Here is a 129,514-nt window from a genome sequence, read left to right on the forward strand (position 1 = left end):
CCTTGTTATCTGAGAAGGTTGAGCTCAACCAACATACATACCTCCACACCTCACTTCTGAGGGAGGCTTACAAACCTCCCACCCCATGAACTACCCAGTGAACCAAGGGACCAGGAGCAGGAGGGGTGGTGGGGAGTCCTAACTCAGAACAGTAGACGGACCCAGAAGTTATACAGAAGAGCTAAGACCCAAGGCCCTGGGAAGAGAGTCAAGAAGGGCACTGAGTCTGGAGGGGTCTGAGGTGAGTGTGGAACAGGGCTCCTGGGAAGCGAGAGGGACACCAGTATGTGGGGATAAAAGATGGAGAAGACAGAGAACACTGTCTAGAACAATCAGCCAGCCAGCATTGGTGACTTGCTCCGATGGCTGCCATGGGTGCGTATGTGTGGGGGGAGGGGATATGTGGAAGCTGAAAGGGACCCAAATCATCCCATTGTGATTTCCCTCAACTTTCCTCTTCTCTACCTCAACATAACACAGCCCTTGAGACCCCTCTCTCTGGTCTCAGAGGAAGATGTGACCTCTCATTCACTTCCTTTTTCAAGAAACACTTTAAAAGTCTCCCTTCCATGCTTGATCCTGTTCTGGGCATGGGAAATATGAATGTGAAGCAAAGAGTCCCTATCTTCAAGTAGCCCACAGTGTAGCTGAGGGTAAAAAGAAAACCCCTACATTTTATGCACTTCGTGTCCCTCTTTCAACCTCCTTCAACCAGAGTCGTCTTCAGAGTGCAGGTGTAGGTGGGGAAGAGAAAAGGAGAAAGAAAACTCTGCTTTACTGAAGGTTGGCCCTAGGCCAGGTGTGGTCATACACATTGTTGATTTAGTCCTCCTAGAAATGCTGAGCTGAGCCAGCATTTTGATCAGGGTTGATTGGTTTTCAGTGATGAACTCAACTTGAACTAGCTGAGGTAAATGGGGGAAGGTCTGGTTCAATAGAGGGGGCAGGGCTGGGCAGGCCAATCTCAAGCCAACTCAAATCAGAACATAAGCTTGGCCAGGGCACCTTGACTGCATCTGTGCATTTCTTGTCAACTTCTTTCTTTTCTATTGGCTTTATACTGGATGGAGGCAGTTCCTGGGCCTCCTACCTCCTGGCTTGGCCACTAGAAAGGAAATGAGTTTCTTTTCATGACTCTAGTTGGAGTAGGGTCAAGTGAAGGTGGCCAGATGGGTGGCTGTTTTGCTTATCTAATACTGCATACCCAAACTACTCCATAAGTTTTATGGAGTCAGCTGTTTTATTATCTCTTACAAGTGTGTGAGTAAACTAGGCTCAGCTGAGAGGTTCTTCCACTCCATGTGGTGTCCACTGAGGACACCTAGGGGCTTGACTGGGCTGGAACATCCAAGGTGGCTCACCCAGATGGCTGACAGCTGGGGCTGGCTGGCCACTGGGGGCTCAGTGGGAGCTGTTAATTACAGCAACCCCATTCTCCTCCAGGTGGCCTGTGTGTGGCTTGGGCCTCTCCCAACATAGCAACCAGGTTCCAAGAAGGAGTATCCCCAAAGTGAGAATTCTAAGAGGAAGGAAATGGAAGCTGCCAATCCTCTTAAACTTGGGCTGGTAAGTCCCTGAATGTCACTTCTGGTCAAGACCAATCATGGAGCCAGTCTAGATTCAAAGGAGGAAAAACAGCTCTATCTTTTTATTTTTAATTTTTATTTACTTATTTAATTTTTAATTTTTATTTATTTACTCCCCACCGACCCATCCTGGCTGCTTCCCCACCTCATCTCCCACTGCTCCCCGGTGTGGAAACCAAGCGTGGGCTCACCGAGGAGTCAGCTTGGGCTTCCATGAAGCCACACAGGGTCATCCCTTCCTCATGCCCCTCCTCTTCCCCGGCCAAATCTGAAAGGACCCAGTGCAGAAACCACTTCTTCCATGAAGCACTCCGCCCCCCGCTCCTGCTCTATCCATCCCACTCCCTTCCTTCCTCCTGATCCATCTCTCTCTTGAACACCACAGTTATGTTTATGAGTTTACTCCTGCTTTCTCGAACTTCTCACAGTCAGCCTTGCATGGTGCTTATTTCAGTGCATGTCCTGACACTTTCGCCAACCTGCAGACTCTGTCATATTCCCTTGTGGCACCCATCCTTTGTACTCAGAAGCCCTCAGCAATATTTGTTAAAAGAATGAATGAATGAATGAGTAGTCATCATCCGTGGAGAAGTCAGAGATGAAGTCATCTGCACAAGGAAGCTGACTAGATTATAACTAAGTCTGCCCCCTGCTCTGAAATCCGGTTCTGTCTGTGAATGAGTTCTAAGGAGAAAGGAGAGAGAGTCGGTAAGGTCTACTATTAAGCTGTGAGAAGCACAGTCCGGAAGGAGGAAAAAGAGCCAGAAAATGGCAATACCCAGAGAGAGAAAGTTCAGAAAGAAGAACTATTAACACATCTGAAAAGAGGCCCAGGAAAAACTAGAAGAAGCATGGCCCCTGGGATTTCACAAGAGGAAGAATGTTTATGAGCTGCCTGAAGGAAGTTTCCAGAGAGTTCTGTGGAAATAAGCCAGACCCCAGGGGAGTAAGAGGGACTGGCCAGGGAGGAAGTGGAGGCATTTTGAGAGGACCGCTATTTTCATACTGGTGCTGCGTTGGCTCTTGGAGAATATTCATATCTGATAAACGGTGACAGTGTGGACGCTTCCCCATGGTGGCATACAGACTTGGTATGACTGGGTGTGAAATATGGCAGCTCACAGGCAAGTGAACAAATAATCAGTCAGGATTAGACTGAATTATCTCACAGGGCAGAACTCCCAGGAGGAAGCTCACTCTTCTCTCCCACACGGCTGCTCTATCACTCACATTCTTTTGCACAACCCCCAGATGAGACCAGGAGGCTTACATGTTGTTTGAGGCAATGCCCCTCATCACCACACATTTGTATGAATTTCTGGTTGCTCTCAGTACTTCAGGGAAATGCCAAGCTGGACACCTAACTATGTTTACAGGTCACATAATGGTACCTTGTCATCATGCTGTGGGAGAAGCAAGAATAACGAGCAGCTAATGGGGGAGAGTGTCATAGCCCCTGGGGTTGACCAGATGAACTCTGACGTCATGTACGTAGCTGGGTCCTAATCCAGGTCATGCCTCTTGCTCCCTCTGTGTTACCTCTGCCAGACTGTAAACCTCTTAACATTTCAATGTGTCATTTGTAAAACGGGGCAAACAACACCTACCTCTGGAACTGCTGTGCAGGTAACGTGAGGTGATCCCATAAAGCGTGTACTTGCACATTCTCAAACAATAGCAAACAGCCAATAACCCTTAACTGCGATCATGAGGAACACTCCCCTTTGCGGCACAAGAAAGTGTGCATTGGGTTGGATTCTGTGGGAAAGGGTTCTTCAGAGCATCACAGTCTTTTCAAATCCGGTCATCCTGGAACAGGACGAGCCGAAGTTCTGTTTGTCTAAACACACTGCTCACAGTGACTGTGGCTTTTCTTAAATTTCCCTTCAAACGGTAGGACATGAAGGAGATAAAGATTTCACTTGCTACCGGAGACTCTTGCCTCATTGTTTTGCTTATCCCGTAACTACCCTACATGTGCTGGAAGGTCAAGTCTGTTTGGAAGCTGCAGCAGCAACACAAAAAAAGTCAGTCACCTTATTCTGATAAAGATACTGTTCCTTTGAGACGTTCCTGGAACTGTCAGCATGGCCTCTCTTTTGGGTTTTATCAGCTTCTTTTCCTTTCAAGATTCCTTCAAGAGAAAGATAAATATCCATATGATCTCACTCATATGTGGAATTTAAGAACCAAAACAGATGAACATAGGGGAAGGGAGGGAAAAATAAGATGAAATCAGAGAGGGAGACGAACCATAAGGGACTCTTGCTGGAGGGGAGGTGGGTGGGGGGATGGGGTAACCAGGTGATGGGCATTAAGGAGGGCACCTGATGTAATGAGCATTGGGTGCTATATGCAACTGATGAATCACTGAATTCTACCTCTGACACTAATAATACACTATATGTTAATCAAACTGATTTTAAATTGAAAGACTCCTTCAAAGGCAGCTACCCTCTCACTAAATAGCTATCTGCAAACCAACCTCATGATCATTTTTTAAATGAAATTTTGAAGGGTTTTAAACAGAAATGAAGAGGCACCAACTCTTTAAAGACTGAGTCATAATTTATCCCACCAGAGGGCGACATTTGCTAAAATAAACAAAAGGGATTAGCGGCCACAGGAATTAACACCGGACATTGTGAGACAGCTGGGGCCCAAGATCTTGGCTGCCCTCAGTCACCTGTGAAAACTGGAAAACATACAGGCTCTGGGGTCCACCCCTGGAGATGCTGAATCAGTGGGGGACGAGGGCACGAAAAGGTGTTGGAAATCTGTTTTTTAAACATTCTCCAAGTTTGGGAACCACTGGTTTAGAGAGAAGTGAAAATAAGATTTTGTGAACTCACTTTCTCCCAACCCCCAGCTCCTCAGACATATTCTGGTCCTGCTGCAGTCCTTGTCAAATCCGATACACATATTTTTCTTGCCTTGGTGAAAAAAGAGGGCTTATCTTCACACCGAGACCATGACCTTTGCCTTGTTTAGTGCATGCTACTTAATGCAACTTCCAGAAAGGTCACTTACTGCCCATTTTCAGGTCTTTTATAGGGGCAGGTCCACTTCAAAGGCACCCTACAAAAGTATTTCTGTTTCTGTTTTTATTTATCAGTGATGCCAGCTTTAGCTTTATCATTAAGCAAAAAGCTTTTAAAATAGTACTTAACTTTGGATCAACCTTATGGACAATGTTACCATAAATAAAACCAGGGCTTACCATAGGAGTTGCCAATCAAGTGGAGAAGTGCATAAAACATGGGAACTGATTAAGTGTAAGAACAATCTAATTGGTGCATAAGAAATTCTGAGAACCTCTAATAGTGCAGTTAAAGCCTGGGGATTTGGTCCAACTGAGTACAAGATGCAAAATATACCTACTCCTTGGGACAGGTTTTTTTTTTTTTTTCTTCGTTAGATCTTTAAAGCTGATTTATGAGTCAGATGAGTCAGATTCCCCTTTGTGTTTCATCTACTGTGCTTACAAGGTCACAGTGACATTTTGAATTGTCAAAGGGCTGCCAGAGTTCCAGCACAGAAAGTTCCCCTCCTAGACTTACTCTGTTTGAGAAAAAGCACCAGTGAAGGGATGTGAGAGCAGCATTTTCTAGTCAAGCTCCTCTTTTAACTCAAACGTGGTCTTGCAGATCCTGTCGTCAGCTTGCAAGCTGGACAGGTAATCATTAAAAAGCTCCTCCCAGTTTCTGTGTTGTAGGCTCCTCCGTGGACACTTGGCTACGCAGCCTAGGAGTGATGGAGCCTCTGCTTCCACACATCTCTCTGTCAATCCCAAACCTCTCTACATTGAAACTATGCAGATAACACTTTTCAAAATGTGTCTACCACTTTCACAGTTGCCAAGATTCATCCCACTCTTAAAAATTGGTGTTAGATTCTCCAGCAGTGGTAGAGATTGGTCCCTTGACTTCGATCCAGGCATTGGTGGCTGGGAATAGGGAACTCTGTTTATGGGATTTGGGCTACCAATGAGCATCTATCTGTCTTATACTCAAATAGGGTTGATCCACAGTGCGCACAGATTAGACATTTGGTCAGTCCCCTGCTACTTCTTTGCTGTTTTCTCTAGCATCGCCTACTCCTTTTTCCCCAATCCCTGAAAAATCTTAGGCTGTCATGTGAGCAAGTCAGGAAAAATTGGAGAAGTTGCTATCCCCTTTTTCTTTTTCTCCAAGGATATGTAAATGTTATGCTTTGAATCTTAGTTTATCCTGTTACAAACAGTATGTCTTCTCTCTCCACTTCCATCCAAGTGGAGAGCAGCATGGGACCCAGTGACCATATAGGTGCCAGATTTTAAATTCAGGTTAATAGTCCATAATCCTCAAATAGGTCTTGTATGAGTCCTCAACACACCCACTCACTCCAATGAGTTGTGACACACGTCATCTCTAGCTCCACGAAGTCACATCTACTAAATGCCTCATAAACACACAACGCAAGCTGCTGAAATGGTTTCCTTCTTTGCTTATAATTTTTGGAGAATGACTTGGCTGTAGTTTATTCCAAAGGGAAGAGATGGCTGTTGGACGAGATTTGAGGGGAATTCCTGAGGGCAAAGGGAAGAAAGGGGCCTTGGGGCTAGCTGAGACACAGCCGGAGGACCCTAGAGCTGTGGACTTGCGCGCATGGCAGAAGTGTTGTGTTTGCTGGAATCCCTGCCAGCTGCTGACCCTGGCTCCGGAGGTTGCCCATGATTCCACCACGACGGAAAGACGAAGCGGGGCCTCTGGACAACCGGCACCGCCCGTCTCCTGGCCTTTCCCCTGATCGAGTCTTCGAGTCTTAACGCAGCGGGTCTCTCCGCGGGGTTGGCGGGACCGCCTGGGGAAGGGGTGCACCCGCGGGGTGGGATTGCCGGCCTCCCTCAGGCTTCGGCAAAGCTCCCTGCCTCAATCGCTCAGCGCCCCTACACGCCGGACACCCAGGCCTGGTCCTTTTCCCGCAGGAACCGCGGCCGCCTGACGCCCGGCCAGCGGGAGGCCAGCCCCGCCCCGGCCCCGCCCCGGCCCCGCCCCTCCAGTACAGCCCCGCCCCAGGCCCCGCCTCCGGGCCCTGCCCCCGCCCAGTTTCGGGGCCGCCCCTAGGTCGGCCCGCCCCCGGCCCCGCCCCGACCGGAAGAAGCGCCGACACCCGGCGCTTATAGGGCTGGGCATGGGGGTGCCGCCACCGCCTAGTCAGCTCTGCGTCCGCTGAAGTCCGGCCGCCGCGGCGCTGTCGTCGCGGCGCCCCCGCCCCGTCCTCAGCCCGCCCGCTCGCCCGCACCGCCCCCCCGGAGCCGGCCGGCCGGGCCGGGAGCCAGGCCCGAGTCCTCGCCATGCCGGCCCGGCTGCTGCTGGCGCTGCTGCTGCTGCCTGGCCCCGGGGTGAGTGACCGGGGGAGCGTGGGGTGAGGGACAGCGCGGGGCGGGCTGGGGTCCGAGCCGGGAGCGCGGCGGCGGCGGCGGCCCGAGGCCCCGCGCGCCCCCCGGAGGCTCGGGCAGGGCGTAGGAGACGGCGCCGGGCGGGGAGCGAGCACCTCCGGGCCGGCCTGAGCGGCGGCCGCCGCCTACCCGGCCGAGGCGCACGCCACCCGAGGGGCCTCGCCGGCCGGCGCGGCTGTCACCGCAGCGTCTCCCGGGGCCCCGTGCGCTCCCGCACAACTTGGCGGCGTCCCGGCGGCACCTTGGGGCCTCTCGAAGGCCCGGGGCGCTTGGGAGGCCGCCCCACCTGCCGGACCCTTCCCACAGGTGGGCGCCCGCTCTGCCTGGCGGTGGCCGCGGGCAAGGATGGAAGGGGCCCTATAATCGAGCGGCGGGAATGTCTTGCGTTTATAATCCTTGTCTGAACTTTTAAAAATGCGAGAACTTTGGGAAACGAATGCCACGGGCTGAGGGCAGGCATTTTTACCTGCGAGTGTGATTCGGCTTACCTGCCTTGCAGGTTTCTGAGTATTCAGAGGCAGGAGGCTTCCTTTTGTGCACCAAGACTTCGTGAAGCAAGTTAAGCTATGGGATTTACACTCTTTTTAAAGATCCCATGTGGGACAGCGGTGAAGCCGCTTCAGAACTTTAAATGAAAGACTTGTCTCCTCACGTGAGAGCCCTGTAGAGCGCTATGAAACGTCTTTTCATCTTTTCCTGGAGAGAAGCGCCTGGATTACCTTTATTTAACTATTTAAGGCCTTTACTCAGGCTGTGGATTTGGGCCCCGTGGCTGGGGAGGACATTTTGTGGACAGACTTGGCTTTTTTCCTTCTAGCTGAAAAAAACCTAAATTAGTGGTTTTTTAAAAAACTCCTTGTTCAGGATGTGGGTATGGTACATTGGTTCAGGTTCTTGTTTAATGACTTCCACTATGTACCTTTTAATATGGTATATCATGTACCAGGTGTCCAGGTGGAGAATTGACATGTGTGTACCTGAGTACCACAGGGTGAAGTCTTCGGAGGTTATGCACTTGGTAAATAATAGTCTGTGCTCTTGGAGTAACAAGAATTTGGAAATAGATGAAGTAAAATATAAGATCACCTTTTTCAAATTTGGGGGTTTTTTAAGGGGAAAATTTGTACACACTTCGCGATAGAACTCATGTAAGTTTTCTTTTTTTTTTTTTTTAAGATTTTATTTATTTTAGAGAGAACACAAGGGGGGGAAGGGGAAGGGGGGAAGGGGGAGGGGGGAGAGGGAGAAGCCCACTCCGGACTGACCAGGGAGCCCCATGGGGTTTGATCCCAGGACCCCGAGCCCAAGGCAGATGCTTAACAGACTGAGCCACCCAGGTGCTCCAGGTTTTTCTTCTAATTAAAAAAGATAATCCACTTTCACAACTAGGGTCACACTTTGAACTTGAACACTTCACCTTGGTTAACTCTTGCTCGGCATCTATTCATAAATAAGAGTATTAAATAGAATGACCAAACAAATGATATGGAAATCGATCGTTTCATATCAGGGCCTAGATATATATGGTTTTCTTTGCCACATCTTTCCATGGGCTGTTATTTCACAGGATTCTAGTATTTTAGTTATTGAGTAACTTAGAGCCAAAAATAACTATTTAGCTTTAGTTGGGACTATAGTTTCAGTTTGTGTAAATATTTCCAAATTGTATTTAGAAATCCAAACTTCTCAAAGTTCATGGTAAAATATTCCAGACCCTTATCAAAAAGTTACATTTTAGTGTAACTGCTTTGTAAGTACAATGTCAGAATTTCACTCCCAGACTTATCTACCAGTAAAAATTTTGATCCCCAAACAGAATTATTATTTTAAATTCTAAATGGAACCCATTGCATAGTTTGCAGTTAAACTAGGCAACAGTGATGTCCCGCAAAACATATTGGTGGGTGTAAAATTGGACAAACCTGAGTTCAGACTGGACACTAGTTAGCTGTGCCCTCAGACAAATTATTTTATTTTTTAGAGAGTCTGTTTCCTGATACGTGAAGTGGGGAAAACTAGCACGTGTGAAGGCACCTTGCATATCATAGGTAATAAATGTAACCCCCCCCCATGTTTTTAGTGTCATTATTATTTTTTTAATGTTATTATATGCCTCTGCAAAGAATATTTTTCAATGCTCTTTTTTTAAGTTTTAATTTTATTTTAAGTAATCTCTACATCCAGTGTGGAGCTCGAACTCATGACCCTGAGATCAAGAGTCATGTGCTGTACCGACTGAGCCAGCCAGGTGCCCCAGTGCTGTTTCTTTTTGATTGATGAAATAACTAGTGCGTTGGAAGCAATACTGTGAGTTTCTTTCAAGAGTGTGTGTCTGACTGAGCCAGACATTGACTCATCCTAGGCTGAGACTCGAGGCTATCATATCCAAAATGCAGTAACATCGGTGTTACCTACTGCAGGCTGTCTCTTGTTAATCCAAATTGTGCTTATTTAGTGAGTGTTTTCCCTCCTTCCTGGGCCTGGATCTTGTCCCCAGTGTTGGTTTGTGTTACATCATCGCTGTCCTGTAGTCCTCATTTAATGGTGTTTATGCACCATTTCTGTCAAGTATGAAACAGATTTGTAGCATGTGAGCAAAATGCTTTCTTCAACTATAATATATACGATTTCTTTTATTCAGCCAGTGTTTTGGTTTTAGAGGAGAATAAACAATGTCACTGAGAACTGAGGGCCATGTGTGTACGAAAATACACTGAGGATACCATCTGAGACATGAGTCTTAACTAAAAATGTCCTTGCTTATCATTTGCTCTGATAGTTATCACCCGCACGAATGATCCTACAAGGCGATATCGAGTATTTATACTGAGGCCCTGAGGAGAATGTTTCATTAAGCTCATATCAGGGCTGCTGATCATGAAATTGGACTGTAGTTGTTCACGTGTGTGTGTTTAGTTTCATTAACCTGCCTGCCCGTTGGGCTTTCCGCAGTAGTTGAGCTTCTTAGAGCACAAGAGAAAATGTGTATGAGAGTTCCTCTTGAGAGTGTTCAACAATAGATCATATTCCTGAACATAAAACCAGTGAGCTACATAAAGGTTTCTTCTTGTCTGGACAGAATAGTGCCACTTGCATGGTCCTGGGGGGAGAGAGTTCTTTGCCTGCATCAGATTTTGACTCCATTTTTCAGGTTGAGGAATCTTTGGGTAAAGATTTCATTTTCATTGGAAACCTCTCTGGTTTGGGGATCCAAAGTAATCTTTAGGTTCAATATTGTCTACGTTTTATAATGATCAAATGTTCTCCCTAAAGAGATGATATAGGCGAGAAAAATGTAATGTATTCAGTTTTTATTATGCACAAATAACTAGGGGCCTGTAACCTAGCAATATGATTAGAGTGTGATGCTGGCTTAAAAAATAGGGACAATGAATCATAGTTTGTGAATAATAAACATGCTGGTTGGCTGTATTTCCCAAGGGTTGGGGATTTTTTTTTTTCCTATCTTTATCTTCACCTATATCCCCTGTTTGGTTTCAGACTTTCTTGCCTCAGAGCAACACATTCTTAGTGATATTTAAGTGAGTGCTGCAGACAAGATATGGGCTAGGAAAAGTAGAACTTTTAAAAGTAATCATAATCTCCCTGCTTGCATTCTTTTTTAATTTATTTTTAGTTTCTACATAATTTCTTTTTTTTTTTTTTAATGTAAGCTCTACGCCCAATATGGGGCTTGAACTCACAACCCTGAGATCAAGAGTCACATGCTCGACTGAACCAGCCAGGCACCCCTCTACATCACTTCTGATTATCATATGATCTTTGTTCATGTACAAACACAGCAAATACAGCAGCATAAAAATATGCGTTCTATATTTATGTTTAGTTTCACAAAAGTTTTCTGTAACTGTTAGGAAATTTTCTGAATATGTTATTGAATTTGTCATTTTGACTAGCACCTTAGTAAACCATCATCCATGCCAAAAGCATTTGAGCCTTCTGTGCCCAGCCTGAGGTTGGAGACGGGTCTTACTGACCAGGATCAGTATGGTAATAAACCATGCTTTGCCTAGTGGCCACCCTACTGGGATCATATGGGTTGTTTCTAGTCGTCTTACTATTATAAGGAAAGGTGTATTTCCCTTTCTTCAAATCTTCTCTGTGTTTGGTGCTTTCTGTAAAACATGGGAAGATTTTCAAAAATCCCTCAAAATAATCATATTTTTATAGAAATGTTAAAAAGCTTAGATAAGTCTAAAAACAATAAACCTGTACTATCCAAACATTATCTCTATTAACATTTTTAAGAGCTTTATTGACATATAATTCACATATCCTACAGTTCACCCATTTAAAGTATATAATTCAGTGGTTTTTAGTATATTCACAGAACTGTGCAAACATCACCACAATTTTGTAATATTTTCATCATCCCCAAAAGAAACTCCATACCTATTAGCTGTCACTCCCCATTTCCCACTTACCTCCCAGCCCCTGGCAACCAGAAATCTACTTTCTGTATCTATAGATTTGCACTGGACATTTCATAGAAATAGAATCATGCTGCATATGATCTTTTGTAACTGGCTTCTTTCACTTAGCATAATGTTTTTGAGGTTCATTCATGTTGTATTGATGTTTTGTTCTTTTTTTATTGCTGAATAATATTCCATTATATGGATATACCAAATTTTGTTTATCCATTCATAAGTTGGTGGACATTTGGGTTGTTTCCCCTTTTTGGCTATTATGAATAATGCTGCTATGAACATTTGTGTACAGATTTTTGAATGGCCATGTATTTTCATTTTTCTTGTGTATATACCTAGGTGTGAGATTTCTGGGTCATGTGGTAAGTAATCTTTTAAGGAACTGGCAAATGATTTTCCAAAGCACCTGCACTACTTGACATTCCTACTTGCAATGTAGGAGGGTTCTAACTTCACATCCTCACCAACACTTGATATTCTCTGTCTTTTTGACTGTAGTCAGCCTAGTGGGTATGAAGTGGTAATTCATTATGGTTTTGATTTGCATTTCCCTGATGGCTGATCTGATGTCTTGATATATATCTTTCCAGACATTTTTTTCTGTGCACATATTTGCGTATTTTTCTTCCCCAAACTGGAATATATCCTAAATCTTTCTGTGTCAATAAATTTAATTCTGCAACATTATTCTCACAGTGGCATACTACTTCTCTGAATGGATATACCGTGATTTTTTGGTTTGGTTTTGGTTTTTTGGATATACCATAATTTGGCCATTCAGCCATTTAGATATTGAGGCTGTTTTTAATTTTCATTACTATAAACAATGTGATGGGGTGCCTGGGTGGCTCAGTCGATTAAGTGTCTGCCTTTGGCTCAGGTCATAATCTCAGGGTCCTAGGATCAAGCCCCGCATCAGCTCCCAGCTCAGCAGGGAGTCTGCTTCTCCCTCTACTGTGCTTCTTCCCCTGCTCATTCTCTCTCTCTCAAATAAATAAATACAATCTTTTTTAAAAACAACAACAATGTGATAAACCTCTTGTTACTAAGCATATCTTAACTGCCTAATTATTTCCTTGGAATAAATTCTCAGAACCAGAATTTTCTAATCTTATTTACTCTTGCCCTCTTCCCCAGCCTCCGGGGAATACTGGATGTTTTAAAAAAGCACAAAACTAACCTTTAAATTGGTTTTGTAGCAACCATTTTAAAGTAACCTGTTTTCTTTTAGCAGTGTGGATTTTAGGTCAAGTGAAAATGGAATGTTTAGATCTTGTTTTGTTTATATTTTGAAGATGTAAATAACCGCAGCAGTCTCTTGATGACCCCTTCTATACCTAAAAGCTGCTGAGAAATGTTTTATTCTGATTTGTTAAGTGACTTGTTTGCAGAGTCCTTTGGTCTGCAGTGGTTTCAGATCAGCTTTCTAGCAGATGTGGCTCCCATGAACACCCTGAAATACCTTGGGATAATTCTGCAAGTTTGGTTTTGAGGGTAGCCGACCTTCTGCAGACAAGATTGTTTCTGTAGTTTGTCATGAGGCCATTTAAGTTTTTGCCTCAAGGCTGTTAATAAGTCAAGAGTTGGTGCATTGACTGTCCCTTGTGAAGACCATAGTCTTAAAACCTATAGCTTGTCCGGACAGGTGTTTTTCCTGGGAAGATTCAGGTACCACTTGACAATGGAGTAATGCCTTTGGTGGTGTTTTGTCTTTTCCACAAACATACCTAAACTTACTCATCCAAAAGAATGTTGTGTCTTTCCAAATAATCACCCCTTCAAGGGTCAGAGTTCATGTCATACAAATCAGTTGAAAAAAAAAATTTTTTTTTTTTTACTTTTCATTATTTCATTTAGGAATTTTTTTTAACCCATTTAATAATTCAGGAACCCTAAAAAAGCAAATATTTACTCTTAAGCCAATGATACTTACACAATTTAAAACCTTTCCCAATTCCTTCTGGTATTTGCTTGAATATAACTTCTGCATGGTTCGCACTGAAATTTTGATCAAAACTGTTACTCAGCTTGATTGCGTAATTTATTGAGGACACTTGTATTTGATTTTTGGTTGTTTTTAAAAACCAACTGAACATTTTCTATCACTTAGGGGATTCAAAAGTATATTCTTTGAAGGGGATTTCCAAAAACCTCCAGAAATATTGTGAGCAGTGGGAGCATATACAAAAAAATGGATAGCCTCCCAAGATAACTAGAGTCAGGGTAGAAGGAGTCTTGATCTAGCCCAGTGGCTCTCGTATTTTCCCCACCTCAAGTAAGGAATAGGACAGTGCACATCCATCAGTAACAGTGGGAGCACATTCGAACCTTGGAGGGTGATATTTGGGGCATATACCATGTCCTACCCTCCCAAGTTGAATAATAGCTGCTCCACTGTGCTCCCCAGAGCAGACAGATGAGGAGGCTGAGACCAGAGACGGCTGGTGACCTGTCCAAGATCGTGCTTCAGTGGCGGAACTGAACTTTGAATCTAACCCTCCTGCTTCCCTTCGAAGAGCAGCTCCTACAGTGCTTATGTCTGGTGGGTTTGTTAGAACTGTCCGTTTACTCCGTCACACCCTGAGCAGGTGACCGACCATGTTGCAAGGAGAGATTGGCTCTAGAGGACTGGGCAGAGAAGAGAGTAGACTTCCTTGGAAGCTTCAGGAGCATGCTCAGAAAACGCTCTTGTTCCTCCCATGAAAGTCATGGCCTTTGTTCCAGTAGTAGAAAGATGCAGCTTTGAGGTGGAAACATTGCCTTCACCTGAGACTCTCCATCAGCGAGAAAGACCATTTTCAACTCTGGAGCCAAGTACAGTGATGGTGGATAGAGTGGATATTCAGAGGCCCTTAAAACCAGGTCATAGTTGAAGCTCATTTCTTTGCTTACGTCTAATAATAACCAAGCAGGTGCATGTTTTTCAGTAAGATCTTGCCCAGAAATGTTTCTGAAATAGCAAAACTGAAAGTTCAGGTCTTAAAAGCCTTTAACCAGAGTTGCTCTTCCATGGTGCAGTCAGTCTTTGGTACAGAATCCTGAAAAGCTAGAACCCTCTAATCATCAGGCTGGGCCTGGGGTGTTGACCTATGCAGAGGCCCCTACCTCCCAAGCGGTTCCGGCACCAGGAAGTGGGTCTGTGGTGACAGGAGAGAGAGTGGCCTTGGCCCTTGGACCATATTGGAGGACGAAGGTTAGCTTCGGTGGGTCTCGGGAGAGTGTAATGAGGGAGAGAGGAGACCACCAAGAAGGTGCCCTGGTGGGGGGCGGGGGAGGGCTGTTGCTTCTCTTGCTGGTTTGCCCTAGAAGGAAGGGACCCTGTCTTGCTTATCTGCATCCTCTGTGGCATTTAGCATGGTGAATTGGCCATACCCATTGCAGTGAGCACTCAGCAGGTAATGATTGAATGTTCCTTTTTGAAGCTCTTTAAGACCAATAAAACAAGGAGCTGTTTTATCGTCAGGCATGTGGGTTGTGGATTTCTTAGGGGGGAGTGGGGGAGAGGAAGAGGTTGCTGTACCCTTTAATGGGATCTCATCAATAGTGTTTCTACAGCGTGAGAGGGGCTTCCAGGGTACTTGGTTGGGTGGGCATCAACTGTAGTATGTGGGACCCTCTTGATGGGCTCCTCACATCAGTAATGAGATTAATCTTTCCATTGCCAAACCCTGCAAGATAAATGGTTTGTGATTATTCCGAGTCAGTTTCATTTTTCACTCAGCATGATGTTTCATTGTTAAAAAATAAACCTTGGTCTAGGGTTGTCCTCTTATGTATTAAACATGATTTCTCTAGTTAGTAGACTAATTTATAATTCAAAACCAGCGCTTTCTCCAGTGGATTATTTCCCCACCCCCCATTTCAGATGAGGGAATAATTGTTTGTCTAAGCTGCAGAAGTGTTTGTCAGGGAAACCAGATTTTTTCATACGTTTTTCTGAACAAACGGTGCTGTCAGAATCCCTAGGTATTGTCATTGATCTACAGTTGGGTCATAGGAGTTTGTTGACCAAACTGAACCACATCTCTCTTCTCTTCAAGTAAACAGCCTGTCACTCCTGAGGGGCCTCTAGGAGTGAGAGAAACACCTGCCTGGAGGGCCACAGCTGCAACTAGGAATGCGTTACACGAGGCAGTGCCTCTCAGACCTGGCTGAATTAGTCACCTAGAGTCACCTGGGGAGCTCTTAAACCCTCTGTTCAGGCACCACCCAAGGTGACTGAAATTGGAATCTCTAGGAATGGAGCCCAGCACCCTTTAAAAAAAATTTTTATTTTCCCCCAAGCCCCAGATGATTCTAATGTGCTGTCTGGTAATTCTTGTACCTTAATCGTGGACAGAGCAAATGCATCTCCCTGTGCCCTGTCACATCATAGAGCGCTAGACCAGACTGGAGACAGGTTTGGCTCATTCTGTAGAGAAATTGAGGTTGATACATTCTGCTAGTTAGTGGCAGAACTAGTAAGGGACTAGGTCGCATTGTGCTTTTTCTAATATATTGTAGTGCCCAACTTTTTTTTTTTTTATTCTTATGTTATTCCCCATACATTACATCATTAGTTTTAGATGAAGTGTTCCATGATTCATTGTTTGTGCATAACACCCAGTGCTCCATGCAGAATGTGCCCTCCTCAATACCCACCACCAGGCTAACCCATCCTCCCACCCCCCTCCCCTCTAGAACCCTGTTTGTTTTTCAGAGTCCATCATCTCTCATGGTTCGTCTACCCCTCCGATTTCCCCCGCTTCATTCTTCCCCTCCTGCTACCTTCTTCTTTTTTTTTTCTTAACATATATTGCATTATTTATTTCAGAGGTACAGATCTGAGATTCAACAGTCTTGCACAATTCACAGCGCTTACTAGAGCACATACCCTCCCCAGTGTCTATCACCCAGTCACCCCATCCCTCCCACCCCACCCCCCACTCCAACAACACTCAGTTTGTTTCCTGCGATTAAGAATTCCTCATATCAGTGAGATCATATGATACATGTCTTTCTCTGTTTGACTTATTTCACTCAACATAATACCCTCCAGTTCCATCCACGTCGTTGCAAATGGCAAGATCTCATTCCTTTTGATTGTAGTGCCCAACTTTTAATGAACAAGTAATTCCAGGCTGCAAGTACTGACTACTGAAATTGCTTTTTAGGGACGCCTGGGTGGCTCAGTCGGTCAAGCGTCTGCCTTCAGCTCAGGTCATGATCCCAGGGTCCTGGGATCCAGTCCCGCGTCAGCCTCCTTGCTTGGCGGGGAGCCTGCTTCTCCCTCTGCCTGCCGCTCCCCCTGCTTGTGCTCTCTTTCTCTCTCCCTCTCTCTCTAGCTCTCTGACAAATAAATAAAATCTTTTTAAAAATTGCTTTTTAAGAAATCAGCTTTAGCTTATACACTGGCTTTGGTTTTTTTTTTTAAGATTTGATTTATTCATGAGAAAGAGACAGCACGAGCAGGGGGAGAGGGAGAAGCCGACTCCCTGCTGAGTTGGGAGCCTGATGCCGGGGCTGGATCCCAGGACCTGGAGATCATGACCTGAGCCGAAGGCAGACGCTCAATCATCTGAGCCACCCAGGCACCCCAAAACTGGCTTTGTATTAAATACACTTAATCATTGAATTATAAAATGTTTAGAATTAAAGTTCTACTTCATGCTTACTTGGTATTTTTGCCTTCTCCATATGTTAAGAGGCCTAAGGAATCAATAATTCTGGCTTCCAGGTTCCTTTACAGTACCCTCTCTGAGTTGTTTTTCTTTTAAAGACTTTATTTTTTAGAGAGAATGAGTGAGCGAGCACGCATGTGCGTGCTCAAGTTGGGGAAGGGGCAGAGGGAGAAGCAGACTCCCCATTGAGCAGGGATCCCCGTGGGGGCTCGATCCCAAGGCCCTAGGATTGTGACCTGAGCTGAAGGCAGACGCTTCACGGACTGAGCCACCCAGGCACCCCCATCTCTGAGTTAAAAGAGCCTGCTGGAGCCAGAGTGAAGCAGCTAAGGGGAGTGGGTGTGGAAGAAATGTGTGAAAGGAGTAGGTTCGATAAAGTACAAGAATGAAGCATATAAACAAAAAGGAACTATCTTATCAGGGTGAGAATGTGGGTTGGAAGCCAATCGTGGGAGGGTATGGTTTGTGATACACGCCTTCCCCTTCTCCTGGGAGGGCTGGATATCCGGATTATTCATCAGCCCGTGGGGATTTTGCAGTAGGTGCACAGTTGAAGGGCCTGACAGTAGAACGCACGCGGGAGCTGGCCAGCCCGTTGTCTCGAGCAACTGGACTAGCCTTGGTTGTTACCCTAGGAATCCAAATGGGTGGTTTAGAAGCAAGGGGAACTCGCTTCCAAGTTTTACGTTGACTGGGCTTGATCAAATCTAACGCCCTGGATTGGGAGGTCACTCTTCGATGACAGCTTCTGCATGGGGCCGGGCATCTGACCTGACAGAGTTGGGTGAACTTCAGGACAGGGGCCATGTTTCCTGACCAAACTTCATGCTGAAAGCAAATCCCAGTTCTGTACTCCTCAAGTAGACCGATAGGTGTAGTTTGTCATTGTAGCCGTTCTGAAACATAGTTTTATAGGCATACTCTCCTGTTTTCATGTGTATTTTGACCCCTACCATACACATGTATTTTTTCAGTGAACGGGAGCTGGGAGGGGAGGGGTTGGGTGCTAGCCAGCTAGGAGACTTTGGACAAATGAGTTATTTCCTTTCTGTTTCCTCATCCATAAAATAAGGCATGAAACTAGAAAATCTAGGCCGGCCTATTCCTAAATGTCTTCCCAAATTAGGAACACCATTTAGGTTAAAGTGACTGAGCCCCCCCCCCCCCCCATACAGTTTTACATCCACTCTTACCTGCGTGATCGAAGATGGGAAGGCTGCTTTGGGCCTCCCAGCTTCCCTAGCTCCCGAATGTGGTGGATTCCATCCATTCATTCATTTATTCACCCATTTTATTGGGTATATATTATATGCTAAGCACTGTTTGAGGTGCTTGGGGCACATTAATGAACACAACAAGACGTGCCCTCACGAAAACCTCTACTTGATAGCGAGAGTCAAGCCACAATAGCATGATAAATACATAAACCTATTTGTGAAAAAGTGATGATAATTCTATGGAAAGAAAGAAAACCTAGAGCAGAGCAAGGGAGACGAGGGCCTGGGAGTTGCCACAACAGTGGGCCGTGGTTTCATCCAGTGTTGCTCACCTGTCCTGTAAGATGCAGCACAAGCGTGGGGCCTTCCCTGACCACTTGTCCTCCCCTAGACAAGAGCCCTTCCCCTTCTCTGAGTGACATCACATCACACAGTGTTGGCGTTAATATATGGGTTTGTACCCTAGTTTGTTTCTAATCTCCTGAAGGACTGGTATTGACAACTCATGTATGTTTGAAAATACTGAGCAAATATGAGATATTGAGTGTAACTGTTGCCAATTTTTAATGACAAGAGAAAGTTTAAAATTCTATCAAGGAACTTTTAGAAACCCCCACAATTCAGGGAACAGAGACAACAATTCTTTGGTTTTTGTGATGGCTCTGCCCCCAAATATACATGTGGTGTGTATATATTTTTTACAAACAAAATTAAATAGTTTTTTTCTATTGTAGAAGTATCTATAAGCTCTCCAGCTAAATTCAAATACTGCAACAAAGATGTAAAGCCAGGTTCGGGGAATCTCAGACTTCAAAAGCACCACCTGTCTCTGAACAATCCAGTGACCTTATCCTATAGTTGTGTTAGGGTTCATTTTCCACTTGCTGCGGTCTGGTTTTGCAAAGCAGAAAACGGTTTCCTTTATGCATAGAGATTAAGAACAAGTTTATCTGAAGTTCTGGCACTCAGCTGACTGGGAACCAAACCACAGTTGCTTCGAAAACCAATCCCAAGTCCTCTTGATCTGTTAGTTCAGTACTAGGAAATCTTTAGGGCTTTTGGTGCCTGGGTAAAGTTTAATCACTTATCTGATTTGTGGTTTGGAGAAGACCAAGATCACCCTTTCAGTTTAGGAGGTGGTTGGTTTTAGTATCTATAGCAAGAATGTGCGCATGGGAGTCACCCATTTCCTCTCACATAACATTAGTTGATTTCTATGGTATTTCTTTTCCCCCACCCTGAACCTTAAGTGAATCAGATTATTACTAATTTCCAACGTTGAAATATTTCAAGATAAGCGGAGACAGTGGGATGTTGAAAGACCAGGATTGGGAATGACTCTGCTTAAAGGCATCAAGACTTTAAAACTCTCTCAAATTCTTATGTGGGTTTTGGGCATGTTTTAATTGGTTGGGGCTAGAAGAATCTAGAAGAATCTGCAGTAAAGCCTGAGGAAGGATGCAGGCCTGGTAAATCATGGATCATCACATTTCTGAGCTAACAGGCAGATTCAACCCAGTCGTCTTACTTTGTAGAATCGGAAACTGATACCCAGAGAGATTTAATGACTTGCCCAGAGCCCAAACCCCAACTCATACCCCCATGCCCCATCTCCTTTCCTTTCAGCTTCGTTCATCCAGAAGCATATGTTGAGCATGTGCCAGGCTCATGGGGATACCTGAGGAACTTTGAGGTTTTTTAACTTAGAGTTTTGAGGGCATGATTAACGGGCTTTGGAGTTTACATGAATGCAGGCTAGGCCAGAGAGTCAAGAAGAAGGCCTGAGCTGGGAAGTATGGGTTCAGAATCTTAGGGAATTGCTCCAGGCACCGGTCTGCCGTCAGGAGGCATGGATGTGGACCTACCATCGTTTCCCTTGTATTATACTACTTCTCTGCCAGATGGTAAACTCCTTGAAGGCAGGAGGTTTATAGGCCTTGGGACTCCAGTGTCTTATGTATGCCAGGACCCCTCTTCCTGTATATCTGTAGGATAAAAGAGAGTCCAGCCTGGGGGTGGGGTTGAAATGCGTGAACTAGCAAGTAAATTGTGCATGGAAGAGTCAGCCAACAGGAAGAAGTGTGAAACAGGGAGTGCCTGGATGAGATTGATAAATACTTCATATCCTTGCCAACCTTCTTGAGTAATGTGGGACTGTGATCTGGTGACTTACCTCATTTTCTAAGGTTAGTACCCCCGAGATTTTTGCCTGCAGGACAGAAATGGCCCTGGCACTGACAGCAGGTACTGGGGAGATGGAGCACCCCAGAAGTTTGAGAACTTCAGAGGGAGCTTTCTGATCCCATGTGTGGGGGGCTGGACAGAGAAGTCCCTCAGGTGAGGGTCTTGGAAAGCAAGAGCCCTTGTACTGGGATTGGCTCTGTAGCCATATTTCACCACAACAGTGATTTACTAAACCTGCCCGTGAAGTTTTGGTGTGTTTTGCTCATACTCAGCGATAAACCAGTGAAGAAACATTAGTCTAAGATTAGGATAAGTTAAAACACCAGAGAAGACTCACCTGGGGTGTGAACACAGATTGTCTGTGTTTGGTATATCAAATATTTCACCTTCGGGGAGGGTTGTTTTCCCCTCTAGATGTGCTTCACACCAATCAGAATAGTACACCTTCCTATTCTTTCTGTGAGCCGCAAGGGTAACAAACACATGAAGAAGGTTCTGATTTTGTGGCTCACTGCATGAATGTGCACTTGGGCTTCTGTCTGCTTCCCTGGCCCCACCTTGGCCCATTCCCCCCAGAGGTCTTCACACACAGTAAATTGTCTTTAGTCTCAGGACCTTTGCATAGGCTGCTTCCTCTCCCCAGGCTGTTCTGCCCTTCCTTACCCCCCCCCCCCCCCGCATAGATCTTAATTCAAATGTCACTCCTTTAGGAAAACTTTGGCACTATGCTCCCGTGCACCCCCATCATGAGACCACAGCAGCTTCTCCCAGGCTCTCATGGTTCCCTGTGTCTTTCACAGCACTCACTGCAATTTGTCATTCTGTTTGTGTGATTATTTACTGTGGTCCCTTATTAGACTATAAACTCCACCAGGGCAGGAATAGATCTGTTATGATTAGATCCTATTGCCTTACGTAGTTCTTGATTAGTTGTAATAAGAACTGGCACCCACACAGTGCTCACTGTATAACCAGGCACGGTTCTGAGAACTTTACATGTACTAACTCATTTAAACCTCCCAACAGCTCTTTGAAGTAGGTATTATGACTGTCCCCATTTCCGGGTAAGGAAACCGAGGCACGGAGAGCTGCCCGGGGATGGTCTAGCTCTAGAGTCTGCCCTTCTAGCAGCCACACTGCCAGGCACTACGTTGAAGCATAACAAGTGCAAGTTGAATTATCAAGCATCATCAGAGAACGGGGGCTACGACATGAGTGAGTTTCCAGATAATTCAAATACAGTCCCTGAACTTGAAATGTACCGTTTGGTGAAAATCTCTTCAGCACTTATATTCTCCTTTCTGCTTAACCACCACCAACCAAACTTATTTCCTTAACTATTCAGATTGTCAGCACCGGCTCCTGTCTACTCGCTGTCTGCCCATGAGGGTAAATAGGGAGCAGTTGAGCTACTCTGAGACAGAGTAGATAATCAGGTTTTTGAGTGTATTTACTTTCTGATGGCATCTTTGGCTACCACCAATTTCTTTAATAAAAGGATCTTCCCTAGTATTTACATAACTCTTGTCTTTGACATTCTTAACATTTATTTTGCTTTCTTAGCATTTAAAGAGATGTTGTTGTTCCTCAGTTTTCAAAAGAAAAAACCGATTTGGGAGCTTTGCCACCTTGCCCCACAATGCGGATGCCCTCGTAAAGCCACTTTTCTGACCTGGAGAAATTGGCAGTAAGATTGGATGACCTCCAGACGAGGCAGAAGCCTGACCAGCATGGTGTCTTTAGGAAGAGAGGCCTCTGGGAAAATGGAGCCTGTTGGCAGCAGAGTGGCTCTCCTCCCATCCCTGGGCCGGATGGTCATTTTTCCTTTCTCAGCAGCGAGTTGTGTTCTTCTTGGTGTCTGGAAGGGCTTCTTCCTTGACCCCAAAGGCTTGGTAACTCCCTGTGGGTAATGCTTTGCTGCTTCTGTTCTCTGCCCACTGCTCAGTAAGCTGGAGAAAGCAGCCTTGTTCCATCCGGGCCAGTCCTCTTGCTTCGCTCTGGTTTCTGAGCCCTCAGTTTTCACACCACAGTTCTGAGACTTGGTTGTGCCAACAGTCTTCTAAGCAGTTTCTTTTGCGTTCCTCGCTCTGTCCACATGTGTGAGAATTGCATGGGGTTGTGTACATTTGCCTCTCAGAGAAGCCTAGAACATAGAAACCTGCGCTGAAATTATGGATATCTGGTGACATCAGATTTTTTTTTTTCACACGAAAAAGTCAGTATTTCAGATCTGCGTTTCCTTCCCTTTTTTGTGAGCCTCTTGTTCCTGCTAAGTGCAGTAGTCATGGCTTCCTACGTGAGGCTCATCAGCATATGTTTGGTCATTAAAATGGTCTCGCTGTTCGAAGGAGTTGTCCTGTGCTCATCAGTAATGTGTGTTTCCTTGGTACTGGCATTAAAACAATTACTCGCTTCATCAAAGGAGTTGGCAATGGCTACTGTATCATCATCATCATCATCAAAGAGCATTTTTTTTTTTTTAAACCATTGGAACTGGCCTGGATAAATGTGTATTGCAGGAATTTTTTTTATAGTGGCCAAGGCTGTGACCTTTAACTTTTTCTGGTGTTATTCCCACCCACTTTAGATCTACAGTGGGATCTCAGGAATTTTTATCCAGAACATTTTTTAAAGACCCCACCCTACATAATTTGCAGTGCCTTTTGGTATATTGGGTGTCTATGTAGAATCCACAAATTACATTTTGGTCTCATCCAAAAGCTCCTGCCCCCATATCAGAGCAGGATGCTTGCTGATCTTCATCTGCCCCAGCAAAAATTCAAAGGGGAGCTCCAGACCTGAAGTAATTTAAGCTTATGGTTGTCAGAGAACCATGATTTAAAGTAGTGAAATTATAGTGTGGTATAGTGAGCAAAGGACCAGACGGAGAGGCGGACGCCTTGGTTCCAGTCCTGTGTCTACGGTTAACTGTCTCTGGTGCCTTGGGCAAGCAAGTCACTTCACCTCTCTGGGCCTTGACTTCCTCTCTCTTTTTCATCTCTAAAATGGCCTATCCCAGAAGCCGGAAACAGTCCCCGCTGTTTGATCTGTGTTGTATGGAACCATATGGGCTTCAATGACTATCCGGCTAATCAGAAGAACGGGGTGTGGGGCACTGGGCCAGTAGGGAAGTAGATAATCCTCAAATGTACTTGAAACAGTGGGGATTCTGTCTAGGGGAGGACAGACTGGCCAGGTATCTATCTCAACTAGAGGCGCGTTTCATAGTGTTTAACTTCTATTATAAAGCTTGGTAACATCTGGCAAGCTTAGGTGGCAATTAGGTCATAAATACAGTTGTTTGTAGATCATTTTTATTTCACTAGAGCATTTACCCACTTTCTACTTGACCCCAGTTGTTCCCCTCCCCCAAAAAGAAATCTCTAGCCAGTGTAAAGAGTAAAATTGACAGTTTGAAACTAGTTGCAATTATCAGGACTGAAAAATTTGGTATCTAAATGGAGTCCCTCCCTCCCCCCCCACCTTGGAGTTTTCGTAGGGGGCTTCCTCATGATATGTTTAACTGCAGATGGGTATGCAAACTCAAGTAGATGCAATTGGGCTTCCTGTGAGGCTGGTAGTCCCCCAATGCATTGATGGTTGAAGTCAGACCTTTCTTAGTTTAGTTTGTTTACCATGCTGCTCCATTAAGGTAAGTGAGCCTCACAGGGCTCTCAGTTTTTACAGGATCCAAACTGCTGCTATTTCCCTTTAATGAAGGCAACAAAATAATAGTGGCAATGCCTGCATTCTGAACCTCAGCCACTGAATGATTGTGAAACCTTGGGTTTTAGTTTTCATGTCCCTAAAATGCTTCGGGGGCCTTGGGGATTTGATAGCACCCGAAACAATAAGAGCTTGTTCCCTCGGCCATGGTGTGCTACAGGGTTTCCCGTAGCACCTTTCATGCCCAAATGTATCTCCCCCTCCCATAGTGTCAATATAAGCTGGCGGCAGAGGGACCGTGAAGACCAACAGAACTGCCACCTGCTTGAGCCCAAGCAGTTAGCCTGGGGCCCCGGAACCAGTTTGGGGGAAATATATTCACCTGTTGTGAAAGTAACCTATCTTTGAGCTCAGGAATAAGAGGATTTATGAGGAACCTTTATGAGAACCATTAGAAGAGTAGCCTAAACTGAAGAATTGTAACTGTCTTGGGTGGTGGTTAATTACACCACACACAAGAATTGCCACAAATGCAGGTTTAACTCTCTTAGTTGCTGGGTTTGGAAACCACGCAGGGCTGTTCAGTTAGGCCTTGCCCTTTTCTGCATCCCAGCCAGACACTTGACTTCCATCCAAAGCAAATGTCATGGTTACCTCTATTGATTAATATCAGGAAACATAACAGCCTGTAGTCTGGTTAGAAGGAACTAGATAATTGATGGATTATTGCTGACCTACCTGCAGCTAAACAAAATATAATAGAGTTAGGGTTGATCTTGTAGTAGACTGAGATCACTAAAACAGACACAATTAAACCAGAAAGTCTCTTAATATCACTAATGTCTTAATTCTGTTCTTAATCTTTATCCCAGGTCAGCAGGGATAGTCTGCAGACAGGAGACTAAATACAATGAGTTTTGTGTCACTTTGTACACTTGGCTATATAGAAGCCTCCACGATGGGAACGAGTACTTTACTGTTGGATCAGACATATAAATAGATGGGGGTTGGGGAGCAGAGTATGATTAGAATAAAAATCTTTGTCTCTCTAATCAGGCTTTTACATATGATACCTTCACAGGTAGGCCTTTAGGATCTGCTAGTTTTGCCCCCCTCTTTCTGATTAATAAGAGGCTTAAATTCATGTGGCCTTTTTTTTTGGTCAACAAGAGATCTTTATGTAATGGGTGTGTGCTGACATTTACTGGGCACTGATGTCAGTCTTCTGCTTTGGTGAATTCTCGATAGTTTTTTGGCCATCATCTGCATGGTCTTCTACAATGGGATCAGTGGTGTTAAAATAACAGTACTCTATTGGGTACTTTTATAAAGCAATCAGACTTGCAAATAGCCAGGCTTTGTTGAAGTTTATAGTCTGAAGTAGATGGTATTACTGCAAACAGAATTATAGATACAGATGCCCTTTTCTTGAATATTGTTCAGTGCCTGCCAGGGAACTGTGTTACAGAATACTATTTTAAGGTAGTTTGTGCTGAATTGACCTATTACTGCACAGGCTGACAACGTGTGCACGCGCGTGTGTGCGCGTGAAGCCCTAGAGGGTTGATATCCCATTATGGCATGCCAGAAAGTGTCTTACTGATCTCTCAAAATCAGCTCATCCATCCTGTAGCTTTCAGCTAATTATGGCCAGCAGAATAATCCCGTCTGTTAGCCATTACCCCTCCCCTCTGCCTTCTTACCCATCAGACACCACCTCCCCTACCGCATCCACACACGCACTCTTTCTTCCCTCCTTTGGCATTGTACATCCCCCACAGAGAATGCCCTTCTCACCTCTGAGCATTATTGCTAAGATTAATAATTATAAGCTCTGATTCCTTAGCACATTCTAATCCATTCGAAATCCCTTATTTTGCATTTGGTGACATGCAGCTTTAACTGTTCTCAAGATTGCATGTATCCTTAAGTAGTAAGACAGAACATCATGGAAATCTTTCTTATCTAATCCTTTCCTCACTTGGGGACTTGTTTTACATCTTACCCATAAAACTGTAATGTGTATATATTAACCAACCAAAATGAGCTCATAAGTCACTTTACCTCTGTTGCCAGCACCCAGTGGGTTTGAGCCCTGGCACGGCGAGCCACTGCACTGCGTAAGGCCGACTGGGTGTTGATGGCAGGTTGTAGGTTCCAGGAATTTAGGTACACGCTATCTTGTGTAATAATATTTTATTGGAAGCATGCCAGTATCCTTGCTGGAGTAACACAAGTATTGTACTTTTAGTTTGGAGGAATGCTTTTCGTAGCCTTAAAGAAACTAAAGTTTGGACTACGCAGTAGAAGAGTAATCCAAGGAACACAGAGGAAAAATTAATTTAAAAATCCCCCAACAAAACAAAAAAACAGCCTCTGAACATATCCTGGAAATTGGTGTGGTACTCCTAAAAGAAAAAAAAAATCATGTTACTAGCCAGATTATTGTGTTCTAATATTATTATGAAGACTGTAGTCTGGTAGAGTGCAAGTAGGAAGTAGAGAAGATTCAGAGAACAGACTGTAACGATTTTTACTGTTTCTGCTGACCTAAACTGGTGCTACAGTGTTGCCATGTAGATTAGCTTTTGGAGATGTTGGGTTGTGTTTGACTTGATGGATTTGCACCCACCTGAGAAGTGTGTGGCTCTCTTGTTCACGGTGGTGGGTCTTCTGGATGTGTGTGTACACCCCTTTTGTGGGGGTGGGTCCTCACCAGTGTTGTAAACAGAACCAGCACTACAACACTTATCATGTATGGATGACTTTGGAAAGCAGTATGAGACGCACGTGTGCATGGCACCACTTCTTCCCACTGACTGCAAGATGGAAAGTCTGTGCTATTTTTATTAACTTATTCTGACCCTTGTTATTAGGGAGTCAGTGTGTGTGTGTGGACTGTTTCTTGAAATGTGTGTCTGAAACTTAAGCATTGTATTTCTTTGGAAAATGCAGCATTTCTGAAAACCCTGATGGGGACCAGTGGGTTCTCCTATGTTCCGAGCTTGCGGTATGCTTCCTTGCTGTTCTTCCTCGGGGGGCGGAGGGTGAGTAGAAATGAGCAACCACCTCAGTGGTAGTCGTGGCCCCTGAAACCAAGCCCTGGGCTTTGCTGGTTGCTTTCCAGGCACTGGTGAGCTGCCTCCTTGCCTGACCACTCCCAAGTCCTAGTTCAAGAATGGGTGGGTTTTTGGGAAAGGCGGTTTCATTTGTTTTTGTACTGCTTCAACACATCCCAATCTTTTGTGTCTGATTCTCTTTAAAGACTTTTTTTTTTTTAAGATTTTATTTATTTGAGGGGTGCCTGGATGGCTCTGTCGTTAAGCGCCTGCCTTCGGCTCAGGTCATGATCCCAGGGTCCTGGGATCGAGCCCCACATCAGGCTCCCTGCTCAGTGAGGAGCTTGCTTCTCTCTCTCTCCCTCTGCTGCTTCCCCCACTGCTTGTGCTTGCTCACTGTCTCTCTCTCAAGGAAATACATCTTTTTTTTTTTTTAAAGATTTTATTTATTTATTTGACAGAGAGAGACACAGCGAGAGATGGAACACAAGCAGGGGGAGTGGGAGAGGGAGAAGCAGGCTCCCCGCAGAGCAGGGAGCCCGATGCGGGACTCGATCCCAGGACCCCGGATCATGACCTGAGCTGAAGGCAGACGCTTAACCAACTGAGCCACCCAGGCGCCCGAAATACATCTTTTTTAAAAAAAGATTTTATTTATTTGAGAGAGTGCGCATGAGCGGACGGGGGCGGGGGAGTAGGGGCAGAGGAAGAGGGAGAAGTAGACTCCCTGCTGAGCAGGGAGCCCGATGTGGGACTCAATCCCCGGACTCTGGGATCATGACCTGAGTCGAAGGCGGATGCTTAACCGACTGAGCCACCCAGGTGCCCCTGAAGAGATTTTCTAAACAAAGTTATTTCAGAACTCATTTTAGGAAAGATTTTTTTCTTACCTGAAATATAAGGGGTTGAGTTAATTAATGCAAGAACAACTAGCAAGTAGCTGAGTTTAGAATATTAGAATGAAATTCTAATTTTAATCATCTCTATATAAGTTGTTGGTCGTTGCTTCCACATCTTGGTAGTAAAGGCAAAGTGAGTGGTGCGTTTTATGAAATGGCGTAGATGCTGGGCTTTGCTTTACCATCAGAACCTTGAACATGAGGATGCAGTGACAGTCCTGCCTTTGTTTTCATGGGAGGAAGGCTCTTGTTGGAGTCCTGGCCAAGCAGGGCTGCAGTGAAGGCTGTTCTACCACCACTGAATGAACCTACATGAAATAAGTTGGTGGTACTAGCAGCCCTTTGCCCAGCATCATCTGCCCTGAATTGCCAGGCTTCGTGCATAGTTCTCCGGCTGGGTGTTTGCAGCATTGTTACCTCCTGGGAGAGAGCATGCGTGGTCAGGCTTCCATGAGGACCAGCTGGCCGATGGATGCTTAGTGTTAGGTTAGACTAGGTTACCGGCCACTAGCATTCTCCCCCTCCACAGTGTCATTGTGATAACTTCTTAGAAGTTGCCATCAGGGCGCCTGGGTGGCTCAGTCAGTTAAGTGTCTGCCTTCTGGCCCGAGTCATGATCCCAGGGTCCTGGGATCGAGTCCCGCATCAGGCTCTCTGCTCTGCAGAGATTTTGCTTCTCTCTCTGTCCCTCACTGGGCTCATGCTCTCTCTCTCACTGTCTCTCTCAAATAAATAAAAATCTTTAAAAAATTTAAATTAAAAAAAAAAGTCTCCATCAAAGCCAGGAGTACATATCTCACTCGTTGGAAAAATGAGTCAGATGCCAGGTAGTCAACCTGAAGCAGATCTACAGAATCAGCATTTCGTTTCCATTTTCAGGCTCCCCAGAAATGAGCATGTGTGACAGTAGGGCCTCCGGCCGTTTCATCCATCGTAGAGAGAAGGGAGCCCCGGCCACTAAAATGGCTGGGTGAGGTAACGTGCAAGGTCGTTATTGTGAAGCAGTAGTTTTAGATGTTCAGGTGCAAATGGTTCTCAGCCATGCTCAGTATCCCAACAGGCTTATAGAAGCTTATTTAATTCACCTTAGTAATAGCAACTGTATCTGAAGGCAGGCATTTTCACGCTTTCAAAAATGCTGGCGGAGAAAAGCCAGAAGTGTTGTCCTGTTAATTTGCCATGTGAGAGCATAACACTGTTCAGAGTGGTTCCCCGGACATTCTAACTGGGAGCCGTCAGCAGCCTCCAAAGAAGCGAGAAGCCTGTTGTGACAGGGTTTGTGACGTCAGTGTGGACACTGTGATTGACCGTCGGTGCTCTCAGTTGCTAAATTCAACTTCTAGCCAAACCTGGTATTTTTGAGATTTTCAGAAGATTATGTTAGTTATGTGATTAGTGTTTTATTTCGATTCACCAACCAACCATAGACAATTGTTCTTCCTGTGGTTTCCAAGATGCTCAGACAAGGCAGGTGGCTTTTGTTTCCACACTAGTAATGAAGCAGCACTGATATGTTTCAGTAAATATTGACCCATTTTAATGTTAATACTGTGATAAGATGTATTTGGGAGCATTCAGTTCATTTAAATCGTACTCTAGGCTTTACTAACAATGACAAAACTCATCTATTTCTGGATACACACTGTCTTACCAAGGGACCTCTTTGTTTCTAAACTTCTGCTTCTGTGTGGTGGATATTAATGATCAAGGGTGGTTGAATTGTCTGAGAATCCTAATATGGAAAGCACTTCATCTGGAACTTAAGGGCTTGCTGAAGCTCCTTTAAATTTGAGCTTCCCTCCCACCTGCTAACTTGTTCATCTCCATTCTATTTTATGAAAAATTCATTGCTGATTACACAATATTTTAGAAAATTTAGAAAATACAGAGAAAAAAAAAACTGTTGCTATGATTTTGCAGTATTTCCTTCATCTTTTTTCTATAAATATATATTATTATTTTTTAATAGGGGTGTGTGTGTTTGTTTTGGGACAGTTTTGGGTTGCGAGGGACAGAAATCTAGTTCCAAGAAATGTAAGCAAAGGGGGAATTTCTTGGAAGGCTTTCTGAGCCCAAGGACAGGAAGTTGGCCTGAGGAAGAGTAGAAGCCAGGGCACACTCTCTCCCTCTGTCAGCTGTGTTTCTTCTCAGGCTTCTTTCTCCGTTTCAGTCTTTGTCTCTCCCCCATCCAGCAAACATTCACGGAAATCTCCCGAGTTTAATTGCTTACCAGTTCAGTGACCCAGAGAGTTCAAAGCAATTCTTGTGTCATCCCAAGACCTGTTGTACAAAATACCTGTTCCTCGGGGAGCCGTTTGACAGGTGGAGGGGGGCTCAGCAGGCCTTTCCACCTCTTGGTCCCCAGGTGTGCATACTCTTCCCTTTTTATTTATTCAGTCTTTAGACAGCCCCCAACTGACGTGATCCCACTGTCCCCCATCAGCTGCAGAGCCATTCGACCTTCTCAGTGGGAGATAGCCCTCAGGCTCACTGAGCTACAGCCCTCAGTGGTCTTGTCCTCGGGCCACTGTTCTGCAGGCCCATGTGCTCTACGCAGTGAGCGTTTCTCTGGTTCAGGTGTGAGCACGTTCAGATGAAGCTTGTCACCGTCTATACCCTGTAGGCTAAAAGAATTTCATCCCCCAAACCTGGGTATGCAGGACCTCTGGATTCCCTGCTAGGGCAGGCACCACCCTTGAGGCTTCTGTTTTCCCAGCCAGGTAAAAAGCAGACTCTTCTTCCTCAGACTTGAGACTTTACACTGAGAATAGACTCAGCAGGCAGTGAGGAAGCTTGCTCTTGGTTCTCCCATTCCGGGTGAGCGGGCCCTGGCTCTGGGCAAAGGAAAGGGTGGAACCTCCTCGCCTCTAGGCCAGGAGCAGGCAAGGGAGGAGAGAGTGAGGTTCTAGCAGCTGCTTCGTCCCCTTTGCCAGTGGGTCTCCACAGCGGAGAAGGAATGCAGGGACGAGGTGTTTGTTCTGCCATCTCGGTCTGCTTTGGAGGGAGCCATTGGGCTTTCCTTCTTAAGGGATTAACGAGGTGCCATCCTGGTTCTTACCAAGAGTGGGCAGCTATTTTTGGGTCAGGCTGCCATGCACAAGTATACCCCCAGTCTTGTTGTTTAGTGCTAAAAGCCAGCCATACTCCTGTACTTTAAAATTTTGTGCCCAAATCCAAACTCTCACAGTATAAGCAACTTGTGTTGGCCTGTTTTTAATTTAAGACCCACAGGAACCAGATAATTTGTGGGACTGTACGGTGACAAGGAGAGAACCTTACTACAAGGTGGCATTGCTGAATGGGCCCAGACTCAAAGGGGTGTCGTCTCGGGAAACCTTACCAGCTGTCACCTGCATCTGTGTGCCTTGCACGTGCGAACATGCATGTGTGCACACAGCTGCTTCCATGGAAACCGCATGGGTGAGGGTACAGTTCTTAGCAAAGCTGGAGGATAAGCAGACCAAAAAAATCTGCCCAGTAGAATCATCAGCACAGTGTACATTGAATTTTGGATTCGATATTTTTCACGTGAAGACCGGTAGAAGCATTTTTCTACCTTGCTGTAAATTTTCCAAAGTGCTGTTTTAATGATTACATAATATTCCACTGAATGTATGTGTCATAATTTATTTCAGTCTTTAAGGTATTATTGGAAATTCAGATCTTTCCAGTTTTTGTGTTTGTAAATGGGATACAGTGAGCATCATTGTGCACACGACTTTTTCCATATCTGGAACTGTTTCTATAGGATATAGAAGTGGAATTATAGGATCAAAAGTCTGAGCACTTTTATGCTTTCCAGAAAGAGTGCACCAACTTACAAATTTTCATTGCCACCAACAATGGATGAGAAAGTAAATTTCACCACCTTTGGCTATTTTCTGTAAAGAGAGTGCGTGTTTTAACTCATTAAGCATAAAAGATACATTTTTATTTAAATTATATTTTGATTATAATGAAGAACAATTTGGGTTATGTTTTTCATATATTTTATAACCTGTCTTTTTTGAAATCTTGGTGTTTTTATTGTTATATAAATTTTTTATATAATGAGAGCTGTTTTTTCCTATTTTGCTTTAAATGCTTTCCCCTAATTCTTTGCCTTTTTAAAATTCTGTAAGTGCATGGGGCGCCTGGGTGGCTCAGTCATTAAGCGTCTGCCTTCGGCTCAGGTCATGATCCCAGGGTCCTGGGATCGAGCCCCGCATCGGGCTCCTTGCGCTGTGGGAAGCCTGCTTCTCCCTCTCACACTCCCCCTGCTTGTGTTCCCTCTCTCTCTGTCAAGTAAATGAATAAAATCTTTAAAAAAAAATTCTGTAAGTGCACGTGGGTATATGTGGGTGTGTTGGCATTCTTCTTTACCATGGAGACTTGCAAGATGACCAGGTTTTAGAAAGTGAAGTATAACCAAGAGAAGGAAGTCCATTAGAAAGCTGAGCATACCTTCTTCCTGTTTCAGTGGAGGCTACCCATGGATTATTTCAGAATCCCCATCTTTGTCATATCAGGTTATAAGCCTATCTGTCTGCAGGAAGGATTGCTGCTTAGATAGTATAAAGCAACCTGGGGTCTAGTCCTGACTCGGCTGTTGTCTAGACATGGGCCCTTGGACGTAGGCTCTGTAACCTCAATGTCTTTGTCTGTGAGGTAGTGGATTTTAGAAGGATAACTTTTGGGATGTCCTGGGGTGGAGGGGTGTCTGTGTGTGGTTGTACATGCCCAAAATGAAGAATCCTATTGAACATGAAGATTCTTCTACATCTCATTGCAGATTTTTGGAAGTCCCAGCACAGTGACACTTCCTGAAACCTTGTTGTTTGTGTCAACTCTGGATGGAAGTTTGCATGCTGTTAGCAAGAGGACAGGCTCGATCAAATGGACTTTAAAAGAAGGTAATTTGGATTTGGTCCTTGGGTAACATGGACATTTGCTCAGCTGCTTCCAAGGAAGCATATTCCAGAAAAAGAGAAAAACAGTTACACATCTTTAATAAAATAAAGGATAGTGGAGTCAAGGAGAGGAGAGAGAGTTATACTCAGAAGGTACATTTACAGCTTGAAGGGATCATTCACCAAATGCATCAGCTGAAGAGGCAAGCTTTATCTTTTTTTTTTTTCTTTCCAGATTTCATGTTTAAGTGGCTCTAGGCTTTTCTATTAATAGTTCTGGCTGGTAGGTCTTTCACAAAGACATACTCCATTAAATTTTTTAAAGTTCTATCTAATGATTAGAATCTTGTAATCATAAGAACTATCCTCTGTAACCTCCAATTACTCATTTGTTTTTATAGAGGCTGAAATACTTGAGGGCTATAAGATTTGATATTCATCCAGGTTAGCCACTTTATTGGGTCTTTACGTTGAAGGAAGTGAAAGACTGAGCTTGTTTTCTCATTTAATCTGCTATGCCTCCTTTTTTATGATCATGTCTTCCTGGTGATAGTTAGCAGAGTGGAGTCCTACAGCTAGGAAATTGTATTTCATTTCCAAAGTAATCTTCGTGGATAAAGCCATGCAAATCCAAAGATTTGGGGCTTTCAGAGTCATCTCTATTATTCTGTCCAGTAATAATTCTCATTTGGCTTTAGATAGGGTGTGACCAGCATGCTCTCTTTCGTCACTGATCTGTGACTCATTATTTTCATGAGCACAGCAAGTGTTTTTCCTTCGATAATAAAATGTTCCAAAACACTGTTTTAGATGGAAAAATATTGGCATATGTCAGAAGGTCACACGTCATTTTATCAGTTCGACAGCAAACCTAGTTACCACCCAGAGATAATGGCAGCTGGGGTACCACACACCTGCCTCACCTGTCTGGGTCCTGCTTGGATCAGCAAGAACTGTAGGCAGCTGACAGGACCAGCTCTCTCAGGAGTAAGTGGCCACAAGAAGACTATAGAGCCGGCATTTGGCATTGCATTACAAGCTCCCAGAATGTTATCCGTACTGTCTCTCCTTCATATTTAAGCCTTTTAACATTTTTTATTTAAAAAATTTTTTTAAAATATATTCATTTGAGAGAGAGAGCATGCGCGAGAGCACAAGCAGGGGCGAGGGTCAGAGGAAGAAGGAGAAGCAGACTCCCTGCTGAGCAGGGAGCCCAACATGGGGCTTGATCCCAGGACCCCAGGATCATGACCTGAGCCTAAACCTTAACTGCTTAACCGACTAAGGCACCCAGGCAACCGGCCTTTTAACGTTTTTAAAACAAAAGCACAGTTCTTTAAATTTTCACAATTTCTGATTTTGTCCAAAGGTGAAATCAACAAATCCTCAACACAAGGATTGAGATAAACATTTTTACCGTTGGATGTTAGGGCTGGGCCCTCAGTCTCAGCATTCCCAGGCAGGGCATTTTTGTCCCAAGCTACTTCATTCTTCTGCTTTGTTTTTCCCTGCATGTATTGTTTTAAACTGATCTTGTCGAAGTCTTAATTTCTACAAATAGCCTTGGCTGTATCTGGCAAAACCGTGTCTCACCTCGTTTGTTACTTAGTCAAACGTAAAAATCTGTCTCTTCTTGCCTATACTTTATTTTTTTAAAGCTTTAATTTATTTATTTGACAGAGAGCACAAGCAGGGGGAGCATCAGGGAGCCCGATGTCGGGCTCGATCCCAGGACCCCAGGATCATGACCTGAGCCGAAGGCAGCCACTTAACCGACTGAGCCACCCAGGCACCCCTCTTCTCTCCCATACTTTAGAACTTAAAGAATTGTTCTTTTAGGGGCGCCTGGGTGGCTCAGTTGGTTAAGCGACTGCTTTTGGCTCAGGTCATGATCCTGGAGTCCCTGGATCGAGTCCCGCATCGGGCTCCCTGCTCAGCGGGGAGTCTGCTTCTCCCTCTCCCACTCCCCGTTTGTGTTCCCTCTCTCGCTGTGTCTTTCTCTGTCAAATAAATAAATAAATAATCTTAAAAAAAAAAAAAAAAGAATTGTTCTTTTACTTAATTAACGTGTGTTTAGAGAATCTAGTCTGTGAAGGATATCTTATAGGGCACAGAGAAGAAAAAGCCCATGCTTGCCCTCAAGGAGCCCGCAGCCTGATAGGGAGAAATGACAAGTACCACAACTTCAGCACGGAGCCAGGGTTTGTAAGGGAGGTGGTAGGGACTGCAAGGCCTGCAACGGAGCGAAGGAGGCAGCAGGTCTAGGGTGTGGGGACAGGTCCTGTTAAGGAGGAGCTTAAGGATAGAGGTGGTGGGAGAGAAGCTGGAGGGGATGTTGAGCCCTCTGGTAGCATCAAGGCTTTTGTATTTGAGTGAACAGGAAGCTGGGACCATTAATGTGACTGAGCAGATGAGTGACTCAACAGGTTTAAACCTTTAATCCTGCAGCGGAGTGTGGGAGTGTGGGCTGGCGACAGGGAGGCCAGGGCTGTAGGGCAGACCTGAAAAGGGGGCGGGGGGAAGGGAAGAGGTGGGACAGAAATATGATCAGTAGAATCCAGCAACAGATGAGGGAGGCAGAGCAGGGAGGTGTTAAAAGACACTTAGAGGGAGGATTTGAGAAATCTCAGTAAGGTCTAGTAATTTCAAGTAATACTTAATGTGTTCTAAGTCTCATTGTTTTTCTGAGAATAGACTGGCTTTTTTTAGTTAAATTCAGTCCTGGATATGAGTAGCTGTGTAAAATATATAATATATATTTCTATACATCTGTGTACTGTCTATTACAGTATATATGTATGTATTCTATGCAAAGATTAAAAGTGGTAATGTATAGAGACCCTGAATTTTTAATTTAGTTTTAATCTTGCAATTGTAACTAAAGATTTCAGAATTGGTATTTCTAAGCCATTAATCTGTAAATCCCTTATAAAGGTAACCCCATGCTGTTCTAGGCCCTGAGGATATGGCAAGTGAACAAAACAGACAAAATCCTGCCCTCCTAGAGCTTTCATTCTAGTGGAAAACAAGGAAATAAATTATGTAGTGGTGATAAGAGCAGATTTTATTGAAGAAAAGTAAAGCGGGGAAGTGGAATTGGGGAGCACCAGGTGTTGGGGTGGGGAGCTGCAGTTTTAAGCACGGATGGCCCCACTGAGAAGGCGTCATTTGAGCAAGAACTCAAGGTGGCAGGGGAGTCTTTAGGCAGAACACAGCAGGGGTGAGGTGGGAGAGTCCTTGGTCTGGTGGAGGAAGCACCCTGGTGTGACTGGAGGGGAGTCGGGAGTAAAGGAGAGGAAGAGTAGTAGGAGATGAGCTCAGAGCCCCAGTCACGCAAAGACACAGCGCTGTCTTCGTATACTGTTCATTATAAAAATGCCCCCGCTGCTGTCCTGGAATGAAATGTGTAAGACAGTAACCTACACACACAATTTCAAAAAGAAATGCATGTATTACCCAGCTAGTAATCTCACACTGGGATAATAGAAAAGTAATTTTTACTCATATATATGTGATTTTTTTTTTTTAATAATTTCCCCCATTATCCTTCTTTTTTTTTTTTTCAAAGATTTTATTTATTTATTTATTTGAGAGAGAGAGAGAGAGAAACAGCATGAGAGGGGAGAAGGTCAGAGGGAGAAGCAGGCTCCCCGCTGAGCCGGGAGCCCGATGTGGGACTCGATCCCAGGACTCCAGGACCATGACCTGAGCCGAAGGCAGTCGCTTAACCAACTGAACCACCCAGGCGCCCCACATATATGTGATTTAACACGTAAATACTCTCACATGGTGACACTCCACTTCTGAGTGAATGCGGTGCCTGCTAATGCAGACTGATCAAAACACCGGGATACTTACGATGACTGGATTTCCAAGGTGGTGGACTATTCTTGGTAATGCTCCAAACCAAAGCAGTGTGACCTTAACCCAGTTTATACAGTAGTTACATTCTGAGAAGATTAGTTGTATAAAATTACGCAAAAAGTGCTTTTGTGCTTTTATACAAGTGAGGTTCTAAGCTCAGGAAGTTATTAAAGGTTTTTGGCCTATGGGAGAGCCTGACAGACATCAGAGCAGGGTATAGCTTTGGGATGATCTTTGGCTGTGCAGTGCTATCTGGCCCACGCTTCATGCTTGTCTTCCTCCCCCACCCCACCCCCCACCAGTCCCTGCGACCACTAAGAAATGCCCTCACAGATGTCCTGAGTACCGGCAAGCTGTGCCCTCCCGATAGAGCTCTAGGACCTGGTGGCTGGTGTGAGGAAGCCACCACTGGAGATAGCTGAGCAGAGGAGTGACATGTCCCGGTACCACAGACTGACGTTTGTGCCCCTCCAAAATTCACAGGGTGAAGCCTTACCCCACCATGTGATAGTATTTGGAGGTGGAGCTTGGGGGATTTAGCTTAGATGAGGTCACGAGGGAGGGGCCCCCATGATGGGATTAGTGCCCTTGTGAGAAAAGGAAAAGCCCAGAGCGCTTGCTCTCTCCCACCATATGAGAACATGGTGAGAAGGCTCTCACCAGAACCCAACCATGCTGACTCCTTGAACTTGGACTTACAGCCTCCAGAACTCTAAGAAATAAATGTCTGTTGAAGCCATGACGGCTGTGGTATTTTGTTGTGGCAGCCCATGCTGACTAAGACACCTGGCCTCCACTTCATGGGGTCAGCAGGTGCTATGTTGAGACTGAGCTGATGAGGCCAGGAGGAAGCTGGAGACCAGGCGGAGGCTACTGCACCAGTCCAGGCAAGGGAGGCCAACGGTTTTGGGCCTGAGTGGCAATGGGGAATCAGAGTCAAATGGAAGAAACTTGCTAATGCAAACAGAGCCCTGTAACTCCTCAAGCTGGGGTTATGCAGAATATATACCTGTTATTCCATTTCATGGTTTCCTGACTGTTTACTTGTTTCAGGGGCCAACAGGCTGGGAGAGTTTTGGTTTTTTCTTTCCACAGATTGGTTTTGGCAGGTGCTTTTGTTCTTAGCCCAAACATGTGTTGCTGTTCCCAGAACAGAAGAAATGGAGATTTCTTACACCACAGCAGCAAACTGCACCTAGTGCAGAAAACGGAGTTTTGTTTTCAGAAGCTAATTTGAGTTGTGACATACCAAGTGAGGTGTGATCTTTCTAGGCTGTGATTTTGTGATTGTAGCAACACCAAAACTGTCTGTCTTTGTCTGAAATTTCACCAGTGAAGACAGTTGAGTGTGTTTCCTTTCTGCACTTTCAGCCCAAATGCAAACAGAAAACATTGCTGCCCTGTTTGGTGTTAGATTGGTTTTCTAAAGCTTGCTTTGGCTTGGTGAGGGTGAAAGGATTTTCTTTGGTATCTCCAGGGCTGGCTTAAGGCTTCTTGCATTCACCGGTTATTAAAATTAACTAGATAACTAGGATTATTTGAAAGACTAAACTAGACAGAATAGAATAAAAGAAAAACTAGGGTTATAGGGGAAGATTTTCTTCAGATTTCACGTGCATTTGCCTTTCTTACCATGTGCCTCTTCCCATGGTTCCTGCTGATGCTGACAGCCACGGCCCACCCAGTCTGGAAAGTAGAGTGATGCTTTGCTATTTGGTCACTGAGTTCTGTCATGTAGACTGAAGTAGTGTCTCTCAAATTTGACTGCTTCTCCCTGCCCTCCTTGCTAGTGCCTTAGCCAGGCTCTCCACATCCCTTTCCTAGATCAGTATAGCAGCATCCTGGCTGTCCTTCAGCCATCACGCTGCTGTCAGACATGCCCCTAATGAGACCACGGACCATGCTGCACCCCTGCTGAGATGGCCTTGGTGCCATCTAAAGCAGTGCTCCAGGTGTGGTCTGCCCACTGGTCCTCCAGAAGCACAGGAGGGATCCTAAGCGTCATCCATGATGGGTTGGAATTTTCAATAGCTGGTCCTTCGCCACAGTCAGAGAAGCACTGGTTTACAGGGTCAAGTCTACGCTTCTTGGCATACATGCAAGGTCCTTTGCCATCCGGCCCTTACCCACCCCTCTAGGCCTCAGAGACATGGGGCCTTAGCTTGTGTTCCCTCCCCACCAGCACCGTGCAGTGTTGGACAGGCTCCTAGTCATCTGTCAAGATCCCCTTCAGAGGCCACCGTCAGGGTGAGCTCCTTCCTCATCTGGATTCTGGGGTACTTCATGCTTGTGTTGTGAATTTTTGTTTGCATTTGTCTTCCCAATGAATTCTAACTTCTTTATTTTTGAGAGAGTGAGAGCACATGGGTGGGGGGAGGGGGAGAGGGAGAGAGAGAATCTTAAGCAGGCCCCAAGCTCAGCGCAGAGCCTCACACGGGGCTTGATGTCATAACCCTGAGATCATGACCTGAGCTGAAATCAGGAGTCGGACACTTAACTGACTGAGCCTCCCGGGTGCCCCCTGAATTCTAACTTCTTGAGGCTGGGCTCTGTAGACAACCAGGGATGCTCTGTAAATGTCTCAGCCACCTAATGCTGACTCGGGTCCTAGAACCCTTCCCACTAAGATGTCTTTTGGAATCCCTGAGAAACAGGCGAGACTGGACTCTGCCCCCTTGGGATGCGTTATCTGTCACTTGGACCAGCAGGTTCCAGTTCCGGTTCCTGATCTTGAGTTGCATGTGGCTTTCTGTGATTTTTTGCGGTTGGTTTTCTCTCCTGTCTCTAAGCAGCATGCATGTTCCTCTGAAAGAGTCTGAGATCTGCCTTCAGAGGTGTGACAGAAACAGAAGAAGGGAATTGTAAGGAAGGACAACATTCCGTTAATAGTTCTAATCTGTCTTCTCTTTGGAATTTTCTAAGCTTAAGATATGCATTACTGCCTTTGTACCTCCTTGCTTAAGCACAGAAAAAGTGTTTATTTGCTCTCCATTGTTTTGGAGGACTGAAAATCAAGTCGTGAGAGGGGGATAAGAGAGGCCTGTTTCTACTTTTGAGTATCTTGAAAATGTGTTTTCTTTCTCTTTTTCGTATTTTCCTTTTTATCCTGGAAGATTCTAAACATATACCAGCGTAGAGACAACTAGAGATGCAAACGCTCCTGTACTCCTCGCTCAGCTTCAGCGAGCATCTGCTCGTGTTCAGTTTCATCGGTGCCCCTTCTGATGTCCCTCCCTCAAGCCTGGGCTTTACCGCAGAGCGACACGTCTCTCAGTGTAAGGGGGTCTCTTAAAAAGTCTCCACGCAGAGGAGCACAGATTTCAACTCCAGGGGTCTTCTTTGCAGCATTACTAGGTCTGTACTGGGACATGGTTGTGAATGTCGAAGGCTCTGGCTTTGTTACTTGTCCTTTTCATATTGCGATGACTGTGGCAGGTTTGATGGCACTCGCACCGCTCACGAATGAATTCCGTGAAGTTCTGACGTCTTGAGAGGCGTTTGGGTGCAGGCCGTAGCATTGAGTTGTCTTCTCTTCCTCCTTGCATTCTGTCACTGTTGATTGTAGTGATCAATGTGCACTTTTTACGTCTGAGTTACTTCTGTCAGGGGGAAGGTCAGTAAGAACATAGTAGAATCCGACTGCCTTTAGAAAGGGAGGTTTTTCAGATTACTTTGGTCCCTCCACATGATTGTCTTTGTCAAACATGACATTTGGTGACTTGCAGGGGTTTACCTGCAAGAAACCTTGTTATGTCCTCTCGCAGTTCTGGTGAGATTTGGAATTTGAGGATCAGCTTTTGATTAGATGCCTGCTTTAAAATGCTTTCCCTGGGGCCCCTGGGTGGATCAGTCGGTTAAGTGTCTGCCTTCAGCTTAGGTTATGATCCTGGAGTCCTGGGATCAAGCCCCACATTGGGCTCCCTGTTCAGAGGGGAGTCTGCTTCTGCCTTTCCCTCTGCTCCTACCCCCACTTCTGCACGCATGCTCTCTCTCAAATAAATAAAATCTTAAAAAATAATAAAATGCTCTCCCTATGAAAGCTGAACTTTGAAGAACATTTGAGACTTGCTCTCTTACACGTTGGACCGTACAACTTTAATGGGAACTTAAGGTTTAGATTACAGAAGTACCTTTCCTTTGGGGGAGGAAATGAGCTGCCACTGGGGAGAAATATTCCCTAATTGGTTCACTTGAGTACACTGAACATATTTGGGAAACTTACCTTTTTAGTTAGGGAAAGTGAATGACCTTGTTTCTACTAATAATTTTTATAAGAAAATAGTATTAGAACCTTAAGCATTTTCTTGAGGAGATGCCAGTGGGTTTATTGCATTCAGACCAGCCAGTCTAGCTTCACTATCTGCTAGGATTAAATCTCCACGTCCTCTTTAGGTCCTTTTTCCACTGCATTTTTCTGATAAGGAGGCTTTGTTGCTACATTTCCCCCGTTTGTTTGGTTCCTGACCAGCCCTCCTGCCACCCTTCCTGCCATCCTTCCTCCTGCCCCCACACTGGCGCAGGCCATCGGACTGGGGTTACTGGGCCGCCTTCCTCACTGCCCTTTGTGACTCCTTCCCTGTCTCTTTCACTTTGTGCCCTGATGCCTGCCTGTCTAACTTTCCTTCTCATCGGACGCGGATCACGTCCCTCTTTTGCTCAGAAGCCTCCAGTCAGCCCCTGGTTAGTGCCCACCATGTACCACATCACAGAGTTTTCACAACTTTCTGCTCCACGGCCTCTCTGCCTCCTGTCCAGCCTTACTTGCATTGCTCCTCAGAAGGAACGCTTGGCACTTGCCAAGCCTGTGTCCCCTTTCCCACAAGTGGGGTGATGGTTCTTCACTCATGCTGTCTGGTCATGCCCGCCCTCTGAGTCATCCTTCTTTATGAAGTCTGTCTTCCCCGAGTACACTAGCCCCCAGTGACTTCCTTCACCTGGGAAATCCTGTGGTATGTATCACAGGTTTCGGCAGTTGATCATTCACCGTTCATGTATATCAGCTTTATAAACTCCTTTCTTTATCCCACACAGCATGGAGCAGAGAACCAAGCTGATGGCAGATGCCCAACATTTGCTTTTGAGATGTGTATGGTAAATCTCAACAGATAATTACTAGTAGTTGGGTTGTTGTCATACTCTTTCTCAGAAAGGGAGGGAGGGAAGGACAAGGCTCTTGAATATTTGGTATATGAGGAGGCTTCATTTCTGGGTTTTATGGTCCATAAATACCTTTCAGAAGGGCCAACCCAGAAGAGTTCATATCATTCCTAGAGGTATACTTAGAAGGGGCTGGCTTGGAGAATTTCAAATGTTCTGTGACATCTTAGTTGTACCCAGAGAAGTTGTCTAGTCCGAGAGGAAGCTGGTTTTTTATTTTTATTTATTTATTTATTTATTTATTTATATTTATTTAAAGATTTTATTTATGTGAAAGATAGAGCACACAAGCAGGGGGAGTGGGAGAGGGAGAAGCAGGCTGCCCCCTGAGCAGGGAGCCCCACATGGGGCTTGATCCCAGGACCCCGAGATCATGACCTGAGCCAAAGTGAGACACTTAACCATCTGAGCCACCCAGGTGCCCCAGGAAGCTGGTGTTAAATGCCAGGTGTGTAGGGGTCAGCTAGGTGGTTGTGCTTTGGAAAGAAGAATGAGGTGAGGCAGAGTGGAAAAACCTGTGCTCATCTAGATCCCGCCAGAGAAGCAGTGTGTTCCAGAAATATCAATGCTCATCTGAGAAAGAGAAGAGAATGATCTTGTAAGGTTCCTTAAGCTCCAGTCAAATGGGCAACCTGTTCTTGTGGCTTCTGTAATCAAAGGAATCTATTCCTTCCTACGTGGAAGAAAGTCTGCCCAGAGCTACCTCCAAGGAGAGGCCGTCAGACCTGAGGTCTGTTTTGAAACACTTATTTAAATTTTGGTTGACTTCATCAGGGACATTTTTCGGTTTTGCTGACTTATCGCCCCCATGTTTTCCCACACCCTCACCAATTCTGCTAGGCATGTGTTAGGGAAGCCTGCCGTGGTGCTGACAGGGTCCTTCTTGCTCTTTGAGCCAGTTTCCCTGCAGTGCCTTCAAACCCTTCAGGCTTCACTTCAGAAAGGGAAGGTTTAGGGCATCTTGCTGGCTCAGTCAGTAGAGATCTCAGGATCATGAGTTTGAGCTCCATGTTGAGTATAGATATTACTTTTTTTTTTTTTTTTTAAAGTGAAGGTTTGTATTATAGGTGAATGCAGGAAAAAACAGGCTTCTGTACGTATCGGAAAGGCTTTTCTTAAATGGCTTTTTTTAAGTTTCTCTCTCTTTAAAAGTTTTTTCATTTTATAAAAACTTCAACACACACAAAAGTGTAGAATAGTATCATGAGAACCTCATGTACCCAGCGCCCAGCTTCAGTGGCGATAAGCACATGGCAGTCCCCTTCCTCAGCTCCTTCTTTATAGCAAGTGTCAGATCATTTTTTCCCCATACATTTAAATTATTTTTAAATGTGAGTGAACGTGGGGCCCCTGGGTGGCTCTCAGTTAAGCGTCTGCCTTTGGCTCAGGTCATGATCCCAGAGTCCTGGGATCGAGCCCCATGTTGGGCTCTGCGTTGGGCTCCTTGCTCAGCAGGAAGCCTGCTTCTCCCTCTCCCCCTGCTTGTGCTCTTTCTCTGTGTCAAATAAAATCTTAAGTGTGAGTGGAACAAACAAGTGGTGTGTGGCAGCTCTCTTTGGCTTTTATTGTATAGGTTTCTGTGTGGAAAAGTCCTTTTCATTAGAAAAAACTTACTGGAATAACTATATCCCACATACAGTATTGACTGTCTTAAATTCCTGACTTCCTTTCATCCTGCAGACAGCATTGTCTACTAAGTATGAGGGGAGCAGAGGCCCCCTGGGCAGTTACCCCGGACATCACTCTCTGATTACTCATTAAACTGTACATAAGCTTTATGTACTTTTCCATGTATATTTCACAGTGGGCAACATAGATGGTCTCTGTCCTTCAACCTGCTTAAAATTCAATGCAGCCTCCAGATATTTGAGACCCAGAAGGGCCACCTGCCCCTGGGGGAGCATGATCAGTGCCTCCTAAGAGCATACCAAGTGCAGTGGACGGTCATTTTCTGATTTCCTGTAGCACAGAGACCAACACGAAAGCATGGGGGTGTTCAGGGAAGAGACGTGATTGAAAGAGAATCCTGGAGAAGAGTTGGGCCCAGGTTTTGCAGAACCCTGAATGCCTAGGCCTCTGGTTCCCAAACAGTGCTGAGGGGCCCCGGGTGCCACAGTAAATTCACACAGGCACTGCATCTTGTTTTAAATTTTTGAGAGAAGCATAGCCGTACGCAACAAGTGTCAAACACCATGCTCGAGGTAGTTTCTGGTTTCAGCATTAGGTTGTGCTTTTTTCCTTTCAACAGTCTATCTTTGCAAAGCTGAAGTTTTGGTGGTTGCTGTAATAAAATTCAAATACCGTGTGATAATCAGTGTGGAGTGGTAACAAGGGTGGCAGTGTCTAATCGGGTTATAAGTTCTGGAATCTGTGCAGCATCCAGCAGGCACACAGCCCATTAGTAAGCAGGTGTGGTTAAGAAGGAGATAAATGGTTTTTTTTTCCGTTTACGTGTTTTCCTTTTTTTCATGTGGCTTCTAAGTTGCTAGTCCCTAAATATTTAGGTCGTGTAGAACTAACTGTTTAATAAATGGAACTGTTAAGTATTTCTTTTGGCCTAGGGTGCTATGAAGAAATTACTGAGACACAAAGGGTGCTGTGAACCAAGAAAGTTTGGGATCCTCTGACTTGAGCCACAGAGATGGAAGGTATTCAGTAGGCAGAGGGGGGAGCCATTGTGGGGTTTTACGTGGAGGAAAGATGTGAACAGATTTGCCTTTGTCGAGCCCTTGCAGACAGTAGGTAGAATGTCCATCTGAAAGGCAGAGATCCCAGACAGGGAGCTGGTTAGGAGACTGCTGGGCAGACCCAGGGAGAAATGGTGACTGCCTAATTTGGCAGTGGTAAAGGAGGACACAGATTTTGAGAAATGTTTACTGGGTTGAATCTTACACAAGTCAGGATCTAATTGAATGGGAGCGGGTTAGAATTAAGGGAAGAATCAAGGACAACTCTGAGTTTCCGGATTGTACAACTAGGTGGAAGTGAGGCCAGCCAATCTGGGAATGTCGAAGAGGAACAGGTTCTGGGGGGTATGACATCAGGGGTTGAGATACCCTATAAGCAGCTGGAGGTGGGGCTGAATCATGGACTCCACTGGAGAACGTCATAAGCTGCCATGTGGAAACCTAATAGGAAGGATTTGCAAGTGTTTGTTAGATTTGGTCACTAGAGCTTGACAGTGGCAGTTCTGGTCTTATTCTGAGGGTAGGGGCCAGAGCGCAGGGAGTTGAGAAGGACACAGAAGGCGAGAAGGTGAAACGGGGTCCAGAGCAATGGTTTACTAGTTAAAAGCACTAATTCCCTGGCCTTACCGACAGAATCTGCTTCTTGGGGGGAAGGACCTGGTACCCAGCATTTAAAAAAGTATACAGACACTTACACGTTGTTGGTGGGAACCTAAAATAGCACAACCACTTTGAAGAGCTGTTTGGCGGCTCCTTGTCAAGTCAAATGTAAACAAGCATGGCTCCACATTCTAGGTATTTTCCCAACAGAAAGGAAAACCTAGGACCCAACAAAACTTGCACACAGATGTTCATAACTGCTTTAGTCATGTTTTTCCAGCCCCAAACTGGAATAACCCAGTGTCCCTCAGCAGATCCATAAACAAATTGTGGCATATCCATACAGTGGAACGCTACTTAGCAATATAAAAGGGCAGCTGGTGATAGGGGCAACAATGTAGTGGAATTTCAGAAACCTGATGCAGAGAGAAGGAAGCCAGACACGAGAGAAGCTAATGGGTGAACTGCATTTGTGCAGTTTTGGAACAAACACAACGAATCCATTGGTGGTTATATGGGGTGGGAGTTGGGGATATTGAATCCAAAGGGACGTGAGAAAATGCTTTGGGGTGACGGAAACATTCTAGGGTGTGAGGGTGGTTACATGGGTGTGTAGGTTTCTCAATATTCCTCCAATTGTGCACTTAAAAGGGGCTGCATTAGGAGAGAAAGGAGAGCCCCCAGAGGTTGGGTTGTTTGTGGGCTGAGGGGAAGGAGTTAGCCAGCTAGAGGAGGATGGGAAGATCCTTGGAGACACGGTACCACCCCGGGGCTGTGCAGTACCTATGAATATGAAGGTGAACACATTGTCCTTTTATAGAGAAGGGAAGGGTAGAATTGGGCAAACCTGAGGAGAAGGGTAAGAAGTTTGGGAGAGCTCACTCTGCCCCCTTTTCCGCCCCCTGTGCCACAGAAGGCAGAATCGGGTGTGGAGAGGAGGAGGCCTTGAGGGCTAGGGGTGAAGGTTTGAAATACTAGCTGTGAGGAACAGGGAACAGAAGCCAACCAGGAAGTAGATAAGTGTATCTCCTATGACTTGGGGCCCAGCTGGAGAATGGTTTCTCCAAGAGTGATTTAGTGTTTTCTTCAGCAGCACTCAGAGCCTGGGTGGAGGAAAGGGGATTGCTAGGTAGATTTTGGGGTGAGGGGTGATAGAGCATAGTTGCTGGATTATTAAAGGTAATTAATGATGGGTGTCCAGACTGGGCAGGAATAGATGTAGGAAGGAGACTAACAGGAATTGATTGCTCCATTCAATCAATGTATTGAGCACTCCTCTGTGCCAGGCACTGTTTTAGGTGTTGGGGATATGGCAGACAACAAAAGATAAATCCCAGCCCTCATGTAGTTAACAGTGGCTAGAGTCATTTTTTTTTTTTTAATAAGTAAAATATACTGTACTTCAGAGGTGGTAAGTGTCGTGGAGAAAAATCAAATAGTGAAGAGGGGTAGGGAATCTCTGGGCGGTAGGAGTTGGTCATGGAAGACCTCTGTGAGATAGTGATATTTGATCAAAGGTGTGGGCAGAGGGGGCAGCAGACGTAAAGACCCTGAGGCAGGGGCAAGCTAGACCATATTTGAGGAATACGAAGAGGCCAGCTTGGCTAGAATAAGCAAGGAGGAAATAGTGGGAGAGCATTAGAGGGTGGGAGGGTGGGATTGTGTGGGATTTGTAAGCTACTGTGTGACCACTGGCCTTTATGATTGAGATGGGAACCACCAAAAGATTTTGAGTGGTAGAGAAGAATAATCTGACTTCTGCCCTTAAAAGGATCACCATTCTCTGTGTCAAGGCACAGACTTCAAGTCTTGACAAACATTTAGTCCTTATTTAATCCACATAGAGATGCCTCATGAGGTTGGTGTTATTATCTATTTTTTTTTCTTTCTTTATTGATGAGGAAATTCAGGCCCAGAGAGATTAGGTAATTTGGCAGAGTTAGGACTTAAGCATAGACTCATCTGATTCCAAAGGCCACATAGACCAGAGAAAAAGGAGCCCTTAAAAGGGAAGGGGTTCTGATGATGGAGGGATACTGGGTGTAGGAAACAAACCCTAGAGTTTGGCAGCTGACAAGATGTGTTGGGGAGAAATGAGTGTCAACAGCGTCATTTGGAGCTTGCCCGTCTTCTAAGAGAATAGTGGTACTGTTAATAAAATAGGGTGTCGATAGTAGAAGTAGGTTTGAGTTAAAAGATGGAGGGCATGACTTTGGGTGGGTGGTGGCTGAGGTGCTGGTAGGAAATAGTGGAAATGTCTGGTTGATCCAGAAAGAAGAGCTCAGAAGATGATGGGGACCTGGAATCTCCCATTGTGGTTGTGGTTGAAGCTTCAGGGATGGGTGTGCTCTCTGAGAGGACTCAAGGGAGGACCTGGAAATGTCCCTTCCTGTGGGAGTAGGGAGGGAGGGAGCAGAAATCAGGCCGTGCAGGGCCACAGAGGCCAAGAGGTGAGAGACTCAAGGGGCAGGGTGAGCCATGGAACGGGACGTGGCAGTGGAGGGGCCGCCTCCCAGTGGGTGGTCAGAGCAGCAGGTACATGGGCTCACCAGAGTGGTGGAGAAGCAGCCGAAAGGGTAGGGCTGTTGGTGCTGCTGGATGGAGCCATGAAGACCCATAGCTCAGGACGGAGCAAAGTCAAGAGTCCACGTGTGGCCCAGCACAGAAGGAGAGGGCATGAGGTTCCAGAGAGGATGGGATGGAGAATGAAGGTGCAACAGGTATTCGTGGAAAGACGAAAATTCATGTCTTGTGGAAATAAAAATGTTTAAATTTTCACCCTTGTGAACTTGGGCAAAGGAAGGATGTGACCATCTGTTTGGAGGCATTTCTGTCCCTGGTTAAGAAAGAGGCTTCGATGAGCACAGCAGTGGCAGTCCGGTCACACAACGTCATCCGGTCTCTCTGGGGGTAAAGATTATGCCATTTCAAGCCTGAGCTGGACCTGTTAGGGGAATCGGGTCCAGTCCGGGGGCTGCTCTCTGGGGAGCAGTGAGCAGGTTTGTGTCTGCCCCTGTCAGTTCCTCCTCTGATAGCCTTGCCTTTACCTTGATTAACCCGTTTTCATACTTGCAAAGCAAGCCCCCCTCCGCCCCCACCCCTTTTTTCCCTTCTGAAAGTGAAACAGCTTTGTGAGATGGCTTTTATCCTGATCAGTCTCCATATAGATAGAGTGGCTTGTTTTGTAGCAGTGTTTGTTTATAGCCTTATACGTAGGCCAAGTTTCTTTTCACATGGCTGAATTTTTTTTTTTTTTTTAAGCAAGAATCTTGCCTGATACCAGTTCTCATTATTAAATAAAAACAAGCACTTTTCCATGTTGGGCTTTCATTGCACATTTTTCAGATGATGCTGTTTACTTTTATTTTGCTGGCTTTCCAAATATTTTTTTTATCTCTAATCTTTTATGTTATGGAAAATTTCAAGCATATGTAGAGGGAATAGCAAAATAACTCCCCAGTGTTGCCACATTCATCTTTAACAGTTATCAGTTGGCTGCCATTTTTCGTTTTATCTGCCCTTCTCGTAGTATTTTAAAGATTTGGTTTGAGAGAGAGAGAGAGCGCACGTGCATGCAGGTAGAGGGAGAGGGACAAGCAGATTCTGCACTGAGCGCAGGGCTCGATCCCACCACCCCGAGATCAAGACCCAGGCTGAAATCAAGAGTTGGACGCGTTTTAACCCACTGAGCCGCCCAGGCGCCCCTTTTTTCTATAGTATTTTAAAGCAGATCACAGATGCAAACGATTGTTTAAGAAAACAAAAACCTAGGGTATAGGTCACCGCTCCCCCTCAGAAGCCAAGCAGCACTTTGCTCACCCGTGGGAGCTGACTTAATGGTGGTGCTGTTACATGGCTTCCAGCTCTGCACATGTTCATTCCAGGGCCTGTATCATAGTGAGTGGATGGGAATGCTAAGATGACCAGAAGCTCCTCCTACTGGAGTTCCTGTCCTCCTAAGCCTAGAATTCTAGAAGCACAGTTCTTACACACCCGTATATCTGTCCCACGGGTCGTTCCCTGGCTCCTGCCAGTGGCCTTTGTCTTCCCGGGAACCTGTCGGGTACAGGACACGTGTTGGGACTTCAGGCCTCAGTGTCAGGTGACCAGCGGATGAGCTCTAGAAAACCAGGAAAACCTGCACCTGCAGACAGGTGTCTGAGCGGGCGCGAGCGCCGTCCGGCAAACATGAGCCTGTGACCAGGACTGGAAATCCTGTCGGTCTCCGCGTCTTGTTGCCGGGGAAGGGCGGGAATCCGGCAGCGTCCTCTTCAGCTGTGTTTATCTGCGGTAGCTCAGAGCAGCCGAGATGAACAAAAAAAGGGGCCTTCTGACTGCCGTGTTTTGTTCACACTGCGTGTGGCATTGTCGCTCCTCCGGGCTTGCACGCCGTCCGGGCCAGGTCGCGGGAGCTGGGCCGTGATGGCACCGCGGCCCCTTTCAGTGGGTGAACGCCGCGCGCTCTTGTTTCCTGTCTCTTGCATCAGTCTGTTTGTGAGAGTGTACCGAGAGGTGACTAATGGGGACGCTAAACACTTCCTAACTGAAAGTTCCTCCTGTTTCCTAAAATGTTTTCGGCTTAATGAATTGTTTGTTTGCTGCCCACAGACCACGTGTGCTGTGTGCGCTTCTGTCCCCGTGAACACCGTGTATGCTTTTGCGTAGGAGCTGGGCTTGCAGAGCAAAGTCAACAGATGATAAGGCTTGAAAGAGTTCTCTTCATCTGAGAATCCCAGGCGACCGGGGGAATCAGGCAGCCGTCTGTCACGACCAGCTGTGGAGCCTGGCACGCTGCATCCAAAACCCTGTGACACTATTTGCCATCCTCAGCCCCGGCTCTGACGTTGCGGACGCCGGGGCTGTGTGGCCCGCTGGGCTGTGGTTGCTGGGAATCCCTCAGGACGGCGCTGCCCTACGCCTGTGGATTTTCGCTCTGCGTCGTGTTGGTGCGCCCTGATGCCACCGCCGTCGGCCTCCGGGAACCGGGAGCATCCTCTTGCTTCGAGCCTGGGAGGATCTGGGGAGGGAGAAATTCTCCTGGTTTTGACTACTGAAAATATAAAATTGACTTTGAGAAAATGCTTTTCCCCCCAATTTAAACAGTAATGCCTGTTTAGATTTTGGGAACTACAGAAAAGGTGGGGGAGTCACTTCCAATAAAAATAACTTGGCATGTTTTTTTGCCTTTCCATCATTTTTTTTCTATGTGCATTGAAGATTTTCTCCTCAGTTGCATTAATACTCTGTATAATGTTATCTTTTCTCCTGAACATCACAATGTAAAGATTTGTACATGTTTTTAAAAGGGTATAAGCCCTTTTAGAAGCCTTAATTTTCTGCCAAGTGGACATTCCCTAATTTAACCATATTATTGAATAGTTAAGTCATTTATAATGCTACTGTGAGCATCTTTGTACACAAAGCATTTTCTATGTTTCATATTACTTTTAATCTCGATTTTTATAGAAAGGGAATAATTTATGGATCAAAGGGAATCAAGGGAAACAAGCCCTTGGAGGCTCTCAGATCGCCATAATGCTGCCCCAATGGGGTGTATCCATTTACCACCAACCAAATTCTCATCAACAGGAAAATTTATTCTTAAGCCACAGTTTTGTTTTTCCCAATGGGAGTTCCTAGTATCACTCCAGGAATCTGTGACAAGGTGATGGCTTCGGTTTTAAAAGTCCTTGATGTGTCCGACGCACTATGACTCATTGTCCACTGTGGGTTGCGACTGGTTCTTCCTTCGCTGTCCATTCCCCAAGTTATGTGCATGTTTCTTTTTTTTTAAGATTTATTTATCTGTTTTAGAGTGGTGGGGGAGAGGGAGAGAGAGAATCCTCAAGCAGACTCTGCGCTGAGCACGGAGCCTGACATGGGGCTTGATCTCATGATACTGAGATCATGACCTCAGCTGAAATCAAAAGTCAGATGCTCAACCTACTGAGCCACCCAGGCGCCCCTGTGTGCACGTTTCTTGACATCAGTTCCATTCTGCTATGTTCTCTAGCCAGTCTCGGTGACAATCTGTGTCTTTGGTGTGTGTTGTCTTTTTTTTTTTTTTTTTTTTTTTTTTTTTAATTTTTTGAGAGAGGAAAAGTACGAGGGGGGGGGGGGGGCAGAGGGAGACAGAGAGAGGCCAACTCCCCCTGAGCAGGGAGCCCAGGATCCTGGGATCATGACCTGAGCCGAAGGCAGAGGCTTAACCGACTGAGCCACCCAGGCATCCCTGGGTGTGTTTTCCAAAGTGCCTTCATATACACTCTCTGGTAAATTTAAGATTTTGATACCACTTGTGAATCTGTCCTGGGGACCTTCTTGGAATCCGGATATTTTAGAGTCTGTCTGATGATGCCTTTGTTGTTCTTTTGCACAGATCCGGTTCTGCAGGTTCCAACACATGTGGAAGAGTAAGTGTTCTGATTTGTTCAGTACTTCCCTTTAATTCATTTTCCTTTTTTTAAAAATTCATTTTCTTAATTATTTAGTCAATATTTAGGAGGCTAACTGCTGGGAGTGCATATATGCATACACTCTTATACACTTAAGGTATAATGAGAATGATGGAGACATCAAGTCTTATAGGTGCTATGACCTGGGTTGTGTGGTCAGTTCTTCGGGGGAGGGAGGCAGTGATATTAAAGAGGCTTCCTTGAGATGAAACTCAAGTTGAGTTTTGAGCTTAAGCTGCCAAAGTCCTACCAAAGGGTTTAGATCTCTCCCTTTTCACTGTCGTACCATGAAAGGAAACGTGAACGTGACCTGCTACTAGAGAGTGTGTTATGGCCCCTGTAAGAGCTCAAATGATGGGACATCCTAAGCACAGAAAAGATTCAGCAAGGGGTTTTTGAGTTCCTGCTCCTAGTTCAGACTTCACCAGGTTAACCTTACCAAAGCCTACCTCGTATCTGCTTCACAGGAAGCCATGGACTGGAGACCATCAGCCATCTCCTTGGCATGTTTTCTCTGATGTCAAGCTTTCAGAGTCTGCTTTTATTGCCTCCAGTTTAAAAATAAATGTTTGTTGAACACTAAAGGTAGATTTGTCCTACCTGTTTATGTACTGTTCCATGCTATTAAATATTAATTGTTGAAGTTCTATACACAATTGACTTAGAAACTGAAAAGCAGACTTACTGGGTCCTTTTTCACTTACTTATCATCATCCAGAGTGCTTTGACCAAATGGTGATTTACTCTTCTATGGTTTTTTCCTTTTTTTTTTTTCTTGCAGGTTGCTTTTTTCTGCTCAAATATAGCCTATCACCATAGGGATATTTTATTTGTGGCTAAAAGTGAAAGAGCAGTGGGTGGAATTGTCTTATACACACACATCCCCCCTTCCCCCCAATCATGACTTTGCATGGCTTTGATATTTTGTTCTGCGCCCTGGGCTATAATTTATCACTAATACTTACTGCTCAACCTCTAGGCCTGCCTTCCTCCCAGATCCCAATGATGGCAGCCTGTATACGCTTGGGGGCAAGAATAATGAAGGCCTGACGGTGAGTGTATTTAGATTCTTTGTGTACTTCAGAGGTTCCAGACCAGTGGTCCTCAACTGTTGCACATTGAGATCACCTAAGAGCTTAAAAAAAAAAAATTCCTGGAGATTGTGATTCAGGTGGTCTGGAGTGAGATCTGGGCATCAATATCTTTTTTTTTTTTTTTTAAAGCTTCCCAAATGAGCTTTTATTTTTTTTATTTTAAAAAATTTTATCTATTTATTTGAGAGAGAGAGAGCACGAGTGGTGGGGAGGGGCAGAGGGCGAGGGAGAAGCAGGCTTCCCGCTGAGCAGGGAGCTCGATGTGGAGCTCAATCCCTAGACCCTGGGATCATGACCTGAGCTGAAGGCAGACGCTTAACCAGCGGGGCCACCCAGGCACCCATCTAAATGAGCTTTTAAATGGCAGCCAGAATCCAGAAACGCTGATCTAGACCAGCAGGTTCCCATGGTCCAGCCAGCACACTGGAGGGGTAGAATACTCCCTTTAACAGCAGGACTTCCTCTAACTAGAGATTCTCAAATTGGGGGTGGAGGGTAGTTTGAAGCATTGCCTACCCCCACCCACCCCAGCAAATGTCCCCTTCTGGCATGGGGAGCTGGTGATATTCCATTCCCATCCCATTGTCATTTGAGAACCTAGACCAGTGGTTCTCAGCCTTAGCTACACATTGTAATACCTGGAGAACTCTTAAAAAAAAAAAAAAAAAAAGTCTAGATCCCAATCCCAAAAGTTTCCACTTAATTGATCTAGGTCATCAGCAATTTTTAAAAGCTCCCCGGATAAGAGACTTTAGAAACAGGTCCACACTATGGTCACCTGATTTATGACAAGGGTGATGCTGCAGTGCAGTGGGGGAGGGTGGTCTTTCAATAAATGGCATGAGTCAGCTGGGATGTCCATGAAAAAGTATCTTAACTTCTGCCTCACACCAGACACACGAAACTTAGTTTCAGAGTGATGGCATACCTAAGTGTGAAATGTGAAATAAAACTTTAAGAAAAAAAAGTAGCAGAACATCTTCACAACCTTAGAGTAGGAAAAGCTTTCTTTCTTTCTTTCTTTCTTTTTTTTTTTTTGACTCGACTCCACACTGGGCGTGGAGCCCAGTGCAGGGTTTGAAAACAAAACCGTGAGATCAAGACCTGAGCCAAGACCAAGAGTTGGACGCTTAACCAGCTGAGCCACCCAGGTGCCGCAGAAAAGATTTCTTAAGTAGAATGAGATAAACAAAACAAGCACTCCACACTAACCATAAAGGAAAAAAACCAATATATTCATTTATATTAAAATTAAGGGTTTATCTTCATTAAGAGACACCATTAAGAGAGGCAGGCCACACTGTACTTGCAATACACATATGACTCCAACAAAGGATTCGTATTCAGAATATGTAAAGAACTATGGATTATTAAAAAGAGAATAGCAGAAGAGGATATCCAAATGGTCATTAAACATACGAAAAGATACCCAGCTTCATTAGTCATTAGGAAAATGCACATAAAAATCACAATGTCCTACTACTACACACTCACTAGAGTGGCTAAGATGAGGAAAATAGACAAAACGGGTGTTGGGGTGGGAAGTGGAGCAACCAGAGCTCTTGGACACTGGAGCAAGTGCAACTTGGCATATCCAGTTTGGAAACCGTTTGGCAGAATCTGTAAAGCTTTATGACCCAGTAAGCCTCCCCAGGTTATTATGTACCCAACAGAAATGCCTGTGTGTGTTCACCAAAGACAGGAACCCAAATGTACTGCAGCGTTACTGAGAATAACCGAGAGGTGAAAACTGCCCAGACAGCATCAATAGTAGACAGAATAAAGAAATTATGGAACAGTGATACAATTTAATAGTCTATACCAGTGAGAAGCAACAGTCTGCAACTCTTCGTGGTAACATGGATGAACCTCACCAACCAAAGGTTGGACAGAAGATGACAAACAAGAAAGGCTGCACACTGATTCATTTATATAAAGCTCCAAGACAGGAAAAACTAGTCTATGCTGTTCTGAAGTTAAGATAATGATTACCCTGGACGGTTATGATTGGAAGGGAAGGCAAGAAAAGGGCTTTCAGAGTGCTGGAAACGTCCCGCTGCTCCTTGTGGATGCTGGCTCTGTGGGTTGGTTCACTTTGCGCAATTTCACTGAGCTGAACTGTACACTTCCGTGTGCCATTTGTATGTTCTGTTTCAACAGAAAGTGTTTTTTTTTTTAAAAAAGCCTCCAAGTGATTCTAATGTGCAGCCAAGGTTGAGAACCAGTGGTCTAGAATGTAAGTGGCTATGAGTTCTAATCGGGATTTTTTTTTTTTTTTTTTAAGATTTTTATTTATTTTTTGACAGAGACAGTGAGAGAGGGAACACAAGCAGGGGGAGTGGGAGAGGGAGAAGCAGGCTTCCGGCCGAGCAGGGAGCCCGATGTGGGACTCGATCCCAGGGTCCTGGGATCATGACCTGAGCCGAAAGCACACCCTTAACAACTGAGCCACCCAAGTGCCCCTAATCGGGATATTTTAACCTTATCTTCTGAATACCCATGACTGGAACCGATGGGAGGAAGGCAAGCCTTGCATACAGGTGTGCATGTCCCACTGTCAGCATTTCCCTTCATATACCCAGAGCCTGTTTCTGAGTGCTCTGTTTGCTAGACACTGTGTGCAGCGATTTGTGGAAGTTTTCTCATGTTTCAGCAGCCCTCTGGGATAGAGACGTTATCCTACGTAAGAGGCATGGAAACTTCACCCATAGAGGTGAAGGAATGTGCCCAAGGCCAAAGTGTCAAGTGTTGGAACTTGGGACTTGAGCTCGAACTTCCAAAGGATGCTCTGACCACCACCCCTCACGTCTTCCTGTGTTGTGGGTTAACAGTTCCGCAAGCCATGTGTTTCCCAGTTTGGGCCTTGAACAGGCGGCCTGTAGAAATGCTCAGCAGACTATAGGGCTCCAGACTGGAAGCCTTGCAACGACCTTCTGATTCTCCAAAACATCTGGCAAAAACCCAGTCAGCCATGTCAGCCTCCTGTGGCATTTCTCCTTTTAAATGTGGGGGTAATGGGAAAATCCAAATGATTGATTATTTCAAGTTCTGTTTATTAAAGCTAGAGAGAAATCTTTTCTTTTTTGGAGAAAAAGATGACAGTGTAGTAGAAGCAGGTATCTGTAGAATAGTTTCAAGAACACAGAATGTTCCAAAAATAAAGTATACCGAAACGAACATTAACCAAAGGAACTCGTCACGTGTCAGCTGTAGACTCAGAAGACTCAGTTTTATGATGAAATGCAGTTGAAACATGTGAATTCTTTTGAGTTTAGTTTCTTTTCCTGCACCTACCATAATTTCTTTTTAATACCAAAAGTCTTAATTCTCTTGCTTTTTCAGTAGAGCATTATTTAATGAAAACATCAAAGTGACTTTTTCCACCTCAAACTCCTGGGTCACCCACATAATGACTACTTCTCCTTTCCCTTAAAGCTTCAGCTGGGTACTGAGGTTGCTTCTCTTCAGAATTAATCTCATGGCTCATCCACACTCTGAAAAGCATGTCATTCCACTCAGCCTAGCTGGCTCTGGGTCAATTTTCAAAGACAAGAGAGTTCTTTCTGCGCCCCCCCCCCCCAATTTCAAAAATTGTATAACTTCTCCATATTTGTATAAGTCTTTTCAGAAAAGGTTTGTGTCTCCCCCAGAGGTGCTCTGGAAAAGACACTTTAAGGGGCTTCTGGGGGGAGGTTATCTGGGAGCTGGAGGCTTGTTCAAAGTGGTTAAAGAAGCTTGGGGGGGCCCTTCTCCTTGGTTTCCAGTTAGGAAAACTCCCATCAACCATCCACACTGCTTCTCTCTTCTTAGCAGAATTGGGTAACAGAAACAGACTGTGCAGTAAAATTATAATAATTGCACAAGACTTGGTTAACTTATTTTTTCCTTTGCCTCCTTTTTTAAAGAAACTTCCTTTTACCATCCCAGAGTTGGTACAGGCATCCCCATGCCGAAGTTCAGACGGAATTCTCTACATGGGTAAGAGTTCTTGTTTTCAACACTGAGACTTTGATCTCTTTGGAAATGAGTCCCAGAATCTGGGAAAGTGGCGCGTCAGAGAGCGAGGTGTGCGGTGACTCCCCACCAGCCTTCTGGGAAAGGTCTTTCTTGCCTCGGTTGTGCTTGTTCGCGCCAGGATCAGCTGACCAATTAAGAAAGGGTTCCCCCCACTTGGGAGCAGACTTGACACCATTAATATGGTTACTCATTTAACAGGCTTTTAGCTGCTGTGTTGACTTACCCCTGTGATTTAAAGATTGCAACATACCCAGGAGCAATTGGATGAAATTTAAAGTGAACACAATAGTCTGAGCCAAGAAAGGGAAGCCAGGTTCTGCCTATTAATTATAGGACTTTCTTAGTATTTCCTGCTATCAGAATATTGGATAAAACAGCACTTAACAGCTTGGCTAGATAAGCTGCCTTCATATCTATGGGGTCACCTCTTTGAAAGCATCAGATCCCCTGCTTTTCTTTTACCGTGTTGCTGCCAAAATGTCAATAAAAATGCATTTGTAATACAAAGGAGAGCTGTGTTTATCTTGAAATCATAGTAGTAATAATATCCTGTATTTACATAGCAGCTTTCCTTCTGAGGAACTGAAAGTGCTTATTGCCTATTCATGCCTCGGGAGCTTTATGTGTATTCCTGGGCCTCAAGTGCAGGCTGGATTTTAATTTTTTGCCTGGACACAGGGGCTGTTGCTTTCTTCCACACCTTCAGGATGAGGAAGCCCCAAGCCTCGAGATTCAGAGGAAGTGATCAACATAGGCTTTCTCTCTCTCTCCTGAGCCATCTTCTTTTTTAAGATTTTATTTATTTATTAGAGAGAGCGAGCACAAGTAGGGGGAGGGACAGAGGGAGAAGCAGGCTTCCCGTTGAGCAGGGAGCCAGACGTGGGGCTTGATCCCGGGACCCCAGGATCATGACCTGAGCCGAAGGCAGACGCTTAACCAGAGCCACCCAGGCGCCCCATCCTGACCATCTTCTGACTGTGTCAGTGTTGTCTGTCTGGGCTTCTAACTTTTACCAGCGGTTCATCACTTACGTTGCATTTAGGATAGTGTGTTTCTATCATCTCTGTGTGGTGCCCTCTTAAGTGAGTTCATTAAGCATATTTAAAACTGTGGCAATTGCCCAGTCCATCCTTTAAGAGGTAGCTGAGTTACGCAGACTGTAATGGTCCTCGAAGTCACCAGAAGGGTGTCATGCCAGATGGAAAGGGATCATGGGCATGGCTGTTTGGTGATGTTTTCACTCTATCTGCAGATCTTTTTCACATTAAGATTTTGTCGTTGAGAACAGAAAACTATCATCCATGGACAAGTTTCACATATGTAGACTAGGCCTGTATGTTACACCTGTTGAACTGAAGGTAGCTCCAGCAAATTCTGATGCCCTGTCTGTGATCTGTGATCACAGACATGTGATCTTCCTGACATCTCTGTACTCTGCTTCCAAGAGTCCCTTGAAATAGGACCGTTGGCCAATAAGTGAGGAAGATCCCAGTGACCAGAGGCCGTGCCTTACAAAATAGAAATGCATACCTTATGGTGAATGTGTTGACTTTCAGATGGGAGGCCCATGCTACCGACCCAACATTAGCGGGTTGCTCTGGTGTATGTACCGTAGAGACATGTTCACACCTTTTAATCAGCAGACCAAGGTGTGGGGGTGTAGTGTGTGTGCCTGGGGAATAACTTACTGGCTGGAGTCCGGGGCTGAGATAAGTTTGGCCTCATTACCACCAGGTTGCAACCAACTCTACTACCTAGTCCCAGGTACCAGCTAATTAGAGTTATAAACAGTAACTGTAGATCCTCTTTACATGTGGGCTCCTTAGTAGGGGTGTGGAGATCTATGAATGTTGGTTACCAGGGAGGTAAACCCTGGGTGCATTTCTCTATTTATATAGATCCTAGTCTGTGGGAAAAGGATTGTCCTTCAGAGGCCAGGCTTTTCATATTTAAGGCCACTCATCAAAGCAATGAAATCTATGAGTTTTATTAGGTTTGAAGACATTTTTAAACCATCATTAGGCTATTAAGTTATTATAAGACCCAGTGGGCCAAGAAGTTTTATTAACTCTGCAGTAGCATTCACCTTGTCACCCTCAGAGCATCATAGAAATGTCTTCAACACCAGGAGAACTCTGGGCCTCTCAGCTCAGAAAACATCTTGGCCTGCTAGTTTGGCAGGGATACATTTTTTTCCATATGGGGTGAGTGTAAACCACAGTGTGTCCTTGTGACCTTTTAGGTAAAAAGCAGGACATTTGGTACGTTATTGACCTCCTGACTGGGGAGAAGCAGCAGACTCTGTCATCGGCCTTTGCAGACAGCCTCTGCCCTTCAACCTCTCTGCTGTATCTTGGGCGAACGGGTAAGAAGGGACCTTCTGTTGTGTACAACCTGCCTGTTTCCAGAAAAGGATGTGAAGTAGCCTCTCCCTGGGTCTCTGCTCCGGGCTTTATTCTCTAGAAGGTGGCCAGAGCTGTCTTCTCCAAACACAGATTTTACCACGTTGTTCCCCTTTAGAAGCCCCCCTGATGGCTCCCCATGGCCTGAGGGATGAACCCACAGCACCATAGGCTGCAAAGCCTCCGTGATGCAGCTATGGCCTCTTTTAGCGCCTCTCTGGCTGTATTTCCCAGATTTAAACATTTTCCAATCAGTTCCCAGAATAAGCATTGCTATTTTTAAAGATGTTCCGCAGTAGGTCCCTCTCCACCAGGTATGCACCTGTTTGGCTTGATTTGATCTTGACCCTGAGGACTTCTTTATAGTGAGACTCTTCCAGCTGGAGCGTCAGTTCTGACCCCTCTCTATTTTCTCTGTATTCAGCTTGAAAACTGAATGGTTTCTTCTTCAGCCCCTCTGTCTCACATTATATCACATGCAGTTAAGAGAAACTGCTTGGCACTTTCTGCGTCCTGCCTGGAGATCTCCTCAGCCAGACCCGCAAGATCCTTAGGTGCTTTCTTGTGCTTTTCCAAGTTACTGCAAGCCGTGGTCCTACTAGTAGAGTGTCTCGTGGTGTGACCTGGGCCACCCCTTTGCAGCTTCCAGGAGCAGTTTCCTTACTGCTCCTTCGGTCTCCACGTCAGCCTGCCGCCCTCTCCCTGCCATCGTGTCCCAGCCAATGCCACACGTTTCCATGTGTTGTCGTGGCCCTCTCCCACATCTGGGTGCCGGTTTCTAACATCAGCTAACTGTTGCTGTATTCTAAACCACCCCATCACTTAGGTGGTTTTAAACGACACCGTGATAAAAAAAATAAAACAGTGATGTGCAATAAAAAAAAAAAAGTAAATAAACACGGTGATATTGATTCTGTGAGTCTTGAGTTCAAGGGCACAGCGCAAGTGCCCTGTCCCTGCTCCACATGCTGTCGGCCAGGTTCACTCATGTGTCTGGGACTTCGGTTCCCGCCCACGTGGCCTTTCTCTTGCCCCGTGGACGGCCTGGACGCTTCACACACGGTGTGGGGAGGGTTTGTCTGTTGCAACGTAGGTAAGGTCGGCACCTCAGCGGGTGCTGTGGCCCCTGCAGGTGACCGGCTGGTGTGTGTTCTCCAGAGTACACCATCACCATGTACGACACCAAAACCCGTGAGCTCCGGTGGAACGCCACCTACTTCGACTACGCAGCCTCTCTGCCCGAGGACGACGGGGACTACAGTAAGTGCTCCCGGCGGCTCTGCACGGCTGGCTGGGTACGTGTGACCGCTGAGGAAGCCAAACGCTGGGTTTTCTTTTAAGGCACTCTCAGCCACCAGCTTCTGGGCTTTCTTAAGGCTTCGACAGTCGGTATTGAAGGCCGGGGCCTGGGCGAGAAGTGCGGAGGGGAGCCTTAGTAGAACGGGTGGGCCATTTAGCCTGAGAGGAGGGAGGATGCGCCTTGTTGAGTCTCTCTGTGTCCCAGAAGGAACGTACCACAAACCCATGGGAAGCAGAACTAAGTACCTGCTGTGACGTGAACAACCCACCCCCTAAATGGGACTCATCCCTTAGTTTATTTCTCTCGTAAACGTTCCCCCAACTCAAATGAAAACTGAAAGCCAGTTTTGCCATCTGAACACTGATACCTGAAAATTTGACAGAAATCTCCTCTGTGGGGCAGATGTGGGCCGTGTCAGTGGTCAGCTTTGACTTTCCACTCCATCAGTTGGTTCGAAATGATTGCTATAAAATATCCGAATCCTAGGCCTCTCCACTGGCTCTTTCCTCCTCACTGTTGACTCGCACTAATTGCATAGAGCGCTAAAGAATCTCACCAAGTAAATTGCCTTCCCCAGAGTGGTCCTATCTTATGTTTATAAAGCAGGCAGCTCTCACTGTCCTGATGTTGTAGGGCCTGTGCAGGTTCATTGGAAACAAGTGAAATTGTCAGGAGGGTATCTGAGAATACTCCAGAAGCCTTGTTTCCTCTAGCTGAGTGACTGCCACTTGCCAGGACAGAGAGGATGTGGTCACAAGATGGGGTGAGACCGCATGCTTTGTTTATTTGATCTGTACAGAGATGTCCCACTTTGTGTCCAACGGCGACGGGCTGGTGGTGACCGTGGACAGTGAATCCGGCGACGTCCTATGGATCCAAAACTACGCTTCCCCCGTGGTGGCCTTTTATGTTTGGCAGAGGGAGGGTCTGAAGAAGGTGATGCACATCAACGTCGCCGTGGAGACCCTGCGCTACCTGACCTTCATGTCTGGGGAGGTGGGCCGCATCACCAAGTGGAAGTACCCGTTCCCCAAGGAGACGGAGGCCAAGAGCAAGCTGACGTGAGTCAGGGGACCCTGGGCAAAAGAGGGCAGCCGTGACCCAGACGTCCCGGTCCTGCTGCAGTGTGGCAGACCGTACACAGGATGCCACGGTGCAGGGCACGTCTCTCGGAAGCCACGAGGTGGATAAAGAGCCAGGACTGGCTCAGTCGGAAAGCTTGTAATGCGTATAAGAACCGGGGCATCCCTTGACGCTTCGGAGTTCTCAAGTATTAAATAAATCAGAAATATGGACAGGGATAAGAGACTGCTGATTCAGAACCACAGTACAGTTTGGATCTATCTCAGCTGACGGGAGGATAAGAGCTATCTTTACCTTTTAACTTCCTAAATTTTCTAAATTTTTTACCGTAAGTTATATTCGTTTCCAAAACCAGGGAAAGAGTATTACCGCATGTATGCCTGAGCCTCAGCAGGCTTGTGTTCACCATCCCCGCCTGTTAGCAACCTGCACCTCGCTCCCTTGGCCTTGCCGAATCCCCATTTCCCGCTCTGCAGAGCTGCTGAGAGAGCGGATGAGACTGGGAGAGTGCTCTCTAAGTTGTACAGCACCTTTCACACGAGAGGTATCTCTTGAGAGAGGGTTCAAGAATTTAGTGGACGACCAACCCCAAACTGGCAATGGATGGTAACCACAAGGGGTCTGGAGGTGCAGCCCCTGCCTTTTCACGCTGACCCCACAGACAAAGCCGGACCCTCCCCCCACCTCACCCCTCGATGCCCCAGGCAGGGACAGCCCACCAGCTGGGGGAGCAGAAGCCTCACCCAGATTGGAACTTTTTGTGTATCCCTTTGCTGTAGTCATCCACCTGAGAGCAGCTAACTGTTTCTTAGGGCTTCTGTGGAACCTCTAGACTCCCAAAGAGTCACAATTCAGAATGGCAGCTCGGCTGTCAGAGCGGGCTATGGCCAGGGCCATCTTAGCGGCTTTGCAGTGGCCACGAGCATTCAGTCCTTCCTGGGGGAGCACCATCCGTGGTTATTTCTGCAGGCCGGCGTGGGGATGGTCCAGCGCAGCCCTGCCCTTGGCAGATGAGGAAAGCAAGGCTTGCAGTTAGGTGACTTGTGCGCGTCTCTGGAGGCGGTGACAGCTACCCAGGACAGTAGCCCTGCCTTCACGTCCCCACTGCCCGAGTGCCAGGGTTTAATCTGGTTATTCTTAGCGTGGCGTTTGGGCCTGGGATACTTCTCTCCAGAAAGGCCCCTTTTGTGGGACACAGAAATTGAATGGCTGGAATGCGTATTTCTGCTTGTCTTCTAGGCCCACCCTGTATGTTGGGAAATACTCTACCAGCCTGTATGCCTCCCCCTCCATGGTTCACGAGGGGGTCGCCGTTGTGGTAAGTCTCCTCTGGGCGACTCACAGGTGCAGCCTCCTCCCAAGCACTCCTCTTCCATTTTGGCAAAGAATGACTCAACTATATTTGAACATCCTGCGGGGAAAGATTGCAAGACACTGGTCTTAGACCCTCAGAAACAGTTTTTGCATATACCACATTCTACTTCTTGAGGAAAGATGCATGACAAGAGCAGCTTCTTAAGCCAAAGGAGCTCGGTCATTCCGCTTTGCTTTCCTGTTCAAGTCTAAACTGCCCAGGCTGCTGTTCACGCCCTCCTCCGTCTCCGTCCGGGCCCTCAGGGCCCTTCTGCCGCACTGCTTGGGGCTCTGTGTGAGTTGTACAGCCCATCTTCTCCCCAGTTCCAGAAGGTTCCTGTTTGCCTTTCTCCACCTTTGTTCAGGCCGTGCCTCACGCGTCAAATGCCCTCCCTTCCTTTTTCCTGCTCAAATCCTTTCCATCCTTTGGTGACCCCTCGAGGCCTCCTCAGACCTCCCCAGCCTCTTCCAAGTGCAGAGCCAGCACCGGGCTCCTGGCCGGAGCTTCTTCCACCCCTCACTTACCGCTGCTTCTCCCAGTAGCCTCTGGAAATTCCACACGCATTCTTCCCAAGTCCCAGACAGAAGAACTTAGATGTCCCTGATAAAGGTGTCAGCGCAACAGTGTCACGTGTTGAGGGAGGAGCTGCTGCCATCTGAGGGCCTTTGTGTCTTGCTCTGACTGTTCTGGACCAGCCCCACACTAGAAATCGCTTCCCTTGGGTGCACGTCTACAAGAGCTGCCCCAGACCTCGCTCCTGTGCTTTATTCACAGCCCCGAGGCAGCACTCTTCCTTTGCTGGAAGGCCCCCAAACCGACGGGGTCACCATTGGGGACAAAGGGGAGTGTGTGATCACGCCCAGCACAGACCTCAAGTTTGACCCTGGGCTCAAAGGGAAGAACAAGCTCAACTACCTGAGGAACTACTGGCTTCTGATCGGTAAGAGCGGGTTTTGCATCCGTTCCGGCCGCCACGTGCTGCCCCCTGGTGGGCAAAGGCCGGCCTCGCTAGTGACCGTGGTCAACTCGGCACTGGGCTCAGTTCAGGTCCAAGATAGTCTTTTCAGACCTGGGGCCGTTCTTACCCCCAAGGAAAAGAAACAGGGTAGCTGTGTTACCAAGTCAATTCTCAAAAGCCATTTAATGTTCCAAAACCCAAGTACTGAGTTAACCTTTGTGCAGTTCTCTGGCACACTGACCGTCTGTTTGTGCCAGGCACTGGCACTAAGCGCTTGAGAACCCACCTCCTCATTTCTGCCAGTAGACACCCTTGTTATTCCACTTAGGGGAAACCAGGGCGATTCCTATGGAAGAGTTCCCTGGGGGCTGGGGGGAGGGGAGGGTTGGAGACCCAGGAGGGTTGGAAGCCATGAATAGATCAAGGCTGGACTTGGGTCAAGGAGCCACGGCAGAAGTCCCTGGTGTGTGTGTGGGGGGGGGCTTTTCCTTTCGCTTCTGTTGTTGCTGTCCTTGCTAATGGCCCTCAGGGGGAATTGGGGGGTCCCGTCAGCCACAGAGATAAGTTGAGATGACACTCGAAGGCAGTGAGTGTGACAAATGAAGGCAGAGTCACGTGAGAAGAGCTGTGTCTCTGGCAAGTGTCCCATGTAATTAGAGCGGGGCAGAGTTTTCTCGAGTTTGATTTGCCTTTGTGTGCCCCGTCTCCCCCAGTTCCGCTGCCTCCCGGCCCCAGAGGTGGTGAGAGGTGGGGATGTGGCCTCGTGAGGGGGGCCAGGAGGCAAGTGGGTGCCAGCTGCTGAGTGGAAGGGGGCAGAGAGAGGGCAGCTCTGGAGGCACCAGGAGGGGATGTGGAGCGGCTCGGAAGAGTGTGGGCCCAGGAGGCCTCAGGATCGGCCCCGAGGCAGCACCCGGGCTGGTGGGGGGTGGTAACTGGGTGTTGCAGACAGGAGCCTGAGCCTCCTGGAGTCCTGATCAGTCCCTTTATGGTTGTCCGGGTCTTGTTCTTCCTGACTCCCTGTAGCCATTTTTTCTCTGCTTATTATTTCTACCAAATAATGGGCAAAGGAGGTAACAGTAATTCTGCCCTTTTTTTTTGAACAGAAGTAGTTTCAAGAGCATGTGTGAGTGGGCCATGTGGGAAAATAGCTGTGAGTGAAGGCCATTAAAATTACAAGGTCACATAGTTTTCTGTACCAGTTAAGGGATACATAAACTGCCCACCAGTGGCTAAGAAGTGAAAAAATTATTGGAAACTAAGGAAATGTATACGTAAGACTATAAAAACTATGGGGGAAAAGTCTTCATGGCTAGGTCGCAAAATGATACCCTTTTAAAGTGGAAAGGTTGTCCAAGTAAGAAAACTGAGAAACTCAACAAAGTATGAAGAAGTAAATTAGGGAATCACCCCACACTTCTGAAGTCCCCTGGAGGAATTCCAGAGCTAGTCATTTTTTAGTCAATTTTAAATAAGGAACTACTTGACAATCTTTGCAGAGACTCGGGGCCACAGGTAAAATGACATGCCCTTTTATGTCCAACTGTGTCCTTTGATTTGGTTTTTGGGGAAGACATTAAGGATATCCCCACTTCCACGTTGGTCTTGAAAATAAAATGAGTCCACTTAGCTTGAGCGGTGTGGTCTCTGGGTTTCCCCAGAGCAGTGGCGCTAACCTGGGATGCTCTTGACTTCCCCTGGGAGTTTTGTCAGATTAGCATGTATGACCCCTGGAGATCCTGATTCAGTAGGTCCGGACATGATGATGATGATAAATAAATCACGAAGTCCAGGTACTGTTTGTACAAAAATGTGTTGGGATCTCCTGATGATGCTTGTGGAACAGTTGGTTCAGCGTGTGTAGCATGAGAGCACCAGAGGCCCAGCTGTGGGAGACGCCTGTCTGTGAGCAGAAGTACAGCAGGAAGCGAGGATCCGGGCCAGTCCTGTCTGTAGTGGTCTGTTGCCAGGTCACTAGCAGGGAGGCAGGACTTGAAACCCCGGGAGCAGGCCCCGGGGGTGGGGCAGCCAGGGCTCTGTAGTGCAAGTGGACACATGGGAGAGCAACCCGTTTTCTCCTGGGAGGGGGAGGGGGAAGGTTTCTTGTTAGTGAGCCTCAGAGGTACCCAGAGAAACTCACATTCAGATGCCCGGGCCCCATCAGCAAGTCCGATTCCAGGGTCTGAAGCAGGTAGACCCCACACGAGGACATCATGCTTCCCAACAAAGCACGTCTCACAGTTCTCACAGACAAGGGGAAACTGGTGGTGGTTCAAAACAAGACGAGGTTTCCCCAAAGAACGATCTTGTAGAGGGGCTCCTGGGTGGTTCAGTCGGTTAAGCGTCTGCCTTCAGCTCGGGTCATGAACCCAGGGTCCTGGGGTCAAGCCCTGTGTCAGGTTCCCTGCTCAGTGGGGAGTCTGCTTCTTCCTCTGTTCTCTCTCTCTCTCAAATAAAATCTTTAAAAAAAAAAAAAAAAAAGAACAATCTTACAGAGAACTGATCTAAAGATTTTTCCAGATCAAGAAATGTACATAGTGTGGACTAGTTCTTGTTTATTTTTGTCTTAGAAATATAGACCATAGAATCTCTGATAGGTTTGGGACAGCAGTAGAAAGATCATAGGGTGAGATCCAAATCACAGGGAGAGAACAAAAAAGGAAAGTGTGTCCTGGGGCCAACAGCCCAATGAGAGAGAGTTAACTGGCTCTTCTGGGTAATATAGGAGTCATTTAACGTTAGAGCTAAATAGATTTTCAAGCCATTATCGAATCCCAGTTGCCTATTGTATTCAACTTTGTCTCTCTTACAGTAATATGCACACAGTAGATGCTCAATAAATGTGTAACATATACTAGGTAGTCTTCAAATAGCGTAGAGAACAGTGAGTGAGCGCTGAGAAAACCATGACCCCCTGCTCCCGTAGCAAATGCATCCTGTTTCTCTCTTGTGAATAATTCACCACTTCCCAGGATGGAAGCTCCCATTTAGATAATAGGAATAGAACTCCACCTGAGCAATTTAAATACCAAGGTGGGAACGTGATCACCTTAGTATAGTGATGTTTACAGGGTAGGCCTTCAAGGGAGAACTGCTTGAATTTTTTTTTTTTTAAAGATTTATTTATTCATTTGAGAGAGCGAGAATGAGAGAGAGTACATGAGAGGGGGGAGGGTCAGAGGGAGAAGCAGGCTCCTCGCCGAGCAGGGAGCCCGATGCGGGACTCGATCCCGGGACTCCAGGATCATGACCTGAGCCGAAGGCAGTTGCTTAACCAACTGAGCCACCCAGGTGCCCCGAGAACTGCTTGAATTTTTAATGAAGCTTCAAGATGCTTCAGCAGCCCACAAGGTAAATTAGGAATTACCCACAGAAGTCTTGCTCTGAACATATCCCAAAGATCCTGATTCATCTCTCCTGACAAGGACACTTCTTTGCCCCTCATTATGAGATCCAGAACATTGTATACCTGCCACTGGGTAATAAAATTTTTGTCCTAATGATATTTTTCTGGTAACTGCCTCTCCTTTTCTCTTGCTTTACAAATGTGGGTGTTTGCACTCTGGGCCCCTCAGTGGGGAGCAACTGTTGCCTAAGCTTAGCATGGAGGGCTACCACTGTGGGGAACTGGTCTCATGGAAATTTGTTTCCTCTCATAGGACACCATGAAACCCCCCTGTCTGCATCTACCAAGATGCTGGAGAGATTCCCCAACAACCTGCCCAAACATCGGGAAAACGTGATTCCTGCCGATTCAGAGAAGAAGAGCTTTGAGGAAGTGAGTGGGGATGTGAACAGTTAGTTTCTGGCTCCTCGTGTCAGGTGCTGGGGGAAGGCATTTGCCCTTGCCTTTGGAGCTTGCAGTGGACTCAGGAAGGGAGAGGAATGCTGGGGAACCCATAGCCAACATCACCCAGTGAAGGCCTGGTGGGTAGGAAGACAGAGCGCTTAGTGAGGGCCGTGGGAAAGGCAGAGGGACAGGGGAGGGAGTTGGCCTGGTGGGACAGAAGTAGAGGGCACCGGAGGACAGAGAACAGCAGAGATGAAGGCCTAGACATGGGACGAACCCTACGTGTGCAGCTCTGGGGCTGAGACCAGATCTGAGGCCACCAGGTGGGGGGCAGTGGGAAGTGGGACCACGTGCTGCAGAGGAACCATGTTACCGAGCTTTGCTTGCGCCTGGCAGTGGAGCCAACGGTTGATGAGAAGAGGAGGTGGGAGACCTGAAGCTTCATGAAGCCACGAGTGGCCCTTTGGAAGCGGCCAGCTTGGCTGCTCGGTCTGGTAGAAGCTTGGTCTGGCAGGGACCCAGCGTGCCCACAGAATGGAGATTTGGGCAGCAGGGAGGCCCACCCAGGTGGTAGCTGCCATGAGCCTCTGACCTGGGCTGCCCTCCTGCAGCTCTGGAGAGACAGAGTGCCAGGCAGGGTCTCAGCTGGATGCGGATGGCCACCCAGATTAGGATGGTCAGAGGGGAGTTAAGAAAGGGATTATTCGCACAGATGTGGACAGCCCTAGGGGTTCTCTTAGCATCCTTTAGCCTGAAGTTGGGAGGTGGAGCTTCAGTTGACATACTCAGAAACCCCAAAGAATTGGACCTCCTTTCCCTCCCCCTGCCCCAATCTGGTGTGTGTCCCAATCAGGAACCAGAGGGCAGGGAGACTCTGCTGTGCCCATAGGTGGCCGCCTTCTGAGGCAGAGCAGGTGGAGAAGGCGGGAGGGTGGTTCTGCAGGGGGGGGGATTCCAGCATGGCCAGTGGGGTGGGGAGGGCATCCAGAGAAGCCATTTAGACTTGGCAACTTCTGCAACCCTGCCGTGGGGGACTCGAGCCTGAGAGGGGCCTGGACTATGGGCAAGGTCCGAGAAAGACGAGGGGGGCTGGCTGATATGGGGACCGAGATCACCACAAGTTCACTGTAAGGCTCAGATTTTATCCAGAGAGAAAGGGAAGGAAAATTATATAGCTGTTTAAGACTAGAGCGAAATATCTCGAGTTGCCTGTCGTCTCTGCAGGTAGCTAGTTAGAGAAGCACACTGAGTCCTAAGACAGGGATTTTGGAAAACTTTGGTGCCATAAGGTCTTGATCTGATGTTGATCTTATTAAAGTCACTCATATCTACCACTAAACACGTAGAAAATAAAAGTATAGAGAAGAAAATAAGACAGATCCTTAATCTAATGCCCAGAGATAGCCACAGTTAAGATTTTAATAATCATCCAAACTTGAGCAGAGCTTTTAAAAACTCCATTAAAATACTCTGAGGTGCATTTATATGGCAACAAGACAAGCTTTTTAACAAACACTTGACCGAATATAAACCTAGTGTTGTTCCCGGTCACACGCTCAGCAGACATTCCTCAGCTGTCTGCTCCCCACCAGCTGCGCCGCCCCCACCCCATACACCGTGGGAGTGGGGCAGCCAGAGGGGAGAGAGGCACAGGCAGAAGTCTGGGCCCTGGGGGGGGCAGGGGGGAGGTGTGCAGGGCGGGCCATGCCAAGGTCTGCGCTTGCTGGGAGGCTGTGTGTTCGCCTCACTGGGTAGCTGGCGACGGCACTCCCGGGACACGGAATGTTTGAGAACACATCGATGCATTTTCCCAAACTGATCTTGGAGTCCTAGAGACTCCCGGAAGCTGGGACGGGAGGTCCGCTTTTATCTGGTTTAATTTTGGGCTTCCAAGTAAAGTTTTCTTTAACAAAAGATTCTGATGCTTTTCAGAAACTTTGAAAAATACTGGGATATGTGAGAAAAATGATTTTGCTTTTGGAGTTGCCCTGGAAGTTTACAAGCAACAGAAGCAAGCTGCTTTATTATTCTTCAGCCATGTGTGTGCGCAGACACAGGGTTTTCCTTTTTAATGTGAAATGGTTTTATTAAAGTGACTATCAACTTTTTCACCAGCCTTTGTCACTGATGACATCAGAGTTTTCCCAGATATCAAATCTACCCTCAAAGGAGGATGTCTTTGCCTTCAGTGAGGATTTTCAAAAGAATATAGGATCTGAAGGCCCTTCCAAAAGTACTGCTCTTAGAACTGTTTTGAGTACTGATAACCTCACGGCAATAAAGCCTGGCCTCTCAAGACAGTCACTTTGATAAAGGCAGCAATTATTTGGCTGTGTGATCTCTGGTGAGCTTAAAAAAAAAACAACAACCCAGCACATTCTACAGTATGATCCTTCCCGGTAGTCATGACTACTCTTGACCATTTGGTTCATTTATATCTGGCCAGAAATTGTTCAGTGACGTAGTCACTCTGTCCCATACAAGGTTATCAACCTGGTTGACCAGACTTCAGAAAATGCGCCTACAACCGTTTCACAGGATGTGGAAGAGAAATACGAGCATGCCCCTGCCAAGCCCGAGGCCCCCGTGGACTCCATGCTCAAGGATATTGCCACCATCATCCTGAGCACCTTCCTGCTCATCGGCTGGGTGGCCTTCATCATCACCTACCCCTTGGTAAAGCTCTGCCCCTTCCCTTTGCCCTCCCGGGTGTTTCTGAACTTCCTTGCTGGTCATCTGGTGTCTGTGAGCTCCATGCACAGCAACGCACACGGCAGATAAGCAGATACGTTTCCTTTCACATTTCAAAGTTAGTATTTGCTTATCTTCAGAAACATTGTAGTTAAAAAGACACTAGTTTCTCAGGAAAGGACAATTTTTTTTTTTTTTTTAAAGATTTTATTTATTTGAGAGAGAGAGAAAATGAGAGACAGAGAGCATGAAAGGGAGGAGGGTCAGAGGGAGAAGCAGATTCCCTGCCGAGCAGGGAGCCTGATGCGGGACTCGATCCTGGGACTCCAGGATCATGACCTGAGCTGAAGGTAGTCGCCTAACCAACGGAGCCACCCAGGCGCTCCAGTTGTTTTTTTTTAACCTATGTCTTAGAGTTAACTGATTGTAAAAGCTGATTTGTAAACCTTGCTTTTGCAGGTCATTTCGAATAGTCAACTATATTTTCCTTTTTAAGAATAGGCATGATAGATGAAAATCCACTTAACTTTCCTCCCTTACAAACTGCCTTGTGAGAGATGCCAGCTAGAGTGAAAAAGGCGGCATTCCTTCCACTTTCTATTGGAAATAAGTCAGCTAAGATTATGTAGTTGAATAGGTTGTCAATTGGATAAAACATTCTAGAATATTCTTTCATCAGGTTGCTCAGAGCACTGAAGTGTCATCACCTTAGAATACTAGTGTCTGGGAAGCTCATGTCCCCTATAGGAATGTGAATGACTAACTCTTCCATTTGTGCAAATGGGTTCACTTGCATTGTTTTATATTTTACCTCACACAGTTCTATGAAGTCATTATCACTGCCCTACCCACAAATGAAGAAGCTAAGCTCTGGGGAAGTTAAATAACTTTCCCAAGGTTACTCAGCTGGTAGGGGGCATTTCCAGGATTTGAACCCAAGTTCAGAGAAAGAGGGGGCGGGGGTGTACACGAGAGCCAGAAAACTCCCGGCGGGGGTTGGCTACGCAGCCGTCCCTTCAGTGCCCTTCCCACACACAGGCAGTGATAATCACGGATCATTGCTACTTCAAATTATGACAGAACGAATTTTCCAGAATAGATGAGAGGAGTAAGGGAGGTGGGGAAGGCAGCGTGGTGGAATGGGGGGAGTAAGACTTGGCCAGGCCACGGGCGCCTGGGTGGCTCAGTTGGTTAAGCAACTGCCTTCGGCTCAGGTCATGATCCTGGAGTCCCGGGATCGAGTCCCACATCGGGCTCCCTGCTCAGCGAGGAGCCTCCTTCTCCCTCTGACCCTCCCCCCTCTCATGTACTCTTTCTCATTCTCGCTCTCTCAAATAAATAAAATCTTTAAAAAAAAAAAAAAAGACTTGGCCAGGCCACGTGTTTCAGCCACATCCTGGCTGTGAGGCTGTGAGCCCCAGCTGCTTCCTCTGCCTGTCTGGATTGGTGACCATCTATGTGCCAGCCTCTCTGGAGTACACGACGGCGGTAGACAGCAAGCCCAGGTCTTCCTGTATCCACCATGCTCTGTTTGGTTCCTTGTTTGTAACAACTCCCAGACTTTCATAGAAGTCCCAAAATTTTAGAATTGAATGGACCCCCCCCCCCCGCCCCGCCGCCACCGCCTTCATCTGGCCCAGCCTCCATCTACAGCAGAGTCCTCCCTCTTGTCCCTGCCAGGCCCCTCCAGCAAGGGGACTGGGCTCTCCTGGGAAATCCTAACTGGCAAGAACCCATCCTGCCTCCTGTGCCTTCTCACTGGTCTCGGCCCGCCCTGTGGGGTTCTGTAAAGGGTACGGGCTTCTTCTGCCACAGGGAGCCTCTCCCTGCTGGCCTGCCTGTGTCCCTGGGGGAGCGGGCTGCACTTGTTTGGACGTGTCTCTCTCTTCCCAGAGCATGCATCAGCAGCAGCAGCTCCAGCACCAGCAGTTCCAGAAGGAACTAGAGAAAATCCAGCTCCTACAACAGCAGCTGCCCTTCCATCCACCTGGAGACATGGCTCAAGATGCTGAGCTCTTGGACTCGTCCGGCCTGTACTCCGAGAGCTCGGGCACCAGCAGCCCCAGCACGTCCCCCAGAGCCTCCAACCACTCGCTGCACTCCACTGGCTCAGCCTCCAAGGCTGGCACCAGCCCCTCCCTGGAGCAGGACGATGAGGGTAAAGCGAGTTGCTGTCTTCTCTTTCCTTTGAACACAACCTGAGAACCATAAAGTACCAAGTCCTCCTGGGGAGTCTGCATGGGATTATGGAGTGCCGTTTCTAAGGGTTCACCGTGTTCTCACCTCATTCCCTGTCACTCTGGCGGCCGGGCTTCCACGCCATCCCAGGGCCTTTCGCCCTCAGGGGCCCTTTGGGGGACCACCTTGCCCTCCCTCCATCTTGCTCCATAAGGGCTGGCAGTTGCTGCTGGCCAGAGGGCCACTGGGTGTCTGGCTTGAGAGCGTTCTTGAGGCCAGCCAGGGGCCCCGTGTGACAGTGCCATTGTTGACCCCCATTCCTCTGGGGGGTTGGCTCAGACCGGCCATCAGGGCAATATTCTGAGGGGGTGGATGCTGAGCTCGTGCAAGAGACCTGAGCCCCAGTCTCAAGCTGGAGGCCGCTCCTGGCCTCATTTGCACATCCACTGCTGCTCCCTGAAGGCTTCAGGCGCAAATCGTAGGTGCATCTGTGGCAAACCCCTGTCTCCTGACAGTAATGCGGAGGCAGGAATGGAGGGCGGGAGGCAGGGGAGGCCGTGGTCCTGGGCGTCAGGGAGGCGTGGACCCCGCCGGCTCTCGCCTACCGCAGGGCTGGGAACATACAGCCTGAGAGGTCCCGTCCCTGAATCTGAGCTCAGGAAGCTCGCACCATTCCGGCCTCAAGGTGTTTTAGATTATGTTTGTTTAAAACCACTTCTTCCTGTTTTGTCCCAGATGAGGAAACCAGCATGGTGATAGTTGGGAAGATTTCATTCTGTCCCAAGGACGTGCTGGGTCACGGAGCTGAGGGCACGATTGTGTACCGGTGAGTGGCCCCGGGAGCTCTGTGACTTCGCCACCTGTCCCAGTACCTGTCAGCTTGCGGGTGGCAGGCCAGGCTCCAGGGGTGCAGCGGGGTCACAGCGGTGGCGTGATGCCAAGACGCAGGAGTTCACCTCCGGGGAGGAAGCAACAGTTGGTCAGGGCTGTGAGGGTCACGAGGCGGCTGCTGGCTCACGGGACAAGGAGCACGGTGGGTCCGTGGGTCTCTCGTGTCCACAGCCTGTCTTGCCCCCCCCAACCCAGCCCCTGATCCTTGTCCTCAGGGGCATGTTTGACAACCGCGATGTGGCCGTCAAGAGGATCCTCCCCGAGTGTTTCAGTTTTGCGGACCGCGAAGTTCAGCTGCTTCGAGAATCAGATGAGCACCCCAACGTGATCCGTTACTTCTGCACAGAGAGGGACCGGCAGTTCCAGTACATTGCCATCGAGCTGTGTGCAGCCACCCTGCAGGAGGTGGGGGTCCTGGGGGCAGCCTTGCTGGGGCCGCTGCAGCCTTCCTCCTCCCGGCGGCGGTGGCTCGAGGGACTGCAATTTCTTTTTCTTTTATTTCTCTATATTTACTTTATTGAAGTTATAACACAGCCTACTCATTTCAGTGACCAGTTTGGTGCGTTTGACAGGGGCACACGCCCATTTAACCACAAACAATCCAAACGGAGAGCATCTCAGCTTCATTTGGGTGGGGCAGTCTTTGGGTGCAGTTGGTGTCTGTCTCCCAGTGCCTCCAGGAAACCCCACAGTTGTTCTCACCACTGGTCAGGGCTGGTGTGGGCTTGGAGGATGCTGGTTGAGGAGTCAGGCCTTTGAGATCCTCCATCGATCTCCTTTTGCTCAGTCTCCAGGCTGACTGTGAACCTATCTTGGTATTAGCTGGCTGCACTTGCAGGTTTACCTATATGAGGCCATGATCTTGAGTTCCTTGCCCTCTTACCTTTATCACTGTACACTAGTCCGTCAGAACTTCTGGTTGTTTAAGTGAGCCTATGGCTTCAGGAGAAAGTCTGTTGGCAAATGTGGATTTGGGCAGAGAACATTGTCAGTAAAACTTCCCATTTCTTTCTTAAAATAGGAGCAAAGAAAAGGAGCTGACCTAATCCCAAATGTTAAAGCAAAAAGCTGCAGGCGGGACTTTTCTAAATAAAATTGAATCACTTGAAAGAAAGAAAGAGCGTGCTGTGCAGAGGTGCCCCTCTCTGCAGAGGGGCTTTGTGCATGACCTGGCCATGGTGTCTCTTACAGTACGTGGAGCAGAAGGACTTTGCCCACCTCGGCCTGGAGCCCATCACCTTGCTGCAGCAGACCACCTCGGGCCTGGCCCACCTGCACTCCCTCAACATTGGTGAGAAGCTTCCCTTTCCCAGGCCGCACCCCAGCTGAGGAGGGAGGTTGGGGAGGGTGGCCGACTGCTGGCGTGGTCCATCCCTCCGCTGAGAATCTGTGCTTCATCGCTGGCTTGCACGTGGGGTTTTTAGGTGGCCTTTTGACAATAAGAATTTGAGGAGGAACCTTTCATAGTCACAGACCAGAACCCGTAGAGGTGGCAGCAGGCCTGCTGGGAGTCAGAGAAAGTGCACTCCCTGACACTACTCATGGTAAATATGGGACTGATCTGGAGCGTTCTATTAGTTCACAGAGACCTGAAGCCCCACAACATTCTCCTCTCCATGCCCAACGCACATGGCAGGACCAAGGCCATGATCTCGGACTTCGGTCTGTGCAAGAAGCTGGCGGTAGGCCGGCACAGTTTCAGCCGCCGCTCAGGAGTGCCGGGCACGGAAGGCTGGATCGCTCCAGAGATGTTGAGCGAAGACTGCAAGGACAACCCGGTGAGCACTGGGCACAGCTCTCAGCCTCTTGCCTCTTCAGGAGTGACCGCCTCTGAATTCAAGACTTGGGGGCTGTGGCACATGAAGAATGACATTTCTTTGTCAAAGAGCTTCTGTGTGAACAGCATGCTGCTGGCACTTTCCATATGGTCTCCTGCTCAGACGAATGAAAGGGATGTATGTGGGCAATTACTATCCGCACCCCCCCAACTTTTCCAGTCACTTCCAGCCCCAGCCCATCGGCTCTAGAGCCCACATTCCCCGCTGTGAACGCCAACACGCCTGCAGGCCTTGCAGGGGGCCGGCGCACCTCTGGGCACTGCCAACATGCTAGATGAGTCTCCCGGGACCCCTTCAAGGTGGGAGAAGCGGCAGCAACACTCCGGTCCTCACTGCTGCTGAGTCTGAGGATGAGAATTCTCCAGAAGGCCTCTCACACCCTGCCTCTCTTTTCAGACCTACACAGTGGACATCTTCTCTGCAGGCTGTGTCTTTTACTACGTGATCTCGGAGGGCAGCCACCCTTTTGGCAAGTCCCTGCAGCGGCAGGCCAACATCCTCCTGGGTGCCTACAGCCTCGACTGCTTGCACCCCGAGAAGCACGGTGAGCGGGCCACAGGGTGGGAGAGGTCGAGAGCCACCCTAGCTGCCCAGGTGGACCCTTGGCCTGGAAGGGTGCCAGCTCTGTGCCCCCAGAGGCCCTTCTTTCCAACTGCTTGCCCTGTGGGCCTCCGTGAATTGATGACTCGTTCCGAAGCTGGTAGAAGGTTGGGTAGGTTGTCTTCAGAGCACCTCCCCCTAAAGCCAGGCAGCTCTGAGGTTCCTTCAGGTCACCCAATGACCTCTGTGACCTGGGCAAGGCCCCCTTTGGGGACCTCTATTTTCCTGCTTGTGACTTGTGAGGGGTTATGTAACCTAAGGTCCCTTCCTGCACCGACATTCAGGAAAACAGATAGTCCATGCTCTGTAAACTCTTGTGTGCAGGCCAGTGGTCAGTGGGTGTGGTCTGGGCTGGGAACAGACAGGCTGGGTCTTGCTCTCCGGGTGCAGGGGCAACAAGTTTTTCTTTCTGACTTCAGGGTTTCCTGTGTTATAATTGACCCATGACACCCAGTGCCACCTTTTAAAAAAATTAAAACTGGGGCACCTGGGTGGTTCAGTCGGTTAACCGTCTGACTCTTGATTTCGGCTCAGGTCATGATCTCCGGATCGTGAGATCGAGCCCCACATTGGGCTCTGCACTCAGCATGGAGTCTGCTTGGGACTCTTTCCATCTCCCTCTGACCCTCCCCTGCTCGCATGTGTGTGCACTCTCTCAGTCAAAATCTTAAAAAAAAAAAAAATTAAAACTAACTTACTGTTTTGGTCATGGATTAATTTTCCTTATTCCCTGTAGAAACAATAGGTTAGCATAAAGACCCACAACGCCTTTACACCGTGATGAATTCCTGCTATTAATACCTTTGTATATCTTATTCCAGTCTTCTAATTAGACAGGTGTGTGTCCTTTTGTAAAACATGGAGAGTAAATCGTACATGCCATTGAATCCCTCTCCATGTTGACTGGTGCTCCACAGGGCATCATTTTAAGAGCACAGCCCAGGACCTGGAGGCAGCGTTACCGGAGCCTCCGCTAGTGGGTATCTCCAATTACTCCTTTTCCCAGACACCCCGCCCATCAGCTGACATTTGTGCATGTTCTTAATTCCATTACTGCAGTGAGCTCCTGTCGGTAGAATCTTGAATCAAAAGGCACACATGCTGTTAAGTTTCAGGTATTTCACGGCGACCATGGGCCGGTGATAATGAGTTACTTGCTTGTTTTCCTCCTTTGTAGAAGATGTCATTGCCCGGGAATTAATAGAGAAGATGATTGCAATGGATCCTCAGAAACGCCCATCTGCGAAGCACGTGCTGAAACATCCATTCTTCTGGAGCCTGGAAAAGCAGCTCCAGTTCTTTCAGGTCGGTCTCTTGGGTTTTTGCGTTTGGGGTATTTTTTTTTTTTTTTAAGATTTTATTTATTTATTTGACAGAGAGAGAAAGCACAAGTAGGCAGAGAGGCAGGGAGAGGGGGAAGCAGGCTCTCCACTGAGCAGGGAGCCCGATGTGGGGCTCAATCCCAGGACTCTGGGATCACGACCCGAGCCGAAGGCAGCCGCTTAACCGACTGAGCCACCCAGGCGCCCCGCGTTTGGGGTATTTTTTTAATCAAAAACCTTCATTTAACTTCTCCCAGATTTTAAAAAACAGAGCAAAAGACAATGAAACAAATGACTCCTAATCCCATAAGCAAGAGATAACCATGGTTGACATTTTAACATATTTTCTTCATATAGCTAAAAGTGTGATTAGGGTCAAACTGTATATACAATTTTATATCCTTTTTTTTTCTCAGTACCTAATATTTTTATACAGCATTTCGTTCAGTATTAATAATAGCATTAGTAGTATTTGCAGTAGTAAATGTAGTGTTTTAACATACTCTTTTTCCATGTTAAAATTCTAAAATTTTAATGACTCTAGTACTCCATCCTACGGATGTGCCATAATTTAAAAACCTTATGTTACGGGAACTTTCAAATATACACAAAAGTAGAGGGAATACCATGAACTCCCCTTTATCCATTCTCCAGCTCCAGCAATTAATAACTGAACCTCTACTCCCTCCTCGAATCTCCACCCCAGATTACTGTGAAGCAAATCTTAGGCATTATATAATTTCATTCAAGTCTCCTAAATCTAAACATTTACTTACATTGGATTCTTTCTATCCTCTTTTACCTAATCTTTGCCCAGATCTCTTTTCGCTTACGTTGGATTCTGAGACGTGAAATTAATAGGATCAGTAGAGATGAGCTCTGTCGGTGGTTTGGCTGTCTTTTTTTTTTTTAAGATTTTATTTATTTATTTGACAGAGACACAGCGAGAGAGGGAACACAAGCAGGGGGAGTGGGAGAGGGAGAAGCAGGCTCCCCGCAGAGCAGGGAGCCCGATGTGGGGCTCAATCCCAGGACCCTGGGATCATGACCTGAGCCGAAGGCAGTTGCTTAACCGACTGAGCCACCCAGGTGCCCGGTGGTTTGGCTGTCTTAAGGCTTTGTGGTATTGCCCGCCCGGTGGCTTTTGTAGAAAGGGAACGTGTTTCTCAGAGTCTTCCCTGGTGTCAGTTCAGCACAGCTCATCCAAACACATCGTACCCAGCACACCAGCTCTGGAAAGCAAGCACACGGGCTCAGTGCTTTTCCTCCTGGGGCTGGGTCAGAGTGAAGCTTGGGTTTCGGAGTGACCATTGCCCTGTCCTGGAATCTGACTAGAGCCTTAGCCCCCAATATTTAAGCTCCTTGAGGGCAGTGGTGGTTGACTTCTGGTTCGTCGCTGCCTGGCATGTGGCAGGTGCTTACTAAGTATTTGGATGGATTGGGAAGGCGAGGGTTTCGTGCCACTTTCCATGGACAACATTAGGATTGTTCACTGTGTTCCACGGGTCATAACATTACAGTTCGGAGGTCAGGTATCCTCAAGGGACGTCTGGAAAGTCGCCAGGTTCCTTTGATGATGACAAGATGTAGAACAAGAATAAAGCTCACACAAAGGGACCTCCAGCCCACTGTGGGTTAGGATTTAAACTCTTCATTTTTCCAAGCCCCCTCTCATGTGAACACACCTGCCTCGCGTTGTATCAACTCGCCGCCCCGGCTCTGCGGCAGAAGTGTGTGTCTACAGGGCGTCCAGGGCTTTCCTCTAGCCACTGTAAGTCTGAGAGTCAGCCAGTCTGGCTTCATCTTCATCAAAGAAAGAAAAGCCTATGGCCAGTGAGTCTGTGTGGGGCTCCTCGCTCCGTTTCCTCAGCTGCTGGAGCTCGCGCTCGGCTCGGGCTGGGCCCTCAGACACGGGGCAGGGCGTGAGGCTAGGGCAGGGCCTCCGGAGCCCACACGCTTGTCAGCAACTTTCTGCCTCTCAAAGAGCGCTTCATCCATCTTTTCTAACTGTTTGTATGGGGAGTGCTGACCAGCTGTGGATCTGAGCATGTCCTGTTTCCCTGCGTTGACAGAAAAGCCCAAGATGCAAATCAAAATTGAGCTTTTGTTGTTCATTGATGAACGTTGATTGCACTACAGCTCCGTGTGAGATGCGGTGTGCGTGCGCAGGGGTGAGACGTGGGTGCGGCATTAGGGTTCGTGGAGAGGTGTGACACCTCCCCCTGTCACGGAGGTGGTCTGTATGGGTCTCTCCCCAGTGAGACGGGGCTGCTTGCAGGGGAGAGGGTGACGGATCAGGAGGGACCGAGGCACAACACTTCCTGTCAGTCTTGAGGCCCGAGGCTCAGGTGGCAGCGACCAATCTGTGACTTGTGTGTGTGTGTCGCTCCTCCAGCTTCCGATTCTCCACACCCTGACCATCATCTGCTGCCCTTGTCACCCTCACAGGACGTGAGTGACCGAATAGAAAAGGAGTCCCTGGACGGCCCGATAGTGAAGCAGCTGGAGCGAGGCGGGAGAGCTGTGGTGAAGATGGACTGGAGGGAAAACATCACCGTCCCCCTGCAGACAGGTGACCACGCCGACGCCCCAGCCGTGCATGTTGGCGGAAACGTTTCAAGAGCAGTAGCCGTTTCTAAGAAGTGAACATGGAACTGGCAGCTCCAGGCGGTCTGGGCTCCAGATCCTCCTCTCGGGGTTGAGGCTGTTGTCGGTGTGTCCTCTGGGGGTCGTTACGCCGATGTGGGTTTCATTTTTGTCTCTTTGAATGACAGGTTAGTGCCGGGTGCTGTGCTCTTAATGGTTGTTTGTGCTTGTGGGTGCGACCCAGAGGTGGCATTCATAGCGCTGCCCTCGGTCAGGCTCGCTCTGGGGGACACACTCCTTTAACCCCGAGTGTGGTGGAGTTCTCTTGTGTTTCAGTCTGATCGCTCGTCCCCAGGAGCCCCGGGAATTTTCTCCTTTAGAAATGGGTTTGTTACATTGCATTCCTTGTTTCCCTAGATCTGCGGAAATTCAGAACCTATAAAGGTGGCTCCGTTCGAGACCTCCTCCGAGCCATGAGAAACAAGGTAAGGGGCGTGAACCCCCAGTGGTCCCGGTGACGGGGGTTACAGCCACCTTTCTCCTTTCTGTTCTCTGTGGGTCCTTCCATTCGTACTAGAATTCTGAACTTGCAGGGCCAACTTGTTCCCTTAGATGGGTTTTCTCTTCCGGGATGTTGAGATGGGGAGTTCCGCTCTGGGAAGCGGGCTATCTGGTGTCATCTGTGGTCTCTGCTGACTTGTGTGTGCCCTGTTCCTGTCTGAGACAGCATGGTATAAACTCCCTTAATGGGGACCTTCCCACACAGGCCTGGCCAGTGGGCCACTCCAGTAGGGCAGCTCCTGCCTGCCTCCCCAGCCCTGGGCCTGACTCGGCTCTGAGGCACCCTCCTGAACGAGGGGAAGCAGGGAAGGTAGGCGGATGGACCATTGAGTATCTGAGTCTTTTCTCTTTGACAGAGAACCAACTGACGTTCTATCTTCCTTGACTAGCGAGAGGATCTTTCACCCGTGCTTCCTGGGCTTTCCAGCTGCTAACCCCTGTGTCTGTGTGTCCGCCTGTTTGCAGAAGCACCACTACCGGGAGCTCCCCACGGAGGTGCGGGAGACGCTAGGCTCCCTCCCTGACGACTTCGTGCGCTACTTCACGTCCCGCTTCCCCCACCTCCTCTCCCACACCTACCGGGCCATGGAGCCGTGCGGCCACGAGCGGCTCTTCCAGCCCTACTACTTCCACGAGCCCCCAGGGCCCCGGCCTCCATTGACTCCAGACACCCTTTGAGCCAGGGTGGTCCTCCGTTCTGGTGGCCGCAGCTGTGACTGTGGGCCTGGTCTCTACAAGCCCGAGCCTGACGCCTCCCAGCTGGGCAAGGAGACCAGGCTCCCAAACCAAGTGCCTTGAGCTGTCCACAGTGCAGCCAGCAGGGGATGATACCGACCCCAGGAAGCGGGAACCATGACCCGTTCTGACCTGTAGGGATCTGGGAAGATGCTGACCACGAAAGTTCTGCAGTCGGGGGTCCTCTGCCAAGGAGGGCCCATCCTCAGAGGCAGCGACAGAAGCATCCTCCACCTTCTCCTGGATGCACTTGCTTCAGACCTACACTTTCTTTTTTAAACTTCCTGTTTGATGTCAGCCTGTGGGCCTGTAAGGAAGAGAGAGGAGGGAATCCCACGTTTTGCCTGCGTGTGGGACCAGGAGCATCTCTCTCCCTGGCCAGCGAGGCTAAGAGGCACTAAGCACAGCTTCTGCTCGAAGTGGGGCTCCAGAGGTGAGGGGTGTTACGGAGGAGGAAGTCGTTCAGAGCATGTCGTTCCTGGGGATCGGAGATGCCTCACTCATCACGGACGCACCCAGAGTTTCCCAGCTCACTCTGACCAGTGGTCTTTGGGGGCAGCGAGAGTCTTGAGTGTGAGGCGCAGCGTTGGGACAGGTGAGCACCGCACACTGGAAGATGAGGCCGTGTCTGCAGATCTCTTAGAAACGAAGAGGACGCTCTGTCCTGAGTCCACGCTAGCCCAGTGCATCAGTGGCCTCTGGTGGATTTGGGGGATGTTTAGGAGCATTTGGGGGCAAGAGGTGATAAGTTCCCCATCAAGAAGAGCAACACCCAGGCAGGAACAGGCCTTTGGGACCAGAGGGGAGCAGGCCAGATGGGACACTCACGGCCACCGTGGGGGAGTCCTAGGCCAGCAGGTGGGCAATGTGGCTCCTCCGTCCCTGGAGCCAGCAGGACGGGCCAGGGGGTCGGGAGAAGAGGCCAGGGTCACCACGGGCTTCGTGGGCAGGCTTTTATGTTTCTCTTGGCAGATTTTAATAACTTTATATTTTGATCATACTGTAGAATGCTATGTTAGCATAAGTAAGCTGAACTTGAAGCTTCCTTGTGAAGAAGATAAATGCAAGATATATAATTCACTTTTTATTTTGTGGGTACCAAAAGTCTCCATCCCCTCCAGAGAGAGCGTTCACGTTCAGAACATGCTCTGCTGCTGAAGAGTAAAACAGTGTAGCAAGGCTATATACATCCATTAAACAACTTCAAAGTAATAGTCCCTAAATTATGTCAATATCTTTTTTTGCTAAAATTAGTGTAGTTTTTAACTTTAGTTTCAGTCAGAAATTCCTGTCTTTTCCTCTACCGAGAGCCTTAGCGGTTAAATGTGAGCAGGGTACAGTGTGGAGGTGTTCCCCGTGTCCTTTGTTCAGCCGGGTGAGTGGGTCCCTGCACTTCATTCAGTGCTGGGGAGCTCGGAGACTCCACTCGGGAGTAAGGATGTTACTGACGGACCGAGAACTCACTGTTTCTTCTGTGAAATGCTTCCTGATGGTGGATTGGACTGAGGGCCACTCCTCAAAAGCTCTCCTTCTGTCTTCGTAGAATTCAGTTCCCTTCCTTTCATAATGCCCGGAGTCACTTTTTTCCTTAAATTCACATTATCTTCCATCTGCGTTATCCTCCACCCTCACCGGTTACCTCATCTAGACCTGGGAACCCCGGTGTTCTGGGCTGGCCTTGTGGTGAGTCTTCTGCCATACCGCCCGTTTTTCAGGAACCCGGCCAGATGCCTGCCCTCTCCCTGCTCTGCTGCATCCACGCCGTTGTCCCTGTGGCCCTGCGGTCACTTTGCGGCCGGGCCTGAGTGGCGATCCCCCCCCACCAGGCAGTCAGGTGGAGAAGGTCCCACAAGTGACGGGCAGGCTGTCGGCCCTCTGTGCTGCTTCTGTCTCGTGGCTGAACGGTGTCGTTGGGGGAGTAGCCAGTCACTTCTGGCTGCCCAGGGTTTGTGTCCTCTCGCTGTTCAGGCCCAGCTTGTCTCCAGGACAGCTGTTTTTCACATGCCTTTTCTGCTTCTCCTCTTCATTTCTACCCACCCATCTTCTCAAATTCATGTATTCGATGTGTTGGATTCTGGGTACTCGCGGGGTGAGCCAGGCCGGATCCCGGGGGCTGGGGACGCAGAGGTGAACAAGATAGGCAAAACCTCTGCTTTTGTGAGAGCGTAGAGGGAGAGACACAACAAACCGTAAAGATCAGGGCTCCAGGAAAAGCCGTCCTCCGTCAGCCTTCTCTCCGTCACTTTTAGGAACCTGGTCACTCCTCGGCCCCTCGGGTGGCTTGAAGAGGTCTCATGTGGACCCTGGTCATGCAAACTGCTCGGGCATTCTCCGCCACATCTCTCTCGTCTCTAGAATCCTGGTTTCCTGTTGTGCTCTGCACCATGAGAAGGTGTCTGTCCTTTGCTAGAACAGGGCTCTGCGGCCTTGTGCATCCTGTCACAGCGGAGCTATTTGATCTTTAGCACGATTCCTGGAAGGCTGTTTAACTTTTTAGAAGTACACGATCTTCATTGTCACGACAGAATTTAGTCGTATCTGTTGGGAATCCCAGGGACACTCTCATTAAATCCTGTGTTGAATCTGTCTTTGGCATGCCTGCCAGAATTTCTCCGGTTGCTTCTTGAGTCTTCTTAACTGCAGTTTGTCGAGAGCTCCCGTGTCACTAGGCATCAGAGCACTTGCACTTTGGGGATCATCGGTGTCTGTGGTAAGTCACTAAATCATCTAGTGGCGGATCTAAAACCCTGGGTGCAGAGGGGCTCTCCCTCACCCCACCCTCTCCGTGCCATAGCCGTCCTAGGCTCTTTCCAGTGAGACCTCACTCTGACCCATTACACGGATTAGAAGATCCACAGGTTAGTGGGCCCCACAAAGTATTTTCTTTCTACCAACTCTAGAAGAAAGGCCTTGATCAGAATCAACTCCGGGCAAGGTTTTGTGTGAATGTGGTTTGTTTACCATTGCACTTCTTTGACACCACAGTGAAAGATGCGGTGGCTGCTGATCGGACCTCTCGCAGATGTGGGGGGCCTCTGGGTTGTAGACCTTTCTCTTCTTGGCCGCTGTCTCTTAGGAAGTTGGGCTCTGGCCAGGTTTGGGTTTCCTGAGTCTGCTTTCACCTTCCCGCTCTGTGTATTGGGCCCGCAGCCTGGAGGTCCTCGCAGAAGGTAGGCTGGTGCACCTTCTGCTGCCTTCTGTGCCACGAGCCCTGGAAGAGCACACAGCACACGTGTACAGAGCCTCTCTACATTCTCTGCTCTTCTAGCGTCTGAACTCCCTTTTCTTCACATATCCCAGTGTCTCTTCCTTGCTGATTCCTTCACCATCCTGGAGTTGTCCTTGCAGCTGAGTGTGGCCTGGCATTGGCCTTTCCTGGAAGAAAGTCACTGGGTGTCCCATACAGATGAGCCAAAATGCCACCTTCCAAGGTTGGACTATGATCTTTTAAACCAAAGTGTCTCTTCATCCTGCACTTTGTTTTCTTGATGAAACAGTGATTTCCCCCACGAGTAACCCTGGTTTCAGTTTTTTGTATCTGCGCGTGAATCCTTTCTGTATTCATTGGGCAACCACAAAGAGCGCATCTGCAATGAGCCTCCCCCTGGGGCAGCCTTAACCTCCACTTCCGGCCAAAGTCCCCACCCCACTCGCCTCACCCTGTGTTTGGCGGGTACAGTGTTCCTTTTCAGTATCCCAAAAGCTGTGACGGGGGCATCCCCACTTACCTAGAGAGCATTACCAGTCAACCATGCGGCATTCTCAAATGCAAACCTTACGTAGTGTTCTTTTTGCCATGACCTATTTATTTAACCTATTTATATTTATTTAATTTTTACTCTGACGTATATCCAGCTATAATTGCACTTGCTTTTAAAGCACATCAGATTTGTTTTGGACAACACACCCCTGACCATTCTAAAACTGGAAAAAGAAAAGTTATACTGTATCCTTCCATGGGATGGACGCCTCACAGTAGTTTTATCATTAAAGGGTGAGAAATTTGGTCAGGGTAAAAATTTTCTTTTTTGAGTGATTTTTTTAAAAAAATTCTGTGCCATTGTGTCTTCTCTGTAGACAGTTGTTTAATGGGTATGTGTTAATTATGTGATAGAATCCTCTCTGTGAACCTACAATCCTCTTTTTAGCTTTATATTTTATAAACTGCCAGATTGTACAATTTTTATGTGTATTTTTAAAGCTTGATGTGAGGGTAATTATCTAAGTTAAACAGCCTATTTTTGTACCTCCTGTACAGTTTTATAATTCTGCTGATTGATAAAGGCGTCTTACGCAGCGCAACCACAAATAAAGGTAGTTTTAGACCTGGAAGTCGGCTTCGTCTTCTTAAAAACTTGACCCCCACTCTCAGGCCTGGGGTCATTCCTGGACCTTTTCCTGGCTGTAGGGGTCTGGATGGTGAGGGTGAGCAGCTGACTCGGGGGGCGAAAGGGGTGCAGTTGCCCGCCGGTGTCCGAGGCACGGTCCAGGGGGCTGGAACGTCCTCCTTGGTGACTACGGGGAAAGGTTCTTTAAAACCCTGCAGGGAGTCCCCAAAAGTATTGGTTTGGGCTGAATTCCAGGAAGCTGGCCAGGTTGGGACCGAAATGCCCCATGGTGAGAATGAGACTCCAGCAGAGTTTGGGGGTGGGGGTGTACAGTGGGGAGGACCCGGGACCAAGAAGCCCATGAAGAGGTTAAAACCACTTCAGTAACTCGGCCGGCGCAGTGCCGGGAAAGCAGTGACCTGAGTGTGTCAGGGGCACATACTCCATCTACCCACATGCCAAGGAATGAGCCAGCGGCCAGTCTGGTTGGAATTTAGAATCCTGCCAGTGTGCTTCTTCCTTTCCATCTGGTGAAAAAGCAGAGGAGGTTCCTCTCTCTTGGATCATAGGAAGGGACCACTCACAAAGCCCCAGGACTGGCTCCTTCTGCTCTGCCCGCCACCGTCCCATCCCTCTGGCTCGGCAAGGCCCCAGGAGCATGCCTGACAACCACGGACACAGCCTCTGAAGCTCTGGATCACGGACACACCCAAACCCAAGGGAGCTGCAGGATGCTGTTGATGCCCGCTCGCTGCCTCCTGCCACTCGATGGAGCAGCAGAAATAGCACTTGGAGTCCCCAGAGAGCTGCGAGGCCGGAGCAGGGGCCACGTTTGGAATTGGCCCAGGCCAGGGAGGGGGGCCTCTGGTAGCACCCTTAGCTGCCTCCGAGAATAGAGACAGCAAAGGCACCGACTGGTACTCTTTCTCTTATTTGTCCCATCTGTCATTTGTGCTGGGCGCATGCCTGAGCTACAAGAGCTCATGAAAAGAGCCAACTAACAGCCCCACCTGTCTGCCCTTCCCACTGGGCCAGGCGCTGTGCCTGACCTCATTTCTCTCCCCCTGCAGACCAGCATTTCCCTTCAGATCAAAAACATACAACATCTTTTGTTTTAGCGAGACACTGACTGGACCCTTCGCCAAGGCCAACGATCGGGAGATGATCTCGCATCTGGGCCACTTAGCTGGGGGCAGAGGGAGCAGGGCTGGTAAGAAGATGGCAGCCCCTGGGAAACCATAATAAAAGATGGCAGGGGGTAGAGGGTGCGATTTCCAGGAGAAACAGGAGAGGCTGGGCCGGCAGGACAGTAGCTGAGTGAACTTGGCCTCTGAGAGGGTTGGCAGGTGAGCCCAGTAGGTGTTCTTCCCTGCCCCCCCCCCCACCTTTGCCTCCGCAGGTTCACCTACGCCTGCTCAGCGATTTGGATGAAGCCACAGAAGTGTGCTCATTGGGTTTGCCTGCCGGCGACACAAACCTGGAAAGGGTGACTAATCACGAACGTGATTCATGACCCAGTCAAAATTCCAGAAGGTTAACAAGAAGCTGGAATGCCGAGCCCAAACCCAAAGGATGATCGGAAGCCCTTTGACATTACAATGGGGTCGGGGGCGGAGGGCAGGGCCGTGAGGGGCTTGGGAACTGCCAGACACTTGAAAGCAGAGCTGTTGGGGCCTCAGCCATCTGTCACATGACGAGGGTCTGGCTTTGCCCCCTTGCGCCGGAGGGTTTCAGCTAGCCTAGTGGGGAGCAGGGTCCAGGCGGGAGCCTGAGCTGCCCGACAGTGCCAGAGGAGGCTGGGCAAGGGAGGGAGAGCTGGGTCTCTGGAGGAATCCAGCAGAGGGGACCGGCGCCATCCTGCATCCCGAGCAGATCAGGAAGAAATTCTTCCTTGGGTCGGAGGTTGCACTCAGGGCCCTTTCAAATAAGCATCTGTGGCTGAGGCCTGCCCCTCGCCGCAGTGAGTTCCTGGAAAAGGCTGCCTGGCTGGGTGTGAATCACAGGAAGCTGGGGGCGGGGGGGCACCTCGAAGGAGCTGTTGATGATTGGAGGGGGCTGGGCTGGTGTTCTCTGAGATTCTGCCGGGGGCGTCCGCTATTCCAGACACAGATGCTCTAAGTGGTTATATAAGCCACAGTTGACTCATTTGGGACAAGTGTTCACCTCAGAATAACAGTTCCAAGGAATACTGCACTTAGGAAAAAGCACTCGATGACCAAATAAACTTGGGAAATGATGGACTAAAGACAGATTTCCTATTGAGCGCAACACCATTCAGAGGCTTTTCATATACCAATAGGAAGGGCGCCTGGCTGGATCAGTCGGTGGAGTGTGTGACTCAATCTCAGGGTCATGAGTTCAAGCCCCACATTGGGTGTGGAGCCTACTTAAAAAAAAAACAAAACCCACCATATACTAATAGGATATCTTGAATTATTGCCTTTAATTCTTTTTTTTTTAAAGGATGTTCAGAGTGGCAGAGAGAATGTTTTCATCAAATCTTATTTTCCTCTTTCTGGATTCCTAGGAAGACAGCATTCCCAGCCTCGCCGGAAGTTAGGTTGGGGCACGTGACTAACTCTGGCCAACAGGCAGGAGGGGAGGTAATCGGTACCTCCAGCTCTCTCTTCCTCTGACGCGGTGACCGGCCATCGTGGAGGCCACAGCTGGAGATGACACACAATGGAAGCCACCTGGATCATGCAGACACCACACAGAAGGCAAGCTGCCCTGAAAAGTCACCTGATTCAGAACAGACTTCTCATCAGTAAAATAAAGAAACAAACCAACCCTTGTGTTAAGCCACTGAGATGTCTGGGTTCAACACCGCAGCCCAGCTGAGCCCATCTTGACTAACCGTTTAGGTAGAAAATATCCCGGAAAAAGACTGCCACACATGCCCTGAAAGGTGAAGGACAGTGCTGGGCCACTGGTGAATTTAGCCAGCTAAAAAGTTTGTGCTGTCAACAATCTGAGGGGGCAAAGGAGATGGATTCTCTGCCTGCTGCTCTGTCTTTTGCCCACCCACCTCCCCTCGTCACTGAATGCCCCATTTGGCTTCTATGGTTACCTGTGGTCACCTGATGTTTTGGTGGTTAGCGGTTCTCACGGCAAACCCTGATGAGAAGTGGCTGAACCCAGCAGGGAAAGGGGGAGGGGCAGGGCAATAACACCCCCCCCACACACACACATACACACACACTGCCTTCCCTTGGCCCCACAGGGCTTGCTGGGCTCACGGTGGTCTCTCCCAGGGCTTGGGACATACAGTTGGTGGGGACCAGAGGAGGTGAAGGTGGGAAGGAGAGTTCCTCTCATTGGCACCCACTCTCCCCAGAACAATTTTAGGGGAGAAACAAAATGGGGACTAAGGGGCAGAAGGTGGATAATTTACATTAGGCCCCACGAAGCATGGAGCTGAGGGTCTGACCTCCATTCTGGGCGGCTCAGAAGCCCCCCTTCTTGCTCTTGTGCTGCAGAGGAAGGAGACAGAGATAAGGACAGTCAACCACAGCTATTACTGAGCAAATATGGCTTTCCCTTCCAACATGGGAGCCATGTTTTGACACCCTCAGCGGCTGGGTGGCCGTCACAGGGAGTGGGGGGCAGACAGAGAGTGGAGAACTTGTTGATTGAAAAGGAAGCCCTCTTAGATAGGATTTGCTGTAACCAGGATGACAAAACCCAGTGTCATTGTTTGTAGGTCTTAGAATTTTTAGCTAGGTCAGTGGTTTTCGAACTTTGATCGTATCAGCATCATGGTGTGGGAAACGGGAAACTTGCCCAGGCCCCAGTCCTATCCTGCTTCAGCAAGCCTGGGTCTCTGCATTCTTTGATTCCCAGGTGATTCTGGCACAACCCAAAGTGTGAGAACCATCGATCTAGGCCATAGTGCTTATCAGAGAAAGGAAGTTCACAAGATAAGTACCGTTAACGCTTTGGTGTGTCTCTCACCTATTACAAATAAATGGATACCAGTTTTTAAATCCAATGATATTGTACATACTTTAAAAAAATCCTGGTTTCCACAAGCCAGTCCCCAGGGCTGAGAAATAGCTGGTCATCTCATTCCTTGGGAGGGTGGGTGAGAGCAAGAGCTCATCATCTGGTTTCCTCAGCTACTGGCTTCCTGAAGGAATGCGGTCAAGCCCTCAGTCAGAGACCCCCAGCACCCACCCTCAGCCCCCGGGAGAGTGTGTTCCATGGAAACTTTGGGGAGGAATCTCATTATTGCTTGTTCCCAAAGACATGTCTGCATGTGGGTCTTATTTCTTTGTGCTGGACACTGGCAAGTCCTTTCAACCCAAAGGCTTGTGTCTTTCCGCCGGGAGAAATTGGCTTGTCTAACTTTTAAATCATTGTATCCCCTCCATTTTCTGTTTTTATTTTCTGGAACTTTCAACAGTAGAATGTTAGAACTCTGGGTTTGATCCTCCGTGGCGCTTACAGTTTATTTCTTATATTGCTTTTGTTGACTTTGTTCCTTCTGGAAAATGTCCTGGCTTTATTTCCCAAATTTGTCATGACGCTCTTCTTAGTTTCAGCAATCATTTTTCATTTCCAAAGCTCTTGATCCTTGTCCCTTTCTTATAGTATTTGAGGATACTAATTAGAATTTTTTTTTTTTAAGGCTTTCTTCAGTTCCCTGTATCATCTCTGTATCCTTTTGGGTAGTTTTTGCTTATCTTGATCTCTCTTTTCCAAGTTGCAGATTTGCCTAAGTGTTGGTGATGCTTGATGGGCTATACATACCAAAAAATGAGGTAAAAAAGCTGATTGAGGCCCTGTGTTGGTGAGTAGAGCTTGTCAGCTGGCAAGCCTTGTTTTTTAAGTTATTATATGGGGAACCCTTAAATGCCAGAGGGCAGAGGTCTTTGCTCTGGGGTCCTTAAATGTCTTTGGAGAAGAGTCTTCTGATTGTTGGCCTGGGGATTAACTGCTACTATCTGTCCTTCTGCATCAGGCATCAAATGTTTTGTGAACCAACTTCTTAGTTCATTCCAGTTCTAACATGTCACTCCCAGCCTCCCCTGAATCTCCAAGGGGAAGCCTCTCTCTGGTTCTGTTGGCCAGATCTGCCCCTCCTCAGTTCCATCTCATTCACGTGTAGGCTGAGGCAACCGCCCTTGGCTAGGGCTGCAGCCTGTAGAGGAGACCTAGCCTATTGGGGGTGGGGGTACTGAGTGGGCACAGCAAGTGCAAAGATGGGACATTGAGGGAGTGGATGGGAAAGTGGTTGACCTTGGGGTCCAGGCTGATGGAGGGAGACAGGAATGTGGTCAGGAGAAGTTCCGGAGATATGGAGGTGGAGCAGTATTGCATAGTGACAAAGTAAGATTTGGCTGCAGGAGTGGGTGGTGGAGTGAAGGTGAAGAAGACTCTTACAGCTTGAGGAAGCGAGCAGATGTTGAGGCTCAGGTGTAGCTGGGTCTTCTGGTAGACGCTGGGGTTGACCATGGTGGCAGCAAGAGTCAGGGGGCAGGGGAGGTAGAGGTAGACTGGAAGACAGAGCTGAAGTTCTCCAAGAACCCCAGGTTGGGCAATGGCCTTGAGATGGGGAGTTGGCATGGGCCTTAGGGGGGGAAAGCACATGAGGGTGGGCTTGCTTCCAAAACGCTGAAGCCATGAGGAACCAGCCAGTGCTCAAAGCCTACCCAGCTCAGAAGTACGGGAAGTCCCCACTCAGGAAGAATGGGGGGAAATGAGGCATCCTCAGAGGAGGGCCAGGCTCCAGCCAGGGCGAAGAAATGGAGGGTCTGTGAAGAAGTGAGGGATGTGGGCAAATTTCTCTCCAGTGAAAGAGATTTCAGAGGGCAAATGGGAGGTTTGAGCCAAGAGAAGCAGTAGCCTGAATATGGGTGAAACCTCAGGAGCTGGTGGGGGCCGAGCACAGTCCTTCAGACTGACAAGGCCCAGGACAGTTCACACGGTGGGTTAACTCTCCTTCAGGTTGTGATCTGAATGGACAGAAAGTTGCTCAGCAGCCAGAAGGGACATGGGGCCCCCGGGAGGTTGTGAGGTCTTGACTCTATCAGCTGCTGAGGCTCTCTTCTACACCAGCAGAGGAACTGAGGCAGTTCTCTGCTGTTGCAACAGAACTGGCTGGGTGGCCTTGTTGTGGCTGGAGAGCCCACGCAGCCGTGAGGGGAGCAGGGAAGCCAGATCCAAGCCCCAGCACCAGCCCCCTGAGGTCCTATCCCTGCCGCTGGGCCCGGACCCTACAGCGGGTCCCACGTACGGAAAGAATATGCAATCAGAACCACTGAAAAAACACAAACACCTGGTAGTATCTAATTTTTAAAAAATAATCTTTATCCACATTCAAATATCTTTTAATCTAACATTCAGGCCTCAAAAGAGAACAGTCTCACAGTAAAACCAAAAGTTAACCTCTTACACGCTTGGATTTTGCCTTTGCTTTTCCAACAAGCCGAGGAGCCGCCTTTGGTGTCTTTCCTAAGGAAGCAGTTCGTTTCCCCACCTGGGTTCCTAGTCAAGCATCTCAGTCTATTCTCTCCCTTGCAGTAAAGGTGAAAGGAAGAAAAGGACAGCAGGTGCTTACCCTGACATCCGTGTTTTCCAGAGAAAAGGCGATCTTCCTTCTGTGAGAGACACTCTCAGCTCGTCCTCCGTCAGCTCTTTGGCTGTTGGGTGGTTCTGGGTAAATTTGCTGCATCTATATAGATCACCTTCCTTAAAAACAGCCTCTCAGGATCCCAGCCCATTTCCAACCTCCTTGTGATTGCAAAGAAATGTGATCTCCCACTGCCACGCCATCAGGAGAACTTAATTGTGCCTTTCAGACAGAGCAGCAGGACCCGTCACTTGGGCCACTAGGTGGCGCCTGTGTGCAGCCTCCTTTCCTGCTGGGCCAGCAGCTTCCCGAGTTGTCCCCTGTCCTGGGTGTGGCTCCTATTCCTCCCTCCAGCTCTGTGGGGCCGCCCCCTATGACATGAGACTGGGATCCAAAAAGAAGGCCAAAGGACCTGGTGTTGTAAACAACTCAAGTCCTTCATGAAAGTAATGCATATTCACAAGTTCTTCTCACTCGAGCATTAACATGAAACATACTATGTACGGCCCCTTCCTTCTCTGGGGATGATCTTGGGGTCTGACATTCTCTGGATCCACACCATAGTCAAGACAGGTACTAGGGTGTCCTTGAGCTCAACTACAGGGACACAGATAGATGCATGTCCAGGCACCAGTTGTAACAACCCCCATAAACGTGGTCCGGTGCTTATCATGTACCAGGCTCTGAGTCAGTGTTTTACAAATCATCAAATTTATTCCGCCCAGAAGCCCTTCGAGGGGGCTCTAAGGTGGGCAAGAGGACCTTAGAGCTTGGATGTGGGATCCCAATTGCCTGGAATAATTTTTGTGTGGCCTCTTGTTGCCGCTGCATGCCAGCTCAAAGAACCACCCACGAACTACTCCCTCAACATCCATACCGAGTAAGCGCAGCAGAAATGTTGGCTGTCAGTATTTTCTGCATGTTACAGATAGGCATATTGAAGCTCGGAGAAGTTAGGCAACTTGCCCAAGGTCACACAGCCGGCAGGGAGCGGTGCAGAGAATCAAACACAGGTCCTTGTAACTGTACTCCGCCAGAATGACCCCACAGTCTCCACCCTTCGGCCTGTAGGCCGCTGCGTCTATGAAGAAATGCCGTCCAAGGACCTGGTCAGCATTTCTACTCTGAATCTCTGTTTCTACCTGTAGTTGCGACTCCCTTGACTTTATTTAAACGGAGAGCATTTTCTCATTCTTGCTAAAACTGTGTGGTCTCGGCACCAGAAGCATCAGCGTCACCCGGGAACTTTTAGGAATGCAAATTCTCAGGCCTCATGCCAGACCAGCTGACTCAGCAACTCTGGGGATGGGGCCCTCATGCTGATGCATGCTAAAATTTGAGGGCACTCGCTCGTGTCTCCTAAAACCAAGTCCCTAAGCTTAATTAAGTCCAACAAGCGTTTCCCGAGCATGTTCTTGGTGGCTCAGAGAAGAGGGCACCAGAAACCTAGCAGCGAAGGGAAGGAAACAGACACGGAATGGAATCTGCCCCAGAAGCTACAAAATGGTGGGGGGCAGAGACAGGGGTAGGGGGGTTGCAGGTCAGAGATGGACCCAAATGAGGCATCAGAACTGTCTGCGCAGCTCTTAACACAGGCACATGGGGTTATAATCAGACAGTTCTGAGGTGGGTTCAGCATCTCAGCTAAAACCTGCCCAATCTGAGATGGCTTTGGGGGCTTCACAGCCAGGCTTCGGTCAAGCTTGGCATCCAGGTGGAGTCTGATACTGTTTGCAGTACAAAAGATGTCACCCACCCTTCTGGAGAGGGACCGCCTTGGTCTTTCCCTTCCTCGGCTCACTTTTGGGGACTTGCAGAGCACTTTGTTGCCTCTTCATGTACCTTCTGTGCTCTCTGCCCCCAACTGACCCCTGCACCTCCCAATGCACCAAACGGGACCATGCCTTCATGCCTCTGCTCCTGCTTTCTTTCTTTCTTTTTTTTTTTTTTAATTAATTAATTAATTTATTTGACAGAGAGAGAGATAGCGAGAGCAGGAACACAAGCAGGGGGAGTGGGAGAGGGAGAAGCAGGCTTCCTGCCGAGCAAGGAGCCCGATGCGGGACTCGATCCCAGAACCCTGGGATCATGACCTGAGCCGAAGGCAGACGCTCAACGACTGAGCCACCCAGGCGCCCTGCTCCTGCTTTCTTCTGCACTTTTCACCCACATTTCTGCTTTTCCACCCGGTGCGCTGGTGGCTCAGCATTGTGCACCTTGGAATTACCTGGAGAGCTTAAAAAACACAGTATATACATACACAAGATGCAACTTACAATGTGCAATGTTTGAGACATACTAAAAATAATATATCTGAAATTCCAATTTCACTGTATTTTAGGAGAGTCAGAAGCAGGGCTGGGGACCAACCAGGTCTAGACCCCCCTTGGACAGCGGATGGTTGATAAGAGCCTGTAAATGCCGGGGCTCAAGCCTACTTCCCAAGCCCCTTCTCTCATTACTCCCCCTCTGAAAGCAAGCTTGGGTCCCCAAGGTGGCACTCAGCCATCAGGGAAGTCTCGCCAGCCTCCCGCCCTCCCCCCACTACCAGGTTATTACAGTTACTACAGTCCTGGCTCTGATTAGTGATTCTGGGGCCTGATGCCTCATGAGCCACAGACCCCACATATCAGACAACCCATGCATTCCCCACTTTACTCCCCTGGCCCGGGGAGTGCCCAAATGCAGCAAGATGCTGTCTCTGACAAAACAGAGCAAGTCTGAATTAGGGAGGAACGAATGTGAGGCACAGCAATCTATAGTGAACTGCTTACACGCTTGTATTTTCCTCATTACAATACGATTTTGCTTTGACCATCTGAGAATTCGAAAAGCAATTACCAAAATGCTATATTACTTCCTAAAGCTCGAACCAAAATGCATGTGGAGATGTTCTCAAACATTGATGCCTTTTCACCCGCCCTCTTTTTGTGAAGACCCAGCACCAAATTAAGCCACTGGTGCCAGAGCCAATCCAAGCAATGGGCAATTTTATTCTGGAACATTCCTTGGTTGACTGATCAGTTTCTCTGGCATGATTCATGGTTTCTTATTCCACACTCTGGTTGCACAGGGCAGAAACCAGCTGACACTGGCTTAAGCAAAAATGGCAAAAGGATAGGCTCATGGAAACCAATCTTCAGGAATAGGCTTCAGGAATGGCTGCAGACAGGGGCTGGAACGCCATCAGAACGTTTTCACCTCTTCTCTCTGCATTTTGACCTCTTCACCTCCTGCAGATCCCCCTTCTCCTTTGACTGGGGGGATAGCCTCAGGTAGCATCTGTCCTCTGACCTCTGCAACCAGGCAGAAAAAAGGCTCTTTCCCTAACTTGTTAAACACCACCACCATGACAAACCCTCAAGGTAAGACCTGAAGGTGGGGTACTGTGATGCCAACCTTGGACCAATCATTTGGCAGGAAAGTGGGGTCGAGTTGGAGGACAGAAGTTCCCTAGAAAACCTTCCAGAGTAGAGAAAGGAGGGGTTCCCCTCAAAAAAGGCCAAGTCCAGCATAACTCCTGGGGAAATTGCAAGTGGGACATGCATCCTAATTTGTGTCTATGACAGATGCCATCCAAAGTTTCAAGTCACTTGGGCTCCTCCAAGCTTTGGGCCTTGATGCCCTCCCACCCAACGTCCCACATTGGCTTTGTTTCCGCCAGCAGTATGACAGGGAGATTCCAAAAAGAACATTTGTGAAGATGCTGATGCACAAAAATACCAAGAGAGATTGTTCCAGAACCCAGCAGACCCTCCACGTTCATGGTCTTGATTGCCCTGTGGTCTCTCACGTGATCTAATTTGTGACTTTGCTAAGCCAGGAATTTAAATGGTATGTGGGGCTGGCTTGTGGAAGCAAGATCCCCTGCCTCTGTGTGAGCCGAGCTGGCTGCCCAGCACCCACCTCTGCACCTGGCTTTGATACTTTCTGCCTATTGGTACAAAACCACTCTGCTAGGGTAGGGTTTTTTTGTTTTTTTTTTTTTTTAAGATTTTATTTATTTATTTGACAGAGAGAGAGATAGCGAGAGCAGGAACACAAGCAGGGGGAGTGGGAGAGGGAGAACAGGCTTCATGCTGAGCAGGGAGCCCGACGTGGGGCTCGATCCCAGGACCCTGGGATCCTGACCTGAGCCGAAGGCAGACGCTTAACGACTGAGCCACCCAGGCGCCCAGGTTTGTTTTTTTTTTTTTAATTGCTGGGCGAAGTGGCAAATGTGGCAAGATCTGAGAAAGCAATGGCTCTTAGTCACAAAGAGAAGTTTCTCGTGGCAGGGCATGTCAATTAGGGGCAGACCCAGCTCTGTGACAGTGACTAGCCTCCTGCAGGGGGACAACAGGGGGCTCCTCCTGGAACTGTCCGTGCATCAAAGGCCCCCAGCGGTGTAGACGCTGCATATCCAAAGAGAGAGTAGGGGGAGAGCGTAGGGCAGTTCCTCAGAATCTTGCACCTAGAATTATCCTATGACTTGGTAATTCCACTTATGGGGCCTACACCTCGCAGAGCTGAAAGCAGGGCCTCGAGGACGTATCTGTGCCCACGCTCATAGCAGCCTGATGCACGGTAGCCAAAAGGTGGAAGGAACGCAGGTGTCCATCAACCAACGTATGGGTAAGGAACGGTGGTGTGCACAGGCAGGCGAGCGTCACTCAGCCTTAAAAAGGAAGCGGATTCTGACACCCGACTCTGACACGGACGATCCTTGAGGACATCCCGCGAAGTGAAGCAAGCCAGTCACAAAAGCACAGGTACCGTAGGCTCCTATTGCTATGTGGTTCCTGGAGTCATGGGATCTGTACAGAGAGAACAGTGGTTGCCAGGGGCTGGGAGGGGGCAGGAACCAGGAGTTAGTGTCTAATGGGACAGAGTTTCAGTTTGGGGAGATGACAGTGCTTTGGAGGTGGGCGGCGGTGATGGTGGCAGGACAGTGCGAAGGTACCCGAAGGTCGTAGCAAGGTGCCCTAAAAGTGGTTAACACGGTACCTTTTCTGTTGCGTGTATTTTGCCACCGTTTAAAAAAAAATACAAACAGGACTGGTCTGAAAGTGAGGTTCGCCTGAGGGGGGAGCCTGCCACAGGAAAGCACGTGAGTCGGGCGTGAGGAGGGAGGGAGGAGTCTGAATTCACACACGCAGAGCCACACAACCGCAGAAGTGGGAGTACCTTGTCCCCTCCGCCGATCCGGCCGCTGGACCCCGGGCTGCCTGCGTCCCCACCCCCCACCCCGCCCACCCAGCCCAGTCCTCCCATCAGCAACGACGACGGGTAAGGTCACGCCTCTCCCTTCTCTCTTGGCAGCCTGGAAGGGGTTTCCCACGGACTGTCAAGGCCCGACTTCTAGTCCCTTCCCCTCTCTTGGCCTGTTTCCCTGGCCAAAGCGGGCAGAGACCCCCAGAGTTCCTTCTGGGCCGATGTTCCCCGCCGGGTGAAGCTCCCCCCTGTCACCTCTGAGTTCACGAGTTTATTGACCTTGCTTTTATGGTTGCTTCCTGTTTTTGTCCCGCTTCCTCTCCTGTTCTGTCATCAGATGACGGATTTAGAAGCGAGGGGCTGCCTTCTGGCCCGTGGGCCCACGTGGGTAAGGCCTGAGCCATCTGCGCTGTGCTCTGAGCGGATGCAGAGAGAAAGGGATGGTCCCCTTCCTCTAGGGATTGCATCTGGGGTTCCTGATGAATCTCTCTTCTAACTTTCTTACTATAGGTCACACAGGTTTTGCTAGTTTATTCCTCTTTTACTGCTACTGTAAATGGTGTGCTTTTAAAATTTTGTTATTGTATGTTACTGATAGACATAAAAGCAACTTATTTTTTGGATCTTGATCTGATAGCTAGTTGCCTTGCTAAAGTCCCTTGTTGTTTTGAATCACTTGTCTGGTCATTCTTTTGGATTTTCTACCCAGGCAATCGTATCATATGGAAATACTGAGAGTTTATCTAGGACCTCTGGAGCAATGGTAAAAATAGCAGAGATAGTGGGCATCCTCATCTGGTTCCTGCTTTTATAGGAAATGCTCCTAAGATTTACTCATTAAATATAATATATGCATAAGCTTTTTGTAAATTCTCTTTACCAGTTTAAAGAAGTTTCCTTGGGGCGCCTGGGTGGCTCAGATGGTTAAGCGTCTGCCTTCGGCTCAGGTCATGATCCCGGGGTCCTGGGATCGAGCCCGCGTCGGGCTCCTGGCTCAGCGGAGAGCCTGCTTCTCCTTCTCCCTCTGCCTCTCCCCCTGCTCATGCTCTCTCTCTCTCTATCTCTGTGACTCAAATGAATTAATAATAATAAAAAAATCTTTAAAAATAAGAAAAATTAAAAAATAAAGAAGTTTCCTTCTAGGGGCGCCTGGCGGGCTCAGTCAGTGGAGCATGAGACTCTTGATCTCGGGGTTGTGAGTTTGAGCCCCATGTTGGGTATAGAGATGACTTAAAAATAAAATCTTAAAAAAAAGGTTTCCTTCCAATCTGCTAAGATCTTTTTCATGAAACGATATTGAATGTTCTCTCTCTCTCTTTTTTTTTTTTCTGGATGATCCTATGTTTTTCTTCTTAAATCTGTTAATGTAAGTTTTTAGTTTGAGCTCCTCTAAAGGCAGAGCCTGAAACAAGGACTTGGGTTCAGGTAGGTTATTTAAGAGGTGATTCCAGAAAGCTGGGAGTGAAAGAGCAGGGGGTTCTGAGAGGGGAAGGAAGAAAAGCCAATTAAAGGTGCCTTGACTGAGGTCATGGATGCAGGCAGAGAAGGCTTGACTCTCTGCAACCTTGGAGAATCCTGCTAGGTGCCTCCCACAGTTGCCCAAGGAGAAGGAAGAGGCTGGAGCTCACATCCCGCAGCTCCTGTCCTTTACTGGTTGAGGGCTGCATCTTAGGGAACTTCTCTCCCACTTTTGGGAAACACTTAGGCTGATAAGTGGCTCCCAAAGCATTGAAGAAGACCCTGAGGCAAGAAGCAAAAAGAAACATGGTATAAAGTTGAGGTGGGACACTGCAGGGTAAGGTAAGTCTAAGCTTGCATGAAATTATCTGCATTAAGTTCTGCTGATATCAGAGAAGGGCAGAAGTGATGTGACAGAGCACCAAAGTTTTCTGTTACCAACATAATAAATGATATCTGTAGGTTCTCTTCTATTGTTTTTTTTTTTTTTTTTAAGATTTTATTTATTTATCTGAGACAGAGAGAATGAGAGAGACAGAGAGCACATGAGAGGGGGGAGGGTCAGAGGGAGCAGGGAGCCCGATGCTGGACTCGATCCCGGGACTCCAGGATCATGACCTGAGCCGAAGGCAGTCGCTTAACCAACTGAGCCACCCAGGCGCCCGGTTCTCTTCTATTGTTAAACAACTTTTGCATACCCAAGATAAGGTCAATTTGGATGTGATATATATATATTTACACACTGCTAGATTTGGTTGGCTAGCATTTTTTGTATAATTGTTGCATCTATATTCATGAGTGAGTTTGGCCTCTAATCTTTCTTTCTCATCCTGTACTGGTCTCATTTTGATGTTAAGGCTAAGGTTACCCTGGCCTCATAGAAAGAGTTAGTGTTCCTGCTTTTTCCATTCTCAGGGAGAGTTTTCATAAAATTAGAACCATCTCTACTTAAACTTGCATAACACTATCTGGACCAGGTATTATCTTTGTAGGAAGATTTTAAATTATGGATTCAGTTTCTTTAATAGTTATAGAACGATTTCGGGCTTTTTATTTCTTCTCAAGTCAAGTTTGGTAAGTTATATTTTTCTAAGATTTGGCCTGCTTTGTTTCTTTTTTTTTTTTTTTTTGCATAAGTCATTTATAGCCTTTTAAAATTTTTAATTGTGGTAAAAAACACATATCATAAAATTTACCATCTTAACCATTTTCAGTGTAGAATTGGTTGTGTTAAGTGTATTCACGTTGTTTGGCAGCTAATCCCCAGAGCGTTTTCATCTTGCAAAACTGAAACTATGCCGATGAAGCAGTTCACTTCCCCTCCCCCAATCACTGGCAACCATGTCGACCTTCTGTTTCTATAAATTTGTACTGTCTTCATTGTAATCCTGTAGCTATGTTCCCATTTTCATTCCTAATACTGGTGACTTGTACCTTCTTTTGTTTATAAGTAGATTTCACCAGAGATTTGCGTATACTATTAGTTTCTCCAAAGAACTTTTGGTTTTATTAATCCTGTCTACCACATCTTTGTTTTCTATTTTGTTGGGTTTTGCTCTTTATTATTCCATTTTGTGTTTACTTTGTTGTTCTCTTTACTTTGATTTCTGCTCTGATCTTTACTCCCTTTTGAGTCACTTTCGGGTTTTCTTTGCTGTTCTTTTTCTAACTTCTTAACTACATACTAAGATTGAGTACTTACTTCTGACTTTTTTTTTAATACAAGCATTCAAGCCTATCCATTTCCTTTGAAGTGCCACTTTTGATGTATTCCAGACATTTTAATATAAGTATCACTCAATGCGAAGATTTTTAAAACATGTCATTACAATTTCTTCTCTGACCCATGTGTCAGAGGACATTTTCACATTACCGAGTATATGGGGCTGTAAAGCCTATCTTTTTTTTTTTTTTTTTAAGATTTTATTTATTTATTTATTTATTTATTTATTTATTTAAGAGAGACAGAGATAGCGAGAGAGAGCACTGGTGGGGAGGAGAGGGAGAAGCAGCCTCCCCACCAAGTGAGGAGCTCGATGAAGGACTCGATCCTAGGACCCTGGGATCATGACCTGAGCCCAAGGCAGATGCTTAACCTACTGTGCCACCCAGGCTCCCTAAAGCCTATCTTTTTGAAGAGTTTGTGTTCTCTAATTTAGAGGTGCAGATCGAGCTTTTAAATTATGTGTTTCATCTCATCCATTCATTTACACTCTTGTTTGGTGGCTTCATTATTCCTAATTGAGAGACATGTATTATAATTCCTTGCTATAATGATGGTTTTATCTCTTTGTGGTTCTTTCAAGGCAGATGCTTACAAATTTAGAAGAATTATAACTTTCTGGTGATCTGTCCCTTTAGTCCAGGCATTCATGCTATCCCTCATAATATTTTTGTCTTAGAAGTTCTCTTTCTCTGATATGAACAGAACTTTCCCAGCTTTCTTTTGGTTAGTGTTTGCCAGGTATATTCTTTCCCATCTTTTGACTTTCAACCATTCCATACTCTTATGCTTTAGGTTTGTCTCATAAATACCAGAGAACTGGGTTTTGTGGGTTTAAGATTTTATTTATTTGTTTGAGAGAGAGAGAGAGCACAAGCAGGGGGAGGGGGAGAGGGAGAGGGAGAAGCAGACTCCCTGCTGAGCAGGGAGCCCAATGCAGGACTCGATCCCAGGACTCTGGGATCATGACCTGAGCCGAAGGCAGACAGATGCTCAACAGACTGAGCCACCCAGGCACCCTGGGTTTTGTGTTTTCATGTTTTAAAAATCCAATCTGAGATGAGAATTTAGGAATGACTGAGTCCACAACTCCCACTATACTCTACTGAGTAAGAGTTGAGTTTAAAAACCTGCATTTTCAACAAGTTGACAAGAACCCTAATCCAGAAGTTTCTCTTTTGAGGTTGTGTGTTTGAGCTACTTATAGAAATAGGCTTTATTTTTTTAGAGTAGTTTCATCTTCATAACAAAACATAAAATGGCCCCCACGCATGCACAGCCTCCCCTGTTGTCAACACCCCCCACCAGAGTGGTCCACCTGTTATGTTCAGTGATGCTACCCAGGCACATCCTTAGCACCCAAAGTCCACAGTTACATTAGTGTTCACTCTCGGTGTTGTACATTCTATGCCCTAAAAATCCTCTGTTCTCTGCCTATTCACCCTTCCCTCTGCCCCAACCCCTGGCAACCACTGATCTTGCCTAAGTTCTCATTTCACTCTATCACTTAATAGCTCCATGACCTGGGTACATGATTAATTCACCTAAGCCCCGCTTCCTCAAATGCATAATTAGAATGCAGAATGGTTCCTTATTTTTGTGGTTCCTTATTTTTGTATGAAAATTAAATAAAACAATGTATTAAAACCTCCCTTCAGTCCCTAACAGAGAATACACATCAACAAAATGTTAGTTTCCCATTCCTTCCCCCCACCCCCTTCTCTTAATAATCGGAAATCAAGTTTTGCTGAGAAAAGGCAAAGGGATGTTCCCTTGTGACAGGGTGTATCACCAGAAATCTAAGCAGGGGAGGACACAAGAGGTTACTGCCTCCCAAACCCTCTCTCTCCAACTTGGAAAGTCCCTCCCTTTCTGCTTCCTCTCAGGAGGGTTCCCATCCATACATTATCTGTCTTCTCCATCCAACACCTCTGACCTACATCTGACAAACACACAGGTGTGTGTTTTAGTTTTGAACTTTTTAAGACTTCTCAAATTAAATATTATAAATATTACATACTTATCTTCCATATTTGTTTGCTGTTTTGTTTTCTCATGCTTCCTTCTTGCATAGAAAACTCTCCTGCAATCATTTTTTCTTCTGGACGCACATCTTTAAAAATTCCTTTAGTGGAGGTCTCTTGGGGGTAAACTCTCTCAGTCTCTGTTTATCTGTCTTTCTCTCACTTTGGTTCTTGAAAGACGGTTTTGTTGGGAACATGAGAGAAGTCACTGGATTAAGACCCAGTCATGACAAAACCCTTCCCCAGCCCTGTGAAGACATGAGTTCACTCCCCAAACCGACACACCAATCTCCATTCCCCTCAAATCCTCTTGTATCTTCCAGAGCAGAGCATCTTAACTCTTCCAGCTTTATTGTCCCCTTCACTGGAGAACTCAGAGACCTAAAGAACAAGGCAGGGAGTATTTGGTGGTAGAACAGCGCTCTAAGAAGGAGCACCTGAATTTCTTCTCTCATCTACATGATGGTCGGGTTCCTCTCATCCCTGGGCAGCTTCTTGGTGACAGGAAGCGTTGGTCTTCCCTCTTTGTTTGGAAGCATCCATCCGGCCTTCTAGGGTCTGATCATCAGGCCCCCGAATCCACATCATTCTCTCTCCCGGAAGGCCTTGCAGCCTCATGCCAAGTCAGCACCCCCGCCCCCCACACCGCCTTCCCATTCTGCCCCAAAAGTTCTGTGGGGCAGAACGGGGCTGCAAGTAACTCCCGGTTCACAAGGACCCTGACTCCCATGGGCAGGTTTGAAGGGCCAGAACCTTCCAGCCTGGAAAGCACAGAGTCATCACCAGCCCCTCCACCCAGACGCCACCCCGTAGCCAGCACGCAACCTGGGACAATTCCGGGTCCCCTTCCCTCCACCACTGAGTCCAGTTCCTCTCTATCAGCTTCTGCACTTGCCGGGGGCGTAAGTGCGGATAGCTGCTGGTTCATGGGTGCCCGCTGTTAGGATCAGGAAGAGAAGGGCTTGTTCCTACCAGTTCTGGTTCAGAGAGTCCCAGGAAAACCGCTGTCCAGGCTTCACTCTGAGGGCCCATCTTTGGGGGGTGAGGGGCCCTGATTGGCTTTGTTAGGTGTTCAGCCAAGCTCCGTGGCCTGGGGATCAGCAGAGACATCAGCAGGAGAAAGGTACACTGGACAGGCCCAAAAAGAAAGACCCCATGCAATCTTATCTGGGTGGTACACCAAAACAAACTACTTCTTCTCTTCATTTACTCAACCATTCCTCCATCCCTCCATCCCTCCTCTTACTGAACAGTTACTCAGCATCAACAGTTCGCCGGGTAGTACCTACCATACCCGTGGCAGAACAGTAAGCAGTTCTAGAATCAGCTTCTGCCCTGCTGGACAGGCCAGTGGGGAGGGAGGGGAAGTTGATGTGTAAGCTATCAGATCCACAGCCACATTCCCATGCCTGGAGATCAGAGAGGAAGTGGTGGGTGGGAACAGGGGCTGAGGGCTTACAGCAGGACCTTGGCCCCCAGAAGCTTCACTTGAACACTGGTGGGGATGGAGTCAGGCTGGCCCAGCTGTGTGTGCAGCTGGGATTCACAGGCACAGACCCATCCAGAAGATGTTTGGAGAGCTCCCTGGGCATGAGGCACACACACACACACACACACACACACACCACAACCACTACCCCCGCCTAGCCCCTTATGGCAAGGAAGGCCCCAGCAATTTCCTTTGGCCTTCTGCTGTCTTGCATTTCTCTCGCAAGGGTCTCCTGGGCGTGTAGCTTCTAAGAATCCTTCTCTTGCCCCTGCTCTGTGGGCTTCCTCTCACTCATAAAGACTTCACTCTCTCCTAGGGATGTGACCTTGGCAAGTCAATCACCCTGTGCCTCGGTTTCCACATTGGTAAGATGGGGACAGTGAAAGTACCTACCTCACAGGGGTAGAGCGCTTCTGACAGTGCTGAGCTGTAGTCAGTTCACTATTGCATCATTTTTGTTATGATTTTTGCTGTTATCGCTCTCAGCATCATTATTATTCTGACCCAGTAGAGACCACAGGGTCTCCAGCACAGCAGTGCCCGCTGTCGGAGCCCCAGGGCCGCACCCTCAGCCTCTCCGTGGGCTGGACGAGTGTTCCCTGCAGCGCCACATGGACCAGATCCTGGGCTGGGGTTACAGCTCGTGCTTTCCTCCATCTTCTGTCTACATCACTCCAAAGCAGTGCCATCCAGGGACGTCCCTGGCTCCAGGCTGACCAGCAGCCCTTGCCCACCGCACACGGTGGTGACAGCTTTTGGCTTCAGTAGCCAAAGAGAAGGGGACAACTTCATTCCACCCTCATAACCCAGAACCGAGTTAGGCCTGAGCCCTGAAAATGCCGGGGCACCCCTTGTTAAAGCAAGGAGACCCACTCCTCTCCTGCCTCTCCCAGGCCCTGCTGCCCCCAGGGACTCCTGCTTCTGAGGATTCCCTCAGTAGGTGACAAAGCCTTTCTAGAAACTCACTGCAACGCCTCAGGCCCTGAGCCCCCCTCCCCAGACCAGGGCTCCCTGCCCAGAATGGTTGGGAGGAGACACCATAAGCCAGGCCCTAGAAATGGAGGCTGGGGGTTTGGGCTACAGCCAGACTAAGCCCCATTACTCTGTGCCTGGGCTGCTGGGCACTCTTGTGGGAGCTCTTCCCTCAAGTTGTCCCTATCAGCTGAGTCCGGGCAGGGTGAGGTTGCAAGCCGGGTGCGTGTTGAGCTTTCAAAAGCCGTGCCAAGGTGGGGGGTGTCCATCTGAGCACTTCCACTGCCTGCCCGGGTCTGCTTAGAGAAGGCCAGCTCCCGGCCTGCTTTGCGAAAGAGACAGCCTGTCCTGGACAGACTTGACTTCGGATATTCTCTTCCCAGGAGGGAACTCGATAATGTGTCCTGTGGGATTGGGGGTTCTCAGGTCTGGGGCTTGTAGGCATCATGGTCCTTTGCGCACACACAGTGCCCTGAACCCCATGTGGAGGCACATCACTCACATGTGTACCCGCCGCTTGCACTGACCCCCAGAACAGTGACATGGCAGGAGGCCAGGTCATACCCCGGCTTATCGGCTACCTCCCAGCTTCCTCTGCCTGCGTTCCTGCAGGCCTGGAGCTCTGAGAGCTGGCCTTCCACGTGGCTTCCAGAAGACCTCTCAGATAATGAGAGGAAATGTGGTCATCAGCTCATAGAAGACTGGGGTTCCGGGCTACAGCTCTAGGCCACCACTCCCTGACCTGGGTCCACCATCTCCCTCCAGGAGGCCCTCAGCTGTTCCCAGTGAGCCTGTGGATGCCACTCGAGATGTCCCCTTTTGGCTGCTGGGGCCTGCCTGCCGCCCTTCTTGCCCTGTTCTGCTGCCCAGGTGAGCTGGTACCTGGGGATCTTGACTTGGCATGTGCCAGGCCAGAGGGGGGGCTGCCTGTCCCCCTGGCTTCAGGCGTGGGAGGCGGGGCTGGTCCTGAAGTCACTGAGGCTTTGAACACAGGGGCAGCCCACCCTGGGCGCTGGATGCTCTACCAGCCTGGCTCCCCCATGATCCTGGATGGGGGGGTGGGGAAGCTGGTCTTTTGGAAAGCAGGTTGAACAGGCTCCACGGCTGCATGGCCTGTGGAAGTGGCAGGTTGTGGAAGCTGAATGGTGGGCTGCGTGGGGGCCTGAGGCAGGAGGGGATGCTGGGGTTCGAGGGAAGGTGAGGGAATACCCCAGCTGTTCTTCAGATGCGGTCCAGGGACAGCAGGGGGCAGCAGAGGACATGGCCTTTTCACGACCCCAGGGAGTCCGGGGACTGTGAAGGGAAATGCTACCATGTGCTCAGCACTCTGTTTTGGACAACCTGGCAGGTGCTTTTCAAGGGCTAGCTCACCACAACCCTGCAGGAAAGGGATTACTAGTCCGTTTGACAGGTGAAGAAACAGGTTCAGAGAGAGAAATCACCTTGCCCGGGGTCACACAGCTGGTACATGGCAAACTCAGGATTCAAATCCAGCTCTGTCTACCTGCAAAGCTCCTTTCTTGCCACTTCATTATATGCCACTCACTGAGCGCTGAGTGGGGACTTGCTGGTGTGGGGGAAGCACAGGATAGGCCCCGCTGGTTGAGATCAAGGACCTTCTGAGTGGGAGCTGAGCTCTGAGGACTCAATCTTGAGGCATCAAATACTTCTGGATGTCTGTCACACACAGGGCATTGTGCTAAGCACTGAGGGAAACCTATAAAATCTCAGCCCTGCCTTCTAGAAGCTCTAAAACATCTAAGGGAGAGTTGGCATGGATATCAATCATTTGCAAGGTGGTCCCATTATCTTCCTGAACTCCTCTCCCCCTGCCTTCCTCCTCACTGAGCTCTAGCTGTCCTGATCTTGCCATTCCTCAAGCACACCATGCATGCCCTGACCCAGGGTCTGAAGGCTGGGAACACTCCCCGCTCGCCAGATATCTCCAGGGCTCACACCCACCTCTTTTCGTGTCTGTGCTCAAATGTCAATGCCTTGGTGAGGCCCGTGCTGACCACCCTATTAAAATGGCAACTCCACCTCATTCCTGTTTCCTGTCCCAGGCACTGATCACCGTCGGACAGGGCTGGATATTTCACTTGTTGATTATTGTCTCTCCCCTTCATGACAAAGGGAGCTCTGCAAGGGCAGGGTTTGGTCTGCTTTGGTCACTGCTGTGTTGTCAGAGCCTAGAACAGGGCCCAGCACACAATAGGTATTTACAAAGTATTTGCAGAAGAAAGGAAAGGAGGGAGGAAAAGGTTGAACCTAGGGCCACAGGGACCCAGAGCACCCAATCCACCTCCGTCTCTGAGAGGCCTTCATGGAGGAGGGGACATTTGAGCTGGGCTTTGAAGGTCACATAGGATCCCTCTACATGGAGATGGAAGACGTGCACGGAGGAGACTCATCTGAAGGTGGTGGGCTGGAGGAAGAGCTGTGGGGTCGCCTCCGCGGTCTGGACACAGGGCGATACATAAGGCCTGACCAAGGGGACAGTAGCAGACGGGCCATCTCTGGCCTATCTTCTTGGGTACCTGCCCCGCGATCAGACTGCCGGCGGTGGGCGGGCCCACTGGGCAAGGGCAGCAGACATGTTTGCTGCCCAGTCTTTCTGGTCTTCCAGGGTCTGGTGAGGGGTTCGAGGTGCACATGTATCCGGAGCAGCTTGTGGTGGAGCCTGGAGGGTCAAAGTTGATCAACTGTAGTACCAGCTGCGCCCAGCCGCAGACCGGTGGCCTGGAGACCGCCCTAACCAAGACCCTGCTGGAGTCGGGAGCTCAGTGGAAGCAGTACTTGGTCTCCAACATCTCCCAGGACACAGTCATCCACTGCTACTTCACCTGCTTCGGGAATCAGAAGTTAAAGAGTCTCAACATCAGCGTGTTCTGTGAGTGCCACCCTGCGGGGCCCTCTTCCCCAGGGCCGAGCCCGTGTCTCCTGACTGTTTGCAGAGCAACTCTGGTACTGCTCCTGGGCATTCGCTTTGGCCCCCACCTCCCTGGGCTCCTGGGGGGGCAGGGAGCAGGACCCCAGCCATGGGCTCAGAGTCTGCTCACACCTTTCACTGGACTCCATGAGCCTGCTGGCCACGCCGCCTCCGAGGCTTGCTCAGAGGACAGTCCAAGCAAGGTTTGCACAAACTGACAAGTCATTTCCCCGGCAGTGCTCACAGCCTCCTACCTGCTCAGGAGCAGCCCATCACCGGACACCCCCCACCCCACCACAAATAGCAGGGCGCCAACAGAAGGGCCACCGTGCTCTCCGGTCGCCCCTTCACCTCACGGAGAGAAGGTTAAGGCATGACCTGGTGCTTTTATATTCCTTTTTTTTTTTTTAAGATTTATTTATTTGAGAGGGCTGGGGAGGGAAGGAGGGGAGAGGGAGAGAGAACACGAGCAGACTCGGGGCTGAGCGCGGAGCCGGACACAGGGCTTGATCTCACAGGCCTGAGATCACGACCTGAGCAGAAACTGAGAGTTGGGTGCTTAACCGACTGAGCCACCCATGTGCCCCTGCTTTTATATTCCTGAGGGCCCCTGGCAAATGTGTGACCATCACCCATACACACCTGTGCACGGGCCATGGAGACCTCCCCATAGGGCAGGATTCTCTCAACGTCTCGGCACCAAGGGTATGGCTTGGGTCCTCCCCATGACCAGCATCAGTGGATCAAGTGAATAGAAAGATGTTCTAAATCCAACATATTACCTTGGGGTGATGGGGGCAAGGTATTCTAGCTCGAAAGGGAATCCATGATACCTCTGAGGACCCCGTTTAATAGATAAGGGATGGCATGTCTAACTAAGCAAGGCAGGTCTGACTCCAGCCCCCGCCCCTTAAGTGGGGACCCCACAACTCTTGGCCCAGTTCCAGTGAGCACCCCCTTCTTAGTCTCAATATAATTATCCAGCTGTTTAATATGGAAATTTGTGTTTGATTTCTGGAGAAGGAGACAGATCCATTTTTTTTTTTGTTTCTGGTTGGCTGTACAATTTCTAGACCTCCTCTTTGTAGACCCCTGGCCACCTCCATTCTTGTCAAGTCCAGAAAACGTCATGTTGATAAAACTCCCGGCCAATCCATCCTTCACCCTGAACTACTTCCTCTGTCCTCTCCCTATGCTCTAGAGCAGGCCAGGCCCCAGCCCGCTTCCTCCCCACGTCCAGCCGAGGCCCTGAGAACACTGCGGCGCCAGGGGATGGGCCAGGCCGGAGGGTGGGGGTGCTGCTGGGACTGCACCCCCATCCTGACCAGCCCTCCCCTCTCCTTCCCTGCAGACCCTCCAAAGCAAGTGCTGCTGAAGCTGCAGCCCGCGTGGGTGGCTGTGGGGAGATCCTTCACCGTCGAGTGCCACGTGCCGGCTGTGAAACCCCTCGAGAGCCTCACTCTCACCCTGCTCCGTGGCCAGGAGGCCCTGTGCAACAAGACCTTTGCGAGGGGAGACAGTGGCACCCGAGGGGCCACGGCCACACACAACAGCACGGCTCACAGGGAAGACGGCCACCACAACTTCTCGTGCCACGCCCGCCTAGATCTGCGGTCTCTCGGCGGCGGCATCGTTCACCGTGTCTCCGAGCCCCAGATGCTCAAGGTCTATGGTGAGGGGCGCCCCCCAGATGGGAGGGGTGGGAGAGGGCATTCACTTTCAGTTCCTTAGGGGAAGAAAGAGCCCTCAGCACGCCCTCCGCCAGCCCAGGGGGCAGGCACCCAGGGACCCCACGCTGAATCCCGGGGCTTCCCTCTTGCTCTTCGGGACCTTGACCAAGTCACCCCCCCTCTCTGGCCATGGCCCCTCTCTACGTTCAGAGGCTGGGCCCAGAGGTCCCCTAGAGCTCTGCTGTTCTGTGACTTTTTTTTTTTTAAAGATTTTATTTATTTATTTGAGACAGAGAGAATGAGAGAGACAGAGAGCACATGAGAGGGGGGAGGGCCAGAGGGAGAAGCAGACTCCCTGCCGAGCAGGGAGCCTGATGCGGGACTCGATCCAGGGACTCCAGGATCATGACCTGAGCCGAAGGCAGTCGCCCAACCAACTGAGCCACCCAGGCGCCCTGTTCTGTGACTCTTGATGGCCAAGGTGTTCCCTGTCTTCAGAGAGTTTGGTAGAAGCTCACTCCGCTCTGCCCAGGGCGGGGCTGGGCTGGGACCATGCCGCGGTCCAGGCCACGGTGGCCAGCATACATACGCTGCTGCCAAGGGCCGGTGGCCTGGACCCTGGCCTACCTTTCCCTGAGATCCTACACCATTCGCCCTTCATCTCTGCAGCTCACGTGGCTGCAAGATGGATGAGGCGTGGGCGGGTGACAGGCGGACCCCTCCCCCGTGGGCCCTGGCCTCGAGCACCGGAGGACTTCTGAGACCACTGCCCCCTCTTCCCTCCCCAGAGCCCAGGCCAGACAACCAGATGGTCGTCATCATCTCTGTCGTGTCGGTGCTGCTGTTCTTGTTTGTGACATCCATCCTCCTGTGCTTTGTCTTGGGCCAACACTGGCGCCAGAGGCGGATGGGCGCTTACGGGGTACAGGATGCTTAAGCAGGGCCGAAGTCGGGCCGACTGGGCACAGCCTACATGAGTGGCACGGCCACCAGCGCCGCAGCCCCTGGAACTCAGCACGACTCCTCGGGATCGTGGTCCAGCCCTGACTACAGGACTGTAACAAGCAGCTGAGGACATCGGGGTCATTTCCTTTTCTAGTCTGCATATAAACATCTGGACTTAACCCTGTGCCTCCATGTCTTCTCCTGGGATAGAACTCCACGGCCAGGAAAGGCACCCACCAGGCCTGGACTTCTCCCCAGAGGTCTCCTAAGCCTCCCTCCCCCCTCGCCTTCACAGGGGCCTTCCAGAGCCCCAGCCAGCCCAGGCCCTGGGGCATCCCCATGCTGACCAGCCCAGGCCCTGGGGCGCCCCCATGCTGACCAGCCCAGGCACCAGACACCCTTCGTCGTGGAGCCCTGAGTGACTAATTTCTCCCGAGGGACAGGGACGTGGGGGAGACACGCCCTGGCCCAGGAGGGCAGAGAGACGTTCTGTTCCTACTTGGCGCTCGGGGACCTGAGGCCACTCCCAAGCAGGACATGGCTCTGACTTCTTTCTGCCAAAAGAGCCAGCTTCCTGGGGCAAGGGTGGGGTCCAAGGGAACTGGCTCAGCTCCAGGACCCTCTGAGCCAGGCCTCTCTCCCATCACTCTAGGCCTTCAGAGCCTTGGACAACAAAAGCAGTCCTCCCCTTACCTCCTGCTCTGTCATTAGGCCACCAAGGCCCCACAGCCCTGGCCCTCCTACATAGGGGTGAGTGGAGGAGGTCGAGCGAGGGAGGGCTCTGGTTCCCAGACCCCCAGACCCCCCCACCAATGGCTTCCCAGCCCTGGATGATGCTTGGAGGGGTCTGTGCTCCAGGGCAGAGATGAGGCCAGTCCAAGGTCTCCATGTGGTGAAGAAGGTTTTGATTCACCCAGGAGAGGGCCTGGCTGTGGTTGAGGGAGTGGGGGAGGGCTGCCAGGCATGGCTGCAGAGTCGTAGACACTAGAGGGGCACCTAGGGGCTCCAGGGCTCTTTCCAGCTCTGCGGTGAAGCTGGCAGGGTCCCAGGGCCGATGTCTGTCCTCACAGGAGGCTCTCGGCATCATAGTAGTCTGGGGAGAGACAGTACCTGTATCTTGGCTCCGGACAGGCCAGTTGCCTGTAGCAGTGATGACAGGTGCTCCCCCACCCCCAACATGGCCCTCCTGGCCTCCTGACACATCCCTGGGCCCCACTGCCCCCCTACCCTGCCCCTACCTGAAGCCGGGGGTACATCCGCACCCACAGTGCCTGTGGCACTGGGGGGTGGGGGTGGGGGCACGGTTATGGTTCTTCTGATAGAGAGAAAAGAAAGACCCCCGCATCAGAAGTGGTCTCTGGGGTCTCACCCAGAAGTATCTCCACCCCACCCCCCGCCCCCCAGCTCCTGGTGAGCTCTGCCAGCCCAGCCCCAGAGCAGGACTCTGGCAATGCCCAGATCCCCCAGCCTCACTTACCCCCTCCTTTTCCCAGAGGCAGGAGGGCAGTGCTGAATCCTGGATGTGTCCTGCAAGTGAGGCTGATGTGGGGGCAGGGAAAGGAAAGGGACTGGCCAGGGTAGCGAGGGGCCCAGCACGGGCATTGGGCAGGGCAGGTAGTGGTGATGAAACACCAAAGGCCCTTCCTCCTGGGCTTGCATCTCCTCCTCCTCCTCCTCCTCCTCCTCCTCCTCCTGTGGACCCTCCAGGTAGACCTGGGGATTGTGGGAAAGGGGGAGGAGGGATGATGATATGGGACCCAACGTCCCTACCCCCACTTCTCTGTTCCTCTAATTTCTCCAGAGGAACATCATAAATTGGCTTCCCTTTATCGAGCAGCTAGGTACTTTGGAGACGTCTATTCCTTATTTTGCAAGAGGAAAAACGGAGGCTCAAAGAGGTTGGGCAACTTGTCTAAGGTCACCCAGGTAATAAGTGGCTGAGCAGGGACTGGAAGAATCCAGGTAGGACTCCAGAGCGGGGTTAGGAGTCCGGTGACCTGCGTCTGGCCTCGCCCCCAGCCCCTGGACCCACCTGTGCCCCCATCAGGGAGGTGGGGTGCTCATCCCAAGGGCCCCCCTGAGGGCCAGGGTGTGAGGAGTGGTGGCAGCCCCTGCCAGCCTGGATGGTGGACACAACCTGGCCGCCTCCGAGCGGCAAAATCCTACCTGGCTTCCGAGGGCTGGTTCTAAGGTCACCTGCTCCTCCAAGGAGACTTTCCTCATTCCCCAGTGAGTGGCGCTCATGCCTTGCCCCCCTCCCCGTGCCAGTTGGGACGAAGTCGCCTTGTATTCATAGGCATTGATCTATTTTTTCACTCATTCAACAAATTTCATTTGAGCCCCTAATAAGTATCGGGCACCCTGCAGACTCCAGGTACCGTGGCGCCTGTCCTCCTGGGCCTGCAGTCTAGTAGGGGGTGCACTGCAGGGAGAACTCCTTGAAAACAAGACCTGAGTGCTCTGGGGACTCCCACCCATGGAGGCTGCTGACTTGGGAGCCTGGCACATAATAGATGCCAAAGGGACCCAGCCGGGCGGCTGCACTGTTGCCTGGTTCGTTTTCTCCAGGATGCACCCCAGATGGATCCCCGCCCTTGGACCTGCAGGCCGGCGGCCCTGGTGGCACACCTCCCCCCCCCCCCCCCCCCAGCTGACGCACCTGCGGGTGGCAAGAGGCTGGCCCCGGGGGGAGCGCGGCTGCCACCAGGCGACTCAGCAGCAGCTGGTGCGTCTGCGCGTTCTGCAGCAACATCAGTTCCAGCAGGTCTAGGGCGGGGGAGTTCAGCAGGCCCACGCCAGGCCTCCCACTGCCCGCCGCTCCACCCCCACCGGCCCCCCCCAAGGCCAGCCCAGGACCGCGCGGAAGGGAGGTGCAGCGAGGACGCCCAGACAATGTGCGAAGCAGAGTGGGGTACAAGGCGGGTGAGCCCCGAGTCTCACCTTCCTTCACTCGGCCGGGCTGCGGGGGCGGCGGTGGGACGGCCCATGTGACAGGCTGCAGGACGGTCACCCAGGGCTGGGGGGAGCGGGAGACTCAGGCGAGGCGGACAAGGGATCCGGACCGACCTCTCCCCAACACCCCCCACCCCACCCCGTGCACCCAGCGAGTGACCTCCCTCACCCCGCTGGGGCCTCGTTCTCCTCCCCGCCCGCCCCGGTTCCCCGAGTCTCCTCCTCTGCGGCTGGGGTCGCTCTCTGCTCCCACCCCACTTCCTCCAGGGGTCGGCCCCTCCACGGACGGCTCCCCAATCGGCCAAGCCCCCAGGCCTCGCCGGTAAAAGCCGGCTCAGCCCTCACCGTCCGGGCTGCACTCAGCGGTGGGGGCTGACCCCAGCTCCCTCCAGGGCCCGAGGCCATGAGGGCTCCAGCGGGTCACGGTTACCTAGGCGACGTGGGCGACGCCAAAGTCTCCTCCCACGCATGCGCAGGTCCCTCCCCGCCTCCGGTGCTCGGGGCTTGCTCAGCTGCGAGGACTCCCCCCCCCCCCCCAGGAGGCGGGTCCCTCTGCCAGATGTCCACCTCCAGCTCCCAGGCCGGGGCATCGGGTCTTGCTCCTCGCTGTACCTTCCACCCTTGCGCACCTCCGGGACCAAGCCGGGGGGCGGGGGTGGGGGGCGGGAGGGGGGGAGCGGCTCATGTTTGTTGAGTGAATGAGTGAGGGGCTGGGGACACTTGGTTTTCAGGCCCCAGGCTTGACTAGGGTGATGAGTTAAGCAGGAAGAGAACATTCTGTAGGAGCGGACTTGGCGGGGAAAGGCAGGTGAGTGAGGAGGGCAGAAGGTATGTTCTCGGTCACTCTGAATCAGAGGGATGTCCTTTGGGCCAGGAGTGTTTTCTGGAGCAGACCAAGGACGGTTCACAGAAAAGTCTGGGCCCTGGCCAGAAACAGGTGGCTGGCCCCTTGACGCCCCCCTCATGGCCGTTGGCTCCCTCATTCCCGGCTGCCGCTTTGCAGAGGTGGAGAGGCCTGGGGCGATCAGCACCAGAGCCCACATTTTTGTCCCACAGCCGGGAAAAATCACCAAAGCAGGCATTCTTTTGATAGAAGTTATCAAGGTCTTCCTTGCATCAGAACAGGTGAGGGAAGAGATCTATTTCGGCAGCTGTGACCATCCTAAGATAGGCCCTGAGCAGCAGTCAAGGAAAATCCAGACAGGAAACTGGGATTAGCACCCATGAGTTGCCCTTCCCCCACCCTCTACTTCTGTTCAGCTCCTCTTCCTGGCAGTCCTGGTATCTAGAGCCACAAAGACCATTCCCACCTCTTTTGTGCCTTAGTCCCTGGGAGGGGCCTGTGGGCTGAGCATTAGCTGTGAGTCTTATAGCTTCAGTGACCATCAACCAGCTGACATCGGGCAATGTGGTGACAGTCCCTGGGGGGGGGGGGGGTGAGCACAGAGGTGCGTCTTTCCGTCTGCGCTCTCATTGCAGTAAGAGGGGCAAAACCAGGGGCACCTGGGTGGCTCAGTCATTAAGCGTCTGCCTCCGGCTCAGGTCATGATCCCAGGGTCCTGGGATTGAGCCCTGAGTCAGGCTCCCTGCTCAGCGGGAAGCCTGCTTCTCCCTCTCCCACTCCCCCTGCTTGTGTTCCTGCTCTCGCTGTGTCTCTCTCTGTCAAATAAATAAACAAAATCTTAAAAAAAAAAAAAAAGAGGGGCGAAACCAGTCCTTGTGTTTACCATCACCCAAACCTTGACCAAGGAGGTGCCTGTGTGTGCAAGGCGCCCTTCTGAACACTGGAGACACAGTGGTGTATTCTTGCTGGTCCCAGCATTGTTGGGAAGTGAAAATGCACCCATGGGAAGAGAGCAAAAATACAAGGCTCCCTGTGGGGTGAGACCTAGAAGAAGGGGTCATAAAAAGGGATGAGTTGATCACTGAAGGATAGAGTTCTGAAGTGGAAGACCTTGGGATGGGGCCAGGCAGTGTGGGAGAAAAGGGGCAACACAGGCTGGGGACACAGCCCAAACAAAGGCATAGGGGCAGGCACCGACAGGGCCTGTAATGACCCAGTGGTCACATTGTCCAACTATAGTGGAGGGTCTGGGCTGAGAGAAGTTCTAACAGCCCAGGCAGGAACAGGTCAGACTTGCAGGCCCGGTCATGGAATTTAGGCTGTGCCATGTGGGTAATGGAGAGCTCTTGGTGAGTTCCGAGCAGGAGAGAAATAGGGGGGTGACGTGTGCACGGCCATGTTTTAGGAAGATAAATCTTGTTCCTTACATCTTTGTGTATGTCAACCAGAATTAGGAAGAACAAATGTCTGATGGGGATGTATCCTTCCAATGGTATACAGTTGGTTCCTGCACTCACCTACAGTGTCTCCAGTTGGGGACATTTTCTGGCCACAGGTGAGGCAGGCCAGAAGTCATCCCAGAAGCAACCCTGATGCATTTAAGGGACAGGAGTTGATGGTAGAGCCCGCTGGCCTCAGTGGGACAACTCTGGGAGAATCCTCCCCAGAGTCTCTCAACACTCCTATGTGTCCCAGTTATAACCTACTTACCAACCGAATACACACTTTACTGGCTCTTTTCTTTTCTCTGTCATTTCTCCACTCCTTCACAGTGAGTGCTTCCTGGGATCTCCTTCCAAATAAAATACTTGCTCCCAAATCCTTGTCTCAGGCTCTGCTTTTGGGGAAATCCAAACTAAACACCAGCCTCCCATTCTCTCCGTGTCTGCCCCCAGGCTGCTAAAAACTCCTGGAAAACACAATTCTAATAGCTCTATGATAAATTTGTGTTCGATGAAGTAAAATACTGAAACAGACCCTGAAGAAAATTCATCTGGGAGTATAATAGTCAATGGATTAACCTGAGGCAAAGCTGGAGGCAGGGAGGCCAGCAGGAGGCCGCCACCCTCCTCCTCCTAAAAGCTGTCCAGAGGGGTGCGCCTGGGGGGCTCAGTCGGTTAAGCAGTTAAGCGGTTAAGCATCTGCCTTCGGCTCAGGTCATGATCCCAGGGTCCTGGGATCCGTGGTGGGGGTGGGGGTGGCAGGGAGTGGGTTTCTCCTTCTCCCGCTGCCCCTCCCCCAGCTTGTGCACTCTCTCTCCCCCCCCCCCAAATAAAGAAAATAAAAAAAAAAAAAAAGTAAAAATAAATAAATAAAAGCAGCCCAGAGCAGGTTGGAGGCGGCTGTGGAAAACAGACAGGGATTGGTGATTACTTCACTACCTCCGATATAAGACCGCACGTTGAGCCCACATGTGTTTTGGAAGACAGGGCCGAGGTAAAAACTGCCTGGCTTCTGTGTGCAAGCAGAGTTCCTTGTTGAAGGAAACTAAAGCATTTGCCCTTTGAAGAATGGAAAAACCGCACGCGCTTATCTGCCGGGGCTCTTTTGCTTATAGAAGATCTAACATTAGTCCCACAGTGGAGGAGGTGACTTTCCGGCCACTTGCCTGGCCCGCTATTATTTTCTGTGAGGCACTGAACACTCCACCTATTTCCTTTTCATGTTGTCTCCGTGAGGACTCTGGTTTTGCATCTTTGTTTTTTTGTTTTGTTTTGTTTTACCAGGTTTTTCGTTTGTTTCTGGGTGTCCCACAGCGATATACATTAAAAGTCCTCCCTGTTACCTCGGTAAATCTATTTCTGGGAATAAACTAAACACCGCAAAGGATTTCTCCTCAAGTGTGTTCATCACAGTGTTATTTTTAAGGGTTGAAAATTGAACATACCCAGGGTCCTCTAATAAGGGAATGGTTGTGTAACTGAAGGCAAGTCACTCAAAGGAAGAGTGTGCAGTCATTAAAAAAAACCCACAAAAAATGAGCTCCTTCCTCTCCTCCTCAGATGGGAATGGAGAGAAAAGAAAAGAACTCGGATGGAAATTTCAGTGTTTCTTCTTGGTACAGATAGGAAGTGCTGAGCAGAGACAGATGACCCGACAGCAGGCCCTTTTCTTGGGCCCAGGTCCTAACGAGACACTAATTGGAAGGAGGTAGTTACATGACGGACTGGCTATGTTTGGAAGGCCTTGAAAATACCACAGTAAAGAAATTCCATTTTTCTGCTTGGAGGCTCTGACTGTGCTATTTCTCCAAATCATGGTTCTCCTTGTGAGGTGTGTGTGTGGTTTTGCCTGACAGGACCCTGGTGGTACTCTGGGGACTTACAAAGGGTAGATGGCACCAGTGGGATGCACGGTGGTGGGGACTCAGTTTCAAGGTCCCCCCCCCCACCACCACCAGAATAGAGCTGTGGTATGGAGCCCTGAGCCCCTCCCCTCCCCCACTCCCTGGAATCGGGGTGCCGCCAACCATGGGGGAGCACCTGCCGAAGCTCCCAGGAAGTCCCCCTGAGTGAATGGCTCAGGAAGGAAACTGAGGCCCAGGTGGGGGTGAGGAGCGGTGGGTAGTGGCCAGGACAAGGTACGACAAGGCCAGTTCCAGCGGGTCAGGGTGGGATTCTCTGAAAGGTGGTTCTATTCCGCAGAATTCTTGTGTCTGGGGGCAACGGAAACTCACCCTAAACTAAGGAAAAGGGATGCTTTTTGGTTCATGTGATGGGGGAGGACGGTGATGGGGCTTCTCTGTAGTCCCACTGACGCAGGGGTCAAGCAGGGCCTTCAGGTCCCTCTCTCATCCCCCCCACCTGGGAGTGGTATTCTCATTCCCTTGTCCTACAGACAGATGCTTCCACTTGGTGGGAGACACACCTCAGGCAGTTTCAGACTTACTTCAGTTACTCTACACAAACTCAGAGAATCTGAGGAGGGAGAGATTATCTTTCTTTTGTATGGATATAAATAAACCCCCAGGAAGGACTATGATTGACCCCACTTGCGCCACATATCCAGCTTTGGGACCAACCACTGTGGCCAAGAGCATTGGCCAGACCTGGGTGACATGGCCATTTCCATGGCCGAGGTGGGGGGGGGGGGGCGGGAATCAGCAGCCAGGCCAGAATGACATATTTGGGGTAGGGAAGGAGCAGTTTCCCCAAAGGAAGGAGGAATATTGGCATCAAGAGAGGGAGGCATTCCTTCCCCTTGGGCTGTGGGAAAAGGTCATATTTCCCATACAGCTTTGGTTTTCCAATCAGCCTTATTCCTAATCCCAATGACACCTTGTGCAAATTAGAAAAATTAGCCCTGTCCTCTAGACAGTTTGCTACCATCTGCTACACAATTATCATCTCAAAGACACGAATCTATAATGATTACAAAGGTGATGGTGCCCAGAATTGTACAGTGTACAACCCAGACAACCGAAAGCAACAGCCCTCCGCCCCCTTCATATGTTACCATTCCCTTCAATTACTTCAACCCCTCATGAAAGAAATTCTTACCCCCTAGAGCTCTAGGCAGTGCCCGGGTAGAGACCATAAATGGGAATGACGGCTGCCTGCCCACCTCCCTCCTCCGGTGCTCCCAGACAGAGAGGAGTGAGCTACCAAGGGGACAGTAACCAGCAGCAAAGCAAACTGGAGCCACAGCAGGGCCCTCGGTGGTGACAGGGGCCCCGGGGAACAGTTCCAGGGAGACAGCTTGGGAAGGCAGACACAAAATGTGTGCTTTCCCTCCGAGAGCTAGAAGCAGCAGCTCCTTACACAGAAGAGACAGAGGTGTGCAGATACCTGGATCACATCAGCAGTAAAACTATACGGAAAGTGTGTGTCAGAAAGGTGTGTGAGCCAAGCAGCATAAGAACGGTGCACGGAGAACACCAGCTTCACACCTGTAGGTTTGGGAGACCCACCTCCGAGGGTGTGAAGTGACTCCCCCGGGGTGAGCTGTGGGCAGTTGCAGGCAGAGCAGAAACTTCTCAGACCACAGCCAGGCCTGGCCCCCGAGGAGGAGGCACTCGACAAGACTGAGACTGGGTCCACCGAGGGTCGCTGGGAGGAGAGATGCCATCCAGCCTCAGCCTGAGGGTGACCGCTCCCCAGACCTCCCCGGGCCCCTCACAAAGGCCGCCCTGTCCTGGGCTCAGCTCAGCTGGAGCTCTGGCTACCAGAAAAGACGGCGTCAGGGACGGGCATGGGACACCGCAGGGAGCTCTGGGGCGCAGTGACTCTGGACTCAGCCCAGGGTTCTCTTGTCTGCCTGTGGCAAGCGTGGTGGGCGAGCTGGGCGAGCTGGGAGATGGGTCATTTCCCAACAGCTCCACTAGGGGTCATCACAGCCCCTGAATGGAGGGGGAGCGGGGGCTAAACCCACCTCATCCTTCCCCCCCGCAGCCCACCCTCCCCTCCCCAAGCTCTGAGGGACAGATGTCTAGCCAGTGGGATGGTGGCGGGGGGTGGGGGGAAGTGGTGGTGGAGAAATGACTCTTGAGACTTCTGTGTTGTCCCCCGACAGTTGGGTGTGTGCAGGCAGGCATACACTTCATGAAAATCCCGTGACCGTAGGTACCCGCAGGTGGCCCTGTGCATGTGGGAACAGGAACGCGGACGCAGACTCAGACAACGGTACAGATATAAGGAACGTGCGTGGACGCGCGTGAATGCCTGAGCGTGCCCGTGGGAATGGGTGTGTGCACACACAGACGTGCGTGTGATCGAACTCTAGCGTCCGGGATGCGTGGCGTTCGCGCTCACCTGGGCAGGACAGTAGCTACGACTATGTGTATATGATAATACAAGTGTACGCACGAGCCTGCTGGGAGTGCGGGAGCGTGTTTGCGTGAGCAATGAGTGTGCGTGGGCACGGGGGTAACACACCGCGGGAGGGTGTGCGTGGATGTCTGCAGGGTGACTTATGCGTGTGGCTGAGCATGTGTGAGCGCGGCATTTGTGGGGAGACGCGTCCGCGAGTGTGCACGGGAGCGAGCGTGAGTGTGCGAGCCGGGGCTCCCGGGGCTGAGTGGGACAGGACACGGCGTGTGGAACGAGCGTGCGGAAGCTCCTCGAGGGCGGGAGAGCGCCCACGTGAAGGGCGCCTCCGTGTGCCCCGCTGCGCGTGCGCGTGAGCAGGCGAGTGTGCCGTTGGCGCCCCCAGCCCCGCGGTCCGGGCCAAGCCCGAGCACACCCGGTGAGGGAAGCGCGGCCCAGGCTCCCACCTGAAGATTGGCCCAGTCCTCAGGTTTCACTCATGACCCTGTGACATCAGCGGCAGCAGCTGTCCCCGCCGGCCGGCCCCCCGGCCAAGTCCCCCAGAGTCCCAGCCCCAGCCCGAGGTGGGCACGGCGCTCCAGGCTCGGCCGCAAGCACTCCGCTCCTGTCCAGCAGTGAGTACCGCACCCCCGCCCCGGCCGGCGCCCCGAGGGCCGGCCACCCCGAGCGAGGAGCCGGGCACCCTGGCCCCACGCCCAGCCTGGCTTCAAGGAAGCCAGCGCTTCGCTCCGGGCACCGCTGTCCTCCTGCCCACGCCGGGCCCCGCTCTGCCCGGGCCGCGCCGAGCTCCTTGTGCCTTGACCCTCCCCGTCCCCAAACTTGCCTCGTGCGGGCCCCCCCATCAGCTGCCCTCGGTGCCCCGGGCTGGCCGTCTTTGCCCCCAGCAAGGGCCCTCGCCCTGGTCACCCATGGCCCGGTGGCGAAGGCTCGGCTCCAGGCGAGCGCAGGGTGACCCCGGGGACGGGACGGGGCTGAGTGTCTTCAGGACAGGAGAGCAGAGGAGCCAGAAGCCCGTTCCCAGGGCCCGTTCAGCCTGTTCCGTGGCTCCGTGGCTCGGCTCTCGGAAGGCAGGGCTGTGGGGGGAGGAGAGCGGCGGGAGGCCGGGTGGGGGGTGGCGGCGGCTCCTTTGCTCTGCTGAAACAGGAATCTTCCAGATGCCAGCAGAGGACACATCTCAGGCTGCACGGCCCAGGCTCTGCCCACCGCCCCGGCCTCTCCCCGGGCAGCTTGTGGCAAGGCCGGGCTCCTTTCCTGGATAAGTGGGGAAGGCAGGAAGCCTGGCCCGAGGGGCAGAAGATGGGCCCAGGGCCCTGAGGGGCCGCTGGGGGCTTCAGGAGGGGACTCAGGCCACGGTGTGGGGCCGGGAGCGCCGTGCCAGGGCAGAGCGCAGCCCCCCACCCCGTCCCTGCTGGCAGAGCCGGGTCCCCGGGGCCGGGGCTGGGGGCGGGTGGGGGTGGGGGTCGGGCAGCGGCTAGGGCAAGAAGCCGAAAGGTCTGAGCGGAGGTAGGAGACGGGGTTTGGGAGGAGTGTGATGCCACTTATCAGAGGGAGGCATTTGTTCCAAAGATTGGGGGGTCCCCACCTAGAGGGCCCTGAGGGTGGGATGGGGGCTTCTGAGGCTTTCCAGGAAGGCACTGGTGTGGCACAGAGGGCCTGGGCGCCTTCCCACTCCGAGCGGAGAAGTACCCTGTCTCGCGGCCCCTCCCCCTGCCCGGGGCACAGGGCCCGGCTGAGAGGGCTCACACTGCCCCAGGGTGGGGAGGGGGCCCTCCAGGTGGACACTAAACATGTCCCCTCCCACCCATACCACCTGCAGCGGGGGACCGGCCTGGAAAGAAATCACCCCAGAGCCTGGGATGGGCAGAGCCTGAAGCAGCCTTGAAGGCCCTTGAGTTTAGCCTCGATGGAGGAGCCGGCTTGAGGAGAGTAGCTCCAGGCCAGTTTGGGGCCAGTCTGGCTAGTCTGGAGAGGGGAAGGGGCTGACGGAGAGGTAGGGAAGAGCCAATGGTGAGCACTGTTGTCATTCGTCTGTGACCAAGGCTGTGACTGCCCCTCAGGGCCCTGAGCTGAGCTAAGGAGACCCCAGGGGTGGCAGTCGGGGGGGGCACAGGAAGAGGACTGGTTCTCCCAGGACCCTCCCGATTCTTCTGGGCCGTCCCCAGTCCCCTGGCCGTGGCTGGCGGCCTCCCGCTGTGTGGCAGTGTTGTGGACCGTTGTGGTTAACACACACGTCTTTAGAGCCACATCATCTGTGCGGGCGATGCAGGGTCCCAGACATAACCCAAGGGCCCACTCCCGTGTCCATCCCAGGCATCTCTCAGGGGATCGGCTGAGATTTTTAGTGGGGTTTGGGAAGATAATTAAGGGCCCTTCCTAGGTGCCCCTGTTCTAGCCTGGCTCTGCTTGTCATTTCTGGTTGGGAACTTGCCTGACGTGGGGGCTCAGGACTCAGAATCATCTTCCCAGCTCTAGGCTGGCCTGAGCATCAAGGCCTGCCTATGGCTTCCCTCGCCAGGGCTTCTGGGTCCCACCGCCGGGCCCAGGCCACGGGGAAGCCCTGAGTTCAATGCTGAAAGCACACATCTCCTGGCCGGACAATGGGGGTGGTCCTGACAAGGTCCCTGCCTTCGGAGGCAATTCTGGCCCACAGGACAGAGAAAAGTGTAGAGAGTGGCAGGGACCGGGTAGGGGGGAGTCCAGCTGGGATGGAGTTCAGAGAAGTCTCCCAGGGCCAGGCACAGCCAGAGAGGAGACAAGGGATTGGACCTTACCGAGGGGAGCGGAAAGGCTCTCTCCAGGTGACGGGAGAGAGATGCATTGACCGGAAATGAAAAATCTGAGGCCTGAGGTCCCAGAGAGCAGGTGGGGAGAAGGGAGGGGATGTCAACACCCAGGTTGTGCAAGCCTTCCGTTCCTTGACTCGTCTTAAGGGAGGGTTCAGGCTCCGAGGGTCCTGTCACTTGCCTGAGGCACACGGTTAGTGAGGGGCGCTGATGCTGGTGCCGGGCTGGGTGGGGGGGCGGAGTTCGCCCCTGAGACTTGGGGGTGGGGCAGGGGGTTCCCGTGGGCAGCCCAAGGGCTGGGGCAGGTGCCGGGCCTCCTGCAGGGGTCCCCAGCTCCGCAGCAGCAGAGACAGGCCATGGTTCCCAGGGGCTCCTTTGGGAGGTGCTTATGGGGCTGGGCGAACCCCAGGTTCCCTCTATCTCCACCACCCCTGCCCCAGGCCTTTCATGTGCTCTGGCCCCCCTTCTGCCTTGTCAGCAACAGCTATTTTTATTCCCGGAGGTTTTCAGTCAACAGCCATCGCTGGGGGGATGGGGCAGCGGGAGGAGCAGGAGGGGCTCAAGGAGCAGACAGGGAGGGGGTGGCAGAGAGCTGTGCCCCTCGAAGGGCAGGCTGCCCCTTCCCCTCAGGCCTTGCTGCCCTCTGCCAGGAGCCCTAGCATAAATGCAAAGTACAGAACCACAATGGTCACCAGACCCCACTCCGCCTGCCCCGTCCCCCCTCCACCCCCCACCCCCCGCCCGATAGGTGCTAGAAGGACATGGTCCATGTAGACTTGAGTGGTGGTATAGCTTAGTCCTTAAGTGCCAGGCGCTCTTTCGAGAGCCCCAAGGGCCGGGTTTCCAGCCCCAGTCTACTATATAAATCACCTCCAGCAAGTGACTTACCTTCTCTGTGCCTCAGTCTCCTTCTCTGTCAAATGGAGTGATAATACTAGGATCACGGGGAGGATTAAAAGAGCTCATGAATGTGAGGTGCCCAGAACAATGCTTGGCAAGTAGTCAGTTCTACGTAAGTGTTAACTAGTAGTTAATTATCGTGCCTCTTACCAGGCTGTGACTCTGAAATCAAGAGCTCATCTTGTGGGGGGAGGGGGGAGGGAGCGATGGAAGGAGGGAGGGTCTGCCTGGCAGGAAGCAGGACGAACTTATCCGGGCACCCTGCATATCTGGGAGGAGGGCTCTGTTTTTTTCCTGTCTGGTCTCCCTCAGGTGAGGGAGATCCTGGTATAAAGTGGATGGCAGACCCCTGCCACGAGGGTCCGCGGTTGACACATGTTTGCTGTGAGGACAGTGACGCCAAAAGCCAAGCAGAGTCCCTCCGGCTTTCATTTCAGTAAGATCTGCTCGTGACCCCAGTGTCTTTTGAGGCTTGTAAGTTCTTGATTGGCCTTAGTTGGGGAGAAAGACCTTTTACCGGGGTTGTTGGTAGGAAAACATCCCTGGAGCAGTTTCTGGGGTAGAGCGAAATTCTCGGAGGTAGTGGCAGGGCCCAGCTGGCTGAAGGGGCAGAAAGAGTCCGCCAGCCTCCCTTGTGGGTTCCCGGTGATGGGGCTGGGGCTCCACAGGCAGTAAGAGGGCCACTCTTCCTGGGGCTGGTGACGGTGATCCCCAGCTCCCAGGACCTGGCAGGCATGGGGGGCCCACGTGGGGAGGGCTCAAAGCCCACCTTACCTGGATGGTTGGGGGTTGATGGAGGAAACGGGGAGCCAGGTGGGCTCTGATGGGTTTTGAACAGACTTCCTGTCGCCTTCTTGGTGGACCCATGGCAGGAAAGAGCCTGTCTGCCATGGTCTGGGAGACCATAAGAAGAGCACAGAGGCAGCGGTATCTTCCAGGGCAGACTGGAGGTAGGAACAGGCAGGGCAGGGGAAGCAGCCCTGTGTGCAGGGGGTGGATCTGCCCAAAGGCAGGCCCAGATGTGTACAGGAGAGGGTGTGCATGCACAAGTTTGAGGGGTGGCATCCATAGAACCCTGGTGGTCATGCTTGGGGGCTCCTTAGAGAGAGCCGAGCTAGCAGAGGGCAGGAAGCCTCAGGCCTGCGTGGAACTAATCAGCCTCTCCACCCTCTGGAGCAGCTGGGAAATGACTCATAGAAGCAGTGTGTGTGTGTGTGTGTGTATGTGTGTGTGTGTGTACCAGTGGGCTGCAGAGGGCCTTAGGGGGTACATGAGGGTCGACTGGTATAAAAGAAAGTCTCTTTACCAAGTTGTTGACCTGTAACCCCCACTCCCACGATTCTCAACACATACGGCCCCAGGAGGCCCAAGTCTAGTCCTGCCAGGGCCTGCCAGACTCCCACCCCAGCTGGTGTGTTTTAGGGGTTTGGCCCAAGGACCCTGGTCTGCCTTTTGAAGAGGACAGAGAGGTGAGGGTCAGGCCAGCCCAGTGCCCCAGAGGGCTGGCGGGGGAGGCAGCGTTTGTAGGAGTAGGCACATGGATTTGCCTCAGAGAGCTGCATTCGAATCCTGCCTCTGCTGCTTGTCAGCTGGGAGGCCGAGCCTGGAGCGGTGCCAGGCACTCAGTGAGCACCAAATGAACGTATCCATGACTGCTTTCTTCAAGAAATAATTCTTCAGCCTCCGCCTCAAGGGCCTATGCATGTCAGCATGCTGGGTGAAGGGGTGAAATTTGGGGGCCGGAGGAACCAACCTCCTTCTCTCCTAACAGACTCTTCCCCATGCTGACTGAGGTCGGAATTCCACATCTTAAGATGAATTCCTTTGATTTGAGGCTCAGTCTTGGGAGGGGAAAGCCACTCGTGGGCCTTTGCTTCTAGGGAGAAAAGGCTTCCAGGGCCGTCGACAGATGAGCTGAGAGGGGTTGGAAGGAAGGGGGCACAGTTCACAGAACCCAAACACAGCCCATTTGAGGATTTATTTCCCATTTGTGGGTTTTTTATTTCATCGGGCCCCAAGCCAACGAGAAACACTCTGGGTGAAGGCAAAGAGTCAGGTTTGAGAGGAGGAGGCAGGTTGGCAAAAACTAACTGATGTTTTTTGAGAGCCGTTGGGGGTTGGCAGAGAATGGATCTGATTGTGGGGGGAGGGGCTGCTGACATATCCTGAACAAGAAAACAAACTTGGCATACAGTAAGTACAAAATAAATGTGGTCACCACTATCATACTTAACCCTTGTGGCGGACACATTATTAGGCTGGTTGATTCAGGTGCCTAAAAAAGGGGAGGCATGTTTTGGTCCAGTGAGCCCCATATGGAAAGCGTGATCATCATTAGCCCACCCCTCACCCTGGAGCACTCCTCATGTGCCCCTGATTGTTTCCGGAACTCTTGGGGCTCCTGAATGTCCGGAGGTTTCCACTCCCAGCTCTAGGCCTCCCTCCAAGACCTCTTGGAGCAGATTTCCTCTGCAGAGTGTTAGATCAGGAGGGGAGGGCACCCGGGGTGACTTCCTCCAGGGCCCTGGCCTGCCAATACCTCAGCCCTAAGTGCTGGCAGAGAAACAACACAGCTACCCCTTTCCCATCCCCACCCCTAGACTGCCCCAGCTGAGAAAAAGCTGTGACTTGAGATTTATAACTAGGGGGCATGGGGATCCATTTTGCATTCTTGGAGCAGGGCCACAATGGGAATGCAGGAATTTGGGAAGTAGGCCACCTGGATGCCCGGTGCTGTCTTTGGCCAGGATAGAAAAGCTTTGGTCTCTTCCAGTCTCCCAGAAAGTTCTGAGTCTGAGCCCCCACTGCAGGTGAAGCTTAAGGAGGGGTCTCCACTGGCCACATGGAGCTCTGAAGTAATCTTGCTTCCAATCCACAGAGAACCAAAACAGCCTGACCCTGGACTGCAGCTCTGCTGCAGATGAATGGCATGCTTGGTTGGCAAGAGGCCCGATGATTGGGGCCTGAGCAAGGCCAGAAAGCTACCTCTGCGTCCAGAGGGATGGGCCCTAGAGTGAGCAAGGAAGGCTGCGAGGGACAGGTCACATCCATTCTCAATCTTCCAGGAGAGTTTCTCAAAGTGGCTTTTATATCTCGGGCTGGTATGGCATGGCTGACATTTCTCGGAGGATTCCAGCCCCATGCAAGTGCAGTTAGGTGGGTTTCTGGATGTTTAAAGGACTGTCTTTGAAAGCATGGTTTCCTAGGAGAGAAGGTTCTAGAAGCATGTGGTGGTGGGGGATGGTGGTAGTGACATCTATCCTGAGCCATGTTTGGCCAATAATTTGGGACAGTCATGATTACAGACACCTAGCTGTGAGGGTGTTGAACTGAGAGGAAAAATCAAGATCCAACAGGCTTTCACAAAAGACTAGAAGTGAAGAGGTGCAATGAATAAGAGGAACTTGTAGAATGTAAAGTCCAACACCTGGATTTATATTAGCCTTGTATCCTGAAACCATTATTAGTTTCAAGTTTGGTTTGGTTTTGTTTGTTTGTTTTTTGTCAATTCTTTCGGATTTTGTACATAGATAATCATGTCATCTGTGAACAAAGACAGTTTTATTTCTTCCTTTCCAATCAGTATACCTTTTATTTCCTTTTCTTATCTTATTGCATTAGCTAGGACTTCCAATACGATTTTGGAAAGGAGTGGTAAGAGGCAACATCCTTGCCTTGTTCCTGATCTTAGTGGAAAACTTCTAGTTTCTCATCATTAAGTACTATGTTAGCTGTAGGTTTTTTATAAATGTTCTTTATCAGGCTGAGGAAGCTCTCTACCAATCCTAGTTTACTGAGTTGTTGTTACTGTTGTTGTTTTATCATGAATGGGTATTGGATTTTGTCAAATTCTTTTTCTGCATCTCTTGATATGATCATATGATTTTTCTTCTTTAACCTTTTGATGTGATGGATTATGTTAACTGATTTTCTAATGTTGAACCTGCCTTGCATACTTGGGATAAATCCCACTTGGTTGTAGTTATACTGCTTTTTATACACTGCTAGATTTGATTTGCTAATATTTTGTTTGGGGTCCACCTGGATTTAAAAGGGAAAAATCAATTGCACAATTTATAGGATAAGGAAGATCTAATTTGACTATAGTTCATGAGGAAAAGATCCAGGAGTGATTGCAAATTTCATCTTATGAGTAGGCTGCTGAAAGAGTGAATACTATGTTGGGATGAATGAATACAAAGGGTGTCTAGGCCAGGGAGAAAAGGCCTCTCTCTGTGGTCAGACTATGTCTGGAATTGGGTGTTCCAATCTGGCAGCCCCACAGAGAAAGACAATGCTGGGCTGGACCTGCTCCAGAGAGGAGCCGCCTCACCCTCCAGCGTCCTTACTCTCGGCTCCCTGCCTATGGACAGCTGGCCCCAGCCTGGCTCCCCGACTCCTGACCCTCCTTCCCCCACCCTCATCTCTGTCTGCTTACCACTTCCAGGCCCCCAAGATGGCCTGACTTTACTCACCACTTCCGCCCCAAAGTTCCGTTTCAATGCAGGTTCCGTTGGGGCTTCTCACTTACTAAATGGGCTCTGGCCCTGGTGCTCAGGGAGCTGGGTTTTATTCTTGGCATGGCCTCTCATTTATCACTCTCTAAAATTATCTTATTTGCTTCCCTATTTATGATCTCCCTCCTCCCTCTGGAATGCAAGCTCAGTGAGGACAGGGGGTTTGCCAGGGCTATATTGTGGCTCCTAGAACAGAGCCCAGCGCAGAGCAGATGCTCAAGAAATGTTTGTTGAATGAATAAATGTATGATCTGGGGGGAGTTGCTGCTCCTCTCTGGGCCTCAGGTTCCCCATCTGTGAAATGAGGGCGTTGGACTCCTTGATCTCTTGAGTCCCTGCAACTCCAACATTCTTCATTTCAGTGGGAAGAGTTTGCCTCAGTTGCCACATCTGAAGAACAGACTGAGGGTGGAGGCCAGAGTCTGATCTCACGCTGTCACGTTGGTCCCCATTACTCCAGGCTGTAGCTGGAAGAGCCACGTGGAGATGTACCAACATGACACCTAACCCATGATATGGGGCATTGTTGTGCTTGTCCCTGCCAGGAAGCCACCATGCACACATCCCCGACAACCTTTCACTCCTCCACTGGTGTCCACTGCAAACAATATAGCTTGTCCTGTCTATTCTAAACACATTGAAAGGGTGGGCAGAAGGCACATACATGCCAGCTAACTGTGGTCCTATCTCAACCCACTGCCCCTGCAAGGGGCTCTCCAAGGCTGCAGGGTGAAGTCCAGACTCCCAGGCCTGCCAATCAAGGCTACAGACAGCCCCCAGCCCACCTTCCCTAAATCCCTGAATAGATTCTGTGCCCCAGAAAGACTGTCATAACTGCAGCTCCCTATGTCCTGCCTCTGTCTTTGCTCTGGCTGCCCCCTCTCCCTGGAGTGTTCTTCCCCTCCATTTCTCTGTGTTTATAACTTAAGCATCCTTTGAGGCCCAACTGAAAAGCCACGTCTTTCCTTCTCTGACCTGGAAGTAGCCATTCATCCATCTGAACTCCCATAGCACAATGACCTCCCCTCTTTAGGGCAAGCATCGCTTTCTCCTCATATCATAGTTACGTGTGCCCATGTCCACCTTCCCCCAACCACCAGCTCTCAGAAAGCAGGATGACCAACTGGTGCATCTTTGTGTCCTATTCAGGGCTAGCTCAGCTTCTGGCTTATAAACAGGATGGATGAATTGATGGATGGATGGATGGATGGATGGATGGATGGATGGATGGATGGAT

General features: G+C 49.4%; 4 protein-coding genes across 11 annotated transcripts in view; 3 read left to right on the forward strand and 1 right to left on the reverse strand.

The window, feature by feature from the left end:
• The first annotated feature begins 6,785 nt into the window (after positions 1-6,785).
• Positions 6,786-89,016, forward strand: ERN1 (endoplasmic reticulum to nucleus signaling 1). 4 transcript variants are annotated; one of them, XM_035026280.1, is made up of 22 exons: positions 6,786-6,969; positions 32,934-33,054; positions 51,739-51,772; positions 52,794-52,866; positions 56,814-56,886; positions 59,168-59,290; positions 60,486-60,587; positions 61,427-61,688; positions 62,950-63,028; positions 63,839-64,004; positions 67,679-67,797; positions 70,294-70,485; positions 72,394-72,658; positions 73,414-73,504; positions 73,785-73,974; positions 74,761-74,860; positions 75,148-75,347; positions 75,804-75,951; positions 77,185-77,312; positions 79,778-79,901; positions 80,333-80,400; positions 88,067-89,016. In XM_035026280.1, exons 1-22 carry the CDS (start codon positions 6,922-6,924, stop codon positions 88,097-88,099), a joined length of 2,739 nt encoding a protein of 912 aa, XP_034882171.1. In that variant the 5' UTR covers positions 6,786-6,921; the 3' UTR covers positions 88,100-89,016. The 4 variants fall into 4 exon arrangements, with proteins under 4 accessions (XP_034882171.1, XP_034882170.1, XP_034882172.1 ...); XM_035026279.1 differs by lacking the exon at positions 88,067-89,016 and adding an exon at positions 80,942-85,540; XM_035026281.1 differs by lacking the exon at positions 88,067-89,016 and adding an exon at positions 80,833-81,124.
• An 8,167-nt stretch (positions 89,017-97,183) lies between these two features.
• Positions 97,184-110,695, forward strand: ICAM2 (intercellular adhesion molecule 2). 5 transcript variants are annotated; one of them, XM_035026287.1, is made up of 5 exons: positions 97,184-97,202; positions 105,738-105,842; positions 107,599-107,862; positions 109,253-109,573; positions 110,360-110,695. In XM_035026287.1, exons 2-5 carry the CDS (start codon positions 105,770-105,772, stop codon positions 110,506-110,508), a joined length of 807 nt encoding a protein of 268 aa, XP_034882178.1. In that variant the 5' UTR covers positions 97,184-97,202; positions 105,738-105,769; the 3' UTR covers positions 110,509-110,695. The 5 variants fall into 5 exon arrangements, with proteins under 5 accessions (XP_034882178.1, XP_034882176.1, XP_034882174.1 ...); XM_035026285.1 differs by lacking the exon at positions 97,184-97,202 and adding an exon at positions 97,261-97,381; XM_035026283.1 differs by lacking the exon at positions 97,184-97,202 and adding an exon at positions 97,459-97,694.
• Positions 110,696-111,520: 825 nt separating this feature from the next.
• On the reverse strand, positions 111,521-113,873 carry PRR29 (proline rich 29). The gene is made up of 6 exons (XM_035026288.1): positions 113,814-113,873; positions 113,457-113,532; positions 113,176-113,282; positions 111,994-112,229; positions 111,755-111,831; positions 111,521-111,609 (listed from the first exon to the last, which is right to left on the reverse strand). Exons 1-6 carry the CDS (start codon positions 113,871-113,873, stop codon positions 111,581-111,583), a joined length of 585 nt encoding a protein of 194 aa, XP_034882179.1. The 3' UTR covers positions 111,521-111,580.
• A 6,598-nt stretch (positions 113,874-120,471) lies between these two features.
• Positions 120,472-129,514, forward strand: part of SCN4A (sodium voltage-gated channel alpha subunit 4) — a 42,563-nt gene continuing 33,520 nt past the window's right edge. Inside the window, exon 1 of the mRNA XM_035026290.1 lies at positions 120,472-120,691. The gene's annotated coding sequence lies outside the window, so the exon portion shown is untranslated. The remainder of the gene's footprint in view (positions 120,692-129,514) is intronic.

This window comes from Mirounga leonina, unplaced genomic scaffold, assembly GCF_011800145.1.
Source record: "Mirounga leonina isolate KUSES-001 unplaced genomic scaffold, KU_Mleo_1.0 Mir_197, whole genome shotgun sequence".
NCBI classification, from domain to species: Eukaryota; Metazoa; Chordata; class Mammalia; order Carnivora; family Phocidae; genus Mirounga; species Mirounga leonina.

Bases quoted from the DNA above. Each gene is read 5' to 3' on its own strand.
- PRR29 (XM_035026288.1), bottom strand. From the start codon at position 113,873: ATGGCCTCGGGCCCTGGAGGGAGCTGGGGTCAGCCCCCACCGCTGAGT. The intron at 111,832-111,993 runs GTAAGTGAGGCT...TCTCTCTATCAG, and splicing joins GCCTCTGGGAAAAGGAGGGG to AAGAACCATAACCGTGCCCC. The intron at 111,610-111,754 runs GTAGGGGCAGGG...GTCTCTCCCCAG, and splicing joins GGATGTACCCCCGGCTTCAG to ACTACTATGATGCCGAGAGC.
- ERN1 (XM_035026279.1), top strand. From the start codon at position 6,922: ATGCCGGCCCGGCTGCTGCTGGCGCTGCTGCTGCTGCCTGGCCCCGGG. The intron at 52,867-56,813 runs GTGAGTGTATTT...CCTTTTTTAAAG, and splicing joins AGAATAATGAAGGCCTGACG to AAACTTCCTTTTACCATCCC. The intron at 56,887-59,167 runs GTAAGAGTTCTT...GTGACCTTTTAG, and splicing joins AGACGGAATTCTCTACATGG to GTAAAAAGCAGGACATTTGG.
- ICAM2 (XM_035026283.1), top strand. From the start codon at position 97,595: ATGGTTGCTTCCTGTTTTTGTCCCGCTTCCTCTCCTGTTCTGTCATCA. The intron at 97,695-105,737 runs GTAAGGCCTGAG...ATCTCCCTCCAG, and splicing joins TGGCCCGTGGGCCCACGTGG to GAGGCCCTCAGCTGTTCCCA. The intron at 109,574-110,359 runs GTGAGGGGCGCC...TTCCCTCCCCAG, and splicing joins CCAGATGCTCAAGGTCTATG to AGCCCAGGCCAGACAACCAG.